The sequence below is a fragment of the Bombina bombina genome, chromosome 2 (assembly GCF_027579735.1).
Source record: "Bombina bombina isolate aBomBom1 chromosome 2, aBomBom1.pri, whole genome shotgun sequence".
In the NCBI taxonomy this organism is placed as follows: Eukaryota; Metazoa; Chordata; class Amphibia; order Anura; family Bombinatoridae; genus Bombina; species Bombina bombina.
In genome coordinates this window covers 120452163-120596341 of record NC_069500.1, presented here as the reverse complement: position 1 = coordinate 120596341, position 144179 = coordinate 120452163, and the positions used below count along the sequence as shown (strand labels likewise).

Genomic DNA, 144179 nt, shown 5'->3' with positions numbered 1-144179 from the left:
GGCGTCGGGCTGGAGCCGGTATAAGTGAGTGAAAAACTTGCCGCTTCCCGATCTGTTAGTCGCCTCTGTGTGCGAGTCTTGTATCTCTGCCTGCGGTCATATAGCTGTAGAGGCGGTCTGATGATTACCGCAAGCTGAGCCCGGTCTTGCGCTGTATGTTACATGCGCTTGCAGGCCCAGGTCCGTATGTGAGAAACCTCCGGTGCCTCTGTCTCTGTGATTCCGCGGCAATATTTTCACCCAGGCATGTACGACCTGTTTATGGGTGTTGAGCTGCACAATGCATGGTCACCAGCAGCCATTCCTCTGCCTGGCCAGGCTCCGCCCCCGATATCCTATTATTTTTGAGTAAAAACAGAATTTATGCTTACCTGATAAATTACTTTCTCCAACGGTGTGTCCGGTCCACGGCGTCATCCTTACTTGTGGGATATTCTCTTCCCCAACAGGAAATGGCAAAGAGTCCCAGCAAAGCTGGTCACATGATCCCTCCTAGGCTCCGCCCACCCCAGTCATTCGACCGACGGACAGGAGGAAATATATATAGGAGAAATCATATGATACCGTGGTGACTGTAGTTAGAGAAAATAATTCATCAGACCTGATTAAAAAAACCAGGGCGGGCCGTGGACCGGACACACCGTTGGAGAAAGTAATTTATCAGGTAAGCATAAATTCTGTTTTCTCCAACATAGGTGTGTCCGGTCCACGGCGTCATCCTTACTTGTGGGAACCAATACCAAAGCTTTAGGACACGGATGAAGGGAGGGAGCAAATCAGGTCACCTAAACGGAAGGCACCACAGCTTGCAAAACCTTTCTCCCAAAAATAGCCTCCGAAGAAGCAAAAGTATCAAATTTGTAAAATTTGGCAAAAGTGTGCAGTGAAGACCAAGTCGCTGCCTTACATATCTGGTCAACAGAAGCCTCGTTCTTGAAGGCCCATGTGGAAGCCACAGCCCTAGTGGAGTGAGCTGTGATTCTTTCAGGAGGCTGCCGTCCGGCAGTCTCATAAGCCAATCGGATAATGCTTTTAAGCCAAAAGGAAAGAGAAGTAGAAGTCGCTTTTTGACCTCTCCTTTTACCAGAATAAACAACAAACAAGGAAGATGTTTGTCTGAAAACTTTAGTAGCCTCTAAATAGAATTTTAGAGCACGGACTACGTCCAAATTGTGTAACAAACGTTCCTTCTTTGAAACTGGATTCGGACACAAAGAAGGTACAACTATCTCCTGGTTAATATTCTTGTTGGAAACAACTTTCGGAAGAAAACCAGGCTTAGTACGCAAAACCACCTTATCTGCATGGAACACCAGATAGGGCGGAGAACACTGCAGAGCAGATAACTCTGAAACTCTTCTAGCAGAAGAAATTGCAACCAAAAACAAAACTTTCCAAGATAATAACTTAATATCTACGGAATGTAAGGGTTCAAACGGAACCCCTTGAAGAACTGAAAGAACTAGATTTAGACTCCAGGGAGGAGTCAAAGGTCTGTAAACAGGCTTGATTCTAACCAGAGCCTGAACAAATGCTTGAACATCTGGCACAGCTGCCAGCCTTTTGTGAAGTAAAACAGATAAAGCAGAGATCTGTCCCTTCAGAGAACTTGCAGATAATCCTTTCTCCAAACCTTCTTGTAGAAAGGATAGAATCTTAGGAATTTGTATCTTGTTCCATGGGAATCCTTTAGATTCACACCAACAGATATATTTTTTCCATATTTTATGGTAAATTTTTCTAGTTACAGGCTTTCTAGCCTGAATCAGAGTATCTATTACAGAATCTGAAAACCCACGCTTTGATAAAATCAAGCATTCAATCTCCAAGCCGTCAGTTGGAGGGAAACCAGATTCGGATGTTCGAATGGACCTTGAACAAGAAGGTCCTGTCTCAAAGGTAGCTTCCATGGTGGAGCCGATGACATATTCACCAGGTCTGCATACCAAGTCCTGCGTGGCCACGCAGGAGCTATCAAGATCACCAAAGCCCTCTCCTGATTGATCCTGGCTACCAGCCTGGGAATGAGAGGAAACGGTGGGAATACATAAGCTAGGTTGAAGGTCCAAGGTGCTACTAGTGCATCTACTAGAGTCGCCTTGGGATCCCTGGATCTGGACCCGTAGCAAGGAACCTTGAAGTTCTGACGAGACGCCATCAGATCCATGTCTGGAATGCCCCATAATTGAGTTATTTGGGCAAAGATTTCCGGATGGAGTTCCCACTCCCCCGGATGGAAAGTCTGACGACTCAGAAAATCCGCTTCCCAATTTTCCACTCCTGGGATGTGGATTGCAGACAAGTGGCAGGAGTGATCCTCCGCCCATTGAATTATTTTGGTCACTTCTTCCATCGCCAGGGAACTCCTTGTTCCCCCCTGATGATTGATATATGCAACAGTCGTCATGTTGTCTGATTGAAACCTTATGAATTTGGCCTTTGCTAGTTGAGGCCAAGCTTTGAGAGCATTGAATATCGCTCTCAGTTCCAGAATGTTTATCGGGAGAAGAGATTCTTCCCGAGACCATAGACCCTGAGCTTTCAGGGGTTCCCAGACCGCGCCCCAGCCCACCAGACTGGCGTCGGTCGTGACAATGACCCACTCTGGTCTGCGGAAGCTCATTCCCTGTGACAGATTGTCCAGGGTCAGCCACCAACGGAGTAAATCTCTGGTCTTTTGATCTACTTGAATCGTCGGAGACAAGTCTGTATAATCCCCATTCCACTGTCTGAGCATGCACAGTTGTAATGGTCTTAGATGAATTCGTGCAAAAGGAACTATGTCCATTGCTGCAACCATCAATCCTATTACTTCCATGCACTGCGCTATGGAAGGACGAAGAACAGAATTAAGTACTTGACAAGAGCTTAGAATTTTTGATTTTCTGACCTCTGTCAGAAAAATCCTCATTTCTAAGGAATCTATTATTGTTCCCAAGAAGGGAACTCTTGTTGACGGGGACAGAGAACTTTTTTCTTTGTTCACCTTCCATCCGTGAGATCTGAGAAAGGCTAGGACGATGTCCGTATGAGCCTTTGCTTTTGACAGAGACGACGCTTGAATCAGGATGTCGTCCAAGTAAGGTACTACTGCAATGCCCCTTGGTCTTAGAACCGCTAGAAGGGACCCTAGTACCTTTGTGAAAATCCTTGGAGCAGTGGCTAATCCGAATGGAAGTGCCACAAACTGGTAATGCTTGTCCAGAAAAGCGAACCTTAGGAACTGATGATGTTCCTTGTGGATAGGAATATGTAGGTACGCATCCTTTAAATCCACGGTAGTCATAAATTGATTTTCCTGGATAGTAGGTAGGATTGTTCGAATAGTTTCCATTTTGAACGATGGAACCTTGAGAAATTTGTTTAGGATCTTGAGATCCAAAATTGGTCTGAATGTTCCCTCTTTTTTGGGAACTATGAACAGGTTGGAATAAAAACCCATCCCTTGTTCTCTTATTGGAACAGGATGAATCACTCCCATCTTTAACAGGTCTTCTACACAATGTAAGAACGCCTGTCTTTTTATTTGGTTTGAAGATAATTGAGACCTGTGGAACCTTCCCCTTGGGGGTAGTTCCTTGAATTCCAGGAGATAACCTTGAGAAACTATTTCTAGCGCCCAAGGATCCTGAACATCTCTTGCCCAAGCCTGAGCAAAGAGAGAAAGTCTGCCCCCCACCAGATCCGGTCCCGGATCGGGGGCCATCCCTTCATGCTGTTTTGGTAGCAGTGGTAGGCTTCTTGGCCTGCTTACCCTTGTTCCAGCCTTGCATTGGTCTCCAGGCTGGTTTGGGTTGTGAAGTATTACCCTCTTGCTTAGAGGATGTAGAATTAGAGGCTGGTCCGTTTCTGCGAAAGGGACGAAAATTAGGCTTATTTTTAGCCTTAAAAGACCTATCCTGTGGGAGGGCGTGGCCCTTTCCCCCAGTGATGTCTGAAATAATCTCTTTCAAATCAGGTCCAAATAATGTTTTACCCTTGAAAGGGATGTTAAGCAATTTTGTCTTGGAAGACACATCCGCTGACCAAGACTTTAGCCAAAGCGCTCTGCGCGCCACGATGGCAAACCCTGAATTTTTCGCCGCTAATCTAGCTAATTGCAAAGCGGCATCTAAAATAAAAGAGTTAGCCAATTTAAGTGCTTGAACTCTGTCCATAACCTCCTCATACGAAGATTCTTTATTGAGCGACTTTTCTAGTTCCTTGAACCAGAAACACGCTGCCGTAGTGACAGGAACAATGCATGAAATTGGTTGTAGAAGGTAACCTTGCTGAACAAAAATCTTTTTAAGCAAACCCTCTAATTTTTTATCCATAGGATATTTGAAAGCACAACTATCTTCGATAGGAATAGTAGTGCGTTTGTTTAGAGTAGAAACCGCCCCCTCGACCTTGGGAACTGTCTGCCATAAGTCCTTCAGCAGAAAGAAGAATTAGAAAATTCTTGGAAAGCTGGGCCCCGATTATTAAATCCTATACTTCCTGCCTCCAGAGGCAGATCTTGCTGCCCTTCTTGGCGTCGGTAAGCTTTGCCGAGCTTGTCATACTACAGGTGTTCCCGGATACCTGGTTAAGGAATGCAGGGGATATAGACTAAGAAGGGTAGTAGGCATTTCATGATCGATCTTGGTAGGGGGGGGGGGGTGTTTGTTTTTTTTGTTTTTGTGTTTTTAATTGTGTTCAGGAGGTAAATATTAGCCAGTACATTGTGAATGGATATGATTAAATTTATAAGGACAAGATGTAGTTTAAAAATTGTTCTCTTATTTTTTGATGGTATGCCCGTGTTTCTATAGAGAAGATATTGTTGGTAAATTTTTCTCTTTTTTGTTTGTCCTGCGTGACAATAATTTTGTTGATATTATGATTTGTTGTCTTGTTTTGAATGGCTATAATAAACAGAAATTAAAAAATAATAATAATAATAAAAAAAAATTTGGATGAGACATTCAACTCTGGTTAAATAAAAAATAGGGAGCCCCCTACTAAATAATATGGGTACCCATTATTTCTGCCCTGTGGACTTATAAATATCCTTACTGCTTGTGGCAATTTGTTGTATAAATAAATAAATAAATAATAATATATGTTAGTTAAGCTGTACATCATCGTTATTGTTTTGATTTGGAATATTGAATCCTTAAAGGTTAGTGCTGGGTAAGGGTATACTGAACTACACAGGCTAGGGGTGGGAAACTTTAGGTAACTCCTCCTACTCTGTAGTATGTAGATCGTTCATTTTTAGCTTCTGCATTTACATTAACTATACCTTTAAGCACTGTTCACCTGTTACTACTTAAAAATTACAGGTGAACAATAACCAGAAGATATATATAGAATCTGGTGCCAGTCCAACCCTATATATATATATATATATATATATATATATATATATATATATATATATATATATATATATATATATATATATATATATATATATATATACAGGTGGCCCTAGTTTTACAACGGTTCAATTTACACCGTTTCAGAATAACAACCTTTTTTTCCAGTCATGTGACTGCTATTGAAAAGCATTGAGAAGCAGTGCATTTATTAAAATAGCCAGTTGCTGTAGCTGTCCGCTTGTGTTGCAGCAAAGCCAAGCAAGCTGAAATTAATCAGTTTAACCAGACATGAGCTATCGAGCAGATTTCAAAGGAACAAGATCTTCCTGTTTAAATCAGTCCAGATTGGAATGCATAGAAAGAACTGTTTGCAGAAAAATGCAAGTGAAGTCTGTGTTGTGTGATTATTTTATTAGGTTTATAATGCTGTTTAGCAAATGTTTTTGTTCATTTAACTTAGTTTAATTATATATTCTGTGTTGTGTGATTATTTTATTAGGTTTATAATGTTGTTTAGCATTTAAGGTCTTCAATTTAAAGCTTTAAAAATAATGTATTAGGTGTTACTTATGACAATCAATTTTGAGAGGGACCTGGAACCTATCTCCCTCACTTTCCATTGACTTACATTATAAACTGAGTTTCAATTTACAACGGTTTCGATTTACAACCATTCCTTCTGGAACCTAACCCCGGCGTAAACTGAGGGCTACCTATATATATATATATATATATATATATATATAGAGAGAGAGAGAGAGAGAGAGAGAGAGAGAGGCAAAGAAGAGTGCACTCACCAGGACTTTTGAAAGATTTATTCCTAATATGTGAACGTTTTCGGGGGTTTAGCCCCTTCTTCAGACATACGAAATATATATATAATTGTAATATTGTGCTACTTAGTATACAAAACTGATAAAAACAATCTTACATTAACTGAAATATAAATGTAGAAGGTACCCGTTTTGTATACCAAGTAGCGCAATATACATATTTGTTATCTTATTGCTGAGTGTTTTTAAAGAATGAGATAACAAATGGAATATTCGAAACATAAATATTTTCTACTAGCCAATAAACTTTTAAAGGAACAGTCTAGTCAAAATTAAACTTTCATGATTCAGATAGAACATGCAATGTTCAACAACTTTCCAATTTACTTTTATCATTAAATTTGCTGTATTCTCTTGAAAGCTAAACCTAGGTTGGCTCTTATGCTAATTTCTAAGCCCTTGAAGCTGCCTCTCATCTCAATGCATTTTTATAGTTTTTCCCAGCTAGACAGCGCTACTTCATGTGTGCCATACAGATAACATTTAGCTCACTCCCGTTGAGTTTTTTTATGAGTTAGCACTGATTGGCTAAAATGCAAGTCTGTCAAAAGAACTGAAATAAGGGGCTGCCTGCAGAGGCTTAATGTGAAGATCAATTTTCATGTGAAATAAATAAAAACTATTAAAAACATGAAAATTGACATTTCACCCGTTTTCTTAAAATATACTTAGCTTTTCTTCTTGAAGCCGCTCCAGTGCTTCACCAGCCCGTTGCAAGCCTCTTTATACATCAGCAATGATGATTCTGGCATCCTCCAATCACAGCTTTCCCCCCGTGGGAATCATTGCCTGAGGCAACGCCGTGATTGGAGGAAGATGATTTCGTCATTGCTGGGTAAGTAAACCAGGAAGAAGCAGGTGGGGCACCGTTTCCGCGTGGTGTTCCGGCGTTTCAGAAGAAAAGGTAAGTATTTTTAACCCCTTAATGACAACTGACGTACCAGGTACGTCATGCATTAACAAGCAGTTAATGACAATGGACGTACCTGGTACGTCAGTTGTCAAACAGAGTGCTGGAAGCGATCACAAATGCTTCCAGCAGCTCTGAGGGTATTGCAGTGATGCCTCGATATGGAGGCATCCTGCAATACCACTTTACAAGCCTCCGATGCAGAGAGAGCCACTCTGTGGCCCTCTCTGCACCGGTAGCGATAGTGCCAGTGTCCGCCGGGTGCACGATGCGCGTGTGCGTGCACGATGCGCGTGCACGTGCACGATGCGCGAGTGTGCATGTGCGTGTGCACGGGGCGCGCGTGCACGTGCACCCATTAGCCACACTGACACCAATGAATGAGGGCAGAAAGGGGAAAAAAAAGAGAATTTTTTTTTAAAAAAATATAAAAGGATCTGGGAGGGGGTGGGGGTATTGTGGGGGGCTGCTACACTACAGAAATAGTTTTTTAAGTAAAAAATAAAATAAAAATACTTTTTGGGGTTTTTTTGGGGCCAAACTGGGTACTGGCAGACAGCTGCCAGTACCCAAGATGGCGGTAATTAGGTAGGGGAGAGGGTAAGAGAGCTGGAGGGGGGATCAGGGAGGTTGGGGCTAAGGCAGGGGTCCATCACAGCTAAAATACTTTATTATTTTTATTTAAAAAAAAAAAAAAAAACCTCTTTTATTTAGTACTGGCAGACTTTCTGCCAGTACTTAAGATGGCGGGAACAATTGTGGGGTGGGGGAGGGAAGAGAGCTGTTTGGGAGGGATCAGGGGGTGGGATGTGTCAGGTGGGAGGCTGATCTCTAAAATTAACCCTGCAAGCTCCCTACAAGCTACCTAATTTAACCCCTTCACTGCTGGGCATAATTAACGTGTGGTGCGCAGCAGCATTTAGCGGCCTTCTAATTACCAAAAAGCAACGCCAAAGCCATATAAGTCTGCTATTTCTGAACAAAGGGGATCCCAGAGAAGCTTTTACAACAATTTCTGCCATAATTGCACAAGCTGTTTGTAAATAATTTCAGTGAGAAACCTAAAATTGTGAAAAATGTTAAGTTTTTTTTTTTATTTGCTCGCATTTGGCGGTGAAATGGTGGCATAAAATATACCAAAATGGGCCTAGATCAATACTTGGGGTTGTCTACTACACTACACTAAAGCTAAAATTAACCCTACAAGCTCCCTACAAGCTCCCTAATTAACCCCTTCACTCCTGGGCATAAAACACGTGTGGTGCGCAGCGGCATTTAGCGGCCTTCTAATTACCAAAAAGCAACCCCAAAGCCATATAAGTCTGCTATTTCTGAAAAAAGGGGATCCCAGAGAAGCATTTACAACCATTTGTGCCATAATTGTAGAAGCTGTTTGTAAATAATTTCAGTGGGAAACCTAAAGTTTGTGACAAATTTTGTGAAAAAGTGAACTTTTTTTTTATCGCATTTGGCGGTGAAATGGTGGCATGAAATATACCAAAATGGGCCTAAATCAATACTTTGGGTTGTCTTCTAAAAAAAAATATATACATGTCAATGGATATTCAGGTATTCCTGACAGATATCAGGGTTCCAATGTAACTAGCGCTAATTTTGAAAAAAAAGTGGTTTGGAAATAGCGAAGTGCTACTTGTATTTATTGCCCCATAACTCTCAAAAAAACCAAAGAACATGTAAACATTGGGTATTTCTAAACTCAGGACAAAATTTAGAAACCATTTAGCATGGGTGTTTTTTGGTGATTGTAGATGTGTAACAGATTTTGGGGGTCAAAGTTAGAAAAAGTGTGTTTTTTTCCATTTTTTCCTCATATTTTTTTTTTTTTTTTTTTTAGTAAATTATAAGACATGATGAAAATAATGGTATCTTTAGAAAGTCCATTTAATGGTGAGAAAAACGGTATATAATATGTGTGGGTACAGTAAATGAGTAACAGGGAAATTACAGCTAAACACAAACACTGCAGAAATGTAAAAATAGCCATTGTCATTAAGGGTAAGAAAATTGAAAAATGGTCCGGTCATTAAGCGGTTAAAATACAGTGCAATGTTAATTTTCATGAATGAAAGTGCCCCTGTTTTTAATAGTTTTTTTAAAAAACGGGCACTTTCACCTGACAATTGACCTTCACTTTAACTACAAGGTAATCACAGAGGTAAAAAGTATATTAATATAACTGTGTTTGTTATGCAAAAGTAGTTAAGCTGAAAGTTAGATTTTTAATAAATCATTTTGTAATACTTTAAAATGTTAATAAAAAGGGAACGGTGTAAAAGCCGGAACGGAACGGAACAGGCCGGAACAGGCCTTTTATGAAGGAAATTGATTTAAAATATAATGGGATGTGTTAGAGACTCTTGAGAACAATTTTAGGAACAAGAATATTTGTGATATAATAATTAATTAACCCTTTAACTACCAAAATAGTGTCCGGAACCAAACATAAAAGCCCGGAACAGCACCTTCCCACCCAGAAAACCAGATACACCAAATTCACAAGTCACATGTGACTAAATGTAATAAGTGTAATCAGCCACAAACCATCCACAGAAACCACGTTCCAATACCCGTTCCGGCCTGTAAAACGCTTTTTCATGAAAAGTGACGGAACAGCACCTTACCAGCAAACCAGATAAACCAAATTCACCAGTCACACATGACTAAATGTTATAAGTGTAATCAGCCACAAACCATCCACAGAAACCACATTATGATATCTGTTCCGGCCTTTAATACACTTTTTTATAAAAAGTGATGGAACGGCACCTACCCAGCAAAATATACAGACCAAATTCACCAGCCACACATAACTAGATGTGGTAAGTGTAATCAACCACAAACCATCCACAGAAACCACGTTCCAATACCCGTTCCGGCCTGTAAAACGCTTTTTCATGAAAAGTGACGGAACGGCACCTTACCAGCAAACCAGATACACCAAATTCACCAGTTACACATAACTAAATGTTATAAGTGTAATCAGCCACAAACCATCCACAGAAACCACATTATGATATCTGTTCCGGCCTTTAATACACTTTTTTATAAAAAGTGACAGAACGGCACCTTCCCAGCAAAATATACAGACCAAATTCACCAGCCACACATAACTAGATGTGATAAGTGTAATCAACCACAAACCATCCACAGAAACCACGTTCCAATACCCGTTCTGGCCTGTAAAACGCTTTTTCATGAAAAGTGACGGAACAGCACCTTACCAGCAAACCAGATACACCAAATTCACCAGTCACACATGACTAAATGTTATAAGTGTAATCAGCCACAAACCATCCACAGAAACCACATTATGATATCTGTTCCGGCCTTTAATACACTTTATTATAAAAAGTGACGGAACGGCACCTACCCAGCAAAATATACAGACCAAATTCACCAGCCACACATAACTAGATGTGATAAGTGTAATCAACCACAAACCATCCACAGAAACCACGTTCCAATACCCGTTCCGGCCTGTAAAACGCTTTTTCATGAAAAGTGACAGGAAAGCACCTTACCAGCAAACCAGATACACCAAATTCACCAGTTACACATAACTAAATGTTATAAGTGTAATCAGCCACAAACCATCCACAGAAACCACATTATGATATCTGTTCCGGCCTTTAATACACTTTTTTTTATAAAAAGTGACGGAACGGCACCTTCCTAGCAACATATACAGACCAAATTCACCAACCACACATACCTAGATGTGATAAGTGTAATCAACCACAAACCATCCACAGAAACCACGTTCCAATATCCGTTCCGGCCTGTAAAACGCTTTTTCATGAAAAGTGATGGAACAGCACCTTACCAGCAAACCAGATACACCAAATTCACCAGTCACACATAAGTAAATGTTATAAGTGTAATCAGCCACAAACCATCCACAGAAACCACGTTCCAATACCCGTTCTGGCCTGTAAAATGCTTTTCATGAAAAGTGACGGAACAGAACCTTACGAGCAAACCAGATACACCAAATTCACCAGTCACACATGAGTAAATGTTATAAGTGTAATCAGCCACAAACCATCCACAGAAACCACATTATGATATCTGTTCCGGCCTTTAATACACTTTACTATAAAAAGTGACGGAACGGCACCTACCCAGCAAAATATAGAGACCAAATTCACCAGCCACACATAACTAGATGTGATAAGTGTAATCAATCACAAACCATCCACAGAAACCACATTCCAATACCCGTTCTGGCCTGTAAAACGCTTTTTCATGAAAAGTGATGGAACAGCACCTTACCAGCAATCCAGATACTCCAAATTCAGCAGTTACACATAACTAAATGTTATACGTGTAATCAGCCACAAACCATCCACAGAAACCACATTATGATATCTGTTCCGGCCTTTAATACACTTTTTTTATAAAAAGTGACGAACGGCACCTTCCCAGCAAAATATAGAGACCAAATTCACCAGCCACACATAACTAGATGTGATAAGTGTAATCAATCACAAACCATCCACAGAAACCACGTTCCAATACCCGTTCTGGCCTGTAAAACGCTTTTTCATGAAAAGTGATGGAACAGCACCTTACCAGCAAACCAGATACACCAAATTCACCAGTCACACATGACTAAATGTTATAAGTGTAATCAGCCACAAACCATCCACAGAAACCACATTATGATATCTGTTCCGGCCTTTAATACACTTTATTATAAAAAGTGACGGAACGGCACCTACCCAGCAAAATAAAAAAAAACAAATTCACCAGCCACACATAACTAGATGTGGTAAGTGTAATCAACCACAAACCATCCACAGAAACCACATTATGATATCTGTTCCGGGCTTTAATACACTTTATTATAAAAAGTGATGGAACGGCACCTACCCAGCAAAATATACAGACCAAATTCACCAGCCACACATAACTAGATGTGGTAAGTGTAATTAACCACAAACCATCCACAGAAACCACGTTCCAATACCCGTTCCGGCCTGTAAAACGCTTTTTTGTGAAAAGTGACGGAATGGCACCTTACCAGCAAACCAGATACACCAAATTCACCAATTACACATAACTAAATGTTATAAGTGTAATCAGCCACAAACCATCCACAGAAACCACATTATGATATCTGTTCCGGCCTTTAATACACTTTTTTATAAAAAGTGACAGAACGGCACCTTCCCAGCAAAATATAGAGACCAAATTCACCAGCCACACATAACTAGATGTGATAAGTGTAATCAATCACAAACCATCCACAGAAACCACGTTCCAATACCCGTTCTGGCCTGTAAAACGCTTTTTCATGAAAAGTGACGGAACAGCACCTTACCAGCAAACCAGATACACCAAATTCACCAGTCACACATGACTAAATGTTATAAGTGTAATCAGCCACAAACCATCCACAGAAACCACATTATGATATCTGTTCCGGCCTTTAATACACTTTATTATAAAAAGTGACGGAACGGCACCTACCCAGCAAAATATAGAGACCAAATTCACCAGCCACACATAACTAGATGTGATAAGTGTAATCAACCACAAACCATCCACAGAAACCACGTTCCAATACCGTTCCGGCCTGTAAAACGCTTTTTAATGAAAAGTGACGGAACGGCACCTTACCACCCAAACCAGATACACCAAATTCACCAGTTACACATAACTAAATGTTATAAGTGTAATCAGCCACAAACCATCCACAGAAACCACATTATGATATCTGTTCCGGCCTTTAATACACTTTTTTTTATAAAAAGTGACGGAACGGCACCTTCCTAGCAACATATACAGACCAAATTCACCAGCCACACATACCTAGATGTGATAAGTGTAATCAACCACAAACCATCCACAGAAACCACGTTCCAATATCCGTTCCGGCCTGTAAAACGCTTTTTCATGAAAAGTGATGGAACAGCACCTTACCAGCAAACCAGATACACCAAATTCACCAGTCACACATAAGTAAATGTTATAAGTGTAATCAGCCACAAACCATCCACAGAAACCATGTTCCAATACCCGTTCTGGCCTGTAAAATGCTTTTCATGAAAAGTGACGGAACAGCACCTTACGAGCAAACCAGATACACCAAATTCACCAGTCACACATGAGTAAATGTTATAAGTGTAATCAGCCACAAACCATCCACAGAAACCACATTATGATATCTGTTCCGGGCTTTAATACACTTTACTATAAAAAGTGATGGAACGGCACCTACCCAGCAAAATATAGAGACCAAATTCACCAGCCACACATAACTAGATGTGATAAGTGTAATCAATCACAAACCATCCACAGAAACCACGTTCCAATACCCGTTCTGGCCTGTAAAACGCTTTTTCATGAAAAGTGACGGAACAGCACCTTACCAGCAATCCAGATACTCCAAATTCAGCAGTTACACATAACTAAATGTTATAAGTGTAATCAGCCACAAACCATCCACAGAAACCACATTATGATATCTGTTCCGGCCTTTAATACACTTTTTTTTATAAAAAGTGACGAACGGCACCTTCCCAGCAAAATATAGAGACCAAATTCACCAGCCACACATAACTAGATGTGATAAGTGTAATCAATCACAAACCATCCACAGAAACCACGTTCCAAAACCCGTTCTGGCCTGTAAAACGCTTTTTCATGAAAAGTGATGGAACAGCACCTTACCAGCAAACCAGATACACCAAATTCACCAGTCACACATGACTAAATGTTATAAGTGTAATCAGCCACAAACCATCCACAGAAACCACATTATGATATCTGTTCCGGCCTTTAATACACTTTATTATAAAAAGTGACGGAACGGCACCTACCCAGCAAAATAAAAAAAAACAAATTCACCAGCCACACATAACTAGATGTGGTAAGTGTAATCAACCACAAACCATCCACAGAAACCACATTATGATATCTGTTCCGGCCTTTAATACACTTTATTATAAAAAGTGATGGAACGGCACCTACCCAGCAAAATAAAAAAACCAAATTCACCAACCACACATAACTAGATGTGGTAAGTGTAATCAACCACAAACCATCCACAGAAACCACATTCCAATACCCGTTCCGGCCTGTAAAACGCTTTTTCATGAAAAGTGACGGAACGGCACCTTACCAGCAAACCAGATACACCAAATTCACCAGTTACACATAACTAAATGTTATAAGTGTAATCAGCCACAAACCATCCACAGAAACCACATTATGATATCTGTTCCGGCCTTTAATACACTTTTTTTTATAAAAAGTGACTGAACGGCACCTTCCCAGCAAAATATACAGACCAAATTCACCAGCCACACATAACTAGATGTGATAAGTGTAATCAACCACAAACCATCCACAGAAACCACGTTCCAATACCCGTTCTGGCCTGTAAAACGCTTTTTCATGAAAAGTGATGGAACGACGCCTTACCAGCAAACCAGATACACCAAATTCACCAGTCACACATGACTAAATGTTATAAGTGTAATCAGCCACAAACCATCCACAGAAACCACATTATGATATCTGTTCCGGCCTTTAATACACTTTTTTTTATAAAAAGTGACGGAACGGCACCTTCCCAGCAAAATATACAGACCAAATTCACCAGCCACACATAACTAGATGTGATAAGTGTAATCAACCACAAACCATCCACAGAAACCACGTTCCAATACCCGTTCCGGCCTGTAAAACGCTTTTTCATGAAAAATGTTGGAACAGCGCCTTACCAGCAAACCAGATACACCAAATTCACCAGTCACACATGACTAAATGTTATAAGTGTAATCAGCCACAAACCATCCACAGAAACCACATTATGATATCTGTTCCGGCCTTTAATACACTTTATTATAAAAAGTGACGGAACGGTACCTACCCAGCAAAATATAGAGACCAAATTCACCAGCCACACATAACTAGATGTGATAAGTGTAATCAATCACAAACCATCCACAGAAACCACGTTCCAATACCCGTTCCGGCCTGTAAAACGCTTTTTCATGAAAAGTGACGGAACAGCACCTTACCAGCAATCCAGATACTCCAAATTCACCAGTTACACATAACTAAATGTTATAAGTGTAATCAGCCACAAACCATCCACAGAAACCACATTATGATATCTGTTCCGGCCTTTAATACACTTTATTATAAAAAGTGACGGAACGGCACCTACCCAGCAAAATATACAGACCAAATTCACCAGCCACACATAACTAGATGTGATAAGTGTAATCAACCACAAACCATCCACAGAAACCACGTTCCAATACCCGTTCCGGCCTGTAAAACGCTTTTTCATGAAAAGTGACAGTACAGCACCTTACCAGCAAACCAGATACTCCAAATTCACCAGTCACACATGACTAAATGTTATAAGTGTAATCAGCCACAAACCATCCACAGAAACCACATTATGATATCTGTTCCGGCCTTTAATACACTTTATTATAAAAAGTGACGGAACGGCACCTACCCAGCAAAATATAGAGACCAAATTCACCAGCCACACATAACTAGATGTGATAAGTGTAATCAATCACAAACCATCCACAGAAACCACGTTCCAATACCCGTTCTGGCCTGTAAAACCCTTTTTCATGAAAAGTGACGGAACAGCACCTTACCAGCAATCCAGATACTCCAAATTCAGCAGTTACACATAACTAAATGTTATAAGTGTAATCAGCCACAAACCATCCACAGAAACCACATTATAATATCTGTTCCGGCCTTTAATACACTTTTTTTTATAAAAAGTGACGGAACGGCACCTTCCCAGCAAAATATACAGACCAAATTCACCAGCCACACATAACTAGATGTGATAAGTGTAATCAACCACAAACCATCCACAGAAACCACGTTCCAATACCCGTTCCGGCCTGAAAAATGCTTTTTCATGAAAAGTGACAGAACGACACCTTACCAGCAAACCAGATACACCAAATTCACCAGTCACACATGACTAAATGTTATAAGTGTAATCAGCCACAAACCATCCACAGAAACCACATTATAATATCTGTTCCGGCCTTTAATACACTTTTTTTTATAAAAAGTGACGGAACGGCACCTTCCCAGCAAAATATACAGACCAAATTCACCAGCCACACATAAACAGATGTGATAAGTGTAATCAACCACAAACCATACACAGAAACCACATTATGATATCTATTCCGGCCTTTAATACACTTTATTATAAAAAGTGACGGAACGGCACCTACCCAGCAAAATATACAGACCAAATTCACCAGCCACACATAACTAGATGTGGTAAGTGTAATCAACCACAAACCATCCACAGAAACCACGTTCCAATACCCGTTCCGGCCTGTAAAACGCTTTTTCATGAAAAGTGACAGGAAAGCACCTTACCAGCAATCCAGATACTCCAAATTCACCAGTTACACATAACTAAATGTCATAAGTGTAATCAGCCACAAACCATCCACAGAAACCACATTATGATATCTGTTCCGGCCTTTAATACACTTTATTATAAAAAGTGACGGAACGGCACCGACCCAGCAAAATATACAGACCAAATTCACCAGCCACACATAACTAGATGTGATAAGTGTAATCAACCACAAACCATCCACAGAAACCACGTTCCAATACCCGTTCCGGCCTGTAAAACGCTTTTTCATGAAAAGTGACAGGAAAGCACCTTACCAGCAATCCAGATACTCCAAATTCACCAGTCACACATGACTAAATGTTATAAGTGTAATCAGCCACAAACCATCCACAGAAACCACATTATGATATCTGTTCCGGCCTTTAATACACTTTACTATAAAAAGTGATGGAACGGCACCTACCCAGCAAAATATAGAGACCAAATTCACCAGCCACACATAACTAGATGTGATAAGTGTAATCAATCACAAACCATCCACAGAAACCACGTTCCAATACCCGTTCTGGCCTGTAAAACCCTTTTTCATGAAAAGTGACGGAACAGCACCTTACCAGCAATCCAGATACTCCAAATTCAGCAGTTACACATAACTAAATGTTATAAGTGTAATCAGCCACAAACCATCCACAGAAACCACATTATGATATCTGTTCCGGCCTTTAATACACTTTTTTTTATAAAAAGTGACGGAACGGCACCTTCCCAGCAAAATATACAGACCAAATTCACCAGCCACACATAACTAGATGTGATAAGTGTAATCAACCACAAACCATCCACAGAAACCACGTTCCAATACCCGTTCCGGCCTGAAAAATGTTTTTTTCATGAAAAGTGATAGAACGACACCTTACCAGCAAACCAGATACACCAAATTCACCAGTCACACATGACTAAATGTTATAAGTGTAATCAGCCACAAACCATCCACAGAAACCACATTATAATATCTGTTCCGGCCTTTAATACACTTTTTTTATAAAAAGTGACGGAACGGCACCTTCCCAGCAAAATATACAGACCAAATTCACCAGCCACACATAACTAGATGTGATAAGTGTAATCAACCACAAACCATCCACAGAAACCACGTTCCAATACCCGTTCCGGCCTGTAAAACGCTTTTTCATGAAAAGTGTTGGAACAGCGCCTCACCAGCAAACCAGATACACCAAATTCACCAGTCACACATGACTAAATGTTATAAGTGTAATCAGCCACAAACCATCCACAGAAACCACATTATGATATCTGTTCCGGCCTTTAATACACTTTATTATAAAAAGTGACGGAACGGCACCTACCCAGCAAAATATACAGACCAAATTCACCAGCCACACATAACTAGATGTGATAAGTGTAATCAACCACAAACCATCCACAGAAACCACGTTCCAATACCCGTTCCGGCCTGTAAAACGCTTTTTCATGAAAAGTGACAGGAAAGCACCTTACCAGCAATCCAGATACTCCAAATTCACCAGTTACACATAACTAAATGTCATAAGTGTAATCAGCCACAAACCATCCACAGAAACCACATTATGATATCTGTTCCGGCCTTTAATACACTTTATTATAAAAAGTGACGGAACGGTACCTACCCAGCAAAATATAGAGACCAAATTCACCAGCCACACATAACTAGATGTGATAAGTGTAATCAACCACAAACCATCCACAGAAACCACGTTCCAATACCCGTTCCGGCCTGTAAAACGCTTTTTCATGAAAAGTGACAGGAAAGCACCTTACCAGCAATCCAGATACTCCAAATTCACCAGTCACACATGACTAAATGTTATAAGTGTAATCAGCCACAAACCATCCACAGAAACCACATTATGATATCTGTTCCGGCCTTTAATACACTTTACTATAAAAAGTGACGGAACGGCACCTACCCAGCAAAATATAGAGACCAAATTCACCAGCCACACATAACTAGATGTGATAAGTGTAATCAATCACAAACCATCCACAGAAACCACGTTCCAATACCCGTTCTGGCCTGTAAAACGCTTTTTCATGAAAAGTGATGGAACAGCACCTTACCAGCAATCCAGATACTCCAAATTCAGCAGTTACACATAACTAAATGTTATAAGTGTAATCAGCCACAAACCATCCACAGAAACCACATTATAATATCTGTTCCGGCCTTTAATACACTTTTTTTTTATAAAAAGTGACGGAACGGCACCTTCCCAGCAAAATATACAGACCAAATTCACCAGCCACACATAACTAGATGTGATAAGTGTAATCAACCACAAACCATCCACAGAAACCACGTTCCAATACCCGTTCCGGCCTGAAAAATGTTTTTTCATGAAAAGTGATAGAACGACACCTTACCAGCAAACCAGATACACCAAATTCACCAGTCACACATGACTAAATGTTATAAGTGTAATCAGCCACAAACCATCCACAGAAACCCCATTATAATATCTGTTCCGGCCTTTAATACACTTTTTTTTATAAAAAGTGACGGAACGGCACCTTCCCAGCAAAATATACAGACCAAATTCACCAGCCACACATAAACAGATGTGATAAGTGTAATCAACCACAAACCATACACAGAAACCACATTATGATATCTATTCCGGCCTTTAATACACTTTATTATAAAAAGTGACGGAACGGCACCTACCCAGCAAAATATACAGACCAAATTCACCAGCCACACATAACTAGATGTGGTAAGTGTAATCAACCACAAACCATCCACAGAAACCACGTTCCAATACCCGTTCCGGCCTGTAAAACGCTTTTTCATGAAAAGTGACAGGAAAGCACCTTACCAGCAATCCAGATACTCCAAATTCACCAGTTACACATAACTAAATGTTATAAGTGTAATCAGCCACAAACCATCCACAGAAACCACATTATGATATCTGTTCCGGCCTTTAATACACTTTATTATAAAAAGTGACGGAACGGCACCGACCCAGCAAAATATACAGACCAAATTCACCAGCCACACATAACCAGATGTGATAAGTGTAATCAACCACAAACCATACACAGAAACCACGTTCCAATACCCGTTCCGGCCTGTAAAACGCTTTTTCATGAAAAGTGACAGGAAAGCACCTTACCAGCAATCCAGATACTCCAAATTCACCAGTCACACATGACTAAATGTTATAAGTGTAATCAGCCACAAACCATCCACAGAAACCACATTATGATATCTGTTCCGGCCTTTAATACACTTTACTATAAAAAGTGATGGAACGGCACCTACCCAGCAAAATATAGAGACCAAATTCACCAGCCACACATAACTAAATGTGATAAGTGTAATCAACCACAAACCATCCACAGAAACCACGTTCCAATACCCGTTCTGGCCTGTAAAACCCTTTTTCATGAAAAGTGACGGAACAGCACCTTACCAGCAATCCAGATACTCCAAATTCAGCAGTTACACATAACTAAATGTTATAAGTGTAATCAGCCACAAACCATCCACAGAAACCACATTATGATATCTGTTCCGGCCTTTAATACACTTTTTTTTATAAAAAGTGACGGAACGGCACCTTCCCAGCAAAATATACAGACCAAATTCACCAGCCACACATAACTAGATGTGATAAGTGTAATCAACCACAAACCATCCACAGAAACCACGTTCCAATACCCGTTCCGGCCTGTAAAACGCTTTTTCATGAAAAGTGACAGAACGACACCTTACCAGCAAACCAGATACACCAAATTCACCAGTCACACATGACTAAATGTTATAAGTGTAATCAGCCACAAACCATCCACAGAAACCACATTATGATATCTGTTCCGGCCTTTAATACACTTTTTTTTATAAAAAGTGACGGAACGGCACCTTCCCAGCAAAATATACAGACCAAATTCACCAGCCACACATAACTAGATGTGATAAGTGTAATCAACCACAAACCATCCACAGAAACCACGTTCCAATACCCGTTCCGGCCTGTAAAACGCTTTTTCATGAAAAGTGTTGGAACAGCACCTTACCAGCAAACCAGATACACCAAATTCACCAGTCACACATGACTAAATGTTATAAGTGTAATCAGCCACAAACCATCCACAGAAACCACATTATGATATCTGTTCCGGCCTTTAATACACTTTATTATAAAAAGTGACGGAACGGCACCTACCCAGCAAAATATACAGACCAAATTCACCAGCCACACATAACTAGATGTGGTAAGTGTAATCAACCACAAACCATCCACAGAAACCATGTTCCAATACCCGTTCCGGCCTGTAAAACGCTTTTTCATGAAAAGTGACAGGAAAGCACCTTACCAGCAATCCAGATACTCCAAATTCACCAGTTACACATAACTAAATGTTATAAGTGTAATCAGCCACAAACCATCCACAGAAACCACATTATGATATCTGTTCCGGCCTTTAATACACTTTATTATAAAAAGTGACGGAACGGCACCGACCCAGCAAAATATACAGACCAAATTCACCAGCCACACATAACTAGATGTGATAAGTGTAATCAACCACAAACCATCCACAGAAACCACGTTCCAATACCCGTTCCGGCCTGTAAAACGCTTTTTCATGAAAAGTGACAGGAAAGCACCTTACCAGCAATCCAGATACTCCAAATTCACCAGTCACACATGACTAAATGTTATAAGTGTAATCAGCCACAAACCATCCACAGAAACCACATTATGATATCTGTTCCGGCCTTTAATACACTTTACTATAAAAAGTGATGGAACGGCACCTACCCAGCAATATATAGAGACCAAATTCACCAGCCACACATAACTAGATGTGATAAGTGTAATCAGCCACAAACCATCCACAGAAACCACGTTCCAATACCCGTTCTGGCCTGTAAAACGCTTTTTCATGAAAAGTGACGGAACAGCACCTTACCAGCAATCCAGATACTCCAAATTCAGCAGTTACACATAACTAAATGTTATAAGTGTAATCAGCCACAAACCATCCACAGAAACCACATTATAATATCTGTTCCGGCCTTTAATACACTTTTTTTTATAAAAAGTGACGGAACGGCACCTTCCCAGCAAAATATACAGACCAAATTCACCAGCCACACATAACTAGATGTGATAAGTGTAATCAACCACAAACCATCCACAGAAACCACGTTCCAATACCCGTTCTGGCCTGAAAAATGCTTTTTCATGAAAAGTGATAGAACGACACCTTACCAGCAAACCAGATACACCAAATTCACCAGTCACACATGACTAAATGTTATAAGTGTAATCAGCCACAAACCATCCACAGAAACCACGTTATAATATCTGTTCCGGCCTTTAATACACTTTTTTTATAAAAAGTGACGGAACGGCACCTTCCCAGCAAAATATACAGACCAAATTCACCAGCCACACATAAACAGATGTGATAAGTGTAATCAACCACAAACCATACACAGAAACCACGTTCCAACACCCGTTCCGGCCTGTAAAACGCTTTTTCATTAAAAATGTTGGAACAGCGCCTCACCAGCAAACCAGATACACCAAATTCACCAGTCACACATGACTAAATGTTATAAGTGTAATCAGCCACAAACCATCCACAGAAACCACATTATGATATCTATTCCGGCCTTTAATACACTTTATTATAAAAAGTGACGGAACGGCACCTACCCAGCAAAATATACAGACCAAATTCACCAGCCACACATAACTAGATGTGGTAAGTGTAATCAACCACAAACCATCCACAGAAACCACGTTCCAATACCCGTTCCGGCCTGTAAAACGCTTTTTCATGAAAAGTGACAGGAAAGCACCTTACCAGCAATCCAGATACACCAAATTCACCAGTCACACATGACTAAATGTTATAAGTGTAATCAGCCACAAACCATCCACAGAAACCCCATTATAATATCTGTTCCGGCCTTTAATACACTTTTTTTTATAAAAAGTGATGGAACGGCACCTTCCCAGCAAAATATACAGACCAAATTCACCAGCCACACATAAACAGATGTGATAAGTGTAATCAACCACAAACCATACACAGAAACCACGTTCCAACACCCGTTCCGGCCTGTAAAACGCTTTTTCATTAAAAATGTTGGAACAGCGCCTCACCAGCAAACCAGATACACCAAATTCACCAGTCACACATGACTAAATGTTATAAGTGTAATCAGCCACAAACCATCCACAGAAACCACATTATGATATCTATTCCGGCCTTTAATACACTTTATTATAAAAAGTGACGGAACGGCACCTACCCAGCAAAATATACAGACCAAATTCACCAGCCACACATAACTAGATGTGGTAAGTGTAATCAACCACAAACCATCCACAGAAACCACGTTCCAATACCCGTTCCGGCCTGTAAAACGCTTTTTCATGAAAAGTGACAGGAAAGCACCTTACCAGCAATCCAGATACTCCAAATTCACCAGTTACACATAACTAAATGTTATAAGTGTAATCAGCCACAAACCATCCACAGAAACCACATTATGATATCTGTTCCGGCCTTTAATACACTTTATTATAAAAAGTGACGGAACGGCACCGACCCAGCAAAATATACAGACCAAATTCACCAGCCACACATAACCAGATGTGATAAGTGTAATCAACCACAAACCATCCACAGAAACCACGTTCCAATACCCGTTCCGGCCTGTAAAACGCTTTTTCATGAAAAGTGACAGGAAAGCACCTTACCAGCAATCCAGATACTCCAAATTCACCAGTCACACATGAGTAAATGTTATAAGTGTAATCAGCCACAAACCATCCACAGAAACCACATTATGATATCTGTTCCGGCCTTTAATACACTTTACTATAAAAAGTGATGGAACGGCACCTACCCAGCAATATATAGAGACCAAATTCACCAGCCACACATAACTAAATGTGATAAGTGTAATCAGCCACAAACCATCCACAGAAACCACGTTCCAATACCCGTTCTGGCCTGTAAAACCCTTTTTCATGAAAAGTGACGGAACAGCACCTTACCAGCAATCCAGATACTCCAAATTCAGCAGTTACACATAACTAAATGTTATAAGTGTAATCAGCCACAAACCATCCACAGAAACCACATTATAATATCTGTTCCGGCCTTTAATACACTTTTTTTTTATAAAAAGTGACGGAACGGCACCTTCCCAGCAAAATATACAGACCAAATTCACCAGCCACACATAACTAGATGTGATAAGTGTAATCAACCACAAACCATCCACAGAAACCACGTTCCAATACCCGTTCCGGCCTGAAAAATGTTTTTTCATGAAAAGTGATAGAACGACACCTTACCAGCAAACCAGATACACCAAATTCACCAGTCACACATGACTAAATGTTATAAGTGTAATCAGCCACAAACCATCCACAGAAACCACATTATAATATCTGTTCCGGCCTTTAATACACTTTTTTTTATAAAAAGTGACGGAACGGCACCTTCCCAGCAAAATATACAGACCAAATTCACCAGCCACACATAAACAGATGTGATAAGTGTAATCAACCACAAACCATACACAGAAACCACGTTCCAACACCCGTTCCGGCCTGTAAAACGCTTTTTCATTAAAAATGTTGGAACAGCGCCTCACCAGCAAACCAGATACACCAAATTCACCAGTCACACATGACTAAATGTTATAAGTGTAATCAGCCACAAACCATCCACAGAAACCACATTATGATATCTATTCCGGCCTTTAATACACTTTATTATAAAAAGTGACGGAACGGCACCTACCCAGCAAAATATACAGACCAAATTCACCAGCCACACATAACTAGATGTGGTAAGTGTAATCAACCACAAACCATCCACAGAAACCACGTTCCAATACCCGTTCCGGCCTGTAAAACGCTTTTTCATGAAAAGTGACAGGAAAGCACCTTACCAGCAATCCAGATACTCCAAATTCACCAGTTACACATAACTAAATGTTATAAGTGTAATCAGCCACAAACCATCCACAGAAACCACATTATGATATCTGTTCCGGCCTTTAATACACTTTATTATAAAAAGTGACGGAACGGCACCGACCCAGCAAAATATACAGACCAAATTCACCAGCCACACATAACTAGATGTGGTAAGTGTAATCAACCACAAACCATCCACAGAAACCACGTTCCAATACCCGTTCCGGCCTGTAAAACGCTTTTTCATGAAAAGTGACAGGAAAGCACCTTACCAGCAATCCAGATACTCCAAATTCACCAGTCACACATGAGTAAATGTTATAAGTGTAATCAGCCACAAACCATCCACAGAAACCACATTATGATATCTGTTCCGGCCTTTAATACACTTTATTATAAAAAGTGACGGAACGGCACCTACCCAGCAAAATAAAAAAAAACAAATTCACCAGCCACACATAACTAGATGTGGTAAGTGTAATCAACCACAAACCATCCACAGAAACCACATTATGATATCTGTTCCGGCCTTTAATACACTTTATTATAAAAAGTGACGGAACGGCACCTACCCAGCAAAATATACAGACCAAATTCACCAGCCACACATAACTAGATGTGGTAAGTGTAATCAACCACAAACCATCCACAGAAACCACGTTCCAATACCCGTTCCGGCCTGTAAAACGCTTTTTCATGAAAAGTGACAGGAAAGCACCTTACCAGCAATCCAGATACTCCAAATTCACCAGTCACACATGAGTAAATGTTATAAGTGTAATCAGCCACAAACCATCCACAGAAACCACATTATGATATCTGTTCCGGCCTTTAATACACTTTACTATAAAAAGTGATGGAACGGCACCTACCCAGCAATATATAGAGACCAAATTCACCAGCCACACATAACTAAATGTGATAAGTGTAATCAGCCACAAACCATCCACAGAAACCACGTTCCAATACCCGTTCTGGCCTGTAAAACCCTTTTTCATGAAAAGTGACGGAACAGCACCTTACCAGCAATCCAGATACTCCAAATTCAGCAGTTACACATAACTAAATGTTATAAGTGTAATCAGCCACAAACCATCCACAGAAACCACATTATAATATCTGTTCCGGCCTTTAATACACTTTTTTTTTATAAAAAGTGACGGAACGGCACCTTCCCAGCAAAATATACAGACCAAATTCACCAGCCACACATAACTAGATGTGGTAAGTGTAATCAACCACAAACCATCCACAGAAACCACGTTCCAATACCTGTTCCGGCCTGTAAAACGCTTTTTCATGAAAAGTGACAGGAAAGCACCTTACCAGCAATCCAGATACTCCAAATTCACCAGTTACACATAACTAAATGTTATAAGTGTAATCAGCCACAAACCATCCACAGAAACCACATTATGATATCTGTTCCGGCCTTTAATACACTTTATTATATAAAGTGACGGAACGGCACCGACCCAGCAAAATATACAGACCAAATTCACCAGCCACACATAACCAGATGTGATAAGTGTAATCAACCACAAACCATACACAGAAACCACGTTCCAATACCCGTTCCGGCCTGTAAAACGCTTTTTCATGAAAAGTGACAGGAAAGCACCTTACCAGCAATCCAGATACTCCAAATTCACCAGTCACACATGAGTAAATGTTATAAGTGTAATCAGCCACAAACCATCCACAGAAACCACATTATGATATCTGTTCCGGCCTTTAATACACTTTACTATAAAAAGTGATGGAACGGCACCTACCCAGCAAAATATAGAGACCAAATTCACCAGCCACACATAACTAAATGTGATAAGTGTAATCAGCCACAAACCATCCACAGAAACCACGTTCCAATACCCGTTCTGGCCTGTAAAACCCTTTTTCATGAAAAGTGACGGAACAGCACCTTACCAGCAATCCAGATACTCCAAATTCAGCAGTTACACATAACTAAATGTTATAAGTGTAATCAGCCACAAACCATCCACAGAAACCACATTATAATATCTGTTCCGGCCTTTAATACACTTTTTTTTTATAAAAAGTGACGGAACGGCACCTTCCCAGCAAAATATACAGACCAAATTCACCAGCCACACATAACCAGATGTGATAAGTGTAATCAACCACAAACCATACACAGAAACCACGTTCCAATACCCGTTCCGGCCTGTAAAACGCTTTTTCATGAAAAATGTTGGAACGGCGCCTTACCAGCAAACCAGATACACCAAATTCACCAGTCACACATGACTAAATGTTATAAGTGTAATCAGCCACAAACCATCCACAGAAACCACATTATGATATCTGTTCCGGCCTTTAATACACTTTATTATAAAAAGTGACGGAACGGCACCGACCCAGCAAAATATACAGACCAAATTCACCAGCCACACATAACTAGATGTGATAAGTGTAATCAGCCACAAACCATCCACAGAAACCACATTCCAATACCCGTTCTGGCCTGTAAAACGCTTTTTCATGAAAAATGTTGGAACGGTGCCTTACCAGCAAACCAGATACACCAAATTCACCAGTCACACATAACTAAATGTTATAAGTGTAATCAGGCACAAACCATCCACAGAAACCACATTATGAAATCTGTTCCGGCCTTTAATACACTTTTTTATAAAAAGTGACGGAACGGCTCCTTCCCAGCAAAATATACAGACCAAATTCACCAGCCACACATAACTAGATGTGATAAGTGTAATCAACCACAAACCATCCACAGAAACCACATTCCAATACCCGTTCCGGCCTGTAAAACGCTTTTTCATGAAAACTGACGAAATGGCACCTTACCAGCAAACCAGATACACCAAATTCACCAGTCACACATGACTAAATGTAATAAGTGTAATCAGCCACAAACCATCCACAGAAACCACATTATGATATCTGTTCTGCCTTTAATGCACCTTCCCAGCAAAATATACAGTCCAAATTCACCAGCCACACATAACTCGATGTGATAAGTGTAATCAACCACAAACCATCCACAGAAACCACGTTCCAATACCCGTTCCGGCCTGTAAAACGCTTTTTCATGAAAACTGACGAAATGGCACCTTACCAGCAAACCAGATACACCAAATTCACCACTCATTTTTTATAAAAAAGTGTATTAAAGGCCGGAATAGATATCATAATGTGATTTCTGTGGATGGTTTGTGGCTGATTACACTTATAACATTTAGTTATGTGTGACTGGTGAATTTGGTGTATCTGGTTTGCTGGTAAAGTGCTGTTCCGTCACTTTTATGAAAAAGCATTTTACAGGCCGGAAGGGGTATTGGAACGTGGTTTCTGTGGATGGTTTGTGGTTGATTACACTTATCACATCTAGTTATGTGTGGCTGGTGAATTTGGTCTGTATATTTTGCTGGGAAGGTGCCGTTCCGTCACCTTTTTTTTCAAAAGTGTATTAAAGGCCGGAACAGATATCATAATGTGGTTTCTGTGGATGGTTTGTGGCTGATTACACTTATAACATTTAGTCATGTGTGACTTGTGATTTTGGTGTATCTGGTTTGCTGGTAAGGTGCCATTCCGTCACTTTTCATGAAAAAGCATTTTACATGCCGGAACGGGTATTGGAATGTGGTTTCTGTGGATGGTTTGTGGTTGATTACACTTATCACATCTAGTTATGTGTGGCTGGTGAATTTGGTCTGTATATTTTGCTGGGAAGGTGCCGTTCCGTCAATTTTTATAAAAAAGTGTATTAAAGGCCGGAACAGATATCATAATGTGGTTTCTGTGGATGGTTTGTGGCTGATTACACTTATAACATTTTTTCATGTGTGACTGGTGAATTTGGTGTATCTAGTTTGCTGGTAAGGTGCCGTTCCGTCACTTTTCATGAAAAAGCATTTTACAGGCCGGATCAGATATCATAATGTGGTTTCTGTGGATGGTTTGTAGCTGATTACACTTATAACATTTAGTCATGTGTGACTGGTGAATTTGGTCTGTATATTTTGCTGGGAAGGTGGTGTTCCGTCACTTTTTATAAAAAAGTGTATTAAAGGCCGGAACAGATATCATAATGTGGTTTCTGTGGATGGTTTGTGGCTGATTACACTTATCACATCTAGTTATGTGTGGCTGGTGAATTTGGTCTGTATATTTTGCTGGGAAGGTGCCGTTCCGTCACCTTTTTTTTCAAAAGTGTATTAAAGGCCGGAACAGATATCATAATGTGGTTTCTGTGGATGGTTTGTGGCTGATTACACTTATAACATTTAGTCATGTGTGACTTGTGATTTTGGTGTATCTGGTTTGCTGGTAAGGTGCCATTCCGTCACTTTTCATGAAAAAGCATTTTACAGGCCGGAACGGGTATTGGAACGTGGTTTCTGTGGATGGTTTGTGGTTGATTACACTTATCACATCTAGTTATGTGTGGCTGGTGAATTTGGTCTGTATATTTTGCTGGGAAGGTGCCGTTCCGTCACCTTTTTTTTCAAAAGTGTATTAAAGGCCGGAACAGATATCATAATGTGGTTTCTGTGGATGGTTTGTGGCTGATTACACTTATAACATTTAGTCATGTGTGACTTGTGATTTTGGTGTATCTGGTTTGCTGGTAAGGTGCCATTCCGTCACTTTTCATGAAAAAGCATTTTACATGCCGGAACGGGTATTGTAATGTGGTTTCTGTGGATGGTTTGTGGTTGATTACACTTATCACATATAGTTATGTGTGGCTGGTGAATTTGGTCTGTATATTTTGCTGGGAAGGTGCCGTTCCGTCACTTTTTATAAAAAAGTGTATTAAAGGCCGGAACAGATATCATAATGTGGTTTCTGTGGATGGTTTGTGGCTGATTACACTTATAACATTTACTCATGTGTGACTGGTGAATTTGGTGTATCTAGTTTGCTGGTAAGGTGCCGTTCCGTCACTTTTCTTTTTTTTTTTTTTTTTTTTTTGAGTTTTCAAAAGAGCTTTATTAAACTTATCGAGTTTACAAGTATAAATATACGAATAATGAAAACCAAGAGAACAATACAGATGCAAATATAACAATGCGAGGACACAGTCCGTCCTCTAAACTGTCTATAGACATACATTGCGAAATAATTGATATACTGTTCATGGAAGTACTTATAACACCATCATGAACTAATATAATTAAAGGTACTTTATAACGCAGTCAGGGGAGACCCAAAGGTCTCTTGGCCAAATAGAGGGGGGAAGGGAGAAAGGTCTAAGGGTGGGATGGGGGGGTAGGGAAAAGGGTTGAGTAATATGTCATTGGTCGTAGGTGGGTGTTTCAAAGGAAATCCAGCTGGGCCTAGTAAGAACTATCCCTAGGTCAGATCTCTCATTCCCTCCGGGAATAGCTAGGAGGGAGTGAGGACATTAGGTCTCCAGGTTGTATCATAAGTGTCTTTCCAGTCGGTCCATGTAAGCTCAAATAGGTCAGAATTACCTAGGTTGTAAAATATGCTTTTTTCCATATTATATAAGTAGGCCATATAGTAGCAAACTCTCGTCCAACTAGGTGAGGGCTCTGATTTCCAGTCACAGGCAATCAGGTGTTTGATGGACATGAAGAGGTATATACTAATGTAAGCATGGTGTTTGGGGAGAGAGTGGGTACCTATGTGTAATAGGGCAACTGCAGGAGAGCTACGTAAGGAGATTCCCATTTTGGAGAGGGCTCCAAAACATTTTGTCCATAAAGGGCTTATTTTAGGGCACTCCCACCAAATGTGCAGAGCGTCCCCTCTCTGACCACAATCTCTCCAACAGTACGGAGATGCGCTAGGGAATATTTTAGCTAGCCTGATGGGCACATAGTACCAATGGGCCACCAACTTGTAATAAGTTTCATATAGGGTGGTGCAATGTACAGCTTTTTTGGTTCGTTCGAGCGCTTGTTCCCAATCATCTACTGTGAGCGGTTTGTCTAGCAGGGAGCTCCACTTGGCCAGGTGAGGGGCCGGAACTGGGTTTGGATCCGAGTCCAACAGGGTGTAATGTCTAGAGAGGGGTCTATATAGCCTCTTTCCTAGGTTCCAAGTGGACTCCCACGGGGTCAGAGGGCGATTTGACTGAGGCTTGAAGCCCCAGGCGGTCATAAAGCTTTTGATTCTGTAATATTCAAATTTCAGGATATGGGGTAGGGCCACATCAGCCCCCAATTGGGACTCAGTTTTAAATCCACACTCCGGTGCCGGTAGCCAGAGGTCCGAGACCACCTTTATTCCAATTTGGGTCCATCTCAGAGGATGGGCATCCTGTAGGCCTACTAACAGGCCGGATAATGAGGTTATGGGAGAGGGGTGAGGGGCAATTTGTCTAGAGTGGCGGATTTTGTCCCAAAATTTCAGGCATTCCTGGATGATGGGGTTTATCAAGGATAGTTCCCTACGGCAATGGGACGGCGTCCATATCAGGTCACGTAAACTTAGGTTATAAGGGAGTGAAGCCTGTTCGATGGAGTGCCATTTGCAGGAAGATTGCGTGACTCCCCATTGGGAGACATGGGTGAGCATTGCTCCCTCGTAGTATCTTACCACGGAGGGAGAGCCCAGACCGCCCTTAGATCTAGGTAGCTGTAGCACTCTCTGCGCCACCCTTGGGGGCTTGCCCTGCCATATATGTTTAGTTATTTCGCTCTGAAACTGTAATAGAATGTGCCTGGGCACTCTAATTGGCAGACAGCGGAATAAGTATGTGAGACGAGGCAAAAAAGACATCTTTAATGCTGCTATCCGCCCTAACCACGAAACTTGCAAGAGGTTCCAGCTCTTGCCGAGGGAGCGAAGCTCCGATAGCAAAGGGAGGTAGTTGTCCCTGATAATCCGGGGGAAGTCATTGGATAATTTGACTCCTAAGTGGGTCACTGAAGTGTCCGACCATATAAAAGGATATTTGATTTTTAGAGGGGCCATAGACGAGCTCTGGAAGCCTTGGGTGTAAATCTCAGTTTTGGGAATGTTTAGTTTGTAGTGAGAATGGGCACTAAATTCCTTGACTATAAGTAAGAGTCTAGGGAGGGTGGACGCAGGATCTGAAGAGAAAAGGGTTATATCGTCCGCAAATAAAGCTATATTGTGCTTGGTGCCACAAAGGGTAATCCCACTCATGTGTGGGTCGCGTCTAACTTGTTCTGCCAACGGCTCTATGGCCAGCGCGAAAAGTAGGGGTGACAGGGGGCAACCCTGCCTAGTCCCATTGGAGATTTGAAAAGGGGGGGTTTGGAAACCTAGTCCCTTAACCGAAGCGGAAGGAGTAGAGTATAGGGCTTTAATTGCTCCCATGAGGGAATTCGGGAATTGAAAGGCATCAAGTACTTCCCACAGAAACCGCCATCTCACCCGATCAAAGGCCTTTTCTGCGTCTAGCGATATAATCGCCATAGGTTTATTAAGGCTAGACGACAGGGACATCACATTCAAGAGTCTTCTAGTATTATCTGGACCCTCTCTTTTGGGAATGAATCCAACTTGGTCTGGATTGATTAAATAGGGGAGGAGGTTGGCAATACGGTTAGCTAGAATTTTGGAGAAGAACTTAATATCAGTGTTGATTAGTGAGATTGGCCTATAGCTGGCACAAAAAGAGGGGTCTTTATTAGGTTTCAGTATAGTCACAATAGTGGCTTCAAGGAATTCACTCCTAAATTTGCCTTCATCTCTAGCTAAATTGAAAAGTCTAAGAAGCAAGGGGGAGAGCTCCTGGATGTAAGTTTTATAAAAATGCACTGGGAAGCCATCTGGACCAGGTGATTTAAATGATTTAGAGTTCTTGATAACCAGTTGTACCTCCCTAAGGGTGAATGGCGAATTTAAGGTGTCTTTTTGATCGGGTGAGAGGGACGGTAGGTTCAGTGCTTTTAGATACTCACGAATGGAGTCTTCTGAGGTTACTGGGGGGTTCTCAGTTTTTTCTATGTTATAGAGGCTGGAGTAAAACTCAGCAAAAGGCTCCCCAACTTGTGAGGGGATTTTAAGGAGGGAACCTCCTTTAACAATGCCATGAATACGTGCGATACTAGTTCTGCTTCTAAGTTTATTGGCTAAGAGAGTATCCGCCTTATTGCCCTTATAGAAGTATAGTTGCTTCAGTTTAGTTAAGTTGTCCTGGGTTCTCCGAAGCTCTAGCTGAGATATGTGGTTTTTAATATTGGTGATTTGGGTCGTTACGGAGTTAGTAGGCTTTACTCTATTTAGGGCCTCTAATTCTCTAAGTTTAATGTGAGACTGAGACAGCGAGAGTCCCGCTTTCTTTCGTAGTTTAGCCTGTTCAGAGATCATTAAGCCTCTTATGGTCGCTTTAGTAGCTCCCCAGAGGGTGTCATCACCCACTTGTGCCCGGTCATTAATTTCTAGAAAGTGTCTGATTTCTGTGCGTAATTTTTCTCTAAGGGGGATATCTTGCAAAAGGTTGTGGGGCATGTGCCAGGAGGGTCTGGAGCGAGTGGTATTTGAAGATATAAGGTCGACGGTAACACAGTCGTGGTCCGACCAAGGGCAAATATGGATGGCCGTGTTAGTTACTAGGTCAAGGGAGTCTGCCGTAGAGAATATGTAGTCAAGTCTGGCGTATTGTCGGTGTGGCAGTGAGTAGTGGGTGTAGTCTCTGTCCTGAGTGTGGATAGCCCTCCAAATGTCGAAGAACCCTGAGCCTGTCATAAGTGTGCGGAATTTCGCAGCAAGTCTTTCCGTAGGGGGAGGAGTCCTAGCTAAGTCAGAGGATTTTCTATCTAGTTTCGGTTCCCAGGTCATGTTGAAGTCGCCCGAGATAATGACCCTACCTTGTTTGTGCTGAGAGATGACATGGAGAATGTGTTTGAGGCACTTAGGTTGATGAATGTTGGGTAGGTAGACTGAAACAAGTGTGTAGAGCACGTGGTTAATATTACAGATTAGAATAATATATCTGGCCTGTTGGTCTCTGATGGTCATGACTGGTTCAATAGCCAGTCTCTTATGTAAGAGGATTGCAGTGCCCCTGGCTTTTTTGGTAAAGGGAGCATGTTCAATGTGCGTGTAATCCCTAGAGGAAAGTCTGATCGGTTCATCGTTTAACCAATGCGTCTCTTGGAGGAATACTATGTCAGGGTTGTGGTGCCTCAACGAGCGCAAAAGGAGACTTCTCTTAAAGGGAGTATTAAGTCCTCTAACGTTGTGGGTTAGAAACCTCAAAGGAGAGGAAGTCATGTCTAGTAGTGATTGAGAGTTGGGACCGTGAAGTCGTAGTACCTAGGTCTGGAAGACAGAATGGGGAAAATATAGAGGAGGGGGAAAGGTAGGTAGGAAAGGATGGCACTTAGCAGTGCCTCTGGTGTGGTGGAAGTAGTCCACCTCAAGAGAGCCCTAGTGTGGGCTTCAATTGGGGGGCTGAATGAACAGCTCCGGAGCTAGCTCAGTGTAGCAGAAGCGTCAGCCCCGCTCCAGGGACGTATTTATCAAAACATAAAGTGCTTAAGTCGAAATAATTACAAAACAGCAGGAAACATAACTTATCATAACTTATAAAATATAACTTATTCCAAAAGTGAACATTGTGACGGCTTATAGAATCTCACAGGGGTCCTGCCTGCCTCAGAATGCAGGCTAGTCAGTAGAAAACATCAGGGGAGACCTAATAGCCGACTTATTTATAAACTAGGTCAAGTAACTTCGGAAGGAGCCTATTCAGCATGCTCAGAATGTCCTTGAGAAACTTGCAGATGTTGTGTCTTGGGCCTTTTTATTCTCTGTTCTTTTGTTGACCATTCAGGGGCTGAAGCTTTCAAGGTAGATTGAGGTTGAGCCCGTACATTTTGGGGGTCGACTAATAAACCCCATGAGGTCAGCAGAGTCGCACCCTGCGAGGGTGTGGTAATGGTTATGGACTGGTTGTCTTTGGTAACTATGAGTCTGGTTGGGAACCCCCATCGATAACGGTAGTTAGCCCTGCGCAGAGCAGTGGTCACCGACTGGAAGTGTCGGCGCTGTTGGAGGGTGTGTGCTGAAAGGTCAGGTAATATTTGTACCCCCTCGAACCTTCCACTTAAGTTTGGTTTACGATAAGCAGCTTGAAGGAGGCGATCTTTATATAGGTAGCTATGGAAGCACACCACAATGTCCCTCGGCTTGTCAGAACTCACCGACCTGGGGCGCAGAGCCCTATGCGCTCTCTCCATTGTGCCAGACAGTCCTTCCGGGGTGCCTATTAGCTCTCTGAAGAGGTCTTGGAGGTAACCTTGGATATCTGCTGGAGCTACCATTTCTGGGACTCCTCTGAATCTGATATTACTACGCCTCGATCTGTCCTCCATGTCAGCCAGTTTAGATTCTAATTGTGAGATCTGCTCAGCCAGGTTTTCAGCATAGGCCAGGATATTGGATTGGTCCACAGCTTGATCATCTTGCTTGCGCTCCAGCGCATCAACCCTGTCACCAATTTCTGAAATTTCCTTTTTGAGTTCAGCTGAGCTACGTTGGATTTCTTGGGTGATGGACTTAGTCTGGATGGCCAGGAGTTTCTTGAGCGATGATTCTGTAATGTAATGTTGGGAGGAAGATGCTGAGTGTTGGCTAGATTGAGATTCTTCATCTTGGGACTCTGGTTCACTCATTTCACCTCCTGGGTGGGATGGGGGTTCCTTAGAAACGTGGGCAAAATGGTCAAAGACTGTCTTCCTGGGTTTGGGGTTAGACTTTGAATGCTTCTTTATCATGTGAGGCATCTTATAGGTTAATGGTTAGATCTCTGGAAGGCAAAGTAGTGAATCTCTGGAGGCTCAAGAGCAATATCCTGCTGCTTTGAAAGAAATTCAAGGGTTATACATACTAAAATCAAGCACGTAGTTTACATAATACCTATCACATTGTTGGAGTGGGGCTGATTTACATATCAAGAGGAGAAATTACATGAGTGTACAGTTTTGTTGCCACCATGCTAGTCCCTCACCTCGGGGAGCAGGGGGATACGACCCGAAGGAAGGGAAAAGGGAGTTGGAGGTGACCCACCCGGACAAGCCGGGCGGGAGCGGGGAGGTGAGGGGTTAGTCAGTAGGGTATAGAAATCAGTCAATATACCACAGGTGAATTGTTAGTTCAGTGAGGGCAAGCCTGACTGTGTCAAAATATGAGGTGAGAGAGTGAGAGTATTACACAGGCGGGCTTATAAACCTAGATCACCCGGAGCAGTGGCCCCTGTCAGCTAGTGCTCAGAGCAAGAAGCTAAGTTTGCTTCCTAAGATAGTAAATAATTCAGGTAAGTGCAATAAGCAGACAGGAGCAACTGGGGTTCAGGCAGAATGGAATCACAGAGTAATTATGGGCGATATTATACAGCAATCCCTGCAAAGGAAATGAAGCATACAGTTGCTTAATATACAGGCAGGACTATTATCATGAACTGGACCTGCAGGAAAAAAAAGTTGTTAGACCAGCAATGAAATAACACAACACTCCACCTTGAGCCTAAGCCCAAAGACATATAAGCTGACGCAGCAGCAATAAGGTAACAGCATAGTAATAAGGCCCGTTAGTATGGAATGTCAGGCTGTGCAGTGCAGGGCCAGAGACATATGAAATAGCACAGCTGCAATATTTGTTAACAGTCTAAGGCATATACACAGGCTAATATGGGCTGCAGAAGTGTGTTACACAGATGATGTGCCAGACTGCTGTACGTAGCTGGGAAAGTACTGGGTTCCTTAATTATCTAAGGAGAGTCTTGGGGTGTTCTGCTTGAGGCTGGCCCAACTTTGAAAAAGCAGTTTAAGTCTAAGTTCAGACAAGCAGCTCAGAGCCCCAGTAAAAGTAGCGTGAGCAGGCAGGGAATGTCTTGTCAGGGCCTGTTGGATGGGTCTTAATAAACAATGGGGATGCGCTTCTAAGAGACTGCTGTTAACTTGGTAGGATTACTCCCATCAAGAGCGTATCTAGGGCCTGGCAGTGTGACCTCCTCTAGTACAGGATTAGGCTGCACATCCACAATGTTCAAGGGGGGGGCAACAGCGGCTCGAGCCCCCTCTAGAAAAGTCTCTCCCCAAGCTGGGCAATATAACTCTATGTGAGGAGGCCCCCCAACACCTGGCCAACAATATAGGGAATATATAAAGGAATAGTCTCACCAATTCTCTGAGTGCGGCTGGGCGGCAAATCCTCTGCTGATGGTGGAGGATCGAGGAGTCAAACAGGCGCTGGTATCTGTTTCAAATCTAGGCCCAAGATGGCCGCCGTTCGCGCCCTCCTGTGCTGCACGAACAAGAAGGCCTAACAGCCACTGCCTTGAGGGGCGAAACTGATCCTCCGGCACCTCTAATGCTTCGTCTCCCCCGGGCACCGCACCGGAACAGCTCTCGCCACTTGCCTCTGCAACCTCCACAGTCTCCAGATCAGGTCACCCGGGCTCCCACGTGCGCTGGCCCCCGAGGCTCCTCAAACAAACAGGTACAGAGCGTCCGGTGACTAGGAGACCCCACGCAGCTGACCAGTGCTCTGGAGCGGATCCCCGGCCCTCCGGAGCAAATCAGTAGGCAGGGCTGAGGGTAAGACAAGGGTATCCGGAGCAGGTTGCTTCTTGTGTCCTAGGAATCAGGCGGTCAGGGTCTGTAATCAAACAGGCTCGATGTAGGGCAGTTGACCTTGGCTAATCCTCTGTATAAGGTGGTAATTGGCCCTCCGGACTCTTCGCTGTCCCCCTCAGGAGCACCGTTAGTTAGAGAGGCAATAGTATGCCCGGACTGTAAATGAGTAAAACGTCCCACCGATACTTTCAGTCCTGTCCGGAGTACTTAGGGTGAGCAGGATAAGTACCAGGGGCAAACAAAAAGCAAAAATTTCTGTGACGAAACCAATCTCGCCACTGTACATTGGAGGGCCTGTTATGGAACATTCTTTGGGCTGGAGGTACATGGGCTTAAGGATACCCAGAGACTGCATGAAAATATGGAATTTTATATGCTGGACACCCCATGTACTTTCATAACTCTGTCTTATGTCTATGTCACCCTGTATCCATAAATACAGGATGGGTACAGGGTGTGAGTGCACCTTTTGGGAGCAATTGTGACTCTATAAGCCAAGTGGGCATAAAAGACTTTATAGCTAATAAGAACTGTTCCTATATTCTGTAATAAGATGTATTCTATGTATGTTTCAGATCTGATTGTGTCTCAGGAGTCTGTCTGGGTAAACTGATTGTGTCCTTGTGTGATTAAGACAGTGGAGGGCAGCATAGCCCAGAACGACCATAATAATTAAGGCCCTTAGGAGTGTGCTGCTGTGAAGGTTGCAACAATGTTGCATTAGTGAGGGTGGGGTTTAGCTTACCTTTAAGTAGTCAGCTCCCAAGGCCCAAACCCTCTTTTCCAGCTCGTCTTCACAGCGTCAGGATCATCTGTCAGGAGTCCTGTGGAAGAAGATGTCGGAATTAGATGAGCTGATGATCGATGAGTTTGACTCTGGAGAAGATGTGGTGCAGCCTTCCCCCCCTCGCACGGTGAGTCGTCCCCCGGGGCCTAGCCTGTATCCCGAAGTTAGAGTTGTCTCTCCCTCCCCTCCTTTAATCCCCTTTTCAGTAGAGGTGGGTCCCCAAATAGCAGAGGAGGTTGTGGTAGGGGAACAGGGCCCTGTTCTGGACGGGGGGGAGGCCGTATCGGCTCCGGTCGTTCTTACCGGGGAGGCGGTCTCCACGGCGGTAGCGCTGCTCCAATCCTTGGCAGCGGTGCTTTCCGGCGGGGGGCCGGCATCCCAGGGAGGCCTCCCGGCTTCAGTTTGCGCGCCGGCGTCCACGCGGTCCTCCATGGCCCCTTCAGAGCCCGTCTCTTCCGGTTTGGCCGTTTCCGGTGACGTCACTTCCGGTGACGTCACGTCCGGAAACGCCATTCCGGACACAAGAGGCAAGCGGGCAGCATCGTCTTCTCCGCCGGGGTACGCAGGTAAGAGAGGGGTACCCCGGGGGGGGGGCGACGCCCGCGGGGGGTGCGCAGCGAGGCTCAATTACTCAGCGCCCGCGAAGGGACACTGATTTGGCGGCCATTGAAAGGGGTAGAAGGTTGCATGAGGGATCTCATGAGCAGGCCGCAAGCCTGACCGGGGGTATGTTAGCACTTGATGGTGCTCCGATCGGGGCAACTAGTGTGTCTGAGAGGCAAGTGGTTTCTGAGGGGCAAGGAACAAGGGCACGTTCGCCCAGAAGGGCCCAGATTAGGGAAACAGGCATTAATGAGCAGGCCGCAGGCCTGACGGGGAATATGCCTACTGCGCAACAAGTCGCAGGGCCTCAGGCCGCAATCACGCAGCCTGGGGGCAAGCGTAGGCCCGCGAATACATCGCGGCCTAGCAGACGACGTAGTACTGCGTCACGCAGCAAACGTAACGCCCGACAGGGTGCGCGGGCGGCGCCCGCGGGTGTGGCCCTCAGCGGGGCTCCGCCAGGTGTTGTCACTAGGGCTTCAGCAAAGAAAGGCCCAGTTATCACGCCCAGTCTTTGTCAGGGCACGCAGGCTGCGAATGAACAGAATAGACAAGTACAGTTTGCTAATGCAGTGATGAATGTGCGTATGGCTGATATGGTTGATGATGGTATTGAAGAGTGTGGCAGTGATCACAGGAGCCCCAGTCCCCTAGGGTCCCGGGGTAATGTGGTTGGTGGGCCTTCGTCCCCTTCCCTGGGTACTCCTCTTTCACATTTGTCTCCACAGATCATTATGGAACCCAGAACTGCATTACAGCCACTCCAGTCCACCCCCAGTGCCGTGGAAAGGGAGCCACAGTCTCAGGAACAGCCATCCACCTCTTCTGGTCCTGTCCCGGTGCAACGCCTCTTGGGAGCTGGTAAGCGCGCTATTACTTTTGAACGTAGTGTTTTAAGTTCATCCTCGGATGATTCAGGTTCAGAGAGTGATAGATCCCTGGGGTTGGAAGCGAAAGGGCAAAAAAGAATGTATAGGATGGTGAAATGGTTAGTGGAAGAAAGGAAGGCTATGGGTCTTCCCCTCCCCCCTGGTTCATCCCGCATGGAGCCCACTGTTCCTATGTTGACACCTCCTGCGTCAACAGACTTAGTTAGCCCACTTATGGGGAACAGGCGCAGGGCAGCTATACATGGGGACACTGACACATGGCCTGCGTTTAGCCTTCATGAGCATCTCAAATCTAAGATGGTGCGGCGCATTCAGGGTGGGAGGTACGTGCACATGTTTGAGCTTTCTGCGGAAGCTTATCGCCAGAAAGAAATGGCGGATGATGGCACGGGCCCGAAAAAATTTAAACGCCCTGATTCCTATGAGGAATGGCGCAAGTGCTTTAGGGTTTATGCGTCCTGTTATATCTCTAAATTTCCCGATCAAGCCTTAAACATCCTGAAATATCAGGATTCCATTGAGAAGTACAGGGATGGAGCTTGGCGGGATTACGACGCTGCTTTCCGTAGGAAGATGGTTGGGAACCCTCTTCTTACTTTCGGTGACGTTGATTCGCGTCTGTGGGCGCAATTGGGTCCTGAAAAACAGGCGGCGCCTGCTGCAGTAGTCGGAGCATCAGGGGGCGTTAAGGCCTCGCAGCGCTCTCGACGGCGGGCCACAGGGGTGTGCTGGCGCTTCCAGGACAAATCATGTACCAGGGGAGCGGCATGCGCATTTCGGCACGCGTGCAGAACCTGTGGTGGCGGCCACTCGGGGTCCGAGTGTACCAGAACCCAGGACGCGGGTCGTCCCCAAGAGAGACCAGCAGCTGGCTCCAAACCTTTCACTGTTGGAAAGGGCGGCCACACCTCTGAAGGTGGCCGTAATTGAGAAGTGGCTGCTGCTATACCCATTCGAGGAGGCCGCCTTGCTGCTTAGAGGCGGTCTGCGGTCGGGATTTGTTATCCCAGTCGGATCGCACGTGGAGGGTTCCTTGTCACGCAGGAACCTGAAATCCGCGTATCAGTTTCCCGGGGTTTTGCGGGATAAACTGAACAAAGAGATTGGGTTGGGTCGTATGGCAGGCCCATTGGAAGATATTCCCCTGCCAGGGCTGGTGGTATCACCCTTGGGGGTGGTTCCAAAAAAGGAGCCGGGTAAATTTCGGCTCATCCAACATCTGTCCTTCCCGAAAGGTCGTTCGGTGAATGACGCCATCCCCCCTGAACTGAGCTCAGTTTCTTACCAATCATTTGATGAGGCATTGGGGCTAGTTCGCAGGGCAGGGGCCGGGGCTCTGATGGCTAAACTGGATATAGAGTCCGCCTTTCGGCTCCTGCCCATTCACCCCTCCTCTTTTAGGCTTATGGGGTGCTATTTTGAGGGGCAGTACTACGTGGACAAATGCTTGCCCATGGGGTGCTCAATTTCGTGTGCCTACTTCGAGGCTTTCAGCTGCTTCTTGCACTGGGCCATTGCGGAGGTGGCCGGATTCGACGGCCTGGCACACTATTTGGATGATTTTCTGCTGGTTGGGCGGGCAGGATCATCTGAGTGTGCTTTCCTGATGAAAGTCACTAGGTTTCTAATGGATAGAATGGGAGTTCCTCTGGCGGAAGACAAGTCCCAGGGTCCTTGCACGTGCCTTACTTTTTTGGGCATTGAAGTTGATTCGGTGGCAGAGCAGTGCCGTCTGCCACATGAAAAAGTTCAGCGCATGTTGGAGTCAGTACGCGCTATGAGAGCAGAGCTGTATAGCTCCGTGAAGGATCTTCAAATCCTATTGGGTTTGCTGAACTTTGCCGGCAGGATCATTCCCATGGGAAGAATATTCCTTCGCAGGCTCGAGAGGCAGCTGTGCGGAAAAAGATCGCAGACCCGGAGGTTCCGGGTGTCTGCTGAGATGGTGGAAGATCTTAAGGTCTGGGAAGATTTTCTTCTCCACTTTAACGGGATCTGTCTGTGGCGGGAGGTTGTTCCTTCTAACGCAGCGATCCAGTTGTTCACTGATGCGGCTGGGTCCCACGGGTACGGGGCTTTCTTGGCCGGGCAATGGAGCGCGGGCCCATGGCCCGCCGCGTGGATAGAGAGAGGCTTGGTCAGGAACCTATGCCTTCTCGAACTGTTTCCCATACTGGTTGCTCTTGACATTTGGGGCAATCAGCTTCGCGACCGTGAGGTGGTTTTCTGGACAGATAACATGAGCGTTGTTTATGCTGTTAACAGATTATCATCTAGTTCCCCTCCGGTTGTGCGGTATTTGAGACTGTTGGTGCTGAGGTGTCTGCACCTGAATATTGTGTTCCGTGCTAAGCATGTCCCGGGCGTCCAGAATAGAATTGCTGATGCGCTCTCCCGTTTTCAATGGGAAGCATTTTATGCTTTGGTGCCCGATGCGGACACTAACGGATTGTCCTGTCCCACTTACTTATGGCAGGTGGCGCTGGATGGGGCCCCTTGATTGCGATGGTGCGGGCTTCCCTCGCTCCGTCTACCTGGGCTACGTATGTGAAATACTGGACGGAGTGGATCGCCTTTTGTGACTTCAGGTGTCGTCCCTCCTGTGACGGGGACCAGTGGGGCTTGCTTGAATGGATTACCGAACTTAAAGGTAATGGTGTTTCGAAGACTGCGATGGGTTCACGCCTGGCGGCAGTGTCCTTTTTCTGCAAGTTGTATGGGCTTGTTGACGCCTCGAAGACCTTCCTGGTTAGGCAGGTACTTCGGGGCTGGGGGCGTATGGCCCCCAGGGTCAGGGATTTCAGGGAACCAGTTACCATGGAGCGTCTGGTAACGTTGTGCCGAGTTTTGCCGGCGGTCTGTTCATCCGCCTATGAAACTGCCCTATTCTCAGCCGCCTTTGGGTTGGCTTTTCACGGGGCTCTTAGGGTAGGGGAAATTGTCCCGCCCTCTAAGAATAAGACGGGCGGCCTTTTGCTGCCTCATGTTAGAGACGACGGGTCGTCTATCTTGGTCTTTCTTCCCAGATCCAAAACTGACCAGGAAGGGAGAGGTGCCTGGTTGGCTTTGCCATCCCATGTTGAAGCTGTTTGCTGCCCGGTCAGACTGGTTAAAGCCTATATGGACGTGCGTCCTGAGGGTTTCTCGCAATTTCTAGTTCACGAGGACGGTTCCCCGTTGACTAGATTCCAGTTTAGGAAGGTGTTGGCCTGGGCAGCATCAAAGGCAGGTCTTGATCCCAGGGTGATTGCTCCCCATTCCTTTAGGGTGGGCGCGGCCACCACTGCCGCTAGTTTAGGATGGTCGGCTGACCATATTAGAGCTCTGGGGAGATGGAGGTCGCAAAGGTATCTTTTATACGTTAGGCCTTTGACTGTTTAGAAATGCTTATGTTTTGCAGATGCAAGGGATAACCTCTGTTTCTTTTCTTAGGACCAAGGAGCGGTCCACTGAGAGTATGGATTACGGGGCATTCGTACATCCACTGGGCGGAGCTTCGAGCGATCGCGAGACCTGATGGGCGTCAGCTGGGGTTCCCCTCTTCCCGAGTCACTGTTAGGTGGTTAGGGCGCAGGGGGCTTACGTGGCAGGCTCTGCCTGAGTTGCTGCAGGGGGCTTTGCGCAGGTGGGAGAAACCCCATGTACTTATCATTCACGCAGGTGGAAATGATATGGGGCTCCTACCATGCAAACAGCTCAGTGCAGTTATTCAGTCGGATCTGCGCACGATTCAGGCATGGATTCCCCAAGTCAGGATAGGGTGGTCTAACATCATCCCCAGAATAGAATGGCGCCATATGCAGTCTCATCGCGCGGCTTTTCAGGTCCGCAAGAAAATTAACAGAGAAGTGAGGATTTTCTTAGGGCAGTCAGGTGGGTTTGTTGTGGAACATGGGAACATATCAACGGCTGAGAGGTGCCTCTACAGAAGGGACGGGGTGCACCTCTCTGAGAGGGGCATTGACCTGTTCCTCTGTAATTTGAGGCGTGCTATACTTAATCATCTATAGGTGTGGCGGCAAGAGGTGAGCCTGTTGGGCTATCTCTTGTGGCGGTTGGTCCGCGCCCCGGTTTGCCATCAGAGGTAGAGTGACGGCTGCCCAGGGGAGGGTGATCTCTGCAGGCGCGCGCCTGGGGTCCCTCCCATTCTAAGATGCCGAGAACTCCCTAAGCTTCTGCGGCAGCTGAGCTCCGCTTGTGTGGGCATTCACGGGCGCGGTCCATTCTCCTAGCAGGGGGTCCCTACTCCTAGCTAGATTGCCGCCACATGTTTTAGCTGGCCCCGTTGAGTCCAGCCGGTTCTCACGTTCTACAATAAATGCGACCTTCGGGTCTTTTCCCATATATCTGTGTCTGCGTGGTTATTTAAGTATTACAGTTTTATACAAAGTTATTTAAGAGTTATAGTTGTACATAGTTAAGTTGTTGAGTCAGTTCTATGGCTCCAGTTATTATTTGTACATAGTTATGTGTTGAGCCAGTTTTATGGCTCCAGTTATTAAGGTTTTCCAGCAAGCCAGGAGGATAGGGCATTTAATTAATTAAGACAGTGGAGGGCAGCATAGCCCAGAACGACCATAATAATTAAGGCCCTTAGGAGTGTGCTGCTGTGAAGGTTGCAACAATGTTGCATTAGTGAGGGTGGGGTTTAGCTTACCTTTAAGTAGTCAGCTCCCAAGGCCCAAACCCTCTTTTCCAGCTCGTCTTCACAGCGTCCCTCCCTCCCTCCCTGCACTTGTTCACACGGCAATCTTTAGGCTGCTACATCACCAGGGTGTTTCAGCTAGGTGTCCGAGGCTGGATGAGAGCTACGCGGCTTGTTTCCTTAAGTCCAAGGACGGTAGTTTTTGACTCCCCGGGTAGTGGCATGGAGACGCGTCTAGTCACACCTGGTCCTACTGGTTCGGAGATCGTTACTTTACACCCTGGTTAGGCGGTTGGTCCGCGCCCCGGTTTGCCATCAGAGGTAGAGTGACGGCTGCCCAGGGGAGGGTGATCTCTGCAGGCCCGCGCCTGGGGTCCCTCCCATTCTAAGATGCCGAGAACTCCCTAAGCTTCTGCGGCAGCTGAGCTCCGCTTGTGTGGGCATTCACGGGAGCGGTCCATTCTCCTAGCAGGGGGTCCCTACTCCTAGCTAGATTGCCGCCACATGTTTTAGCTGGCCCCGTTGAGTCCAGCCGGTTCTCACGTTCTACAATAAATGCGACCTTCGGGTCTTTTCCCATATATCTGTGTCTGCGTGGTTATTTAAGTATTACAGTTTTATACAAAGTTATTTAAGAGTTATAGTTGTACATAGTTAAGTTGTTGAGTCAGTTCTATGGCTCCAGTTATTATTTGTACATAGTTATGTGTTGAGCCAGTTTTATGGCTCCAGTTATTAAGGTTTTCCAGCAAGCCAGGAGGATAGGGCATTTAATTAATTATGTTAACTAGACTGCCCAACATCAGATTGTCTGAGTAAACGTTCTTCCCTAGTTAATTAACTTAATATGTTAATCTGTTTTACCTGTGAATAGACAATTGTTAGAGGTTTGATGCATTGTTCATATGTTTGCTTTACTGTTAAACCAATGCCCTCTGTAACCTGAAGCCAGGGTGTATAAATCTGTGTGCTGCCTTCAAATAAAGTAGTTATTCTTTTTTAAACCTGAAATGTGGAGCTTGGTCTCATGTTTGCAGGGAAACTGGCTGGGTTGTGAATTGCTGATTCCCTATGCAGGACATTGTTCATCTGGTATTAACCCTTGGTACACTGTTGGTACCGTAACATTGGTGGCAGCGACGGAATGAACCTTATCGCCCAGAAGAGCAACTACACAAGCCAGTAACCTCAGGAAGAGGGGGATTATTACAATACTGACTAAGATGGAAAAGAGAAAAGTACATTTTGCAGCTTTTAAAAACTTCCTGGAAACAGAAGGAGAGATTGATGGGTACCTTGCGGATTTTGAGAGGCAATGTGCACTACACAAGGTACCCGCAGAGGACTGGGTCACGATATTATCTGGAAAATTATCCGGCCGGGCCAGAGAGGCTTTTCGGGCCATTCCAGATGAGGAAGTCAGGGATTATAATACTGTAAAAGAGGCTCTGCTCTCCAGGTATGCGGTTACACCGGAGGCATACAGGAGGCGGTTCAGAGACACTGTTAAATTAGCTGGAGATTCCTACCTTGAGTGGGCATGTAAGGTGCACCGCACAGCAGCTCACTGGATAGCGGGGTGCCAAGCCATATCTGGGGAAGAGGTGCTGCAGCTATTCCTGTTGGAACATTGCTTCGACAAATTACCCGCAGGAGTTCGAGAGTGGGTTCGGGACCGTAAACCCTCCACCCTGCAGGAAGCGGCTCGCTTGGCAGATGAGTATACGGATGCCCGCAAACTGGACACTGCTACCACTAAGCCCCCTGCTAGAGTGGAGTACAGACCCCCAGTCACCCCAGCAGCTGCCAGTTACCAAACCCCGGCGCACCACTATACCACACGGCCTCCGGCCACAAACTACCCTCAGAGAGCCCTGCGGTGCTACTCACAACCTATTCGGTGCTTTAGATGTAAGCAACTAGGGCACAAAAGACCAGAGTGTCCCCTAAACGCAGCGAACCAAGCGCAGTCCTGGAGAAGACCCGCCGGCGGAATCCCACGTAATCCTCAGCCTGCGGCCCGCTACGTAGAGGCGCAAGAATGCTGGAGCATCCTACATGAGGCAGACCTTGTGCAAGCTGCCCACCGGAATAACCGGCAACTGGTTAAAGTGAATGGGAAGAAGGTCAGTGGTCTACGGGATACTGGTGCTACCATGACCTTGCTTCAAAAGAACTTGGTGTCTGAGAAACAGTACACTGGAGACACTGTGGCTGTGAGGGTAGCAGGGGGCGATGTGTTCAGCCTACCTGTTGCCAGGGTACATTTGCATTGGGGAGTGGGCGCTAGACCTGTGAATGTGGGGGTCAAGAAGGACTTACCTGCTGATGTTCTTCTTGGAAATGACTTGGCCCCCCTTGTTTCTGCCTACGCTCCTATGGGTCCCGCTGATGTTAACTCTGTGACTACCCGTGCCCAGATCCGTGCAGCAGAGACTGACCCACCTGCTGCTAAGCCCCAGGACGCTGAGCTCAGTAAATCTCTATCCGCTATTGATATGTGGAGGTCCCGTTACAATGCGCTGATGAAGGAGAAGAGGAGTGCAGAGGAAAAAGCACGTTTAGAACAGGAATCTCTGCTAGACAAGCTGCACCGACAGACTGCAGAAAACACCAGCTTGAGAGTGGAACATGAAACATTAAAGAAAAACTTAGTGACACTGGAGGAGAAGCTGACGCTGGCTCATAGTGAGGTGCTGCAACTCAAGGGCACCCTATGTCAGTATGAAGGGATTGTGGATACCTATAAAGAGCAGGTACAGAAAACTCGTAAAGAAGCTGATGTGATTTTGAAGGACTGTTTGGCCCTGGTCTGGGCACTGAGGAATTTGAACCCTTGTTTGTATGGACAGGAATTCTCTCTCATAACGGGAATACAGATGGATTGTCCCAGCAAACTGACATGCCTACCAGGCGCTCTGGTGGTATATGGCACAGTACATACCCTGGACAGCCGAGCATGACAAACCAGAGGGAGAGGAGTTTGATGGTCCTGTCCCCCAGCAACACGGCTGTTTAGCCAAAGGGGAGACGATTGGTCTCCCCCCCAGCAGCACAGCTATGTATCCAAAGGGGAGACAGTCGGTCTCCCCCTCCAGCAACCAGGCTCCCACCAGGCTACTTCCATGGTAGTGCTGGCACCCGGGCAGAGTACAGCTGGTCTCTGCCCACCTCGCAACCCACCAATTCAGCGTACCAGTCCCCCACACAGCTGTGGTGAGGCACCTGGACATGGACAAGTTTTCCCCGTACTCAGGTGTAGTAACCATTTATTGTGGGTGGGCTGTACTACTAATTGTGTTTTATGGGTGGGTTGCTGGACTAACCAGGGCACTGACCGGCAGGAGGTCAGATACCCTGTTAGTCTGTTTGGAAAAGGGGAGAGATGTGACGAAACCAATCTCGCCACTGTACATTGGAGGGCCTGTTATGGAACATTCTTTGGGCTGGAGGTACATGGGCTTAAGGATACCCAGAGACTGCATGAAAATATGGAATTTTATATGCTGGACACCCCATGTACTTTCATAACTCTGTCTTATGTCTATGTCACCCTGTATCCATAAATACAGGATGGGTACAGGGTGTGAGTGCACCTTTTGGGAGCAATTGTGACTCTATAAGCCAAGTGGGCATAAAAGACTTTATAGCTAATAAGAACTGTTCCTATATTCTGTAATAAGATGTATTCTATGTATGTTTCAGATCTGATTGTGTCTCAGGAGTCTGTCTGGGTAAACTGATTGTGTCCTTGTGTGATTATGTTAACTAGACTGCCCAACATCAGATTGTCTGAGTAAACGTTCTTCCCTAGTTAATTAACTTAATATGTTAATCTGTTTTACCTGTGAATAGACAATTGTTAGAGGTTTGATGCATTGTTCATATGTTTGCTTTACTGTTAAACCAATGCCCTCTGTAACCTGAAGCCAGGGTGTATAAATCTGTGTGCTGCCTTCAAATAAAGTAGTTATTCTTTTTTAAACCTGAAATGTGGAGCTTGGTCTCATGTTTGCAGGGAAACTGGCTGGGTTGTGAATTGCTGATTCCCTATGCAGGACATTGTTCATCTGGTATTAACCCTTGGTACACTGTTGGTACCGTAACAATTTCGTACTTTAACCCACTAAATGTCAGGGTTTTATAAGTCTGCAGGAGAGAGCTTCAGGCAGACACGTCTTCACTCTCCAGCGGCTAGCTCCGCCCCCCCCGTTCCGTCACTTTTCATGAAAAAGCATTTTACAGGCCGGATCAGATATCATAATGTGGTTTCTGTGGATGGTTTGTAGCTGATTACACTTATAACATTTAGTCATGTGTGACTGGTGAATTTGGTGTATCTTGTTTGCTGGGAAGGTGCCATTCCGTCACTTTTCATGAAAAATAATTTTACAGGCCGGAACGGGTATTGGAACGTTGTTTCTGTGGATGGTTTGTGGTTGATTACACTTATCACATCTAGTTATGTGTGGCTGGTGAATTTGGTCTGTATATTTTGCTGGGAAGGTGGCGTTCCGTCACTTTTTATAAAAAAGTGTATTAAAGGCCGGAACAGATATCATAATGTGGTTTCTGTGGATGGTTTGTGGCTGATTACACTTATAACATTTAGTTATGTGTGACTGGTGAATTTGGTGTATCTGGTTTGCTGGTAAGGTGCTGTTACGTCACTTTTCATGAAAAAGCGTTTTACATGCTGGAACGGGTATTGGAACATGGTTTCTGTGTATGGTTTGTGATTGATTACACTTACCACAACTAGTTATGTTTGGCTGGTGAATTTGGTCTGTATATTTTGCTGAGAAGGTGCCGTTCCGTCACTTTTTATAAAAAAGTGTATTAAAGGCCGGAACAGATTTCATAATGTGGTTTCTGTGGATGGTTTGTGGCTGATTACACTTATAACATTTAGTTATGTGTGACTGGTGAATTTGGTGTATCTGGTTTGCTGGTAAAGTTCCGTTCCGTCACTTTTCATGAAAAAGCGTTTTACAGGCTGGAACGGGTATTGGAACGTGGTTTCTGTAGATGGTTTGTGGTTGATTACACTTATCACATCTAGTTATGTGTGGCTGGTGAATTTGGTCTGTATATTTTGCTGGGAAGGTGCCGTTCCGTCACTTTTTATAAAAAAGTGTATTAAAGGCCGGAACAGATATCATAATGTGGTTTCTGTGGATGGTTTGTGGCTGATTACACTTATAACATTTAGTCATGTGTGACTGGTGAATTTGGTGTATCTAGTTTAATGGTAAGTTGCTGTTCCGTCACTTTTCATGAAAAAGCATTTTACAGGCCGGAACGGGTATTGGAACGTGGTTTCTGTGGATGGATTGTGGTTGATTACACTTATCACATCTAGTTATGTGTGACTGGTCAATTTGGTCTGTATATTTTGCTGGGAAGGTGGCGTTCGGTCACTTTTTATAAAATAGTGTAATAAAGGCTGGAACAGATATCATAATGTGGTTTCTGTGGATGATTTGTAGCTGATAACACTTATAACATTTAGTCATGTGTCACTGGTGAATTTGGTGTATCTTGTTTGCTGGTAAGGTGCCGTTCCGTCACTTTTCATGAAAAAGAATTTTACAGGCCGGAACGGGTATTGGAACGTGGTTTCTGTGGATGGTTTGTGGTTGATTACACTTATCATATCTAGTTATGTGTGGCTGGTGAATTTGGTCTGTATATTTTGCTGGGAAGGTGGCGTTCCGTCACTTTTTATAAAAAAGTGTATTAAAGGCTGGAACAGATATCATAATGTGGTTTCTGTGGATGGTTTGTAGCTGATTACACTTATAACATTTAGTCATGTGTGACTGGTGAATTTGGTGTATCTTGTTTGCTGGGAAGGTGCCGTTACGTCACTTTTCATGAAAAAGCATTTTACAGGCCGGAACGGGTATTGGAACGTGGTTTCTGTGGATGGTTTGTGGTTGATTACACTTATCACATCAAGTTATGTGTGGCTGGTGAATTTGGTCTGTATATTTTGCTGGGAAGGTGCCGTTCCGTCACTTTTTATAAAAAAGTGTATTAAAGGCTGGAACAGATATCATAATGTGGTTTCTGTGGATGGTTTGTGGCTGATTACACTTATAACATTTAGTTATGTGTGACTGGTGAATTTGGTGTATCTGGTTTGCTGGTAAGGTGCCGTTCCGTCACTTTTCATGAAAAAGCGTTTCACATGCCGGAACGGGTATTGGAACGTGGTTTCTGTGTATGGTTTGTGGTTGATTACACTTACCACATCTAGTTATGTGTGGCTGGTGAATTTGGTCTGTATATTTTGCTGGGAAGGTGCCGTTCCGTCACTTTTTATAAAAAAGTGTATTAAAGGCCGGAACAGATATCATAATGTGGTTTCTGTGGATGGTTTGTGGCTGATTACACTTATAACATTTAGTCATGTGTGACTGGTGAATTTGGTGTATCTAGTTTGCTGGTAAGGTGCCGTTCCGTCACTTTTCATGTAAAAGCATTTTACAGGCCGAAACAGGTATTGGAACGTGGTTTCTGTGGATGGTTTGTGGTTGATTACACTTATCACATCTAGTTATGTGTGGCTGGTGAATTTGGTCTGTATATTTTGCTGGGAAGGTGGCGTTCCGTCACTTTTTATAGAAAAGTGTATTAAAGGCTGGAACAGATATCATAATGTGGTTTCTGTGGATGGTTTGTAGCTGATTACACTTATAACATTTAGTCATGTGTGACTGGTGAATTTGGTGCATCTTGTTTGCTGGTAAGGTGCCGTTCCGTCACTTTTCATGAAAAAGCATTTTACAGGCCGGAACAGGTATTGGAACGTGGTTTCTGTGGATGGTTTGTGGTTGATTACACTTATCACATCTAGTTATGTGTGGCTGGTGAATTTGGTCTCTATATTTTGCTGGGAAGGTGCTGTTCCGTCACTTTTTATAAAAAAGTGTATTAAAGGCCGGAACAGATATCATAATGTTGTGGTTTCTGTGGATGGTTTGTGGCTGATTACACTTATAACATTTAGTTATGTGTGACTGGTGAATTTGGTGCATCTGATTGCTGGTAAGGTGCCGTTCCATCACTTTTCATGAAAAAGCATTTTACAGGCCATAACGGCATTGGAACGTGGTTTCTGTGGATGGTTTGTGGTTGATTACACTTATCACATCTAGTTATGTGTGGCTGGTGAATTTGGTCTGTATATTTTGCTGGGAAGGTGCCATTCCGTCACTTTTTATAAAAAAGTGTATTAAAGGCAGGAACAGATATCATAATTTGGTTTCTGTGGATGGTTTGTGGCTGATTACACTTATAACATTTAGTTATGTGTGACTGGTGAATTTTTTGTATCTGGTTTGCTGGTAAGGGGCCGTTCCAACATTTTTCCTGAAAAAGCGTTTTACAGGCTGGAACGCGTATTGGAACGTGGTTTCTGTGGATGGTTTGTGGTTTTTTACACTTATCACATCTAGTTATGTGTGGCTGGTGAATTTGGTCTGTATATTTTGCTGGGATTGTGCCGTTCCGTCACTTTTTATAAAAAAGTGTATTAAAGGCTGGAACAGATATCATAATGTGGTTTCTGTGGATGGTTTGTGGCTGATTACACTTATAACATTTAGTCATGTGTGACTGGTGAATTTGGTGTATTTGGTTTGCTGGTAAGGTGCTGTTCCATCACTTTTCATGAAAAAGCGTTTTACAGGCCGGAACGGGTATTGGAACGTGGTTTCTGTGGATGGTTTGTGGCTGATTACACTTATTACATTTAGTCACATGTGACTTGTGAATTTGGTGTATCTGGTTTTCTGGGAAGGTGCTGTTCCGGGCTTTTATGTTTGGTTCCGGACACTATTTTGGTAGTTAAAGGGTTAATTAATTATTATATCACAAATATTCTTGTTCCTAAAATTGTTCTCAAGAGTCTCTAACACATCCCATTATATTTTAAATCAATTTCCTTCATAAAAGGCCTGTTCCAGCCTGTTCCGTTCCGTTCCGGCTTTTACACCGTTCCAATAAAAAGTTGCAGTTTCATTGAAAAAGTTAAAATATAATGTAATAGATGTATCATTAGGAATGTAAAGGATAATACTGAACTGTACTTTTGATAAATATTGTTTTGATTTTAAAGTTAACTAATTCTAGAAAATATAGTAAATCTATATAAATATAGTTTATGTCAGTAACATCATAGTGAATTTAAAATGACACAACCAAATAAGAAATATAAACTTGCTACAGATTTCAGTGCTAAGGTGATCATTGTGATTTTTTATTTTATTGTGGGGTTTTACACTTTGGTCTAACTAGGGTTACCTGGAGAGTGGAGAACAGACCTCAAATAGTGTGTCTCACTATCTCATAGTGTGACTTGATAGCTGTGCTAAATATTTATTCACCATTGCTTTGTGAGACCCCGGGTAGCCTGTCAGCAGCCAGAATTTACATCCACAACTCCTTTTTAACTTCAACTTGCAGTTGCAGATATTCATAAATACTTTATAAATAGTATTATTTATTTTATTTTGTTCAAATAAAATAATTTGAAAACAATATTACACTTTAGGCTTTAGGTGATTTTGGTTCCTGCACTATATTTAACCTTGACCATGAAACCAAACCCCAGCAGCTCAGCAGCATGACAGATTCCCCTCCTTCCTGCCCTCCCATTTCTCGTCACGATTGTTTCCCTCCTCCTTCTGCCTTAAGTAGAGGCCTCCTAAAATTGAATTCAGGCTGCACAAGTTTTTGCTCTGCTGGAGGATGTCTGCCTGTAAGTTCTTCTCCCCGCTCAGGAAAGCCATTAGCCCTCAGTCTCCATGGGAGAAAACAAGCTGCATAATTGCAGCATGGATGATACAAAGCAAGGTATGCTGCAGACCAGCCCTGCTGTCACTAATCATTTTATGCATTTTAAACTACGTGTGTTTTGTTGTCATCATCAGCTGGCCTAGGCAGCGCTGTTTGTGAGTCTGGCATCATAGAGGCAACGCGCTTTGTTTTGTTACTGGTGCATCTGTATCTTCCATAATAATAAAAAAAAAAGTGTTTGTGTGTTGTACTTCACCTCTTGTGCTGTCAGTCAAGGTGTTAAATGGTTGCACACAATGACAATAGCGTTGAGAATATGACCTTGACGTCGTCAATATTTAAAAATAAAAAAAGTTTAGCGTCAGTGGCACTTGTTCTCTTTCCCCAGTACTATTGCTTGTATCCACGTGTCAGTCAGTATGAGAAACACATGTGTGCGTTCATAACCTGTCCATAGGTTAAAAAGGTTTTTTAACACATTTTTGTAGTTTTTATATAAATTATACTTATTTAGTTTTTCTTATTAGCCAGTCCCAGGACAAAGCTGCACACAGTCACTACCTGAGTTTTACTATATTTAAAAATAAACCTGTTTTAAATTAACCATTAAAATGATTATTGGCATTCACACTTTTGCATGTAAAGGGGGGAAAGCAAATATGAAAATGTTTCTCTAAGTGTCAATGCACAAATGCCTCTCGCACTGTAGCTGTAATCAAGGTCACTTAAAAATATTCTTTTTAACTCAGCAGTTGCAGGGTTAGGCCACTGTCTTCAGGTAACTTTTTGTGTAAGTCAATTATGTGTTTAAAAGGTGATACCCTCCAAAACTTTAATAACAACCTCTTGTGACTTATTTTTATAGCCCTGTGGAAGCTATTTTTCTACCAGCAGTCACCAGAATGCTAAATTTTACAGTGATCCAGTTGAAGCAGTAAAAGACATACCAGATGGATCCACTCTACTTGTTGGTGGTAAATATAGCGATATGGTGGATTCCTTGTTAATTACAATACCTTCTAGATCTTTGATGTAACGTGTTTTTTTAAATTTGTGATCATGTGTAGACTGTGTATATTCAGTTTATTATTGGTTCTGGGTTTTTAACCATTCAGAGCCCCCCCACCTTCAAAAAGAAGGATGTAATACTAGCGTTATGCATAGTATAGAATCGTATGCCTGTTTGAAAAGGCTAAGAATTAAAAATGTTTAGGGTTGAAGAAGATATGTATACAGGTTTACCTCACTTTACAGCGCTTCACTTTACAGCGCTTTGTGGAGCTCAAGTTAAAGCTCTAAGGATTTTGAAACAGTGCTGTAATCATTGTGAGAAAAGTGACTGGCACCATTTTGTTCTGCGCAGTTCTCTCTGTTTACAGCATTAAAGTGCAATCTGTGTCTCAGTGCTATAGTCTGGCAAATGTTACTACAGTAATTGTCACTATTTTACAGGTACAGCATTTATTTTAACACTAATTGAATACTGTGCTGTGTAAATGTTAAACTAAACTTAGCGCTATTGCACACCTAATATAAGTTAGTTTAAACATGTTTTTAAACACACTGGCAAGCGAAAAGAAAGCTAAAACTGCATTGTTTCACTTTAAGGCGGTTTTCACTTTACAGCGGGGCTCCGGTCCCTAACCCGCTGGATAAGCGGGGTATACCTGTATAAATACCATACCCCACTGCGTTTCACAAGCAAGCTGAGCCTTCCTGCACCTCCAAAACAATAATTTTGGCTCAATTTTATATTGAGTTTGTTGGGGAGGGGGTTGCTACCAGAAATACAAGTCTGCATGCTTTAATATGTTATGACGTCATTAGCAGTATTAATCTCCAAATAGAGGCATGAGAGATCATGATCACTTGGAGATAAGATTGTTTGTTTAACTTTCTCCTCAAGACGTTTATCCTTTTAAATGGTAAATATCATTTTTTTTTTTTTTAACTCTTAAATGAACATGATTGTCTAGTAATATACGCTGGATGATGCGTAACTGAGATGCTGTTCTGGAATTTACAATTAAAGGGACATAAACCCCAATTTCCTCTCTCGATTTAGAAAGAGAATGCAATTTTGAACAATTATCTAATTTACTACTTTTATCTAATTTGCTTAATTCTCTTGATATCCTTTTGCTGAAAAGCATATTTAGATAGGCTCAGTAGATGCTGATTGGTGGCTGCACATAGATGTTTCATGTGATTGGCTCACCTATGTTCATTGCTATTTCTTCAACAAAGGATATCTAAAGAATGAAACAAATTAGATAATAAAGGTAAATTGGGATGTTTAAAATTGCATTCTATATCTGAATCATGAGAGAGAAATTCTGGGTTAAATGTTCCTTTAAAGGCTTACTAAACCCAGCTTTTTTTTTTTTTTTTTTCATGATTAAGATAAATGTAGCCGCCAATAAGCAAGCGCTATCCAGGGTGCTGAACCTAAAATGGGCCGGCTGCTATGCTTTACATTCCTGCTTTTTCAAATAAAGATAGCAAGAGAATGAAGATAAACGTAGTGAATTAGAAAGTTGCTTAAAATTGGCTACTGAATCGTGAAAGAGAAAAGGAAAAAAAAATTGTGTTAATATCCTTTAATTCAGGTGATTACCTTTCCAATGGTGGGTCTTGGGGGTCTGTAGCTGCTTAGATCCCAGAGATACAGGTTTCTAAGCAGCATGCCCCCTTTCCCTATACTTTGTATTGACAATTTTAAATAACGTTGCGCAGTGACGTCATCACATCATTGCACGTAACGTGAAGCCCCGGCGATGCCTGTCACTATGCAGGCCTGATCGCCGGGGTAGGAGCTGGTGGGGGGCCCCCAGATTGCATAAAAGGTAGTTGAGTGCTAATGACGTCTCTGAGCCGTCATTAGCACTCAAGGGGTTAAAGATAATCCCTTTATTACGTATTCCCCAGTTTCGTTATAACACGTTTATGTTAATATACTTTTTATCTCTGATTACCTTGTATCTAAGCCTCTGCAGACTGTTTCCTTATTTCAGTTCTTTTGACAGACTTGCATTTTGGTCAATCAGTGATGACTCCTAAATAACATTGTGCTTACTCCCATGGAGTTATCTATGTCACACAACCTAGCACTGTGTCTAGCTGTGAACTGTTAAAATGCACTGAGGTAAGGTGGCCTTGAATGGCTTAGAAATTATCATATTCGCTTTCAGCAAAGAACAGCAAGAGAAGAAAGCAAACTAAATTGGAAAGTTGTTAATAATTGCATTCCCTATCTGAATCATGAGTTTAATTTTGACTAGACTGTCCCTTTAACTCAGGAGTGATTATAATCCATAGACTAGGCATTTGACCCAGTAACACACAGTCTAAAAGAAAGCAGTGATCGCTATACAAAGACTGATCCTTATTTATATGTATATTTGCTTTCTGATGGGGGGGGGGTTATTGCTGTGTATATAAATTAGTAACTATCTTAGTTTTAACATGTGCATTTTCTATTACTGTTATACTTGTAAACACAAAACCATTATAAAATACAACAATATTTCATTTTCTTTCTGTGATCAGCTGAGATGCTCTAGGGTTTAACTTGTGTAATTTTTATCCCAGGTTTTGGTTTGTGTGGAATTCCGGAGAACCTTATAGCTGGACTCTTGAAGACTGGTGTTAAAGGAATTACTGCAGTGAGCAACAATGCAGGGTAAATACATTTTGTTTACCATACTGTGACTAAGGATTACAATTTCATTATAAAGAGAGAATATACAGGTTTAAATATATATATTTTTTTTTTAATTGCTACATATTATGTATCCTTTGTTGAAAAGCATATGTAGGTAGTCTCAGGAGCTGCAATGCACTGACAGCTAGCTGGGGGCTGCACACACATGTCTCTGGCCACATCTAAATTCTGGGTCCCAGTACTTGCAGATGCAATTATTTGTTCCATGTTGACTCCAGTCCCTGTGTGATCCAAAATGGGATGTTCCCTGGAGATCTGCCCATTCTTGTAATGTTGCTTAATGAGCTACTGACATTTTATTATGTCTCTGTAGCCAGCAGTATTATGTGTTCTCCCAGATCTGAATTAACTTCCTGATTGCTTTGTTTGTCTTGCCAGATCTTTGATATAAACTAAAGATTTTAAAGTAGGCATCAGCATTTGGATACATTGTTTGCATCTGCTTGTGGCATTCCATTATTTTTGTAGCCAAATTCCTTATTGTGTGAGACCAGCACACACAAACATCTGTGAAAATCCAGTTCTTAGTGACTGTTGCATGTTGAGAAGAAAAAATCTTGCTCTGAAAAGAACCGACTGGCACAAAGGTCCACCTTCTGCACCCAAGCAATATTATTGGGGTGCTAAATAATCTTGCTACACTAAACAGAACCATACTGTATAGGCCTGCAGTCTGGTTGAATTTGTATTAGATTATTCATATATTAGAAGTGGACCCTTGATATGAATGTCGCATTTTTTATTAACTCCAGCATGGAGTGAAATTTATTGTTCCTTACTGAACCTGGGTGAGTGGGAGAATTTGGCACTTTTGCGTCAACCAGAAGTTGCTTGAAGTATTACTACAACATTTTGTATTTAATTTCTAGTTTAATCTACATTTACTCTTGTCAGTTAACAATGCATATTCTATGTAGGCGAAGTCTGCTGAAAACTCAGTTGGCAACAAGTCAGTGAGACTGTCACTTTCCTAAACGGTAAAGCTCATTTCAAATAGAAATGCAAAGTGAAATCGGTTTTGTAAAAGTTGTACAGAATTTTACAATTTTTTTTTTTTTTTTTTTTGCAAAAGTATAAATGCATTAAAACACAAAATAGAAAGTACAAAGTGTAAATGTAATAAAATGACAAAATCTGACGTACACATTTCATTTTGCTCTAAAAACAAAACCTGTTTTATATAGTTCTATTAAACTGCTTGTCTTGGATTCGTCTTGTGAAATTCTGGGACTGCACTTTATAGAGGTATATGAGAAGCTAATGTTACAATTAGTGAACCTAATGAACTGTAACTTTGTCACTGACTCAGAGTACATGATGTGCTTTTGTAAATTTGTATTAATCATTTACTAAAGATTGCTGCATTTCAATAAGGAAAGATGTCAGGCAGACACAACACAAGATAAGGGTAAAGATAGGCAAGGAGGGAATAGTATGTGGTTTTTTTTTTTTTTTTTTTTTGAGTGGCTTATTCTTGGTCTATGGTGCCCTTATACAGTTGAGGGAACAATTGGCTTCATGTTATGGCGGTTACTTTGTGTGTGTGTCACAATTGGGGTTAGAATGCAGCCTTTACTATAGCAGGCGCTAACTTGTAGGAATGGTGATTTAAAGGGATATAAGTGTTTTGGTTTTGTTCTCTCTGCAGCTGCACAGACATGTTTAACATTTTGTTGCGTTCTGCCTCTTCTAAGCATGGGCAGAATCTGACTTCTGTCTCTCACTTTCACTGAATACAAAACCAGCTCATCTTAATCTAGAAGATGCCTTATCAAGCTAGATAAGCTTTCCTATAGAGCAATAGACGCTGTGTGTGTGTGTGTGTGTATATATATATATATATATATATATATATATATATATATATATATATATATATAATCATACCTTAATTAAAGGGACAGTCTACACCAACATTTTTTGTTTTAAAAGAATCCTTTATTACCCAGTTTTGCAAAACAAAGTTACATTGGTATACTTTAATCTCTGTGAATCTAAGCATCTTCTGACAGCCCCCTGATCACATTATTTTATTTATTGACTTTTGCTAATTAGTGCTGATTCTTAAATAACTCATTGGGTGTGAAAACAATGTTATCTATATGGCCCCATGAACTAGCAGTCTCCTGTTGTGAAAAGCAAATAAAAAAAAAGTGATAAGAGGCTGTCTGTAGTGGTTTAGAAACAGACAGGCAGACATTTAGAGGTTTAAAGGTTATAAAGTATAACAATGTTGGTTGTGCAAAACTGGGGAATGGGTAGTAAAGGCATTATCTATCCTTAAACGATAACAAATTTAGTGTTTACTGTCACTTTAAAATGTACTTTGTAAATTTTTTTTTTTTTTTTTTTAAAGCAATTATCTGAACCTTAAATGAGTCATAATCTTGTGGGTGTGTTGGGCAAAAATTGTGCCTATTAGACTTACAGATACAGGGTTGCCACAATCCTTCAATTTTGTGGAAAAAGAAAAGCAAAAGCTATGTATGCTTGCATATGCACTTATGATTTGGCTGGCACATGATACAGGGGGAGTAAAAATAGATGTAACTTTAAAGTTCAGACTAAGGGGTTGATTTATCAAAGGCTTCACAAGCCTTTTGACCCCATACGACTGCAGCTTCTCACAAGAGAAACGGCACACCGTATTTAACAAGTGGCGACCTTCAATCTCCCCGGTATATTCTGACTGGGGAGATTGACAGCTCCTTCCCGCGCATGATTGACTGCGCAGGCAGGGAGCGGGATTTCAGGCCAGCGCAAAATAGCACTCATGCGTCGTTAGGGGTTTTAAGTGGCTGGAAGTGATCCTGATCACTTCCAGCCTCTTTCAAGGTATTGCCGTGATGCCTCGATAGACATTTCTTCTATAAAGGTAAGACGAGTCCACTGATTCATCCTTTACTTGTGGGATATTATCCTTCTCTACAGGAAGTGGCAAAGAGCACCGCAGCAGAGCTGTCTATATAGCTCCACCCCCCCCAGTCATTCTCGTTGCCTACTCTAAGTACTAGGAAGGGTAAAGTGAAAGAGGTGATAAAATATTTCTTCAATCAAGAGTTTGTTATTTTTAAATGGTACCGGTGTGTACTATTTACTCTCAGGCAGCAGATGGATGAAGACTGCTGCTTGGATGATGATGATATTAGCATTTGTAACTAAGGTCTGTTGCTGTTCTCACAGAGGCTGAGGAGTACAGGAAACTTCAGTGTGAGGAACGGTTTCATGCTATGCAGCAGTGAGGTATGTTCAGTCATATTTTTTTTTTTTTTTCTGGAGAGACTGTGTATTTCAGAAAGACTGACATTGTAACCAGAAGGGTAAGCAGTAATCCTAGAGCTAAAAGAAGGGCATTACTTAGCTTGCTTATGTGGCCAATTACATATATGGTTGACACTGAATGACAAATCTTTAACGTTTTGGGCAACTTTATTAGGGCACACATGGCTTAACTTTTGGGTCTTGGAACCCACATGGCTTTTTATAACCGCTCTGGTGCGGTTCTTTGAGGCTCAGGAAACATTGAGTGAGATGGGCGGGGCCTACTTTCGCGCCTCAGATGCAGTTAGTTTGGCAGCAAGCTCTAACTCCTGAGGGCCCTGGTGTATGTTTTGGGCCAAATCCAAGCTTTTACCCCACACTTTCGATTCCTGAGGGCAGTTAGGGCCACAGCAGGGCTGTGGCAAGGTGCTGAGGGGTCTTTTTCTGGATCTGGGCCTATTTTCAATCCGGTTTGGACATTAAGGGGTTAATTGTTATAAAATTTTGTGGAGCAATCTTACCTATAGTGGGTCTACATACAAAATTTTGAAAAATTTGGTGCATGTTTAGGCTGTTATGCAGAAATTGTGTGTGTTTTTTTTTTTTTTTTTTCTCAAAGGCGCAGTACCGTTTTTTAACTGTTATTTTTCACTAAATAAAGTGTTTTCATGCATGTTTGTAGTCATTACTAGCCTGTTCAACATGTCTGACATTGAGGAAAGTCAGTGTTCAATATGTTTAGAAGCCATTGTGGAACCTCCACTTATGTGTTCCTCATGCACTGAAAGGTCAAATTGTAAAGAACATATTTTAGCTACTAAAAGTATGTCACAGGATGATTCTCGGTCAGAAGAGAATCGGGTTAAGCCACCTAATTCTCCACAAGTGTCGCAACCGTTAACGCCCGCACAAGCGACGCCAAGTACTTCTAGTGCGTCTAATTCTTTCACCCTGCAAGATATGGCCGCAGTTATGAATACTACCCTCACTGAGGATTTATCTAAGCTGCCGGGGAAGCGCAGTAGGTCTGGTGTGAGAACATACGCTGAGCCCTCTGACACTTTATTAGCTATATCTGATGTACCCTCACAATGTTCTGAAGTGAGAGATTTGCTGGCTGAGGGAGAGATTTCTGAAAATATGTTCCCTCAGACAGATTCAGATATGACAGCTTTTAAATTTAAACTAGAACACCTCCGCTTATTGCTCAGGGAGGTTTTAGTGACTCTGGATGATTGTGACCCTATTGTAGTTCCAGAGAAATTGTGTAAAACGGACAGATTCCTAGAGGTTCCTGCCTACACTGATGTTTTTCCGGTCCCTAAGAGGATTTCGGAAATTGTTACTAAGGAGTGGGATAGACCAGGTATTCCGTTCGCTCCCCCTCCTACTTTTATGAAAATGTTTCCTGTATCAGGCACTGTGCGGGACTCGTGGCAGATGGTCCCTAAGGTGGAGGGAGCTATTTCTACCCTGGCTAAGCGTACAACTATACCTATTGAGGACAGTTATGCTTTCAAATATCCTATGGATAAAAAATTAGAGGGTCTTCTGAAGAAAATATTTGTTCATCAAGGTTTTCTTCTCCAACCTATAGCGTGCATTGTTCCTGTAACTACTGCAGCATAATTTTGGTTCGAGGCTCTTCAGGTTGAGACTCCATTACAGGATATTCTGGATAGAATTAGGGCTCTCAAGCTAGCTAATTCTTTCATTACAGATGCCGCTTTTCAATTGGCTAAATTAGCGGCAAAGAATTCAGGTTTTGCCATTTTAGCACGCAGAGCGTTAAGGCTTAAGTCCTGGTCTGCTGATGTGTCATCAAAAGCTAAGCTTTTAGCCATCCCTTTCGGGGGTAAGACCCTATTTGGGCCTGAACTGAAAGATCATTTCAGACATCACTGGAGGGAAAGGCCATGCCCTTCCTCAGGATAAGATGAGGACCAAACAAAAGAATTTTAGTTCCTTTCGAAACTTCAAAGGTGGTCCCTCTACCTCTTTCCCTGCTGCAAAGCAAGAGGGGAATCTTGCTCAATCCAAGTCAGTCTGGAGACCTAACCAGACTTGGAACAAGTGTAAACAGGCCAAGAAGCCTGCTGCTGCCACCAAGACAGCATGAAGGGGTAGCCACCGATCCGGGACCGGATCTAGTAGGGGGCAGACTTTCTCTCTTCGCTTGGGCGAGAGACGTTCAGGACTCCTGGGCTTTAGAAATAGTAACCCAGGGGTATTTTCTAGATTTCAAAGATTCTCCCCCAAGGAGGAGATTCCATCTTTCTCAATTGTCTGTAAACCAGACAAAAAGAGAGGCGTTCTTACGCTGTGTAGAAGACCTATATTCCATGGGAGTGATCTGCCCAGTTCCGGAAACAGAACAGGGGCAAGGGTTCTACTCCAATCTGTTTGTGATTCCAAAAAAAGAGGGAACTTTCAGACCAATTTTGCATCTCAAGATCCTTAATAAATTCCTGAGTCCCATCCTTCAAGATGGAGACCATTCAGACTATTTTGCCAATGATCCAGGAGGGTCAATATATGACCACCGTAGACTTAAAGGATGCGTATCAACACATTCCTATCCACATAGATCATCACCAGTTCCTCGGGTTCGCCTTTCTGGACAAGCATTGCCAGTTTGTGGCTCTTCTCTTCGGGTTGGCCACGGCTCCTAGAATTTTCACAAAGGTGCTAGGGTCCTTTTTGGTGGTTCTAAGGCCGCAGGGCATAGCAGTGGCGCCTTATCGGGACGATATCTTAATCCAGGCGTCAACTTACCAACTAGCAAAGTCTCACACGGACATCGTGTTGGCTTTTCTAAGATCTCATGGGTGGAAGGTGAACGTAAAAGAGTTCTCTTATCCCTCTCACAAGAGTTCCATTCCTGGGAACTCTGAGATTTGGTGGACATGAGAATTTTTCTGACGGAGGTCAGGAAATTAAAGATTTTATCCATCCATTCCATTTCTCGGCCGTCAGTGTATGGAGCTAATCGGTTTAATGGTAGCGGCAATGGACATCGTTCCGTTTGCTCGCTTTCATCTCAGACCACTGCAACTTTGCATGCTCAAACAGTGGAATGGGGATTATGCAGATTTATCTCCTCTGATAAATCTGGACCAAGAGACCAGAGACACTCTTCTTTGGTGGTTGTCACAGGATCATCTGTCCAAGGGAATGTGTTTCCCCAGGCCAGTGTGGGTCATAGTGACGACGGACGCCAGCATATTGGGCTGGGGTGCAGTCTGGAATTCCCTGAAAGCACAGGGATTGTGATCTCAGGAGGAGGCTCTCCTCCTGATAAATATTCTAGAACTGAGAGCGATATTCAACGCTCTTCAGGCGTGGCCTCAGTTGGCGTCAGCCAGATTCATAAGATTCCAGTCAGATAATATCACGACTGTAGCATATGTCAATCATCATGGGGGAACAGAGTTCTCGATGATAGAGGTTATCAAAATAATTGAATGGGCAGAGACTCACTCTTGCCATCTATCAGCAATCTATATCCCAGGAGTGGAGAACTGGGAAGCAGATTTTATAAGTCGTCACTCTTCATCCGGGGGAGTGGGAACTCCATCCGGAGGTGTTTGCACATTTGATTCAGCAATGGGGCACACCAGAATTGGATCTGATGGCGTCTCGTCAGAATGCCAATCTTCCTCGATACGGGTCCAGGTCAAGGGATCCTCGGGCAGTACTGATGGATGCTCTAGCAGTACCCTGGTCGTTCAACCTGGCTTATGTGTTTCCACCATTTTCTCTCCTTCCTCGTTTGATTTCCAGAATCATACAGGAGTGAGCTTTGGTGATTTTGATAGCACCTGCGTGGCCACGCAGGACGTGGTTTGCAGACCTGGTGGACATGTCATCTCTTCCACCATGGACTCGGCCACTGAGACAGGACCTTCTGATTCAAGGTCCGTTCCAGCATTCAAATCTAGTTTCTCTGCGACTGACTGCTTGGAAATTGAACGCTTGATCTTATCCAAGCGGGGGTTCTCTGAGTTGGTCATAGATACCTTGATTCAGGCTCAAAAGCCTTTCACCAGGAAAATTTATCATAAGATATGGTGTAAATATCTTTATTGATGCGAATCCAAAGGCTACTCATGGAGTAAGATCAGTATTTTTTCCCCTTTCTCCAAGAAGGATTGGAGAAGGGGTTATCGGCTAGTTCCTTAAAGGGACAGATATCTGCTTTATCAATTCTACTGCACAAGTGTCTGGCAGATGTTCCAGACGTTCTGTCAGGCTTTAGTTAGAATCAAGCCTGTGTTTAAACCTGTTGCTCCGCCATGAAGTTTGAATTTAGTTCTTCAAGGGGTTCCGTTTGAACCTATGCATTCCGTAGATATTAAGCTCCTATCTTGCAAAGTTCTGTTTTTAGTTGCTATCTCGACGAGTTTCTGAACTCTGCATTGCAATGCGACTCTCCTTATCTTGTTTTCCATGCTGATAAGGTGGTTCTGCGTACCAAACCTGGATTCCTTCCTAAGGTTGTTACTAATAAGAATATTAATCAGAAAATTGTTGTTCCTTCTGTGTCCTAATCCTTCCTCTAAGAAGGAGCGTCTGTTGCACAACTTGGACGTGGTTCATGCTTTAAAGTTTTACTTGCAAGCGACCAAAGATTTCCATCAAACATCTTCTTTGTTTGTTGTCTATTCTGGTAAACGTAGCTACGGCTACCTCTCTTGCCTTTTGGCAGAAAAGCATCGTCAGTTTGGCATACGAGACTGCTGGACAGCAGCCTCCTGAAAGAATTACAGCTCACTCCACTAGAGCGGTGGATTCCACATGGGCTTTTAAAAATGATGCTTCTGTTGAACAGATTTGTAAGGCTGCCACTTGGTCTTCGCTTCATACCTTTTTCCAAATTCTACAAATTTGATACCTTTTTTTGCTTCTTCGGAGGCTATTTTTGGGAGACGGGTTCTTCAAGCAGTGGTGCCTTCTGTTTAACCATCTGTCTTGTCCCTCCCGTTCATCCGTGTCCTGTAGCTTTGTTATTGTATCCCACTAGTAAAGGATGAATCCGTGGACTCTTCTTACCTTTTTTTTATAGAAGAAAACTAAATTTATGCTTACCTGATAAATTGATTTCTTCTATTGTAAGAGTCCACGGCCTGCCCTGTCATTTTAAGACAGATTGAAGTTTAAATAATAAAAAAAAAATATACAGTCACCTCTGCACCTTGTAGTTTCTCGTTTTTCTTCCTGTACCTTCGGTTGAATTACTGGGGGGTGGAGCTAAGGGAGGAGCTATATAGATGGCTCTGCTGTGGTGCTCTTTGCCACTTCCTGTTAGCAGGAGATAATATCCAACAAGTAATGGATGAATCAGTGGACTCGTTTTACCATAGAAGAAATCAATTTATCAGGTAAGCATAAATTTAGTTTTTATTGCAGACAGCTGCCAGTACCCAAAATGGTGATTAATAGTTAGAGGTGGGGGGGAAATCAGGGAGGTTGGGGGATAAGGGGGGATTATATATATATATATATATATATATATATATATATATATATATATATATATTTTTTTTTTGTTTATTTAAATAAACAAAAAAAAAAACTTATTTTAGTACTGGCAGACTTTCTTTCTGCCAGTGCTTAAGAGGGCGGGGACTATTGTTTGGGAGGGATCAGGGGGTGGGATGTGTCAGGTGGGAGGCTGACCTGAAGTTACCTAATTAACCCCTTCACTGCTGGACAGAATAAGTGTGGTGCGCAGTGGCATTGAGCGGCCTTCTAATTACCAAAAAGCAATGCCAAAGCCATGTCTGCTATTTCTGAACAAAGGGGATCCCAGAGAGAGAAGCATTTACAACCATTTGTGCCATAATTGCACAAGCTGTTTGAAACATTCAATTCAGTGAGAAACCTAAAGGTTTGTTTTTTTTTTTTTTGCTGTGAAAGGGTGACATGAAATATATAAAAAAAAAAAATGGGCCTAGATCAATACTTTGGGTTGTCTAATTTAAAAAAAAAAAAAGTGTTCCAATGTATGCTATTTCCAAACAATAATAATTTGAGAGAAAAAAAAAATATTAAGTTATTAAACTTGCAAAGAACATGTAAACATTGGGTATTTAGAAAATATTTAGCATGGGTGTTTTTTGGTGGTTGTAGATGTGTAACAGATTTTGGGGGTCAGTTAGAAAAAGTGTGTGTTTGGGGTTATTTTTTTTTTTTTTTTTTTTTTTTTTTTTTTTATAGTAAATTATAAGATGAAAATAATGGTATCTTTAGAAAGTCAATTTAATGGCGAGAAATGGTATATGTGTGGGTACAGTAAATGAGTAAGAGGAAAATTACAGCTAAACACAGCAGAAATGTAAAAATAGCCCTGGTCCTTAAGGGAAAGAAATTGAAAAATGGCCTCGTCCTTAAGGGGTTAAACGTATTTATTTTTCACTGTACATTGAACAATTAAATTGCTCACTGCAAGTGTTTAAAGCCAATGTGTGACTGAAGATCATATTAAGGAGGGTATAATAAATGCCAAGGGAGAACGCTTTCATGTACACTAATACCATCAGAATCCTTTTCTCTCTGGTAACTGGAATTCTTAGAAAGCTGTTGATCTATAAATAGATTTACGCAATATGTATATAGAATCCTTTCTCTCCCCCCTTCTCATGTGCCGTAAAGTATATTGCTGCTGCTGCTGCCCTTGCAGAGAAATCTGTGACATTGTGTTTACCCTTGCTAAGCTAGCAGTGACTAGGTGAACTGTCTCCACTGTCATTTTGTAGGTAGTTCACCTTGGAAGACCTTTTTTTTTTTTTTTTTTTTTTTTTTTTTTTTTTTTTCTTCTCCCTTCCCTTCCCCCCCCCCTTCTCTGTGCTTATCTTGTATCTAAGCCTCTGCAAACTGCCCCCTTATTTCAGTTCTTTTGACAGACTTGCAGTTTAGCCAATCACTGCTGGCTCCCAGATAACTTCACGTGCATGAGCACAGTGTGATCTATATGAAAAACATGAACTAACACCCTCTAGTGGTGAAAAACTGTTAAAATGCATTCTGAAAAGAGGTGGCCTTCAAGGTCTAAGAAATTAGCATATGAACCTCCTAGGTTAAGCTTTCAACTAAGAATACCAAGAGAACAAAGCAAAGTTGGTGATAAAAGTAAATTGGAAAATTGTTTAAAATTACATGCCCTATCTGAATCATGAGTTTATTTTGGACTAGACTGTCCCTTAAAGGTCTTTTGGCAGACTTGCATTTTTGCCAGTCAGTGCTGACTCCTAAGTAACTAGATGTGCGTGAGCTCAGTGTTATCTATGACACACATGAAACGCCCTCTAGTGGTAAACTGTCAATACATTTTAGATAAGCGGCAGCCCTCAAGGTCTAAGAAATTAGGTTTAGCTTTCAACTAAGAGAGCAAAGCAAAATTGGTGATAAAAGTAAATTGGAAAGATGTCTTAAAATTGCATTTTAGCAAGAAGTTCTGGGCAAAAAAAACAGAATTTATGTTTACCTGATAAATTACTTTCTCCAACGGTGTGTCCGGTCCACGGCGTCATCCTTACTTGTGGGATATTCTCTTCCCCAACAGGAAATGGCAAAGAGCCCAGCAAAGCTGGTCACATGATCCCTCCTAGGCTCCGCCTACCCCAGTCATTCGACCGACGTTAAGGAGGAATATTTGCATAGGAGAAACCATATGGTACCGTGGTGACTGTAGTTAAAGAAAATAAATTATCAGACCTGATTAAAAAAACCAGGGCGGGCCGTGGACCGGACACACCGTTGGAGAAAGTAATTTATCAGGTAAACATAAATTCTGTTTTCTCCAACATAGGTGTGTCCGGTCCACGGCGTCATCCTTACTTGTGGGAACCAATACCAAAGCTTTAGGACACGGATGAAGGGAGGGAGCAAATCAGGTCACCTAAATGGAAGGCACCACGGCTTGCAAAACCTTTCTCCCAAAAATAGCCTCAGAAGAAGCAAAAGTATCAAACTTGTAAAATTTGGTAAAAGTGTGCAGTGAAGACCAAGTCGCTGCCCTACATATCTGATCAACAGAAGCCTCGTTCTTGAAGGCCCATGTGGAAGCCACAGCCCTAGTGGAATGAGCTGTGATTCTTTCGGGAGGCTGCCGTCCGGCAGTCTCGTAAGCCAATCTGATGATGCTTTTAATCCAAAAAGAGAGAGGTAGAAGTTGCTTTTTGACCTCTCCTTTTACCGGAATAAACAACAAACAAGGAAGATGTTTGTCTAAAATCCTTTGTAGCATCTAAATAGAATTTTAGAGCGCGAACAACATCCAAATTGTGCAACAAACGTTCCTTCTTTGAAACTGGTTTCGGACACAGAGAAGGTACGATAATCTCCTGGTTAATGTTTTTGTTAGAAACAACTTTTGGAAGAAAACCAGGTTTAGTACGTAAAACCACCTTATCTGCATGGAACACCAGATAAGGAGGAGAACACTGCAGAGCAGATAATTCTGAAACTCTTCTAGCAGAAGAAATTGCAACTAAAAACAAAACTTTCCAAGATAATAACTTAATATCAACGGAATGTAAGGGTTCAAACGGAACCCCCTGAAGAACTGAAAGAACTAAATTGAGACTCCAAGGAGGAGTCAAAGGTTTGTAAACAGGCTTAATTCTAACCAGAGCCTGAACAAAGGCTTGAACATCTGGCACAGCTGCCAGCTTTTTGTGAAGTAACACAGACAAGGCAGAAATCTGTCCCTTCAGGGAACTTGCAGATAATCCTTTTTCCAATCCTTCTTGAAGGAAGGATAGAATCTTAGGAATCTTAACCTTGTCCCAAGGGAATCCTTTAGATTCACACCAACAGATATATTTTTTAAATGAATAGGAATTCTGGCTTCCCCACATTCAGAACACAGTCTATCTGGTAGTTCAGACATGTTAAACAGGCATAAACTTGATAACAAAGTACAAAAAACGTTTTAAAATAAAACCGTTACTGTCACTTTAAATTCTAAACTGAACACACTTTATTACTGCAATTGCGAAAAAACATGAAGGAATTGTTCAAAATTCACCAAATTTTCACCACAGTGTCTTAAAGCCTTAAAAGTATTGCACACCAAATTTGGAAGCTTTAACCCTTAAAATAACGGAACCGGAGCCGTTTTGAACTTTAACCCCTGTACAGTCCCTGGTATCTGCTTTGCTGAGACCCAACCAAGCCCAAAGGGGAATACGATACCAAATGACGCCTTCAGAAAGTCTTTTCTAAGTATCAGAGCTCCTCTCACATGCGACTGCATGCCATGCCTCTCCAAAACAAGTGCGCAACACCGGCGCGAAAATGAGGCTCTGCCTATGCTTTGGGAAAGCCCCTAAAGAATAAGGTGTCTAAAACAGTGCCTGCCGATATTATATCAAAATACCCAGATAAAATGATTCCTCAAGGCTTAATATGTGTTAATAATGAATCGATTTAGCCCAGAAAAAGTCTACAGTCTTAATAAGCCCTTGTGAAGCCCTTATTTACGATCGTAATAAACATGGCTTACCGGATCCCATAGGGAAAATGACAGCTTCCAGCATTACATCGTCTTGTTAGAATGTGTCATACCTCAAGCAGCAAGAGACTGCTCACTGTTCCCCCAACTGAAGTTAATTGCTCTCAACAGTCCTGTGTGGAACAGCCATGGATTTTAGTGACGGTTGCTAAAATCATTTTCCTCATACAAACAGAAATCTTCATCTCTTTTCTGTTTCTGAGTAAATAGTACATACCAGCACTATTTCAAAATAACAAACTCTTGATTGAATAATAAAAACTACAGTTAAACACTAAAACTCTAAGCCATCTCCGTGGAGATGTTGCCTGTACAACGGCAAAGAGAATGACTGGGGTAGGCGGAGCCTAGGAGGGATCATGTGACCAGCTTTGCTGGGCTCTTTGCCATTTCCTGTTGGGGAAGAGAATATCCCACAAGTAAGGATGACGCCGTGGACCGGACACACCTATGTTGGAGAAATGGAAATCACTCATAGATTGTATAAAGAGCAAATACACAAGATGAAGGATAACTAGACTTGTCAATGCTCAATTGAGCACTCGCCTACAGTGATGTTGGCCTCTTCTATGTGAGCATCCACACAAACAGAGTAGGAGTAAAGGTGTGTACTCGCCAACTGTTGTTGCTGTGTTGGACCTTGGGGGGGTTAAACCGCAGCCTGCATTCTAGTCGCTCCAGCAACAGCCAGGGCTCTGCGGAATCCATCGTCCTCAACCGGGTTTCCTCGTTGCACATGATGTCAATCGACTTTCCAATCCAGTGGAGAACAGACTGTCACGTGGGTGAGTAAGCAGCCAATCCTGGGAAATCCTGTATGTCAGTAGAACAAAGTAGTGCTGGAACTGTGTAGAAATGCTGCATTGTAGGTGAGGACTGCCGGGGGTAGCCACAAATACTTATAGGATAAGGGGCAAAAAAGGAAGAGGACTCCTTTATGTCCTAAATAGAATGATGGAAATAAGAGTTCAATCCCATTATCCATGTAAATAAAAGGAACAGCTTTATTGAATTATCCTTATACAAAAAAAAGCACATGTAGCACACAGAAAGGTAAAAGGTTTTACGAATTTCGGCATGGGCCGTACTCATAAACCTAAAGAGGCACAGGTGGGTGCTGTTTAAAAAAAACCTAAATCTTAGCTGGTCATTGGTTGGTGTGAAACTCGCACCCCTTTTTAACCAGTTGGTAACCAAATACACACATGTCTAGGTGAGTGTGGATGATAAAATATACAAATCAGAGGGTGAACAGGATGTGAAGGACAACCAATACTTTATACTAGTTTACAAAGTATATGTAAGCTATATAGGATTACACCATAAAAACAAAGTGAGAGCGAGGAGGAGTAAATGGTAAATCTGCCTATGGTGAATATATCATACATGTTGTTGAATTTTTAAGTTAATCAAGTATTTGAAGAAAAAATACATAAACGCATAGAATATGAGATTAGGTATCACAATTTGGGCTGTTGTATGCAGACTCTACACAAAGACGATCTCTAAAAACAGATCAATGGTACGAAACACTATGAATATATGCTCAAACGGATAGCATAACACAAGTCCATATTTAAGTTGCATACATATGATATAAATTGCATTTTCTGTATAACTGTCATAAGTGCAATATTAAAAAAAAAATAAAAAAAAATAAATATATCTAATTTGGCATGCACAAATAATGGTCCCAAACTTTAAATATGTTAAAGCCATTGGTTTGCAAACTATATGGATGTTAAAAGTTCAAAAAAATGGTTGCAAATGGTATGTGAATGAATATATAGATACAAGAACAATTTTTAAAACCACCATACTCTACATTTTATATACTCTACCTTTTGAATCCTGTACTCAAGGTTATGGGATTGACATGCTATCCTGCACATATAAAACTACTTAAATGAAATTAAATGACCATATAGTATGGGGTGTGGTCAATATATTAAAACACTGTAGAATTTACATGTCCTTAATGAATCATAAGATTATTTTGGACTTTACTGTCATCTTAATATCCTATTTAAATAGTAGGTGCGGATATCTTCACTATAATATCCCCACATAACACAAGTAGATTCATAAATATAAATGTGTGTAATGTGTTTGGGTTTAAAGTAGGCTTTACAAGGTAAAAGGGGGGGTGGGGAGGGTTAATGTTTTGTGTTTTTTATTATACAAATGCTGTCGCTTAACCAATGTGGGGTAGGGTGTATTTTTCTCCCTACCACTTTCTGTTCAGGGTTTAGAAGTCTGGAATCGGCAGTGCCAGAACAATTAATTATGACTTATGAAATTGTGGTGTGTTTTTTTTTTTTTTTTTTTTTTTTTTTTTTTTCTCCACGGTAAAGTGGAAGTAGGCTGCTGCATCTGTCTCTTCCGTAATGCACATTCTTGCAAATCCTGATCTGTGTGTTGCATTTTCACAAGAGGTTTTTGTGGCTCCGAAAAGACGAATGATGCTTGCAACAGCCAACTTCCGCATTTGTTACGGAATAAAAAAAAAGCACATACCTACTCTTAAAATAAGTTAGGAAATTTGCGCTGTCATGTTAGAACATTCACACTTGTAAAAAGTGAAATCAGTGAGGCTGAAAAACATTTTGTTAAACTAAGACTCGCTAGCATGCCTTGATTGAAATAAGCCTAAAGAAGCAACTTATCATACGTTATACACTCTGCTGCTAATATAACAAGAAATTCTTGAGCACCTGGGAAATTGTTTGCAAGAGCTGGTGAGAACCTGAATTAAAGTGATGGTAAATCATTGTGTTTTTTGAAAAGCTAAGACTCCTCTGCTACAAATAAAGGACTTTCAGTCATGAAGTATAAAAATGGGGTGACACTTCCACCTCTTAAGCTATAGCCTGTCTGGGCCAATTGATATTATGCTGGATGGCTGGCTAGCATGCTATTGGCAAAGTGCTGAAAATACCACCTCACTGAGGAAATAGTGTATTTCTGTGGGCAGCCGGATGCAAATAACAGAAATTCTCAGGGTTTTTTTTTTTTTTTTTGTTCTCTCCTGCATACATTGCATAATGTCACTTTTTAATTATTAACTACTTGCACCACTCACCTTGTGGTTTGATATTGAAATAGGAATTGAACAAGATAATGGCAGGCAAGTCAGTGGAAGCCAGATCATTAGCTTGCAATTTTAACTTAAAGGGACACTGTACCCAAATGTTTTCTTTCGTGATTCAGAGCATGACATTTTAAGCAACTTTCTAATTTACTCCTATTAAATTTTCTTCATTCTCTTATTTTTTTTTTTTTCTCTATATAATATTATATATATATATATATATATATATATATATATATATATATATATATATATATATATATAAATTTTTTTTTTTTTTTTTTTTAAGTCCGGTCAGGATTGCTCTGCCTTCCATCACTATTTGGTATAGCTGTACTCCATGTTGGTCTCTTCAGCAGGGCTGTGGTAGCATTAAAGCAGTTAGGGACTTTTAAAGTGGACTTTGCTGTGTTTTCCTAACAGATTGCTGCCCTATGTCACAATACCAGAGTAGACTAACTCTGTCATTTTATTTCCCACAGTTCCCTGAGGAGTGGCATCATCTTATGATTTGTGAGTCCTCCTCCTGCTAGAATGCAGGTAAGTGCCTTTTTGCCTTCTGGAGCAGGGAGACTGGTACTAAAGGGCTTAAAAATCAACCGCTCTGCAACTTATATGGGACGTATATATCCTTTAGAAGGATATCTGAAGGCAGTATGCAGGCACTGTATGGCGACAGGAGACCGGGGGGTTAATGTGTATTACCCCCCCCCCCCTGTATTTATTTATATTTGGGTTCTTTATCTTAGAGGTTCTTATGGGGGTTAACCTCTAAATTTTTTTATTTCTTTCCATATGCATCTAACTTTTTTTAATTGAGTATTTAGCGTACCTAGTGCGTTCAATATTGGAGAACGCCATTGTGGTTTTTTTCTTTTTTATAGCCTCCCTTGGTTTTGAGTGTAGCGTGTTTTCTATTGCGCTTTATGTTGGGATAGGATTTTTGAATTATTCCGCTAGGGGTTAGAATATCCTTTCAATGTCAGTAGTAAACGTTTGCTCTTTTCGTTTTATTGGGGTATTAATAGTCACTGCTAGGTAGAAGTTTGCGCCTTGTTACCATGCTGCTGAAGTGTGTCTGCCTTCTTCACTGTGGGAGATGCGGCGCCATGTTAATTCTTCTCCTGGACTTGTGTTCAGTTTGCTCTGGTTGAGAATGGAGTTGTTTACTCTGTTTCTCTGAGAACGGTCCTGTGTGGAAACAGTTTTTTTCTTTTTTTTTTCTTTTGTGAACGCTTTATTTTTAATGAAACGATGGGGAACATTAATTATCCTCCTCTCCTTGATTCTATTATACAATATCATATGTCCTGTGTCTGAGTATTATGTTTGGAAACATTTTTATAAAGAGTTATACAAGTATGAGTTATTAATATTCAGTATATGAGATTCATCTGTGCTACTCAAAGTGACAGTTGCATTTATTCTCAATCTTGCTTTGCAAAAGACATTATGTTTTTGTGTCTCGCTGGATCTCTTGAGTTAGAGAGCGAGTGCTTTCTCCAACATTGGTGTGTCCGGTCCACGGCGTCATCCATTACTTGTGGGAAATGTTCTCCCCCGCAAGGAGAGCACACAGCAAGAGCTTTCCATATAGCTCCGCCCCCCAGTCATTCTCCTTGCCGCTCTGAACAAGTAGCATCTACCACGGGCATGGCGAGGAGTGTTTGGTGTTAGTTGTCGTTTTTTATTCTATCAAGAGTTTGTTATTTTAAAATAGTGCTGGCTTGTACTATTTACTCTATAACAGAAAAGAGATGAAGATTTCTGTTTAAGAGGGCTATGATTTTAGCACAAGTAACTAAAATCCATTACTGTTACCACGCAGGACTGTTGAAACAAGAGAACTTCAGTTGGGGGTAACAGTTTGCAGACTCATCTGCTTCAGGTATGACTAGTCTCCTTCTAACACAGGCTAATGCTAGATGACAGTCATTTTTCCCCTCAGGGGAAACGGTAAGCCATTTTTTTTCTTTCACCTCAGCAAAAAAGATAACAGGCTTCCCCTTTTTGTTTTTTATGCTGGTAGACACTGTTAGGGGCTAAATCGATTGGTTTTTATTACAATATTATATCATTTGAAATATTTTATAAGCTCACATACACTTGGGAACGTTTTTTATTGATCTGGCTTATTTTAGACACCTAAATCTAGTCAGGAAGGCCCCTTCACTCTAGTGTGCTGAGGGAGGAAGCCTCATTTTGGCACTTCAGCTGTGCAGTTGAATTTCAAGGCAGTGCATGCAGATTCATGTGAGAGGGTCCTGTGGTTCAGAAAGTGACTCCAAAAGGCTTTTTTCTGTGAATGGTGACCCCTAAGGAAGGTAAAAAGCTGCAGCAAGGCTGTAGCTGGGATTGTGGTGTGTAAAAAACGGTTAAATCCAACAATTAGCTCCGGTTTGCTTGTTTAAGAGCTAGAGTCTCCATATTTGCTGTGCAATACTTTCTAAGCATTAAGACACTGGGGTCCAAATTTCAGAAAAATCGGATATTGCCTTCATAGTTTTTTGAACATTCAGAAATAAATGTCATTTTATTATTTAAAGAGACAGTAACGTTTTTGTTTAAAATCGGTTTTTATTGCAGTTTGCCTGCCTAAATCTGTTTAACATGTCTATACACACAGAACATAGGTTATCTGATGGAACAGACAAATGTGGTTCCCCCTTCGAGTGTTTGTGATAATTGCGCCATAGCGTCCAAACAAAATCAGGACAGCTCTGTTAATTTTCATAATGTTGCTCAAGATGATTTATCTAATGAAGGTAGTGGGGATAGCTCTACATCCTCTCCTTCTGTGTCTACACCAGCTTTGCCCGCGCAGGCGACACCTAGCGCGCCAGTGCTTATTTCTATGCAACAATTATCAGCAGTAGTGGATAATTCTATAGCAAATCTTTTATCCAAACTGCCAGTTTTTCAGAGAAAGCGTGATTGTTCAGTTTTAAATACAGATAAAAAGGATGAACAATCAGACGCTGACGATGCCTTATCTATTTTACCCTCACATCAATCGGAATTGGCTGTGAGGGAAGGGCTGTCTGAGGGTGAAATTTCAGACTCAGGAAAAATTTCTCAACAGGCAGACCCTGATCTAGTGGCATTTAAGTTTAAGCTAGAACATCTTTGCTTAAGGAGGTATTAGCTACTCTGGATGACTGTGATTCCATGGTAGTAACAGAAGTTGTGCAAATTGGACAAATTTTTTAGAGGTCCCAGTGCACAACGACTCTTTTTCCAATACCTAAGAGGGTAGCGAACATAGTGGAAAAGGAGTGGGAGAAGCCAGGTGTACCCTTTGCCCCACCTCCTATATTTAAGAAAATGTTTCCCATAGTAGACCCTAGAAGGGACGCATGGCAAATGGTCCCGAAGGTTGAGGGAGCTGTTTCAACACTAGCGAAGCGCACAACTATTCCTATAGAGGACAGCTGCGCTTTCAAAGATCCTATGGATAAAAAATTGGAAGGATTGCTTAAAAAGATTTTTGTTCAGCAAGGGTTCATCCTTCAACCAGCTACGTGTGTTATTACTGTCACTTCAGCGGCGTCCTTTTGGTTCGAAGAACTAGAATGGTTGCTCCAGAAAGACTTCCTATGAAGAAGTCATGGACAGAATTCATGCATTAAAGTTGGCTAATTCCTTTATATTGGATGCCGCCTTTCAAATAACGAAATTGGCGGCGAAAAACTCAGGTTTTGCTATAGTAGCGCGGAGGGCGCTTTGGCTAAAATCCTGGTCGGCAGACGTGTCGTCCAAGACTAAGTTACTGAATATTCCTTTCAAGGGTAAGACCCTTTTTGGGCCGGAATTGAAGGAAATTATTTCAGACATCACTGGGGGTAAGGGCCATGCCCTCCCACAGGATAGGCCTTTTTAAGGCTAAGAACAAGTCTAATTTTCGTTCCTTTCGCAATTTCAGGAACGGACCGGCTAATACCTTGTCTAGCGGCAGTGGAGTTAACGCGGCCCAGCCCAAACCCGCTTGGAACAAGGGTAAACAAACCAAGAAACCTGCTGCTGCTACCAAGACAGCATGAAGGGGTAACCCCCGATCTGGGACCGGATCTGGTAGGGGGCAGACTATCTCTCTTCGCTCGGGCTTGGGCAAGAGATGTTCTGGATCCCTGGGCACTAGAGAGTTTCCAAGGGATACCTGTTAGAATTCAAGGGACTTCCTCCAAAGGGAAGGTTCCACCTGTCTCGCTTATCTTCAGACCAGATAAAGAAACAGGCATTCTTACATTGTGTAAGAGACCTATCAAAGATGGGAGTGATAAACCCAGTCCCCTCCGGGGAACAAGGTCTAGGGTTTTACTCAAACCTGTTTGTGGTTCCCAAAAAAGAGGGAACTTTCAGGCCAATTCTGGATTTAAAGATATTAAACAAGTTCCTCAGAGTTCCATCCTTCAAGATGGAAACCATTCGGACAATCTTACCAACAATCCAGCAGGGTCAATTTTTGACTACCGTGGATCTGAACGATGCGTATCTGCATATCCCAATCCACAAATCTCATCATCAGTTCCTGAGGTTCGCCTTTCTGGACAAACATTACCAGTTTGTGGCTCTTCCATTCGGTTTAGCCACCGCTCCCAGAATTTTCACAAAGGTGCTAGGGTCCCTTCTAGCGGTCCTAAGACAGAGGGGCATCGCTGTAGCACCTTATATAGACGACATCCTAATCCAAGCGTTGTCTCTTTCCAAAGCGAGGGCTCATACAGACATTGTGTTGGCTTTTCTCAGATCTCACGGGTGGAAAGTGAACATAGAAAAAGTTCACTGTCACCGTCCACGGGTTCCTTTTCTGGGAACAATAATAGATTCTGTGGAAATGAAGATTTTTCTCAGACGTCAGAAAGACAAAGCTTCTAAAAGCTTGTCGAGTTCTTCACTCTATTTCTCAACCCTCCATAGCTCAATGCATGGAAGTAATAGAACTAATGGTCGCAGCAATGGATGTGGTTCCTTTGGCTCGAATCCATCTAAGACCATTACAGCTGTACATGCTCAATCAGTGGAATGGGGACTATACAGACTTGTCTCCCCAAATTCAAGTAGACCAGGTAACCAGGGACTTACTTCTCTGGTGGTTGACCCAGGATCACCTGTCTCAGGGAATGAGTTTCCGCAGACCGGAGTGGGTCATCGTCACGACCGACGCCAGCCTCTTGGGGTGGGGCGCGGTCTGGGACTCTCTGAAAGCTCAGGGCCTATGGTCGCGGGAAGAGTCACTTCTCCCGATAAACACTTTGGAACTAAGAGCTATATTCAATGCGCTCCTGGCTTGGCCTCAGCTAGCGGAAGCCAGGTTCATAAGATTTCAGTTGGACAACATAACGACTGTTGCGTACATCAATCATCAGGGGGGAACAAAGAGTTCCCTAGCGATGAAGGAAGTAACCAAGATAATCCAATGGGCAGAGAATCACTCCTGCTATTCACATCCCAGGAGTAGACAACTGGGAGGCGGACTATTTGAGTCATCAGACTTTCCATCCGGGGGACTGGGAACTCCATCCGGAGGTCTTTGCTCAGTTAACCCAATTATGGGGCATTCCAGACATGGATCTAATGGCGTCCCATCAGAACTTCAAGATTCCTTGCTACGGGTCCAGATCCAGGGATCCCAAGGTGACTCTAATGGATGCATTAGTGGCGCCTTGGTCGTTCAACCTAGCATATGTGTTTCCTCTCCTCCCCAGGCTCATAGCCAGGATCAAACAGGAGAAGGCCTCGTGATTCTGATAGCTCCTGCGTGGCCACGCAGGACTTGGTATGCAGACCTGGTGAATATGTCATCGGTTCCACCATGAAAGCTACCTTTGAGACAGGACCGTCTAGTACAAGGTCCATTCGAACATCCCAATCTAGTTTCTCTGCAGCTGACTGCTTGGAAATTGAACGCTTGATTTTATCCAAGCGTGGGTTTTCAAATTCTGTGATTGATACTCTGGTCCAAGCCAGAAAACCTGTGACTAGAAGGATTTACCATAAAATATGGAAAACATATATCTGTTGGTGTGAATCCAAAGGATTCTCCTGGAGTAAGATTAAAATTCCAAAGATTCTCTCCTTTCTCCAAGAAGGTTTGGATAAAGGATTGTCAGCTAGTTCTCTAAAAGGACAGATTTCTGCATTATCCGTCTTGTTGCACAAACGACTGGCAGCTTTGCCAGATGTACAAGCTTTTGTTCAGGCTTTGGTTAGAATCAAGCCTGTTTACAGACCCATGACACTAAATTTAGTTCTTTCAGTTCTTCAAGGGGTTCCGTTTGAACCTTTACATTCCATAGATATTAAGTTACTATCTTGGAAAGTTTTTGGTTGCTATTTCTTCTGCTAGAAGAGTTTCTGAATTATCTGCTCTGCAGTGTGATCCACCCTATCTGGTGTTCCATTCAGATAAGGTTGTTTTGCGTACTAAGCCTGGTTTTCTTCCAAAAGTTGTTTCCAACGAGAACATCAACCAGGAAATAGTTGTTCCTTTGTGTCCGAATCCAGTTTCAAAGAAGGAACGTTTAAAGCACAAACAACATCTAAATTGTGTAATAAAGTTCTATTTAGAAGCAAAAAAAGATTTTAGACAAACCTCATCCTTGTTTGTCGTTTACTCTGGTAAGAGGAGAGGTCAAAAAGCTACTGCTACACCTCTTTCTGGCTGAAAAGCATTATCCGCTTGGCTTATGAGACTACCGGACGGCAGCCTCCTGACCGTATCACAGCTCACTCTACTAGGGCTGTGGCTTCCACATGGGCCTATAAGAACGAGGCTTCTGTTGACCAGATATGTAAGGCAGCGACTTGGTCTTCTCTGCACACTTTTGCCAAATTCTACAAATTTGATATTTTTGCTTCTTCGGAGGCTATTTTTGGGAGACAGGTTTTGCAAGCCGTGGTGCCTTCTGTTTAGGTAACCTGATTTGCTCCCTCCCTTCATCCGTGTCCTAAAGCTTTGGTATTGGTTCCCACAAGTAATGGATGACGCCGTGGACCGGACACACCAATGTTGGAGAAAACAGAATTTATGCTTACCTGATAAATTACTTTCTCCAACGGTGTGTCCGGTCCACGGCCCGCCCTGGTTTTTTTAATCAGGTTGAAATTTTTTTTTCTTTATACACTAGTCACCACGGCACCCTATAGTTTCTCCTTTTTCTCCTAACCGTCGGTCGAATGACTGGGGGGCTGAGCCAGAGGGGGAGCTATATGGACAGCTCTTGCTGTGTACTCTCCTTGCCTTTCCCTGTGGGGGAGAACATTTCCCACAAGTAATGGATGACTCCGTGGACCAGACACACCGTTGGAGAAAGTAATTTATCAGGTAAGCATAAATTCTGTGTGTGGTTTGATTTTTTTTTTTTTTTTTTTCTGAGCCTGTCTCCCAGGATGGTTCTGTCTGAGCATTAACAGTTTCTCCTTTTCGTCCCAAGCCTCTGACGTCACTTGCGGTTCCTCGTTATCTCCTGGGGGAGTTATTTGTGTGCAGAATTTGCTACTTGGGTATCTGAATACTTTTGGCATTATCTGTTTTTCCTATTCTTAGGGAAAGTCGATGGAGCAACATTATAGATTCAGTTAGTAAGGTCTCTGCATCGTCTACTACTGTTCACCTTCCTCATTGGATTTATGAGGGGGATTCGACAGTAGGATCTGAGGGTGAAATCTCAGATTTCGGTCAGTGTAATTCCTTCATTTGTTGCTGAAGTAGCAACCTTCAGTTTTAAGCTTCAACACCTTCATGTACGGTTAAAGGAAGTTTTTTTGTCAACTCTTGGAAGTTTTGCAACTTGATCATCTTTATGATGTTCCTTCCTATGAGGAATTATCTCTAGACATGCTTTCAAGACTTTATCTGTCTCCTGCTTTTTTTTTTTTTTTCTCCATTAAAGGCATGGCGCTTTTAGTAGAGGGGAATTTTTCTACTATGGCTCGAAGATTTTCGGTCCTTAAGGAGGTTAGCGACTCCTTTTAGGGATCCAGGGACTAAAAGCTGGGGGCTTACTAATCAAGCTGGACAGATAGCTCAGCATGCTAATGCATTGTCTGAGCTCTGTAGCAACCCGGGGGTTGCAGGTTTGATCCCCTGCGAGGTCCTCCCAGACTCTCTCATCCTTCCGATGCCTATTAAAGGGCCACTGTAAGTAAATATTTTCTATGCCTGTTACTAACTAACTAACTACCCCAAATACGCTTTTTATCAATAGCATTTCATTAACCTATATCTACCGTATATCAGAAATCTTGTCTGCAAATTTAATTGTTTTCCAAACCCACTCCGTGGGTATCCTTTGCTCTGTACCAATCCGTTTACAATACCTAGGTTTCAAAATGGCGCTTTAAACACAAACTTATTGGTTTAAGTATTTTGTACATGCAGTGCTGAAAATAGTGGGCAGGATAACGTGACATCATTGGCGAATAAAAGATAACTTTTAGAACGTTATGAAACTTCGTTTTGGAGAAAATATAGGTCAGTAGGTTTTAATTAATGTTTATTAACTTTAATATGCTAGTTGGTTAGCTTAAAAATTATAACAAAGTAATCCTTTAATTGAGCAGCGCTTTGACACCCTTATGGCTGATTTGCCACGCTTTACAAGTACCCATACATATGCGAGAAACTAAGATATGAAGTGTCTTTTGAATGTGCCTTGTCTAAATAGAATGAGAGCCAGAATAGCTGGCTTTATTATGCTAGCCTGAGTGGCATTTTTTGCTATAAGCTTGGTCAGTTAATCCTTCCAAGTCCAGACTTCTGGCCCTTCTTACAAGGGCACGACCTTGTTTGGGATGGTCTGTCAGAATTTATTTCTGATTTTATGGGTGGGTCTTCAACCATAACCAATAAATAGACCTTAAGGACGCCCAAGTAACTTTTGTTCCTTTGGTAACTGCAAAGGACAATTTTTCCTCTCTCCTTCATTCAAGCGAGTACAGTCCAAATTTTCTTGGGTCAAGGGGAAGCATTTTAGAAATCCTCTGAGTCTTTATCATTAAAGGTTTATCCGGGATCGGGACAAGTGGGGGACAGATTTTATCGAGTCTAGAATCCTTTTTCTGTGAACACAGTAATCAAGGTTATAAATAGAATTCATAACTTCCTCCCAGAGATTCCTTCTCTTATGTTAGTCTGCAGACCAGATGAAGAGGCATTCTTGACATGTAGCCAAGAATATTTTCCTCCCTGGGAGTGGTTGTCTATCTTCTATACCTATTTGTTGTGCTTAACAAAAGGGACACTTCATTCTTGCTAGACCTAGAGAGTCTCATCAGTACCATCCTTCAATCAGAGATTATTGGTTCTATGCTTTCTTTGGTGTAAGAGGGTCAGCATGACTATAGACTGGATGGATGCGTATATCGTGTTCAAATCCACAGGGATCATCAAGTTTATGAGCTTCGCCTTTCTAGTCAAACCTTTCAGTTTTTCGGTTGGTTCTGCCTCAGTCTCCAGAATATTTAAGTTCTGGGGGCTCCTTGTCAAGGATTAGTTCTCGGGATTTGTATTGACAACTTACCTGGATATTGGTTTAGATGCAGTATTTCAAGCAGCTATCTCCCCGAGATATTTGTGGTACTTTCTGGTTCTTACAGATGGAAAGTGATTCTGGATAAGAGTTCTCTGGTTCTATCTACGAGGATAGTTTTCCAGGGGTCCAAATAGTAACGTTCTTTCTAGTCTGCAGTCTACTGTTAGACTTCAGTGATTCTGGTATGGGGGAATTGGTCTCATGTTTACTCCATGGACATCATTCTCTTTGCTTAATTCCATTCCAAGTTTGGCATGCTCAGTTTGATAGGGATCTTTGGATCAGTCTCAAAGGATAGATCTGGAGACTTTCACGTGCTGGGTGCATCAGTCTCAGGGCAGATGCTTCCGGAGAACTTTATGGTCAAAGTATCCTCATTGGTTTCCTCTGTCAGGGAGAAGGTTGCTTGGATTGTTCGGTGGGCCGAAGCCCGCAATTGCTTTTAAATGCCATGCACGTTCCAGGAGTGTTTTCTGGGGATCAGTCTTCCTGAGCAGAGCTGGGGAGTGGGCTCTCCATCCAGAGGTTTTCTCTTGGTTCACCCTTCCATAGGGGTGCCGAAGCTGGATCTGTTAGCGTCTTGTCAAAAAATTTTTTTTTTTTTTTTTTAGGGTCCAGAGCTCCGCAGGCTGCTCTGATACTCTATAAGGGGTTTCAGTGTAGCGTACCTGATTTACTCTCCAAGCATGAGTGATTGCTTATATTAAGCAGGTAAAGGCTTTGGTTAGTCTTTTATCCTCTGCCTGGTTTCACAGGATCTGGTTGTCGGAACTTGTGAAGGTGTCATCTCTTCTGACTGGAAGTGGTCTTGAGGAAGGACCTTTTTAATTGGGTTCTACTCCTTCACCCAAATCTCTCTTCCCTGAAGCTGTCTGTGTTGAGGCTCTACACTTTTATCTAAGTGTGTTGTTTTTCTTCTGACAGTCATTGAGACAATGTTTCAGGCTTGGGAATCTGTTACTTGTAAGAATTCCCTTAAGATATGATGTAAATGTCTTCTGTGTGAATCCAGTAGCTATTTTGGGAGTAGGGTCTGGATCCTAGGAATGTCAGGAGAAGAGTTGGTCTGTCAGTACTCTGGAGGGTCAGATTTCTGCCTGATCTATTTTACTGCTCAGCGTCTGACAAATTTGTCAGTCGTGCAATCTTTTGTCAGGCCTCTATCAGATTCAGGCCAGTGCTCCACTTTGGAGCATTTTCCTTGTTTTTAGAGTTTTGCAGCAGGCTCTGTTGGAGCCAGTGCTTTCCATAAGATATTACGTGGTATGTTTCTTACTGCCTCTTCTGTTTTGGAGGGTTTTTTTTTTTTTTTTTTTAAACACTCAGCTTTGCGGTGTGTTTACCCTTATCTCCTATTTTATGGAGATGAGGTTTTTTTTCAGGCTTGGTTTTCTTTTAAGGTTTTGTCTGTTCACAACTGGACAGTTGTGCAGGATTTTAAACATTTTATTTGCAGGCTACGAAGGACTTTTGTCAGGTTTCCGCATTTGTGGTTTTTTTTTTTTTTTTTTTTTTTTTTTTTTCTGGAAACCGTAAGGTTCAGAAAGCTCTGCCATCTATATATTTCTCCCCCCCTCCCCCCTTTGAGACTGCCGCCTCTGGAACGGATTCCGTGGTTGTGACTTGGTCTTCCTTCACTTTTCCGAATTTTTGGAATTTATTGCCTCAGTTGAGGTTCCTTTTGGGAGAGAGGGTTTTTGCATGCAATGGTGCCTTCTGTTTAGGTTACCGGTCTTGTCCCTCCCTCCCTTATTTGTGTCCTAGCTTGGGTATTGATGCCCAATAGTAATTGATGATGATCTGTGAACTCACCGTTTCATTAAAAAGAAAATGAAACTTATGCTTACCTGATTTATTTCTTGACACGGTGAGTCTACAGCCTGCCCTGTATTTTTCAGGCGTGTGTTGCGTTTGGGGGGGTTTTGTTTTGTTTTTTTTTCTTCCCTAAGAGAAATTAGGAACAAATGTAGGGAATTTAAATTAAAGTAGTCAATCCGAAAAAGTCCAGTAAACTAAACTAGTATTTTGACGTGCCCTCCATGGTGGGAAGTATTTCCTGTACCAGATAGGGCTACAGAGATTATGGCTAAGGAATGGGAGAGACCGGGTACCCTTTTTCTCCTTCCCCTATTTTTAAAAAGATGTTTCCTATAGCAGAGGAGTCTTAGTAGATGGTACCCAAGGTGGAGGGGGCAATTTACACGCTAGCCGAAGAGAACTACTATTCCCATAGAGGATAGTTGTTCCTTTAAGGATCCTATGGATAAGAAGTTAAAGGGGTTGCTCAAGAGAATGTATGTTCACCAGGGTTTACAAAGGCAACCTGTGGTTTGTATTGCTACTGTCACTAGTGTGGCAGCATACTGGTTTGATGCGTTGTCTGATTCTATTTGGACAGACACTCCCAGCGAAGAAATTCAGGATAGGATAAAGGCCCTTAAGCTGGCCAACTCCTTTATTACAGATGCTTCCCTTCAGGTTATTAAGCTGGGAGCTAAGATTTCAGGCTTCGCCATATTGGCTCACAGAGCGTTTTGGTTAAAATCTTGGTCTGCGGATGTGTCAAAGTCCAAGCTTTTGGCGATTCCTTACAAGGGAAATGCCTCGTTTGGGCCCGGTTTGACGGAGATAATTTATATTACGGGAGGTAAGGGTCATTCCCTTCCTCAGGATAAGAGAATTAAACAAAGGACGTCAGAGTAATTTTTGTTCCTTTTGAGATTTCAAGGGAAATCCTTCCACTCCCTCGTCCAAGCCTTCCTGGAGACCCAATCAGTCATGGAACAGGGGAAAGCAATCCAAAAAGCCTGCTGTTGAGTCAAAGACAACATGAAAGGCCTTCCCCCGATCCGGGACCGGATCTTGTGTGGGGGCAGGCTTTCCTTCGCTTGGGTTTGAAATGTTCAAGATCCCTGGGCGGTGGACATTGTGTCCCAGGGATAGAAACTAGAGTTCAAGACCTTTCCTCCCAGGGGCAGGTTTCTGCTTTCAAGATTATCTGTAGACCAGACAAAGAGTCGTTCTTACACTGTGTACGGGACCTCTCCGACCTGGGAGTGATGGTTCCTGTTCCAATGCAGGAACGAGGTCTGGGATTCTATTCCAATCTGTTAGTGGTTCCCAAGGAAGGGAACCTCCAGACCAATTTTAGATCACAAAAGTCTAAACAAATTCCTCAGAGTGCCGTCCTTCAAGATGGAAACTATTCGTTCCATTCTTCCTTTGGTCCAAGAGGGTCAATTTATGACCACAGTGGATTTAAAGGACTCTTACTTGCATCTTCCCATCCACAGAGACCATCACAAGTTTCTAAGGTTTGCTTTTCTAGACAAACACTTCCAGGTCGTGTCTTATCCATTTGGCCTTGCCACAGCTCCTAGAATTTTCTCAAAGGTTCTGGAATCCCTGCTGGCGGTGCTCCGATTGCGTGTCATTGCAGTGGCACCTTATCTATACGACATTCTGGTTCAAGCAGCTTTTCAACAAGCAAGATCACACACGAAAATGTTATCTTTCCTGCGGTCTTACAGATGGAAGGTGAATTTGGAAGAGTTCCTTAGTTCCAACTACAAGGGTAGTTTTCTTGGGAACCATAATAGACTTATCAATGAGAATTTTTCTGACAGAAGTCAGGAAATCTAAGATGTTTCGATTCTTGCCTAGCACTTCAGTCCTCTCCTCGGTTGTCAGTGGCTCAGTGCATGGAGGTAATTGGGCTGATGGTAGCGGCAATGTACATTAGCCCGTTTCCACCTCCAGACCTCTGCAGTTAAGCATGCTCAGGCAGTGGAACGGAGATTATGCAGATCTGTCTCCGCGATTACAGCTGGAGCAGGAGTCAAGGGATTCTCTTCTTTGGTGGGTGTGTCGGGATCATCGCTCCCAGGTAACCTGCTTTCACAGACCCTCTTGGGTGATTGTGACAGATGCCAGCCTTCTGGGATGGGGAGAAATCTGGGGCTCCTTAAAGGCTCAGGGAACATGGACTTAGTCGGAGGCTGGTCTACCATAAACATTCTAGAGATGAGAGCGATCTTCAATACTCTGCTGGCCTGGCCTCAGTTAGCCTCGGCCCACTTCATCAGGTTCCAGTCGGACAATTTAACTTCAGTGGCTTATATCAACCATCAGGGAGGAACTCTGAGTTACTTGGCCATGACAGAGGTACCCAAGATCATTCAGTGGGTGGAGACCCACAATTGCTGTCTGTCGGCGATCCACATTCCAGGAGTGGACAACTAGGAGGCGTACTTCCTAAGCAGGCAGACCTTTCACCTTGGGGTGTGTCAACTCCATCGGATGTGTTTTTCCAGCCTGATTCTCAAATGTGGTCAGCTGGAATTTGATCTCATGGCATCTCAGCAGAATGCCAAGCTTCCGACGTACGGGTCAAGATCAAGGGACCCTCAGGCTGTACTGATAGATGCTCTGGCAGTACCTTGGAATTTCAGTCTTGCTTTTTTTTTTTTTTTTTTTTTTCCCTCCATTTGCTCTTCTACCTCGAGTCATTGCTCGAATCAAGCAGGAGAGGGCATCGGTGATCCTCATTGCACCGGCGTGGCCTTGCAAGATTTAGTATGCAGACCTGGTGGACATGTCGTCTCTTCCACCTTCGAGACTTCTGTTGAGGAAGGACCTTTTACTTCAAGGGACCTTCCTTCATCCAAATCTAGTTTCTCTGAAGCTGACTGCTTAGAGATTGAATGCTTCATTTTATCTAAGCGTGGTTTTTATGAGCAGGTCATTGAGACTATGATTCAGGCTCATAAACCTGTGATTAGAAAGATTTACCATAAGATATGGTGTAAATATCTATATTGGTGTGAATTCAAGGGCTGCTCTTGCTGTAGTTAGGATTCCTAGAATTCTGTCCTTTCTCCAAGAAGATTTGGAGAAGGGTTTATCGGCAAGTTCCCTAAAGGGTCAAATATCTGCCTTGTCTAGTTTGTACGTCTGGGACATCTGCCAGACATTTATGTAACAATCGTTTTTGTCAGGCCTTGGTCAGGATCAGGCCTGTATTCAAACCAGTTACTCCTCCCTGGAGTCTTAATTTAGATCTTCAAGGGGCTCTATATGAGCCGATGCATTCCTTAGATATTAAGTTATCTTGGAAAGTTTTGTTTCTTGTTTCATCTGCTCGTAGTGTCAGAGCTCTCGGCATTACAGTATGAGTCTCCTTACCTTTTTTCATTCAGATAAGGTGGTTTTACGTACTAAATTAGGGTTTCTCCCAAAAGAAGTTTCAGACCGGAACATAAATTGGGAGATTGTTGTTCCTTCCTTGTGTCTGAATCCTTTTTAAAAGGAATGGCTTCTGCACAATCTAGACATGGTACGTGCATTAAAATTCCATTTGCAGACGGCTAAGGATTTTCGTCAGTCTTCTGCTCTATTTGTGGTTTTCTCTGGGAAACGTAAGGGACAGAAAGCTAAGGCTACTTCTTTCTTTATGGCTGAAGAGTATCATTCGCTTTGCCTATGAGACTGCTGGACAGCAGCCTCCTGAGTTATGGCTCATTCTACGAGGGCTGTTTCCTCTTCCTGGGCATTCAAAAATTTAAAGGATTACTTTCTGTTATAATTTTTAAGTTAAACAACTAACATATTAAAGTTAATAAACATTAATTAAAACCTACTGACCTATATTTTCTCCAAAACTAAGTTTCATAAAGTTCTAAAAGTTATATCTTTATTCGCCGATGATGTCACGTTATCCTGCCCACTATTTTCAGCACTGCATGTTCAAAATACTTAAACCAATAACTTTGTGTTTAAAGCGCCATTTTGAAACCTAGGTATTGTAAACGGATTGGTACAGAGCAAAGGATACCCACGGAGTGGGTTTGGAAAACAATTAAATTTGCAGACAAGATTTCTGATATACGGTAGAGATGTTAATGAAATGCTATTGATAAAAAGCGTATTTGGGGTAGTTAGTTAGTAACAGGCATAGAAAATATTTACTTACAGTGGCCCTTTAAGCTTCTATGGAACTGATTTGCAAGGCTGCAACTTGGTCCTCTCCACTTCTTCAAAATTCTATAAATTTGACTTTTTTTTTTTTTTTGCCTCATTTTGAGGCCGCTTTTGGAAGAAGGGTTCTTTAAGCAGTTGTGCCTTCCGTTTAAGTTCCCTGTCTTGTCCCTCCCTTATCTGTGTACTCTAGCTTGGGTATTGATTCCCAATACTAATTAGATGATCCGTGGACTCGTGTCATTAGAAAGAGAAAACAAAATTTATGTTGACCTGATTTCTCTCCTTTCAGCTCTGCTGTGGTGCTCTTTGCCGCCTCCTCTGGGCAGGAGTGATATTCCCATTAGTAATTAGATGATCCGTGGACTCATCGTGTCATTAGAAAGAGACATTTTATCGGGTAAGCATAAATTTTGTTTTTGTCAAACTAATATTTTGTTTCACTGATTTCCCTCTTCCCCAGAAGAAAAGAAACCTTGTTAACCAATCACAAACTAATAGGCAGATATAACACAAACTGTTTGCACATGTGCAGTTGAGAGACTTGGAAAGCCTGCCCTTATCTCTTCCCTTAAGGTGGTTTTAGCACGGATTTAAATTGGAAGCATTCTTTGCAATAGTAACTAGCAAGATTGTTAATGCAAAACTCATAATCCACCTCTTACAACATGAGACTTTAGAATCTCAGGGGGGAGTGTGAAATAAACAAAAGCTTGCATAAATTGCCTGACAGTATTGGGGGAAAAAGTGAAACAAGAACAATTTTTAGATGTGTGTGTTTTTTTTTTTTTTTTTTTTTTTTTTTTTTTTTTGTCAGCAAAAGGGAGAAAAATGTGTTGCAATAATGTTTAATTTGGGATATATATATATATATATATATATATATATATATATATATATATATATATATATATACATATACATACATACATACATACATACATAAATAATCTATATCTTGTGTTTTTTTTTTTTTTTTTTTTTTTTCGGATAGAGCATGCCACTTTCTAATTTACTATCTGTTTTTGAAAAAACAGAAATTAAAGCTTAGGAGCTGGCCCAATATCTTTTTTGTTGTTCAGCACCCTGGATAGCATTTGCTGATTGGTGGCTAGAGAGGAACCAATGGGAGCTACTTTGAAACAAACTAGAACAAACCAGGCAATACCACTGGGTTATTTCTAGAGGATATAAGGGGGGAAAAATGAATAAGGTAAATAAAACTCCAGGCTCAGGTGGATTAAACCTAAGGGTTTTTACGTGAACTTGGAACTGTTATAGCCAAACCTTGACTCATTATCCTCAGGCATAGTACCCCAGGACTGGCATAATAATGCTGTGTAGCTGCTTTTTTAGTTGTCGACCTGTTCATCTGACCTCAAAAGTGGGGAAGATACTCCAAGGGAGTGTGTGTGTGAGGGACGAGGGGATCTACAAAACTTAGAAGAATGGGCAGGTAAATCTAAAATTGGATTTAATACTGGAAAATGCAAGGTTCTACATTTTTGAAGTAAAAGTAAGCAGGCTATGTATTAGGGACTAGAGTTGGCAGCATAACACAGGAGGGAAGGGATTTGGGAGCAGTAATAGCTAAAGATGAGTGCTCAGAGCAGTAGCTTCTATTGCTAATATACTATAGTAAAAGTCATTGATGCAATGGAGGAAAGCATAATTGTCCCTATATAAATCTTTGGTAAGACCTCACCTTGAGAGTGGAGTGCAGTTCTTGGGACCAATCTTAAAAAAGACATTGCAGTCTCTGTAAAAGTTCAGAGAAGGGCCCCAAAGCGAATAATGGCAATGGAATTGAGAATTTAAGCTGAGAGGTTAGCCAAACTGGGTCTGTTTTATCTAGAAAAAAAGGTGCTTGAGGTGACATTACTTTATATAAATATATTCAAGGCCCATGTACAGAGATGGCAGAAACTTTGTTCATTCCAAGAAACTGACAAGAAGTCACTTGGTAAACTGTGGAACTGATTACCTAAGGAGGTAGTAAATGCCAAAGCCTTTAGATACTTTCCTGACTAGAAGCAGAATTCAGGGATATGATTGCTTGTTTTAAATGGCCACCTTTTTTAATTGGATTCATTGAAGGTTTTTTTTTTTGTATTTGTTGAACTTGATGGACTTCTCCCCCCCCCCAACTCATCTACTATATTACTATGTTATAATTTTTATTAATTTTTTTTTTTTTTTTACTAGTGAACTGTTTATATATACGCAAATTACAAAAAATATTGCACATAATACACATGCTTAAAGGGATACTAAACTAAATGTTAAGCAACATTCTAATTTACGCCACCAATTGGCAAGCGCTATCCAAGTTGCTGAACCAAAAATGGGCTGGCACCCTAGCTTAGATTCTTGCTTTTTCAAATAAAGATAGCAAGAGTATAAATGGAATTTGATAAAAGGCATAAATGAGAGTTGCTTTAAATTGCATGCTCTTATTTGAATTGCGACAGAGAATTTGGATTTAGTGTCCCTTTTTTAAAGGGACATGAAAACCAAACCTCTTTAGTCAGAGTATACAACTTTCCAGTTTAGTTCTATAGTCTAATTTGCTTCATTCTCTTGGTATCATTTATTGAAAAACTTGTGCTGCCGAATCTGTTGGCACTCCTCAGATAACTAGGAACGCTCAGAAGCTGATGGGTAGATGCTGATTGGTGGCTGCACATGTATATCATTTGCTTACTGATGTGTTCAGTTATCTCTCAGTAGGGCATTGCTACTCCAATAAAGGTTACCAAGAGAATTAGGTAAATTGGAAAGTTGTTTTAAAATTGTGTGCTATGAAACATTTTTGGAATGTTATCAGTTTGCAAGAGCAGTAGATGGCAGCACTATTTCTCCAACATAGGTGTGTCCGGTCCACGGCGTCATCCTTACTTGTGGGATATTCTCTTCCCCCAACAGGAAATGGCAAAGAGCCCAGCAAAGCTGGTCATATGATCCCTCCTAGGCTCCGCCTACCCCAGTCATTCTCTTTGCCGTTGCACAGGCAACATCTCCACGGAGATGGCTAAGAGTTTTTTGGTGTTTAAATGTCGTTTTATTCTTCAATCAAGTGTTTGTTATTTTAAAATAGTGCTGGTATGTACTATTTACTCTGAAACAGAAAAGAGAAGAAGATTTCTGTTTGTGAGAGGAAGATGATTTTAGCAGACGTTACTAAAATCTATTGCTGTTTCCACACAGGACTGTTGAGATGAAGTAACTTCAGTTGGGGGAAGCAGTTGGCAGACTTTTCTGCCTGAGGTATGATGGCCACATTTCTAACACGACTTGTTAATGCTGGAAGGCTGTCATTTTCCCTATGGGGACCGGTAAGCCATTTTCTTAGATTAAGTATAAGAATAAAGGCTTTATAAGGGCTTAAAAAACTGGTAGACATTTTTCTGGGCTAAAACGATTACTTGCTAAGCATATTTGACAGATTATAGCGCTTTATAGTTATTATAATCTTGGGGATTGTTGTTAAAAAAACGGCAGGCACTGTATGGACACCTTTTTCAGATGGGGGCCTTCTCTAGTCATAGGCAGAGCCTCATTTTCGCGCCACTAATGCGCAGTTGTTTTTGGAAGGCAAGGCATGCAGATGCATGTGTGAGGAGCTAAGATCCACTGAAAAAGCTTATAGAAGGCGTCATTTGGTATCGTATTCCCCTCTGGGCTTGGTTGGGTCTCAGCAAAGCAGATTCCTGGGACTGTATAGGGGTTAAATGTAAAAACTGCTCCGGTTCCGTTATTTTAAGGGTTAAAGCTTTCAAATTTGGTGTGCAATACTTTTAAGGCTTTAAGACACTGTGGTGAAATTTTGGTGAATTTTGAACAATTGCTTCATACTTTTTCGCATATTCAGTAATAAAGTGTGTTCTGTTTAAAATTTAAAGTGACAGTAACGGTTTTATTTTAAAACGTTTTTTGTGCTTTGTTGACAAGTTTAAGCCTGTTTAACATGTCTGAACCATCAGATAAACGATGTTCTATATGTATGAAAGCCAATGTGTCTCCCCATTTAAATATATGTGATAATTGTGACATGGTGTCCAAACAAAGTAGGGACAATGATGCCACAGATAATAATAGTGCCCAAGATGATTCTTCAGATGAGGGGAGTAAGCATGGTACTGCATCACCCCCTTCTGTGTCTACACCAGTTTTGCCCACACAAGAGGCTCCTAGTACATCTAGTGCGCCAATACTTATTACTATGCAACAATTAACGGCTGTTATGGATAATTCTATTAAAAATATTTTATCTAAAATGCCTACTTATCAAAGAAAGCGCGATTGCTCTGTTTTAAACACTGAAGAGCAAGAGGACGCTGATGATAACGCTTCTGACATACCCTCACACCAATCTGAAGGGGCCAGGAGGGAGGTTTTGTCTGAGGGAGAAATTTCAGATTCAGGGAAAATTTCTCAACAAGCTGAACCTGATGTTGTAACATTTTAAATTTAAATTAGAACATCTCCGCGCACTGCTTAAGGAGGTATTATCTACTCTGGATGATTGTGACAATTTGGTCATTCCAGAGAAATTCTGTAAGATGGACAAGTTCCTAGAGGTTCCGGTGCCCCCCAATGTTTTTCCTATACCCAAGCGGGTGGCGGACATAGTAAACCAGGAATGGGAAAGGCCCGGCATACCTTTTGTGCCTCCCCCTATATTTAAGAAATTATTTCCTATAGTCGACCCCAGAAAGGACTTATGGCAGACAGTCCCTAAGGTCGAGGGGGCGGTCTCTACTCTAAACAAACGCACTACTATTCCCATAGAAGATAGTTGTGCTTTTAAAGATCCTATGGATAAAAAATTAGAGGGTTTGCTTAAAGGAATGTTTGTTCAGCAAGGTTACCTTCTTCAACCAATTTCATGCATTGTTCCTGTCACTACGGCAGCGTGTTTCTGGTTCGAAGAACTAGAAAAGTCGCTCGATAAGGAATCTTCGTATGAGGAGATTATGGACAGAGTTCATGCACTTAAATTGGCTAACTCTTTTATTCTAGATGCCGCTTTGCAATTAGCGAGATTAGCGGCGAAAAATTCAGGGTTTGCTATCGTGGAGCACAGCGCTCTGGCTAAAGTCTTGGTCAGCGGATGTGTCTTCCAAGACAAAATTGCTTAACATCCCTTTCAAGGGCAAAACACTGTTTGGTCCTGATTTGAAAGAGATTATTTCAGACATCACCGGAGGAAAGGGCCACGCCCTTCCTCAGGATAGGTCTTTTAAGGCTAGAAATAAGCCTAATTTTCGTCCCTTTCGCAGAAACGGACCAGCCTCTACTTCTACATCCTCTAAGCAAGAGGGTAATACTTCTCAACCCAAACCAGCCTGGAGACCGATGCAAGGCTGGAACAAGGGTAAGCAGGCCAAGAAGCCTGCCACTGCTACCAAAGCAGCATGAAGGGATGGCCCCCGATCCGGGACCGGATCTGGTGGGGGGCAGACTTTCTCTCTTTGCTCAGGCCTGGGCAAGAGATGTTCAGGATCCTTGGGCACTAGAAATAGTTTCTCAAGGTTATCTCCTGGAATTCAAGGAACTACCCCCAAGGGGAAGGTTCCACAGGTCTCAATTATCTTCAAACCAAATAAAGACAGGCATTCTTACATTGTGTAGAAGACCTGTTAAAGATGGGAGTACTTCATCCAGTTCCAATAAGAGAACAAGGGATGGGGTTTTACTCCAACCTGTTCATAGTTCCCAAAAAAGAGGGAACGTTCAGACCAATTCTGGATCTCAAGATCCTAAACAAATTTCTCAGGGTTCCATCATTCAAAATGGAAACCATTCTAACGATCCTTCCTACCATCCAGGAAGGTCAATTTATGACCACGGTGGATTTAAAGGATGCGTACCTCCATATTCCTATCCACAAGGAACATCATCAGTTCCTAAGGTTCGCTTTTCTGGACAAGCATTACCAGTTTGTGGCACTTCCTTTCGGTTTAGCCACTGCTCCGAGAATTTTCACAAAGGTACTAGGGTCCCTTCTAGCGGTTCTAAGACCAAGGGGCATTGCAGTAGTACCGTACTTGGACGACATCCTGATTCAAGCGTCGTCTCTGTCAAAAGCAAAGGCTCATACGGACATCGTCCTAGCCTTTCTCAGATCTCACGGATGGAAAGTAAACATAGAAAAAAGCTCTCTTTCCCCGTCAACAAGAGTTCCCTTCTTGGGAACAATAATAGACTCCTTAGAAATGAGAATTTTTCTGACAGAGGTCAGAAAATCAAAACTTCTAAGCTCTTGTCAAGTTCTTCATTCTGTTCTTCGTCCTTCCATAGCGCAGTGCATGGAACTAATAGGATTGATGGTTGCAGCAATGGACATAGTTCCTTTTGCACGAATTCATCTAAGACCATTACAACTGTGCATGCTCAGACAGTGGAATGGGGATTATACAGACTTGTCTCCGACGATTCAAGTAGATCAAAGGACCAGAGATTCACTCCGTTGGTGGCTGACCCCGGACAATCTGTCACAGGGAATGAGCTTCCGCAGACCAGAGTGAGTCATTGTCACGACCGACGCCAGTCTGGTGGGCTGGGGCGCGGTCTGGGAACCCCTGAAAGCTCAGGGTCTATGGTCTCGGGAAGAATCTCTTCTCCCGATAAACATTCTGGAACTAAGAGCGATATTCAATGCTCTCAAAGCTTGGCCTCATCTAGCAAAGGCCAAATTCATAAGGTTTCAATCAGACAACATGACGACAGTTGCATAAATCAACCATCAGGGGGGAACAAGGAGTTCCCTGGCGATGGAGGAAGTGACCAAGATAATTCAATGGGCGGAGGATCACTCCTGCCACTTGTCTGCAATCCACATCCCAGGGGTGGAAAATTGGGAAGCGGATTTTCTGAGTCGTCAGACATTCCATCCGGGGGAGTGGGAACTCCACCCGGAAATCTTTGCCCAAATAACTCAATTATGGGGCTTTCCAGACATGGATCTGATGGCGTCTCGTCAGAACTTCAAGGTTCCTTGTTACGGGTCCAGATCCAGGGATCCCAAGGCGACTCTAGTAGATGCACTAGTAGCACCTTGGACCTTCAACCTAGCTTATGTTTTCCCACCGTTTCCTCTCATTCCCAGGCTGGTAGCCAGGATCAACCAGGAGAGGGCTTCGGTGATCTTGATAGCTCCTGCATGGCCACGCAGGACTTGGTATGCAGACCTGGTGAATATGTCATCGGCTCCACCATGGAAGCTACCTTTGAGACAGGACCTTCTTGTTCAAGGTCCATTCGAACATCCGAATCTGGTTTCTCTCCAACTGACTGCTTGGAGATTGAACGCTTGATTTTATCAAAGCGTGGGTTTTCAGATTCTGTAATAGATACTCTGATTCAGGCTAGAAAGCCTGTAACTAGAAGAATTTACCATAAGATATGGAAAAAATATATCTATTGGTGTGAATCTAAAGGATTCCCATGGAACAAGATAAAAATCCCTAGGATTTTATCCTTTCTACAAGAGGGTTTGGAGAAGGGATTATCTGCAAGTTCTCTGAAGGGGCAGATTTCTGCGTTATCTGTTTTACTTCACAAAAGGCTGGCAGCTGTGCCAGACGTTCAAGCGTTTGTTCAGGCTCTGGTTAGAATCAAGCCTGTTTACAGACCTTTGACTCCTCCCTGGAGTCTAAATCTAGTTCTTTCAGTTCTTCAAGGGGTTCCGTTTGAACCCTTACATTCCGTAGATATTAAGTTATCTTGTAAAGTTTTGTTTTTGGTTGCAATTTCTTCTGCTAGAAGAGTTTCAGAGTTATCTGCTCTGCAGTGTTCTCCGCCCTATCTGGTGTTCCATGCAGATAAGGTGGTTTTGCGTACTAAGCCTGGTTTTCTTCCGAAAGTTGTTTCCAACAAGAATATTAACCAGGAGATAGTTGTACCTTCTTTGTGCCCGAATCCAGTTTCAAAGAAGGAACGTTTGTTACACAATTTGGACGTAGTCCGTGCTCTAAAATTCTATTTAGAGGCCACTAAAGATTTCAGACAAACTTCTTCTTTGTTGTTTATTCTGGTAAAAGGAGAGGTCAAAAAGCAATTTCTACCTCTCTTTCTTTTTGGCTTAAAAGCATTATCCGTTTGGCTTATGAGACTGCCGGACGGCAGCCTCCTGAAAGAATCACAGCTCACTCCACTAGGGCTGTGGCTTCCACATGGGCCTTCAAGAACGAGGCTTCTGTTGACCAGATATGTAAGGCAGCGACTTGGTCTTCACTGCACACTTTTGCCAAATTTTACAAATTTGATACTTTTGCTTCTTCAGAGGCTATTTTTGGGAGAAAGGTTTTGCAAGCCATGGTGCCTTCCATTTAGGTGACCTGATTTGCTCCCTCCCTTCATCCGTGTCCTAAAGCTTTGGCATTGGTTCCCACAAGTAAGGATGACGCCGTGGACCGGACACACCAATGTTGGAGAAAACAGAATTTATGTTTACCTGATAAATTACTTTCTCCAACGGTGTGTCCGGTCCACGGCCCGCCCTGGTTTTTTTAATCAGGTCTGATGAATTATTTTCTCTAACTACAGTCACCACGGTATCATATGGTTTCTCCTATGCATATTTCCTCCTGTACGTCGGTCGAATGACTGGGGTAGGCGGAGCCTAGGAGGGATCATATGACCAGCTTTGCTGGGCTCTTTGCCATTTCCTGTTGGGGAAGAGAATATCCCACAAGTAAGGATGACGCCGTGGACCGGACACACCGTTGGAGAAAGTAATTTATCAGGTAAGCATAAATTCTGTTTTCTACATACCTAGTAGCGATGTGCATTCGTCTTCAGATAATGGTGAAAAAATATATATAAAAAAAAAAGTCGGTGTTCATTTATAAATTATATATTCTAATCCACTCTCTCCAGAGCACATAAGGTAAGCTACAGGTGAACTTTGCACTAGTCATTCATTTCATTAAAACAAATGTAAAAGTTTCAAAGCTACAAGTGAAGCCACCGAATATTTGTGAAACAAATTTCTATTGCCAACAAAAAAATTACCAGGGGGAGCACATTTTTTCAAATTTCAGTAAATTTGCAAGAAAATATAAATATATAAATAAAATAAAAACAAAAAACCTTTCACTTGTGTTTGGCTCTTTTAATATGCATAATTTTTCGTTTTTTCTTCCGTCTCCTTGCTTTTCAGGGTTGACAACTTCGGCTTGGGGCTTCTACTAAAGACAAACCAAATAAAGCGCATGGTCTCTTCGTATGTTGGGGAAAATGCAGAATTTGAAAGGCAATATCTGGAAGGAGAGCTAGAAGTTGAACTTGTACCACAGGTAATGCTTCTAATTATAAAATAACTCTACTGGGGAAGCTATATTACATAGACCAGTGGGATAGGGTGCAGCTTCTCCTAGCTCATGTGAATCAGTCTCAGAAATACCAGGTACATCTTCTGGATGAAACGGCTGATATACAGTAATACTAGACAAGTTCTCCTTTGTGGAATAATCAATTGAAAGAATGTACATGTTTAGCACTCAACAGCAAATAAAGGGTAAATGGCCATGAATACCTAGGTAGAAAGGCCCAGGAAAAGGCAAATTAAAACTTAACTTTTATTAATTTCATCAAATAATAAAAAAAGGGGGGTGAGGTATTTTAAAATTCCAACCAGTGTGAAGATAGGAGAATGCAACTCCAGAGGAGAAAAATCCAGCCAATAAGTGATATACACTCTGGAATGGGGTAAGATAGAGATATAGATATAGATATAGATATATACCCATAAATTCTGAAATAATATCCTGCAGTTGTATAATCACACCAAAGTAAATACACACTGAAAGTTACTAAGATCTTATATTAATACATCAAGATACACATTGTTGCAAAACTTGAGACTAGTAAATGTGCCCTTGGTAATATATTTATTGAGTGCTGGGTACTGAATGGTTTTTTACCTCTATATAACAGACTGACTCTAAATATAGCAGCATATAAACTGCTTAACTTCTGGTAACATAACGGGCGGAGAAATACTCCAATGTTGTTTAGCTGTACTCAGTATTGGTAATGGTGTTCCTGAAAACGTTATAAAATGGAAAAATTCACTCTGTATGTACTCCCAGTTCAATTTAGGTGATACTTTTATTGTAGCATTGCACTCAGTTTGTGCTTAACTTAATAATGTTTAGGATCTAAATAGACAACTGGTAACCACCTATTCGGGTGGGTGGCTGTTTTTGAAGCAGCAGCTATAATATCAGGATATTATTGAAATATTTTTCTTTTACACAACCCTCGTTGTGATACCGCCAATTTCTTGGATCAATACTGCCGATTATACTGTGTAAAGTCCGCTTAGCTATAACAGGATTAAATTATTATTCTAAAAAATTAGTACCCATATCTTTGTCAGTGTGTTTGGTGCACTATAGAGAGAACCCCTGTATTATGGTTTAAATAGTACTCCAGGGTGTTAAATCAAAATATATACGTAGTAGGATTATTGTAGAACCAATAAGAGACACTCCGGTATTGAGGTTAATATATTTATAATTACCGGTTTTGGAACTTAACAAGGTCTCTATATACAATTAAGACCTAGAGAGATCAGAGCTGAACTTGCTCAACGCTTAGTTTAAAAGTACATATACTGAATCTCAAATTAGACTCCTATCGGTAAGGTACTTGTAGAGATATATGGAATTGAGCAGCTCGGTTTCCCTAGGTAACACTCACACACAGACATACCATTTTTAAATTAAATTCTAATAAAGCATTCTATCATAATTCACACAGTTGTTTAAGTTTAAAAAGGGAGAATATTCTCCCTTTTTAAACTTAAACTGTGTGAAACATTATTAAGTTAAGCACAAACTGAGTGCAATGCTACAATGAAAGTATCACCTAAATTGAACTGGGAGTACATACAGAGTGAATTTTTCCATTTTATAACGTTTTCAGGAACACAATTACTACAATAATTCGACAAACCATAACCAATACTGAGTACAGCTAAACAACATTGGAGTATTTCTCTGCCCGTTATGTTACCAGAAGTTAAGCAGTTTATATGCTGCTATATTTAGAGTCAGTCTGTTATATAGAGGTAAAAAACCATTCAGTACCCAGCACTCAATAAATATATTACCAAGGGCACATTTACTAGTCTCAAGTTTTGCAACAGTGTATCTTGATGTATTAATATAAGATCTTGGTAACTTTCAGTGTGTATTTACTTTGGTGTGATTATACAACTGCAGGATAGTTCAGAGCATTACACCTACGTTTAAGACTCTGATATTACAATACCCAATAGTGACAGTTCAATTTGTGGTTCTCTAAATACTAGTATTATCACTCATCCTCTTGATATAAGTAGATTACCAAAAAATAGGGGGTACTATATCTTTGCAATTAATATTTCAGAATTTATGGGTATATCCTGAATATATATATATATATATATATAAAGTCCTAGAAAGGATAGCACAATCTTACTGAAGTAATGCCACGGTGCTCTGCTACAAACATAACAATCTTCTCCAAAAAGCAGGCAACTCACTGGTCTTTGTAGTAAAACTTAGAATTTATTATGTCAGTTTAAAAACAAACGTTTCGGCACTGCATTGTGCCTTTGTCAATGTTATACAAAAAGTACAAGGACAGAGTGCACCCTAGTACCCCGGATCAGTGAACAAACATTTAAAAACACCCCCTTAAATAGGAGACAACATTACCCCACTACGACTTTGCCGCCACCGCATTTGCATGTTCATCCAATTAGCTAGACGATGCGTCACGCTGGCACGCTAGCCGTGCCTAGCGTGATGACGCATAGCACGGCGTTGTTATGACAACGTCCCAAGCGTTGCATCAGTATATCAGTCAAATAATAGGAGATCACCAGGAGACAGTCTGCGCATGTTCAGAACCAACCGTATTCATGAAGCGCATCGGTTGCTCTAGGCAACCAGTGTAAACCTGTCAACCTGGCGGATGAAAACCGCTCTAGGTGTCTCATATTATGTGGCTAAGGCGGGTAAGGAATATTAGATCTTATCAGCCTAGCAAATCGCACAACTCACATGATAAAAATCTATCCACTAAGAATACATACAAATGTAAATCTGTTATGCCACTGAAATGCAAGTCTGAAAGATGTATAATATCTCATTGTCTGAGAGTAATATGCAACAATGTGTGTTAAAAAGTATATGTACAGAAAAACATGTTAATAGAATTTAAGTATACATCGAGCTCATGGAGTACGGTAGTAACTGTAACAGCGAGGTGTTCACTAGCTCAAGCCAGATGGACATAGGCATCGATTTCAATAGAAAGGGCTGAAATCCAAAGTGGTATTGAGTCCTTTTGGGGTCATAGTTCCCAACTTATGAATCCACCTGCTCTCGCATTGGAGTAATTTTTTACCCCTGTCGCCACCCCTTGGATTTGGTGGGACATGGTCAATCAACATTGATCTAATGCTTGACACTGGATGTTTGTAGTTTGCACAGTGACGTGCCACCGGTTGGTCCGAGTCACCATCTTTCAATGCTTCCCGTATGGCATGGCGATGGTTTGCCATCCTGTCGCGGAAGGAAGTTATTGTTTTACCAATGTAGATGAGGGAACACGGACAGGACAACATGTAGATCACATAGGTGCTGGTGCAGCTGAGGCGATGGTTAATTTTAAACCTTTGGTTCTTATGGGGGTGTTGGAAAGACTCCCCTTTACACATGCTGTTGCACGTTGTGCAGCTCCCACAAGGGAAGCAACCTTTTTTGGATGTCTTGAGCCATGTTTCCTTTTTGTAGGTTGTGACCGCCTAGCCAATGCAGCACGTCGCCATTGGCCAGTGGTGGGGACAGACCCCATGTTACCGTTTCAGAAGTTGAACGCTCCAAGGGTGGTCTATCGCAGAGCAAGGAACCTGAGGGACATCTTGGTTAAAGCAGATCCTGTTAACCACTATAAAAAGGAAACATGGCTCAAGACATCCAAAAAAGGTTGCTTCCCTTGTGGGAGCTGCACAACGTGCAACAGCATGTGTAAAGGGGAGTCTTTCCAACACCCCCATAAGAACCAAAGGTTTAAAATTAACCATCGCCTCAGCTGCACCAGCACCTATGTGATCTACATGTTGTCCTGTCCGTGTTCCCTCATCTACATTGGTAAAACAATAACTTCCTTCCGCGACAGGATGGCAAACCATCGCCATGCCATACGGGAAGCATTGAAAGATGGTGACTCGGACCAACCGGTGGCACGTCACTGTGCAAACTACAAACATCCAGTGTCAAGCATTAGATCAATGTTGATTGACCATGTCCCACCAAATCCAAGGGGTGGCGACAGGGGTAAAAAATTACTCCAATGTGAGAGCAGGTGGATTCATAAGTTGGGAACTATGACCCCAAAAGGACTCAATACCACTTTGGATTTCAGCCCTTTCTATTGAAATCGATGCCTATGTCCATCTGGCTTGAGCTAGTGAACACCTCGCTGTTACAGTTACTACCGTACTCCATGAGCTCGATGTATACTTAAATTCTATTAACATGTTTTTCTGTACATATACTTTTTAACACACATTGTTGCATATTACTCTCAGACAATGAGATATTATACATCTTTCAGACTTGCATTTCAGTGGCATAACAGATTTACATTTGTATGTATTCTTAGTGGATAGATTTTTATCATGTGAGTTGTGCGATTTGCTAGGCTGATAAGATCTAATATTCCTTACCCGCCTTAGCCACATAATATGAGACACCTAGAGCGGTTTTCATCCGCCAGGTTGACAGGTTTACACTGGTTGCCTAGAGCAACCGATGCGCTTCATGAATACGGTTGGTTCTGAACATGCGCAGACTGTCTCCTGGTGATCTCCTATTATTTGACTGATATACTGATGCAACGCTTGGGACGTTGTCATAACAACGCTGTGCTATGCGTCATCACGCTAGGCACGGCTAGCGTGCCAGCGTGACGTATCGTCTAGCTAATTGGATGAACATGCAAATGCGGTGGCGGCAAAGTCGTAGTGGGGTAATGTTGTCTCCTTCTATTTAAGGGGGTGTTTTTAAATGTTTGTTCACTGATCCGGGGTACTAGGGTGCACTCTGTCCTTGTACTTTTTGTATAACATTGACAAAGGCACAATGCAGTGCCGAAACGTTTGTAGTAAAACTTAGACTTTATTATGTCAGTTTAAAAACAAAGACCAGTGAGTTGCCTGCTTTTTGGAGAAGATTGTTATGTTTGTAGCAGAGCACCGTGGCATTACTTCAGTAAGATTGTGCTATCCTTTCTAGGGATATATATATATATATATATATATATATATATATATATATATATATATATATATATATATATATATATATATATATATATTCTATCTTACCCCATTCCAGAGTGTATATCACTTGGAGAGCATACCACTTATTGGCTGGATTTTTTCTCCTCTGGAGTTGCATTCTCCTATCTTCACACTGGTTGGAATTTTAAAATACCTCACCCCCCCTTTTTTTTATTATTTGATGAAATTAATAAAAGTTAAGTTTTAATTTGCCTTTTCCTGGGCCTTTCTACCTAGGTATTCATGGCCATTTACCCTTTATTTGCTGTTGAGTGCTAAATATGTACATTCTTTCAATTGTTGCTTGCATTTGATTATTCCAGTTTGCTTCTTCCAATGTACAGCACCTAAGTCCCCACTCATACATTTGTTGAGATTTCTCACACCTAATGAGAACAGGATATATAGTGGGACACAGCAACTGTAGTGCCGTTGTCTTTTCTCTTTCTGTTTCTCAAGTTCTCCTTTGTGCCAGGCACACAGTGGCTGTATTTCGGGTGACTTACTAGATCTCTGTCCTTCCTAGCTGTGCACTATTTTTACTTAATTCATGGGTATTTATACAATCCACTCTGAAACCTACAGTGCATTTGTGTGTTTTTTTTTTTTTTTTTTTTTGCACCAACCTTTTGAAAAACAGTTTTTATGCAAAAACAAGAGGTTTGTGGGGAGTTCATAGATCTATTGAAACTAGCACAATTTAAATGTTACATTGTTTACTGCATGATTTCATTTCCCTTGTAAATATTTTCTCAATGCGTTGTTGATATTTATTCCTCCATTGCAGATCCCAGACTGACAGTGTATTTTTGTATAATCAGGGCACTCTTGCAGAACGTGTCCGTGCAGGCGGCGCAGGTATTCCAGCTTTCTTCACTCCCACGGGTTTTGGTACTTTGATACAAGAAGGAGGTGCACCAATAAAATACAACAAAGATAGAACTGTTGCAATTGCCAGCAAGCCTAAAGAGGTAGGTGCTAACTCCTCCTGTACCAATTTTATTAAAAAAAAATTCCTGATGTTATGGGCAATGACCATTATAAAACCTATTTGCTGCTAGAACAAAAGGCATTGTCTGTAGTAATGGGAAACTTGTGAGGATGCTGCCCTCTCATGGTTGAAGGTTAGATTGTAGTAATTAGATATGTGCATTCAGGTTCAGTTTATTTTTGCTGTGTTCTTTGCATTTTTTATTTAAAAATGAGCTGCCACTTCAACTATTAAACCAAGAAACAAATGATGATGGTTTTTTTGTTTTTTTTTTTTTGTTGATGGCATAAACATTTTACTTTAAAAGTGAGAGTTTACATTTCCAGTATTCAGACAGGAGATGTTAAAGGGCCGTTAAAACCAAAATGTTTTTATTATTCAGAAAATACAATTGTAAACAAGTTTCTAATTTACTTTGATCAAATTAGCTTTGTTCTCATGTTCTTTGAAGAGATACCTAGGTAAGTAGCGTGCACATGATCAATAGTGCTGCTATCTAGTGCCCTTGCTAATGTATAATATTGTAAAACTACCATATAGTGCTGCACACATCCTGGCTTTTTAACAAAGGATAAAACAAACTGTTCGCCCAGAAACTGGAAAGTTGTATGTTTTGTCTGAATTATGAAAGAAAGATTGTCCCTCTTTTAAAAGGTTCATTATAGTTCAAAACATAAATGCTGTTCTTATTTTGAGAAGGGTAAAAGACTGGTGATGGAATTAAGAGCAAAATCTAGCTGCCTTTCATGGTGTGTCCTGCACAGAAACTGCAGTTATGTCTGACTGCTTTGAAAGGGTTAAACACATGATTTGCAAAGGGAAACGGGTGGTAAAATAGAATAAACTGGGCATTGTAGTTTTGTAAAGTTGTGATGAATTCTGAATTCAAGATGAACAGAAGATGGCGCTACAGAGACATGGAGATCAAGCTATAAACAACATGGATGTCATAAGGTTGGTTAACAACCGCAGGAAACTCACATTTTGAAGAAAACAATCCTTGATTTTGCAAATTCAAAATGAAATTCTTTGCCTGACAATCAAAAATGGCCCTTTTTCAGTGTATGTATATAATGCTGTGATTTCTGCTAAAGGTGCTGTTAGGTAGTACCGACTAGAGGGATTGCCAAATGTTTGCAGTTGCCACCACTGGAGATTTTTTTTTTTGCATGCAAAAAGGCCAATGCTTGGTCACTATTGCATAATCCTATGTTTAGACTGTACATTGGAGCTTTTTAAACCTGTTATGACCATTATTAGAAATCATAGGAGCAAAGAATTGGATGGAATGAACTTTTTGTTAGCACACTTAATACAAAGTGTAGCACAGAGGCTCTGAAGCCTAACGATATTCCTGCCCATGTTGTCACATGACAAATCTGTACATACTGTGATACACAAGGTCTAGAACAGTATTAGAAAGGCCACATCATTGTAATGCTTCCTCTTGTATTCCATGTGGCTCAGCTGTGCTCAGGAATAAATATTCAGAAGCCTTTTTAAAACAGAAGTTATCGTCAGTTTTTGACAAGCCAATGATATCATCTTATGCAAGTTGTGGACAAAAGCTATATCTAGGCTTTCCCCCTAGATATAGATCATGTGGAATGTTGGCACATATTACCTGAGGTGACGCAATATAGAATTATGATGGTGAGTGGGGCGTGTATTATATTGACTATTTTTGAAGGTACAAGAGAATACATTGGCACTCTAGACTAGACTCTGGGAAGAAGCAGTGCTAGATTTAACTTTTAATAATGGGGTGGGGGGGGGAGTGGAATATTTAAGTTCTTCCTGTTCATATGACTGTAAAATACCAATTTTGTTCATGTAATTGGCAAGAGTCCATGAGCTAGTGACGTATGGGATATACAATCGTACCAGGAGGGGCAAAGTTTCCCAAACCTCAAAATGCATATAAATACACCCCTCACCACACCCACAATTCAGTTTTACAAACTTTGCCTACTATGGAGGTGGTGAAGTAAGTTTGTGCTAAGATTTCTACGTTGATATGCGCTTAGCTTTTTTGAATCCACTTTCTTAGAGTACGGTGAATGTCAGAGGGATGTGAAGGGAGTATCACCTATTGATTGCAATGGTTTTCCTCACGGGGATCTGTTTCATAGGTTCTCTGTTATCGGTCGTAGAGATTCATCTCCTACCTCCCTTTTCAGATCAACGCTATACTCTCATATTCCATTACCTCTACTGATAACTGTTTTCAGTACTGGTTTGGCTATCTGCTATATGTGGATGGGTGTCTTCAGGTTAGTATGTTTTCATTACTTAAGACACTCTCAGCTATGTTTTGGCACTTTATGTATTTATATAAAGTTCTAAATATATGTATTGTACTTATATTTGCCATGATTCAGGTTTCAGTATATTTCCTTTTGCAGACTGTCAGTTTCATATCTGGGAAATGCATTTTTTTAAAAACATTTTTATGGGTAATTTATTTCTTACCTGGGGTGTAGTCTTTTTTTCAATTGACGGTCATTTTTTAAATTTGCAGGCAGAATTAGGCTCGCGAGGGCGCAAAATGCTAGTTTATTGCGTCATTCTCTGATGCAAATTCGTAGTTTCCGGCGTCTTAGTTGACGCCGGAACCTTTCACAAGGTTGTGTCTGACGCGAGAGTCGTTTCCGGCGCCAACAAATATTTTCTTTTACAAGATACGATGACTCAACAGATTTCATCCTTGTGGGATATCACCTCCTGGTCAGCAGGAGGAGGCAAAGAACTGCATATATAGCTCCTCCCTTCCCTCCCACCCCAGTCATTCTCTTTGCCTGCGTTAGAGATAGGAAGAGGTAAAGTGAGGTGTTAGTTTTTATTCTTCAATCAAGGTTTTTTTTTTTTTTTTTTTTTTTTTTAATGGTGCAGAAGTTTACTATTTTTTACTATAGAGCAGCCTCTGGAGTGATAGCCTTTCAGGCTGTGGGAACTGGTGGAGTTTTAGCTTCACTGTGCCTCCCATACTTGTGCTGCTTTTCAGTGTGTGGTCTTAGAGAATGTTAACTAAGACCCTTCTGCCTTCACAGGACCTCAGGAGGAAGAGTGGACCTCTTGACACTGAGAATATCATGCTGTTCCTCAGCATGGTGGTAAGTGCAGTCTTTACTCTGGGGCTCTGCAGCATATCTCAGATTCAACTGTACTCTGCCTTTGATATTGAACAGTATGTGGGTTCTTATTAGCTAATGAGAGGGAGAACCGACATACTGCTTAACATCCAGACACTCTGGCATTTAGTTTTTAGCCTAGAAGCGCTGGGACATTTATGTGGGTATGGACTTGCCTCTATTAATTTTATTCGGGTTTTGAGATGGCTGACGCTGGGAGTAGTGCTGGAGTGATGAGTGTTTTTACAAAAAAAAGACTCCGGTACATGGCGGTTCTTTACTTTATTTTCCCGGGGTTTGTGTAACATGTTTCTACGGGCTTAGCCACGCAGGTTTCTTTTCAACTGAGTTCCGATTATTGCTAGGGAATGGGAAAGACTGGGAATCCCGTTCTCCCCTTCCCCTATGTTTAAGAAAATTTACCCTATAGCTAACACCGTGTGAGATTCTTGGCAGACGATCCCTAAGGTGGAGGGAGCTATCTCTACCCTAGCTAAGCGTACAACTATCCCTATCGAGGACAGTTGTGCTTTCAAAGACCCCATGGATAAGACGTTGGAGGGTCTTCTCAAACTTTATGTTCATCAAGGGTTTCTATTGCAACCGACGGCCTGCATAGTAACAGTCACAACTGCGGCTGACTTTTGGTTTGATGCTCTAGAAGAGTCTTAAGACTGAGACTTCTTTAGAGGAAATACAAGATAGAATTAAGGCCCTTAAGCTAGCTAATTCTTTTATTACGGATGCCTCCTTTCAGATCACCAAATTGGCAGCTAAGAATTCAGGAATTCTCCATCTTAGCACGAAGAGCCTTATGGATAAAATCTTGGTCTGCGGATGTGTCCTCCAAATCCAAGCTCTTGGCTATTCCTTTCAAGGGAAAGACCCTGTTCAGGCCTGACCTGAAGGAGATACTTTCTGACATTACAGGAGGTAAGGGACACCTCCTCCCTCAAGATAAATCATCTAAGCAAAGGGGACGCCAGAGTAATTTTCGTTACTTTTCGAAATTTCAAGGGACTCCCCTCCATCTTTCGCTAAACAGGAAGGGAATTTTTATCAAGCCAAGTCCACCTTGAGACCCAACCTGTCTTGGAACAAGGGTAAACAACCCAAGAAGCCTGCTGCTGCTCCCAAGACAGCATGAAGGGGCGGCCCCCGATCCGGGACCGGATCTAGTAGGGGGCAGACTTTCTCTCTTTGTCCAAGCTTGGATGAGAGATGTTCAGGATCCCTGGACACTAGAAATTGTGTCTCAAGGGTATCAGTTGGAGTTCAAAAATTCCTTCCCAAGGGGAAGGTTTCTTCTTCCACGATTTGTCTGTAGACCAGATAAAGAGAGGTGTTCTTACGTTGTGTAAAAGACCTCTCCACTATGGGAGAAATTTGTCCTGTTCCAATACTGGAACAGGGGAAGGGGTTTTACTCGAATCTTTTTGTGGTTCCCAAAAAAAGAGGGAACGTTCCGACCCATTTTAGATCTCAAAAGTCTAAACAAGTTTCTCAGAGTTCCATCCTTCAAGATGGAGAATATTCTGACAATTCTTCAATTGATCCAGGAGGGTCAATATGACTACCGTGGCCTTATATCTATGGCCTTATATATCTATCTTTTATATCTATATATGACTTCTGTGGATGCATATCTTCATATTGTTATCCAGAGATCATCACAAGTTCCTGAGGTTTGCCTTTCTGGATGAACATTTTCAGTTTATGGCCCTTCCTTTCATGCTGGCCACGGCACCCAGAATCTTCACAAAGGTTCTAGGGTCTCTGCTGGCAGTTCTCAGGCTGTGGGTCATTGCAGTGGCACCTTATCTGGACGATATTCTGACTCTGGCATTTTTTTTTTTTCTTCAGCTGACAGTCTCATACCGACATTGTTCTATCCTTTCTAAGGACTCACGGGTGGAAGGTAAATCTAGAAAAGAGTTCACTAATTCCACAGACAAGGGTTCCTTTTCTGGGAACGCTAATAGACTCTATCCATGAAAATCTTTTGAACGGAAGTCAGAAAGATAAAGATTCTGAACACATGCCAATCCCTTCAGTCCAATCCTCGGCCATCAGTGGCTCAGTGCATGGAGGTAATTGGATTGATGGTGGCAGCAATGGATATCATTCCGTTTGCTCGTTTTCATCTCAGGCCTCTACAACTGAGCATGCTGAGACAGTGGAATGGAGATTATACAAATTTGGCTCCTCAAATAGATCTAGATCAGGAGACAAGGGACTCTCTTCTTTGGTAGTTGTCGTTGGATCATCTGTCCCAAGGGACGTGCTTCGGCAGACACTCATGGGTGATAGTAGCAACGGATGTCTGCCTGATAGGTTGGGGTGCAGTCTGGAATCCTTGAAGGTTCAGGGTATGTGGACTCTATCGGACTGTAGCTTACATCAATCATTAGGGAGGAACAAGGAGTTCCTTAGCAATGACAGAAGTAGCCAGGATAATTCAGTAGGTGGAGACTCACTCTTATCTGTCGGCATATCCCAGGAGTGGACAACTGGGAGGTGGATTTTTTTTGAGCAGACAGACGTTTCATCCGGGGGAATGGGAACTCCATATGGAGGTATTTGCCAGCCTGATTCTCAGATGGGGCAGGCCGGAGCTGGATCTTATGGCGTCTCGTCAGAATGCCAAGCTCCCGAGATACGGGTCCAGGTCCAGGGATCCTCAGGCTGAACTGATGCTTTGGCAGTGCCTTGGTCATTCAACCTAGCTTACGTGTTTCCTCCATTTGCTCTCCTTCCCCGGGTGATTGCTCGAGTAAAACAGGAGAGGGCTTTGGTGATTCTCATCGCTCCTGTGTGGCCTCGCAGGACTTGGTATGCTGATCTGGTGGACATGTTATCTCTGCCACTGTAGAAGCTTCCATTGAGGCAGGACCTTCTCGTTCAGGGACCCTTCCATCATTCGAATCTAGTTTCTCTGCAGCTGACTGCTTGGAGGTTGAACGCTTGATTTTAAGCCTGTTGCTAGAAAAAGTTTCCATAAGATATGGTGTAAATATCTTTTATTGGTGTGAATCCTAGGGCTACTCATGGAGTAGGGTTAGGATTCCCAGGATTTTAGCTTTTCTCCAAGGATTGGAGAAAGGGTTGTCGGCAAGTTCCTTTAAAGGGACAGATTTCTGCTTTGTCTATTTTGTTACACAAGCATCTGGCAGATGTTAAATTTTTTTTTTTTTTTTTTGTCAGGCTCTGACTAGAATCAGGCCTGTGTTTAGACCAATTGCTCCTCCTTGGAGTTTGAGTTTAGTTCTTAGAGTTCTTCAAGGGGTTCTGTTTGAACCTATGCATTCCATAGATATTAAGTTATTATCTTGGAAAGCTATTTTTGGTTGCTATTTCTTCTGCTCGTACAGTTTCTGAGCTTTCGACATTATCTGCATGGAAAATAAGATAAGAATCACATTGTAAAGTAGTGTTGCTTACCAAACCTGGGTTTCTTCCTAAGGTTTTTCCTAATAAAAATATTAATCAGGAATTTGTTGTTCCTTCCTTGTGTCCTAATCCTTCTAAGAAGGAGCGACTGTTGCATAATTTGGACGTGGTCCATGCCTTGAAGTTTTACTTACAGGCAACTAAGGTTTTTCGTCAATCTTCTGTTTGTCTTTTCTGGAAGCGTAGGGGTTAGAAAGCTACGGCTACCTCTTTTTGGCTGAAGAGTATCATCTGTCTTGCATATGAGACTGCTGGATAGCAACCTCCTGAACGAATTACGGCTCATTCCACTAGGGCTGTGGCTTCCTCATAGGCATTTAAACATGATGCTTCTGTGGAACGGATTTGCAAAGCTGCGACTTGGTCTTCTCTTCACACTTTTTCAAAATTTAATACTTTTGCCTTGTCTGAGGCTGTTTTTGGGAGGAAGGTTCTTCAAGCTGTGGTGCCTTCCGTTTAGGTTCCCTGTCTTGTCCCTCCCGTTTCATCCGTGTCCCATAGCTTTTGTATTGTATCCCACAAGTAAGGATGAAATCCGTGGACTCATCGTATCTTACAAAAGAAAAGGGAAATTTTATTCTTACCTGATAAATTTGTTTCTTTTACGTTGAGTCCACGGCCCTCCCTGTTTTTAGAGACAGGTTTTTTTTTTTGTTAGACTTCAGTCACCTCTGCTCCTTGGCTTTTCCCTTCTCTTCCTAACTTTGGTCGAATGACTGGAGTGGGAGGGAAGGGAGGAGCTATATATGCAGCTCTGCTGTGGAGCTCTTTGCCGCCTCCTGCTGACCAGGAGGCGATATCCCACAAGTAAGGATGAAATCCGTGGACGTATCATAAAAGAAATTTATCAGGTAAGAATATATTTCCTTTTTTCTGTTGTGCGTCATACTTGGCGCCAAATATTTATTTAAGACCCCATTTTTTTTTTTATTTTTTGCCTTCTGCTTTTTTTTTGTCAGAGGGCTATGCCGTTTGCATTTTTTCCTATTCCTGAAACTGCCATATAAGGAAATTGATAATTTTGCTTTGTGGTTGTTTGCAAGATGTCTCAATCTGATCCTGTCTCAGAAATTACTGTTGGAACCCAAAGCTAATTGCACTTGTTGTAAACTTGTGGAGGTTATACCTCCAGCTGTGGTTTGTAATAGTTGTCATGATATTCTTTTACATGCAGAGAATGTATCCATCAGTAGTAGTTCATAACCTGTTGCTGTTCCCTCAGCATCTAATGCACAAGATATACCTGTACATTTAAAGGAATTTATTTCTGATTCTATTCAGAAGGCTTTGTCTGCCATTCCGCCTTCTAATAAACGTAAAAGGTCTTTTAAAACTTCTAAGATTGATGAAATTTCAGATGACAAGCAACATACTGAATTATCCTTCTCTGAAGAGGATCTATCTGATTCAGAAGATCCTACCTCAGATATTGACACGGACAAATTTTTCTTCTTTATTTAAAATGGAGTATATTCGTTTGTTAAAAGTGTTGATTACATTTAATATCAAGAGGGCTAGTTTCCTCAATATCCAAACTAGTAAATGTTTAAATTCTGTTTATAAACCTCCTGTGGTTATTCCAGAGGTTTTTCCAGTTCCTGATGCTATTTCTGATATGATTTCTAAATAATGGAATAAGCCTGATACTACTTTTATTCCTCCTTTAAGGTTTAAAAAATTGTAACCTTTGCCAGAAGTTAGATTGGAGTTTTGGGAAATGATCCCCAAGGTTGATGGGGCTATGTCTACTCTTGCTAAACGTACTAATATTCCTACGGAAGATAGTATTCTTTTAAGGATCCTTTAGAGAGGAAGCTTGAATCTTATCTAAGGAAAGCTTATTTATATTCAGGTCATCTTCTTAGGCCTGCAATTTCTTTGGCTGATGTTGCAGCTGCTTCAACTTTTTGGTTGGAACAAGTATCGGATCATGATTTGTCTAGACTTGTTAAGTTGATTCAACATGCTAATTCCATTTGTGATGCCATTTTTGATATTCTCAAAATTGATGTTAAATCTGTCTTTAGCTATTTTAGCAAGAAGAGCTTTGTGGCTCAAATCTTGGAATGCTTCTAAGTCCAGATTGCTATCTTTCTTTCCAAGGTAATAAATTATTTGGTTCTCAGTTATATTCAATAATATCAACTGTTACTGGGGGGAAGGGAGTTTTTTTTTTTTGCCTCAGGATAAAGACCTAAGGGTAAGTCTAAAGCTTCATTCTGTCTTTGTTCCTTTTGACAAAATAAGGAACAGAAACCTAATCCTTCCCCCAAGGAATCTGTTTCTAATTTTAAGCCTTCTTCAAATTGGAATAAATCCAAGCCATTTAAGAGATCAAAACCAGCCCCCAAGTCTGCATGAAGGTGCAGCCCTCATTCCAGGGGCAGATTAAAAATGTTCAAAGATGTTTTAATCAATTTGGCCCAAACATTGGATTCAGAGTATTGTCTACAGAATAGGATTCAGAGTAAGACTGCCTGTGAATGAATATATATATATATATATATATATATATATATATATATATATATATATATATACACTGTGTGCAGAATTATTAGGCAAATGAGTATTTTGACCACATCATCCTCTTTATGCATGTTGTCTTACTCCAAGCTGTATAGGCTCGAAAGCCTACTACCAATTAAGCATATTAGGTGATGTGCATCTCTGTAATGAGAAGGGGTGTGATCTAATGACATCAACACCCTATATCAGGTGTGCATAATTATTAGGCAACTTCCTTTCCTTTGGCAAAATGGGTCAAAAGAAGGACTTGACAGGCTCAGAAAAGTCAAAAATAGTGAGATATCTTGCAGAGGGATGCAGCACTCTTAAAATTGCAAAGCTTCTGAAGCGTGATCATCGAACAATCAAGCGTTTCATTCAAAATAGTCAACAGGGTCGCAAGAAGCGTGTGGAAAAACCAAGGCGCAAAATTACTGCCCATGAACTGAGAAAGGCCAAGCATGCATCTGCCAAGATGCCACTTGCCACCAGTTTGGCCATATTTCAGAGCTGCAACATCACTGGAGTGCCCAAAAGCACAAGGTGTGCAATACTCAGAGACATGGCCAAGGTAAGAAAGGCTGAAAACGACCACCACTGAACAAAACACACAAGCTGAAACGTCAAGACTGGGCCAAGAAATATCTCAAGACTGATTTTTCTAAGGTTTTATGGACTGATGCAATGAGAGTGAGTCTTGATGGGCCAGATGGATGGGCCCGTGGCTGGATTGGTAAAGCGCAGAGAGCTCCAGTCCGACTCAGACGCCAGCAAGGTGGAGGTGGAGTACTGGTTTGGGCTGGTATCATCAAAGATGAGCTTGTGGGGCCTTTTCGGGTTGAGGATGGAGTCAAGCTCAACTCCCAGTCCTACTGCCAGTTTCTGGAAGACACCTTCTTCAAGCAGTGGTACAGGAAGAAGTCTGCATCCTTCAAGAAAAACATGATTTTCATGCAGGACAATGCTCCATCACACGCGTCCAAGTACTCCACAGCGTGGCTGGCAAGAAAGGGTATAAAAGAAGAAAATCTAATGACATGGCCTCCTTGTTCACCTGATCTGAACCCCATTGAGAACCTGTGGTCCATCATCAAATGTGAGATTTACAAGGAGGGAAAACAGTACACCTCTCTGAACAGTGTCTGGGAGGCTGTGGTTGCTGCTGCACGCAATGTTGATGGTGAACAGATCAAAACACTGACAGAATCCATGGATGGCAGGCTTTTGAGTGTCCTTGCAAAGAAAGGTGGCTATATTGGTCACTAATTTGTTTTTGTTTTGTTTTTGAATGTCAGAAATGTATATTTGTGAATGTTGAGATGTTATATTGGTTTCACTGGAAAAAAGAAATAATTGAAATGGGTATATATTTGTTTTTTGTTAAGTTGCCTAATAATTATGCACAGTAATAGTCACCTGCACACACAGATATCCCCCTAAAATAGCTATAACTAAAAACAAACTAAAAACTACTTCCAAAACTATTCAGCTTTGATATTAATGAGATTTTTGGGTTCATTGAGAACATGGTTGATGTTCAATAATAAAATTAATCCTCAAAAATACAACTTGCCTAATAATTCTGCACTCCCTGTGTGTATATATATATATATATATATATATATATATATATATATATATATATATATATATATATATATATATATATATATATATATATATATATAAATAAATAAATAAATAAATAAATAAATAAATAAATAAATAAATAAATAAATAAATAAATAAATAAATAAATAAATAAATAAATAAATAAATAAATAAATAAATAAATAAATAAATTTTTTTTTCCCCTCACGCATTCCGGTAAAGGCTCAGGCTTTCCTGGAGCTATCAGGGGTAATAATGCCAGTTCAGTTTCAGGAACAGGGTCTGGGATTTTATTCAAATCTATTCATTGTCCCAAAGAGAAAATTCATTCAGACCAGTTCTGGATCTAAAGATTTTGAATCGATATGTAAGATTGCCAACTTTCAAAATGGTGACTAAGGACTATTCTGCCTTTTGTTCAGCAAGGGCATTATGTCCACAATAGACTTACAGGATGCATATCTTCATATTCCGATTCATCCGGATCACTATCAGTTCCTGAGATTCTCTTTTCTAGACAAGCATTACCAATTTGTTGCTCCTCCTTTTTATGCCTAGCGACAGCTCCAAGAATCATTTCAAAGGTTCTCTGTGCCCTACTTTCTGTAATCGGAGCGGGGTATTGTGGTATTTCCTTATTTGGACCATATCTTGGTACTTGCTTAGTCTTTACGTTCTGCAGAATCAACTAGTATTTCTTCGAAGACATGGTTGGAGGATCAATTTACCACAAAGTTCTTTGATTCCTCAGTCAAGGGTAACCTTTTTGGGTTTCCAGATATATTCAGTGTCCATGACTTTGTCTCTTACAGATGAGAAATTAAATTGGTTGCCGCGTGTCGGAACCTTCAGTCTCAGTCATTCCCTTCAGTAGCTATGTGCATGGAAGTTTTAGGTCTCATGACTACAGCATCGGACGCAATCCCCTTTGCTCGTTTTCACATGAGACCTCTCCAGCTTTGTATGCTGAATAAATGGTGCAGGGATTATACAAGGATATCACAATTAATATCCTTAAATCCCAATGTTCGACTATCTCTGACTTGGCGGTTAGATTACTTTCGTCCGTCCAACCTGGACTGTAATCACAACAGATGCGAGTCTTTCAGGTTGAGGAGCTGTTTGGGGATCTCTGACAGCACAAGGGGTTTGGAAATCTCAAGAGGCGAGATTACCAATCAATATTTTGGAACTCCGTGCGATTCTCAGGGCTCTCAGTTTTGGCCCCTATTGAAGAGACCCATTCATTTGTTTTCAGTCAGACAATATCACAACTGTGGCATATGTCACTCAGGGTGAGACTCAGTCCTCAAGCTATGAAACAAGTATCTCGGATACTTGTTTGGGCGGAATTCAGCTCCTGTTTTTTATTTCTGCGGTTCATATACCAGGTATAGAAAATTGGGAAGCGGATTGCCTCAGTCGTAAGACTTTACATCCGGGAGAATAGTCTCTCCACCAAGATGTGTTTTCTCAAATTGTTCAGATGTGAGGGCTTCCAGAAATAGATCTGATGGCATCTCATCTAAACAAAAAAAAAACTTCCCAGGTACCTGTCCAGGTCCAGGGATCCTCGGGCTGAAGCAGTGGATGCATTGACACTTCCTTATCAACCTGCTTATATTTTCCCGCCTCTAGTTCTTCTTTCAAGAGTGATTTCCATTATCATGGAGCAATCGTTTGTGCTTCTGGTGGCTCCAGCATGGTCTCACAGGTTTTGGTATGCGGATCTTGTTCGGATGTCCAGTTGCCAACCTTGGCCAGACCTATCTCAAGCTCAGTTTTTCCATCAGGATCTCAAATCCTTAAATTTGAAGGTATGGAGATTGATCGCTTAGTCATAGAGGTTTCTCTGACTCTGCGATTAATACTATGTTGCAGGCTCGTAAATCTGTTTCTAGAAAGATTTATTATCGAGTTTGGAAGACTTATATTTCATGGTGGTGTTCTCATAAATTCTCTTGGCATTCTTTTATAATTCCTAGAATTTTACAGTTTCTTCAGGATGGTTTGGATAAAGGTTTGTCTGCAAGTTCTTTGAAAGGACAAATCTCTGCTCTTTCTGTTTTATTCCAAAGAAATATTTCTAAACTTCCTGATATTCATTGTTTTGTGCAGGCTTTGGTTCGTATCAAGCCGGTCATTAGATCAATCTCTCCTCCTTGGAGTCTTAATTTAGTTTTGAAGGCTTTATAGGCTCCTCTGTTTGAGCCTATGCATTCTTTGGACATTAAACTACTTTCTTGGATAGTATTGTTCCTTTTGGCCATCTCTTCCGCTAGAAGAGTTTCTGAATTATCCGCTCTCTTGCGACTCTCCTTTTCTGATTTTTCATCAGGATAAGGCGGTTTTGCAGACTTCATTTAAATTCTTACCTAAGGTTGTGAATTCTAACAACATTAATAGAGAAATTGTTGTCCCTTCCTTGTCCTAATCCTAAGAATTCTTTGGAGAGATCCTTACATTCTTTGGATGTGGTAAGAGCTTTGAAATATTATGTTAAAGCTACTAAAGATTTCAGGAAGACTTCTAGTCTATCTTTTCTGGTTCTAGGAAAGGTCAGAAGGCTGCTGCTGTTTCCTTGGCTTCGTGGTTAAAGCTTTTGATTCTTCAAGCTTATTTGGAGTCGGGTCAAGCCCCGCCTCAGAATTACAGCTCATTCTGCTAGATCAGTCTCCACTTCGTGGGCTTTTAAGAATGAAGCTTCAGTTGATTATATTTGCAAAGCAGCAACTTGGTCTTCTTTGCATACATTTACTAAATTCTACCGTTTTGATGTATTTGCATCTTCAGAAGCAGTTTTTGGTAGAAAAGTTCTTCAGGTAGCTGCTTCAGTTAGATTCTTCTGCTTATGATTTACGTTTTTTTCTTCATTTATGAGAATAAATTTATATTTTGGGTTGTGGATTAATTTTTTTTTTTCAGCAAAAAATGGTGGTTTTTATCCCTCCCTCTCTAGTGACTCTTGCATGGAGTTCCACATCTTGGGTATTGCTATCCCATACTAGCTCATGGATTCTCTTGCCAATTACATGAAAGAAAACCTAATTTATGTAAGAACTTACCTGAAATTCCTTTCTTTCATATTGGCAAGAGTCCATGAGGTCCACTTTTTTTTTTTTTTTTTTTTTTGTATAAAGCAAAATACACTATACAATTATTTTAAAATTCCTTTGATGCTTTTTACTCCTTTATCGCCCCACTTCTTTGCTATTAGATAGTGGGTGTGGTGAGGGGTGTATTTATAGGCCTTTTGAGGTTTGTGAAACTTTGCCCCTCCTGGTAGGATTGTATATCCCATACGTCACTAGCTCATGGACTCTTGTCAATATGAAAGAAATGAATTTATCAGGTAAGTTTTTTTAAATGATGTGTTTTGGTAATTTTATTTTCAGTCAAGACGCAACAGTCCTTCACTATAAGCAGGGTCGGCTCCAGAACAAATGAAATGGGGGGGGGGGGGGGGGCATTTAAAAGCATGTATGAGTCAAAATAAGAGCAGACCTACTGTGGCAGTACAGGGGTTACATTTATCAGATCTCTGGCTGTGCAGGAGTTAGATTTGTTTATATTTCTGGAAGTGCAGAGGTTGCATGTCATATCTCAAGGAGTATAGGGGTTACATTTAAAAGATGTCTGGCAGTGCCGCAGCAGTTACATTTACCAGATTTATGGCCGTGCAGGGGTTAAATTTATCATATCTCAGGAATGTCTCCCACATATGACACAGCCAGTGGACACTGTTTGCATGTGTAGCTCTACCAATGACCCTACTAATGATCAAATAAGCTTTTATGTGACAATAAGTTTGAGTATCAAGCAGTACATTACTTGTACAGATATTAAATTTACCAGCGCACACACAGTATATACAATATGTGTGTATGTATATATGTGTATATATGTGTATATATATATATATATATATATATATATATATATATATATATATATATATATATATATATATATATACACAAATTGACAAATAGGAGATGTTTTGAAACATGTAAATAATAAACATAAGGCTATTTCACTCTGTCCCGCACCTATAATCTGACACACATTTTACACTGATCACTGCAGATAAAGCAGGCACAATGCACACTTATTTTGTGTGATCTGCAATGGGGAAACCAAGGAATTTCCAATTTGCTTCTTTATCTGTGGCTGCCAGGATATAAAGCACAATAGGGAAGGGATACTACTCTCTCACACACACATTGGTTATACGGCTGTGTTTTCACAAACTTACTTCTGCCTTCCCTCTCACTGACGGCTTCTCCCAGCACTTCCTGCAGAGGTCTGATGTCGTCCTACTGCTAGCCCACTTACTACGGAGCTGAAGTGAGAGGGGCAGTGCTAGTCCTAGGTTAACTGTGAAAGCACCAGCAGGGAAATGCAACTTTATTTGTTATCTGGTTGTAAATAGAAAAGAGTAGAGAGATTAGTCCGGGCCCTCCTAAGTGGCGGATCTCCAGGGTCCAGTGGCTGCAAATGGTTTGTGATGTTTGGGAACCTGGACGTTCCGTCACTAAGTAACAAAAGTTTGCATTTTGTGCTATAAAAATTTACTTCACTTATTGGTGTATATAATTTTAAAAAATTATGTTTAGTGTTCGCAAATAGTTATACAGCATGCATCAGTTACTGAATTAATAGACTCAATCCTACTAAAGAGATTACGTTAATTGCAAATGATTACTTGAGTTTTATATTGTCCTTATCTGTTATATCCATACAAACTTGTTATAGTGTGTGCAATCTATATCTGCATATAAAACTTGTATTGACAAGTCTATGAAAGCGATTTTCAGTTACTTATTTCTGAAAAGACAATGTATTAAACAAGGACCCCCTAGTAAGTAGTAGTTGCACACGGTTATTTTGAACCATTAATTCTGTGCTAAGTAGCAGATATATATATATTATTTTTTTTTTTTTTTTTCGCTGCATTATCTTCATTTCTTCTACAATATAAATCAATGTAAATATTTGCATAGGAAATTAGTACATCTAAGCAAGTATACCTGCTTGCTTTCCCCCAGAAATTCTTAATATGCAATGTTTCCAATGCACAAGAGAATTGTGGGTAAGATATGCAAATTAGTTCAATTTTAATGAATTTTGGTTTTTCCAATGCAGCAATCAGAAACCTTTCTCCTACCGATGAGTTTTAAAAAAAAACGAAACGGGCTTGTCTAGTGAGTGATTTCTGGTTTGCTGTCATATTCCTGTTTAAAAGGATCGCTGTGTTAAAACAGAATTTTTGAAGCAAAAAAACTGAGACTTTGCATATCTTACCCACAATTCTCTTGTGCATTGGAAACATTGCATATTAAGAATTTCTGGGGGAAAGCAAGCGGGGATACTTGCTTAGATGTACTAATTTCCTATGCAAATATTTACATTGATTTAATTTTGAGACATGGAGGATTTTAATTTCAGTTTTTTATCTCCCCCCCCCCCCCCATAATTTTAATGAATTTTGGTTCTAATAGATATATAGATATCTCTATACCTCTATATCTCTTTTTTTTCTCTCTTTTTTTCTCTCTTTCTCTTTCTCTTTCTCTCTTTCTCTCTTTTTCTTTCTCTTTTTCTCTTTCTCTCTTTCTCTCTTTTTCTCTTTCTCTCTTTTTCTTTCTCTTTTTCTCTTTCTCTCTTTCTCTCTTTTTCTCTCTCTCTTTCTCTCTCTCTTTCTCTCTCTTTCTCTCTCTCTCTTTCTCTCTCTTTCTCTCTCTTTCTCTTTCTCATCAAGTAGGTTTCCCTATAAATTCCTCCTATTATAGAGAGTGTGGGGGGGGGGGGGGTAGGAATCTCAAGATTAGTCTTCTTATACAGGATGTTAGTGGAGGAGGGGAGACATGCTAAAATCAAACCTCAATTTCTCCCTCTAAATTTTCTGTTTTGAATATTATCTTGCTCTCAAGCTTTATATTTTTATTTTTTTATTTTTTTTTTACTGTAGGTCAGGGAGTTTAATGGTCGCCAGTATGTTATGGAGCCATCAATTACTGGAGATTTTGCACTAGTCAAAGCGTGGAAAGCAGATCGTGCTGGTAATGTTATATTCAGGTGAGACCTAAATTAAAATCCACAAACCTAATTGTAATTCTCACTTATTAACATTTAAATTACTTTAAAGAGAAGTTTGATATTTTTATTAAGAAGTCAGTCCTACCCTAAACCAGAAAGGATGGCAAGCAGAATAAAATGTTCCTGACTTTATGCTGAAGGGTGTGACTTGGACAAAGCATCCCCACATACTGCACCATATTTTAAAGGGGTAGGAAAGTTAACATTGCATGCTTTCAATCAAGCAAGTTTAAGACTTCAACTAGGGATACCAAGAGAACGAAGCACATTTGAAAAATTGAGATAATATGCACACATTCTGCACTAGTGGGAGCTAGCTGCTGATTGGTGCCTACACACACTTCTCTTGTGATTGGCTAACTAGATATGTTCAGCTAGCTGCAAGTAGTGCAATGCTTCTCCTTCAGCAAAAAGTAACGAAAGAATGAAGGAAATTTGATAAGAGGTAAATTGGAAAGTTGTTTAAAATTGTATGATGCATCCAAGTAATGAGAGCATTTATGGAGTTTCCTGTCCCTTACACACTGGTGGTAGCCTCTTGCTAATGTACTCGTACTGTCTTCTTACATGAAGTTTAAGTTTTGCTTGTCTGTAAACCGGTTTTATTTACAAACCTAATGATGGAACAAAACATCTTGATAGTCCTAATTTCTCCTGTTAAGTGTGGTCAGTCCACGGGTCATCATTACTTCTGGGATATTAACTCCTCCCCAACAGGAAGTGCAAGAGGATTCACCCAGCAGAGCTGCTATATAGCTCCTCCCCTCTACGTCACACCCAGTCATTCTCTTGCACCCAACTAATAGATAGGATGTGTGAGAGGACTATTCGGACAATCTTACCCATGATCCAAAAGGGTCAGTACATGACCACAGTGGATTTAAAGGATGCTTACCTTCACATACCGATTCACAAAGATCATTACCGGTATCTAAGGTTTGCCTTCCTAGACAGGCATTACCAGTTTGTAGCTCTTCCATTCGGATTGGCTACGGCTCCAAGAATCTTCACAAAGGTTCTGGGTGCTCTTCTGGCGGTACTAAGACCGCGAGGAATTTCGGTAGCTCCGTACCTAGACGACATTCTGATACAAGCTTCAAGCTTTCAAACTGCCAAGTCTCATACAGAGTTAGTACTGGCATTTCTAAGGTCGCATGGATGGAAGGTGAACGAAAAGAAGAGTTCTCTCTTTCCACTCACAAGAGTTCCCTTCCTGGGGACTCTTATAGATTCTGTAGAAATGAAGATTTACCTGACAGAAGACAGGTTAACAAAGCTTCAAAATGCATGCCGTGTCCTTCATTCCATTCAACACCCGTCAGTAGCTCAATGCATGGAGGTGATCGGCTTAATGGTAGCGGCAATGGACTTAGTACCCTTTGCACGCCTACATCTCAGACCGCTGCAATTGTGCATGCTAAGTCAGTGGAATGGGGATTACTCAGACTTGTCCCCTACTCTGAATCTGGATCAAGAGACCAGAAATTCTCTTCTATGGTGGCTTTCTCGGCCACATCTGTCCAGGGGGATGCCATTCAGCAGGCCAGACTGGACAATTGTAACAGACGCCAGCCTACTAGGTTGTGGCGCTGTCTGGAATTCTCTGAAGGCTCAGGGACAATGGAATCAGGAGGAGAGTCTCCTGCCAATAAACATTCTGGAATTGAGAGCAGTTCTCAATGCCCTTCTGGCTTGGCCCCAGTTAACAACTCAGGGGTTCATCAGGTTTCAGTCGGACAACATCACGACTGTAGCTTACATCAACCATCAGGGAGGGACAAGAAGCTCCCTAGCAATGATGGAAGTATCAAAGATAATTCGCTGGGCAGAGTCTCACTCTTGCCACCTGTCAGCAATCCACATCCCGGGAGTGGAGAACTGGGAGGCGGATTTCCTAAGTCGTCAGACTTTTCATCCGGGGGAGTGGGAACTTAACCCGGAGGTTTTTGCCCAAATTCTTCGACGTTGGGGCAAACCAGAGATAGATCTCATGGCGTCTCGACAGAACGCCAAGCTTCCTCGTTACGGGTCCAGATCCAGGGATCCGGGAGCGGTTCTGATAGATGCTTTGACAGCACCTTGGACCTTCGGGATGGCTTATGTGTTTCCACCCTTCCCGATGCTTCCTCGATTGATTGCCAGAATCAAACAGGAGAGAGCATCAGTGATTCTAATAGCGCCTGCATGGCCACGCAGGACTTGGTATGCAGATCTAGTGGACATGTCATCCTGTCCACCTTGGTCTCTGCCTCTGAGACAGGACCTTCTGATCCAGGGTCCCTTCAAACATCAAAATCTAATTTCTCTGAAGCTGACTGCTTGGAAATTGAACGCTTGATTTTATCAAAATGTGGGTTTTCTGAGGCAGTAATTGATACCTTAATACAGGCTAGGAAGCCTGTTACCAGAAAGATTTACCATAAAATATGGCGTAAATACTTATATTGGTGCGAATCCAAGAGTTACTCATGGAGTAAGGTTAGGATTCCTAGGATATTGTCTTTTCTACAAGAAGGTTTAGAAAAGGGTTTATCCGCTAGTTCCTTAAAGGGACAGATTTCAGCTCTGTCCATTCTTTTACACAAACGTCTGTCAGAGGTTCCGGACGTTCAAGCTTTTTGTCAGGCTTTAGCTAGGATCAAGCCTGTGTTTAAAACTGTTGCTCCACCATGGAGTTTGAACTTAGTTCTTAATGTTTTACAGGGTGTTCCGTTTGAACCCCTTCATTCCATTGATATCAAGCTGTTATCTTGGAAAGTTCTGTTTTTAATGGCTATTTCCTCGGCTCGAAGAGTCTCTGAGTTATCTGCCTTACATTGTGATTCTCCTTATCTGATTTTTCATTCAGACAAAGTAGTTCTGCGTACTAAACCTGGGTTCTTACCTAAGGTGGTCACTAACAGGAATATCAATCAAGAGATTGTTGTTCCATCTTTGTGTCCTAATCCTTCTTCGAAGAAGGAACGTCTTCTACACAATCTAGATGTAGTCCGTGCCCTGAAATTTTATCTACAGGCAACTAAGGATTTTCGACAAACGTCTTCCCTGTTTGTCGTTTATTCTGGTCAGAGGAGAGGTCAAAAAGCTTCGGCTACCTCTCTCTCTTTTTGGCTTCGTAGCATAATACGTTTAGCCTATGAGACTGCTGGACAGCAGCCTCCTGAAAGAATTACAGCTCATTCTACTAGAGCTGTGGCTTCCACTTGGGCCTTTAAGAATGAGGCTTCTGTTGAACAGATTTGCAAGGCTGCAACTTGGTCTTCTCTTCATACTTTTGCCAAATTTTACAAATTTGACACTTTTGCTTCTTCGGAGGCTGTTTTTGGGAGAAAGGTTCTTCAGGCAGTGGTTCCTTCCGTATAAAGAGCCTGACTGTCCCTCCCGTCATCCGTGTACTTTAGCTTTGGTATTGGTATCCCAGAAGTAATGATGACCTGTGGACTGACCACACTTAACAGGAGAAAACAAAATTTATGCTTACCTGATTAATTCCTTTCTCCTGTAGTGTGGTCAGTCCACGGCCCGCCCTGTTTTTTATGGCAGGTCAAATTTTTTTAAATTATACTCCAGTCACCACTGCACCCTTTGGCTTCTCCTTTCTCGTTGGTTCTCGGTCGAATGACTGGGTGTGACGTAGAGGGGAGGAGCTATATAGCAGCTCTGCTGGGTGAATCCTCTTGCACTTCCTGTTGGGGAGGAGTTAATATCCCAGAAGTAATGATGACCCGTGGACTGACCACACTACAGGAGAAAGGAATTTATCAGGTAAGCATAAAATTTTTGTTTTTTTTTACTTTTCTTTACTGGGATAGGAAATTTCCTGATTTAGCTGGGCTTGGGTTGTGGAGGCAGATATTTGGGGTGGTTCCCCTAGGACCTTGAAACTCTGTTACATCTGTATTTATGTCCTATTGAGCAAAATCTTTGTATTTTTAAATTTCAATGGATATGTCTCCTTCACATCAAGAACTCTGCGTACAGAGGGAAACTGCTAAAATGTGCTGCTCTAAAATTCTTTGAGGCATTTTGCAGCAATAACGAAATGTCTTAAATATCTTACCAGAGCCGCAAACTTTAGACCAATTAAGTGCTAAGGGTCAAAAGTCCTTTCTTAACCTACTAGTGTTAAAGCCTGTGTACTTGGGCCAAAATGTCCCCCTCAAGATCCTTTCCCTAGGATCCCCCTTTACCTCTTATTCCCTCCTTGCTGCTCTTGTTTTTTTTTTTTTTTTTGTTTTTTTTGTAGCGGTCCTACCTGTTACCGTCCCATTCCCCCTCCAGCAATGGGCCACCAACCCAGACAGCTCAGCATGCTAAGGCACTGTGGCTGAGCTCTGTAGCAACGCAAGGGTTGCAGGTTCGTTCCCCGGGGAGGTGCACTCAGCCTTCATCCTTCTGAGGTCCATAAAATGAGCAGCGCCTTGAGACCCTTACGGGTGATTAGCCGTGGTTTACAAGTACCCCCATACATAACAAAGATCGGCACCATCACTGCCCGATGCAGAAGGACAGTGTCCCTCTCTGCTTCGGTACCTCTACAATACTATTTCTGCACTGCCCCACTTGTAGAGCATGCAGAAATGGCGCAATCTCGCTACTTTTAGCGAGGTCATGGCAGAGAGGCCTAGGACAGCAGTGTCGTACAGGGTACGACGCTGGTCATTAAGGCCAGGTATGTTTTTCTTACAGTCTCTACTGCAGCTGTGTGAAGGTGGCACCCCATGTTATTAAATTGTGAATACAAATATACCATTCGTTAGTGCTGATTTGTGCTGCAAAACTAACTTTCATGACATTTAATTTCTAAGATATTGCACATTATATTTTAGGCCAAGTGCCCTCAATCTCGCCCACTTGTCAACCCCTTCTAATTAAATCATGACAAAATATACCATTAGTTAGTGCTGATTTGTGCTGCTAAAATAAACATTTGTGAGGGTTTAGTTTCTGAGATATTGCAATTTATATTTCAGCCCATGTGACCCCATCTCTGCCTACTTTTCACCCCATCTGGTAGTCTAAAAAAAAGTTTTATACCTTCATTTGTTTGTCCTGAACATTTGTACCCTGTTTGGTTTCTTACAAAAATATAAAAAAAACCCTGTCATTGTAACTTAGCTGCCCCTACTAAAGGTCTATCCCAGTCCTTAAAAGTTTAAAATACAAAAAGGGGGAAAAAGGTAGAGCACCTAAGAAGGTCAGCTATTAAGTGTTCAGAGTTACAATGTTATAATAAAATGTATTTTACAAACACATGTTAAAAATGAGTTTTAAATTTATTAAAACCTATTATTTAACAATCAAATGTAATATTAATAAACCACCAGTGGTTCCTATCAATGAAATCTAAAAACAAGCTAACCAAAGATTGCTATAATCATCTTATGGCTATCTAAACAAATGTGTGTTCTAAAAGATATAGATACTCATACAGTGTGCACAAATTTGAAAATTTTCCCTTTTTATATTAACCAGATTTACCACTGATATTTTTGGTATGAGGCAATCTAGCCTATATGAATGCAGAGAATATCCCTTTTAGTAATCAGCCCGATATTTATGGTAAAGTAAACAGGATTGTTTTCTTGCGTTATTTTACATTTATATTTCATGTGACCTTAATCTCTGCCCACTTTCCACCCCATATAGTTAAAACATAAAAATATTTATACATTTTTGTGTTTGTGCTCAGTCTTTGCTGATTTGTACTGCAAAAATTGTTTGTGCAGGTTTTAGTAGATATTGCACTTTTTATATTATAGGCCATGTAACTTCAGTCTCTGCCCACTTTGCACCCCATGTAATCACCAAAAACAAAATATACCATTAGTTTGTGCTTTAAAAACAAACTTTTTGAGATGGTTTGGTTCTGGGAACATTGCACATTTTATATTCCATTGGACCCTAGTCTTCCCCCACTTTGCATTCCAAGTAATTAAACCATTAATAGAAATATACTTCATAAACCTCCTATTGGCCATATTAACCCATTTGTTGCCATGTTAACCCCCTCTATGGCATGTTAATCCCAATTTGCCCAATATTAACCCCCACCTGCTCAGTTAATTGGTGGTTAACAAGGCAAACCAGGAGTTATCCGAAAAAAGTCAGATCTTTATTAGATGCGTTGAATCTTTTTCTGTAAACCTCATGTTATAATTTTTTTTTTTTTTCCAGTGTATCGAATGGAAGCATAACTATTTCTCCAACATAGGTGTGTCCGGTCCACGGCGTCATCCTTACTTGTGGGATATTCTCTTCCCCAACAGGAAATGGCAAAGAGCCCAGCAAAGCTGGTCACATGATCCCTCCTAGGCTCCGCCTACCCCAGTCATTCTCTTTGCCGTTGTACAGGCAACATCTCCACGGAGATGGCTTAGAGTTTTTTAGTGTTTAACTGTAGTTTTTATTATTCAATCAAGAGTTTGTTATTTTAAAATAGTGCTGGTATGTACTATTTACTCTGAAACAGAAAAGAGATGAAGATTTCTGTTTGTAAGAGGAAAATGATTTTAGCAACCGTAACTAAAATCGATGGCTGTTCCACACAGGACTGTTGAGAGGAATTAACTTCAGTTGGGGGAACAGTGAGCAGACTTTTGCTGCTTGAGGTATGACACATTCTAACAAGACGATGTAATGCTGGAAGCTGTCATTTTCCCTATGGGATCCGGTAAGCCATTTTTATTACAAGACAGTAAATAAGGGCTTCACAAGGGCTTGTTAAGACTGTAGACATTTTCTGGGCTAAATCAATTCATATATAAACATATTTAGCCTTGAGGAATCATTTAATCTGGGTATTTTGTTAAAATAATATCGGCAGGCACTGTTTTGGACACCTTATTCTCTAGGGGCTTTCCCTAATCATAGGCAGAGCCTCATTTTCGCGCCGGTATTGCGCACTTGTTTTTGAGAAGCATGACATGCAGTCGCATGTGTGAGGAGCTCTGATACATAGAAAAGACTTTCTGAAGGCGTCATTTGGTATCGTATTCCCCTTTGGGCTTGGTTGGGTCTCAGCAAAGCAGATACCAGGGACTGTAGAGGGGTTAAAGATAAAAACGGCTCCGGTTCCGTTATTTTAAGGGTTAAAGCTTCCAAATTTGGTGTGCAATACTTTTAAGGCTTTAAGACACTGTGGTGAAATTTTGGTGAATTTTGAACAATTCCTTCATACTTTTTCGCAATTGCAGTAATAAAGTGTGTTCAGTTTAAAATTTAAAGTGACAGTAACGGTTTTATTTTAAAACGTTTTTTGTACTTTGTTATCAAGTTTATGCCTGTTTAACATGTCTGAACTACCAGATAGACTGTGTTCTGAATGTGGGGAAGCCAAGGTTCCTTATCATTTAAATAGATGTGATTTATGTGACACAGAAAATGATGCCCAAGATGATTCCTCAAGTGAGGGGAGTAAGCATGGTACTGCATCATTCCCTCCTTCGTCTACACCAGTCTTGCCCACTCAGGAGGCCCCTAGTACATCTAGCGCGCCAATACTCCTTACTATGCAACAATTAACGGCTGTAATGGATAATTCTATCAAAAACATTTTAGCCAAAATGCCCACTTATCAGCGTAAGCGTGACTGCTCTGTTTTAGATACTGAAGAGCATGAGGACGCTGATGATAATGGTTCTGAAATGCCCCTACACCAATCTGAGGGGGCCAGGGAGGTTTTGTCTGAGGGAGAAATTTCAGATTCAGGGAAAATTTCTCAACAAGCTGAACCCGATGTGATTACATTTAAATTTAAGTTGGAACATCTCCGCGCTCTGCTTAAGGAGGTATTATCCACTCTGGATGATTGTGAGAATTTGATCATCCCAGAGAAACTATGTAAAATGGACAAGTTCCTAGAGGTCCCGGGGCTCCCAGAAGCTTTTCCTATACCCAAGCGGGTGGCGGACATTGTAAATAAAGAATGGGAAAGGCCCGGTATACCTTTCGTCCCTCCCCCCATATTTAAAAAATTGTTTCCTATGGTCGACCCCAGAAAGGACTTATGGCAGACAGTCCCCTAGGTCGAGGGAGCGGTTTCTACTTTAAACAAACGCACCACTATACCCATAGAAGATAGTTGTGCTTTCAAAGATCCTATGGATAAAAAATTAGAAGGTTTGCTTAAAAAGATGTTTGTTCAGCAAGGTTACCTTCTACAACCAATTTCATGCATTGTCCCTGTCACTACAGCCGCGTGTTTCTGGTTCGATGAGCTAGTAAAGGCGATCGATAGCGATTCTCCTCCTTATGAGGAGATTATGGACAGAATCCGTGCTCTCAAATTGGCTAATTCTTTCACCCTAGACGCCACTTTGCAATTGGCTAGGTTAGCGGCGAAAAATTCTGGGTTTGCTATTGTGGCGCGCAGAGCGCTTTGGTTGAAATCTTGGTCAGCGGATGCGTCTTCCAAGAACAAATTGCTTAACATTCCTTTCAAAGGGAAAACGCTGTTTGGCCCTGACTTGAAAGAGATTATCTCTGATATCACTGGGGGCAAGGGCCACGCCCTTCCTCAGGATAGGTCTTTCAAGGCCAAAAATAAACCTAATTTTCGTCCCTTTCGTAGAAACGGACCAGCCCCAAGTGCTACGTCCTCTAAGCAAGAGGGTAATACTTCTCAAGCCAAGCCAGCCTGGAGACCAATGCAAGGCTGGAACAAGGGAAAGCAGGCCAAGAAACCTGCCACTGCTACCAAGACAGCATGAAATGTTGGCCCCCGATCCGGGACCGGATCTGGTGGGGGGCAGACTCTCTCTCTTCGCTCAGGCTTGGGCAAGAGATGTTCTGGATCCTTGGGCACTAGAAATAGTCTCCCAAGGTTATCTTCTGGAATTCAAGGGGCTTCCCCCAAGGGGGAGGTTCCACAGGTCTCAATTGTCTTCAGACCACATAAAGAGACAGGCATTCTTACATTGTGTAGAAGACCTGTTGAAAATGGGAGTGATTCATCCTGTTCCATTAGCAGAACAAGGGATGGGGTTCTACTCCAATCTGTTCGTAGTTCCCAAAAAAGAGGGAACGTTCAGACCAATCTTAGATCTCAAGATCCTAAACAAGTTTCTCAAGGTTCCATCGTTCAAAATGGAAACCATTCGAACAATTCTTCCTTCCATCCAGGAAGGTCAATTCATGACCACGGTGGATTTAAAGGATGCGTATCTACATATTCCTATCCACAAGGAACATCATCGGTTCCTAAGGTTCGCATTCCTGGACAAGCATTACCAGTTCGTGGCACTTCCTTTCGGATTAGCCACTGCTCCAAGGATTTTCACAAAGGTACTAGGGTCCCTTCTAGCGGTACTAAGACCAAGGGGCATTGCAGTAGTTCCTTACTTGGACGACATTCTGATTCAAGCGTCGTCCCTTCCTCAAGCAAAGGCTCACACGGACATAGTCCTGGCCTTTCTCAGATCTCACGGATGGAAAGTGAACGTAGAAAAGAGTTCTCTATCTCCGTCGACAAGGGTTCCCTTCTTGGGAACAATAATAGACTCCCTAGAAATGAGGATTTTTCTGACAGAGGCCAGAAAAACAAAACTTCTAAACTCTTGTCAAACACTTCATTCCGTTCCTCTTCCTTCCATAGCGCAGTGCATGGAAGTAATAGGTTTGATGGTAGCGGCAATGGACATAGTTCCTTTTGCGCGCATTCATCTAAGACCATTACAACTGTGCATGCTCAGTCAGTGGAATGGGGACTATACAGACTTGTCTCCGACGATACAAGTAAATCAGAGGACCAGAGACTCACTCCGTTGGTGGCTGTCCCTGGACAACCTGTCACAAGGGATGACCTTCCGCAGACCAGAGTGGGTCATTGTCACGACCGACGCCAGTCTGATGGGCTGGGGCGCGGTCTGGGGACCCCTGAAAGCTCAGGGTCTTTGGTCTCGGGAAGAATCTCTACTACCGATAAATATTCTGGAACTGAGAGCGATATTCAATGCTCTCAAGGCTTGGCCTCAGCTAGCAAAGGCCAAGTTCATACGGTTTCAATCAGACAACATGACGACTGTTGCGTACATCAACCATCAGGGGGGAACAAGGAGTTCCCTGGCGATGGAAGAAGTGACCAAAATCATTCAATGGGCGGAGACTCACTCCTGCCACCTGTCTGCAATCCACATCCCAGGAGTGGAAAATTGGGAAGCGGATTTTCTGAGTCGTCAGACATTACATCCGGGGGAGTGGGAACTCCATCCGGAAATCTTTGCCCAAATTACTCAACTGTGGGGCATTCCAGACATGGATCTGATGGCCTCTCGTCAGAACTTCAAGGTTCCTTGCTACGGGTCCAGATCCAGGGATCCCAAGGCGACTCTAGTAGATGCACTAGTAGCACCTTGGACCTTCAAACTAGCTTATGTATTCCCGCCGTTTCCTCTCATCCCCAGGCTGGTAGCCAGGATCAATCAGGAGAGGGCGTCGGTGATCTTGATAGCTCCTGCGTGGCCACGCAGGACTTGGTATGCAGATCTGGTGAATATGTCATCGGCTCCACCATGGAAGCTACCTTTGAGACGAGACCTTCTTGTTCAAGGTCCGTTCGAACATCCGAATCTGGTCTCACTCCAGCTGACTGCTTGGAGATTGAACGCTTGATCTTATCAAAACGAGGGTTCTCAGATTCTGTTATTGATACTCTTGTTCAGGCCAGAAAGCCTGTAACTAGAAAAATTTACCACAAAATATGGAAAAAATATATCTGTTGGTGTGAATCTAAAGGATTCCCTTGGGACAAGGTAAAAATTCCTAAGATTCTATCCTTTCTTCAAGAAGGATTGGAGAAAGGATTATCTGCAAGTTCCTTGAAGGGACAGATTTCTGCCTTGTCTGTCTTACTTCACAAAAAGCTGGCAGCTGTGCCAGATGTTCAAGCCTTTGTTCAGGCTCTGGTTAGAATCGAGCCTGTTTACAAACCTTTGACTCCTCCTTGGAGTCTCAACTTAGTTCTTTCAGTTCTTCAGGGGGTTCCGTTTGAACCCTTACATTCCGTTGATATTAAGTTATTATCTTGGAAAGTTTTGTTTTTGGTTGCAATTTCTTCTGCTAGAAGAGTTTCAGAATTATCTGCTCTGCAGTGTTCTCCTCCTTATCTGGTGTTCCATGCAGATAAGGTGGTTTTACGTACTAAACCTGGTTTTCTTCCGAAAGTTGTTTCTAACAAAAACATTAACCAGGAGATAGTCGTGCCTTCTTTGTGTCCGAAACCAGTTTCAAAGAAGGAACGTTTGTTGCACAATTTGGATGTTGTTCGCGCTCTAAAGTTCTATTTAGATGCTACAAAGGATTTTAGACAAACATCTTCCTTGTTTGTTGTTTATTCTGGTAAAAGGAGAGGTCAAAAAGCAACTTCTACCTCTCTCTCTTTTTGGATTAAAAGCATCATCAGATTGGCTTATGAGACTGCCGGACGGCAGCCTCCTGAAAGAATCACAGCTCATTCCACTAGGGCTGTGGCTTCCACATGGGCCTTCAAGAACGAGGCTTCTGTTGATCAGATATGTAGGGCAGCGACTTGGTCTTCACTGCACACTTTTTTACCAAATTTTACAAGTTTGATACTTTTGCTTCTTCTGAGGCTATTTTTGGGAGAGAGGTTTTGCAAGCCGTGGTGCCTTCCATCTAGGTGACCTGATTTGCTCCCTCCCATCATCCGTGTCCTAAAGCTTTGGTATTGGTTCCCACAAGTAAGGATGACGCCGTGGACCGGACACACCTATGTTGGAGAAAACAGAATTTATGTTTACCTGATAAATTACTTTCTCCAACGGTGTGTCCTGTCCACGGCCCGCCCTGGTTTTTTAATCAGGTCTGATAATTTATTTTCTTTAACTACAGTCACCACGGTATCATATGGTTTCTCCTATGCAAATATTCCTCCTTTACGTCGGTCGAATGACTGGGGTAGGCGGAGCCTAGGAGGGATCATGTGACCAGCTTTGCTGGGCTCTTTGCCATTTCCTGTTGGGGAAGAGAATATCCCACAAGTAAGGATGACGCCGTGGACCGGACACACCGTTGGAGAAAGCAATTTATCAGGTAAACCTAAATTCTGTTTTTTTTGCCGCAAATCGGCATAAACGTACCACAAACAAGTGTATATATTACATGGGGAGGAGAAGTCACATGGGCTAAAATATAATGTGCAATATCTCAAAAATGGAACCAGCACAAATGTTTGTTTTTTTGAGTCACAAATCGGCATGTATATAAAGAGCAATATCAACTTAACCGGCACAAATGTCATTTTTGCAGCACAAACATAGCACTAAAGAATGGTGTGTTTTAATTTATTTTTCATGATTTAATTAGATGGGGTGGAAAGTGGGCGGAGATGAGATCACATGGGCTGAAATATATAAAGTGTAATATCTCCAAAAAATTAAACATTTGTGCCGGGGGTTGTTCCAAATGACACGGTGAGTCCACGGATTTTCATCAATTACCGTTGGGAATATCACTCCTGGCCAGCAGGATTAGGCAAAGCACCACAGCAAAGCTGTTCAATATCACTCCTCTACCCACAATCCCCCCAGTCATTCTCTTTGCCTGTAGTGCAAGGAGGTGGTGAAGTTTAGGTGTCTGAAGTTTTCGTCAAGAATTTTTTTTATTTTTTTTATTTTAAATAAGTTTTTATTGAGATTCAATTTAAGGCACAGTTACATTCTATATCAAGGCAGTCTGTTCAGAGAAATGTTTTCCCTACATACAATCTCAAACAAGGAACAGATGTATGTCGTGCATAAGTACATTAAACAAGTTCATGCATTATTGAAATGAAACAATCTTTGTGCCAGGTAGACTGTACACCCTCCCAATGTTCTGAGGCCACTCTTGGACCTCTCAATAAAACACTGCAATGTTACAGAGGATATGCATGGGCACAAGGAGGCCACTCTTGGACCTCAAACAATGAATCTCAATTTCTCCAACATAGGTGTGTCCGGTCCACGGCGTCATCCTTACTTGTGGGATATTCTCTTCCCCAACAGGAAATGGCAAAGAGCCCAGCAAAGCTGGTCACATGATCCCTCCTAGGCTCCGCCTACCCCAGTCATTCTCTTTGCCGTTGTACAGGCAACATCTCCACGGAGATGGCTTAGAGTTTTTTAGTGTAACTGTAGTTTTTATTATTCAATCAAGAGTTTGTTATTTTAAAATAGTGCTGGTATGTACTATTTACTCAGAAACAGAAAAGAGATGAAGATTTCTGTTTGTATGAGGAAAATGATTTTAGCAACCGTTACTAAAATCCATGGCTGTTCCACACAGGACTGTTGAGAGGAATTAACTTCAGTTGGGGGAACAGTGAGCAGTCTCTTGCTGCTTGAGGTATGACACATTCTAACAAGACGATGTAATGCTGGAAGCTGTCATTTTCCCTATGGGATCCGGTAAGCCATGTTTATTAAGATAGTAAATAAGGGCTTCACAAGGGCTTATTAAGACTGTAGACTTTTTCTGGGCTAAATCGATTCATTATTAACACATATTTAGCCTTGAGGAATCATTTAATCTGGGTATTTTGATAAGATTATATCGGCAGGCACTGTTTTAGACACCTTATTCTTTAGGGGCTTTCCCAAATCATAGGCAGAGCCTCATTTTCGCGCCGGTGTTGCGCACTTGTTTTTGAGAGGCATGACATGCAGTCGCATGTGTGAGGAGCTCTGATACATAGAAAAGACTTTCTGAAGGCGTCATTTGGTATCGTATTCCCCTTTGGGCTTGGTTGGGTCTCAGCAAAGCAGATACCAGGGACTGTAAAGGGGTTAAAGTTAAAAACGGCTCCGGTTCCGTTATTTTAAGGGTTAAAGCTTCCAAATTTGGTGTGCAATACTTTTAAGGCTTTAAGACACTGTGGTGAAATTTTGGTGAATTTTGAACAATTCCTTCATATTTTTTCACAATTGCAGTAATAAAGTGTGTTCAGTTTAAAATTTAAAGTGACAGTAACGGTTTTATTTTAAAACGTTTTTTGTACTTTGTTATCAAGTTTATGCCTGTTTAACATGTCTGAACTACCAGATAGACTGTGTTCTGAATGTGGGGAAGCCAGAGTTCCTTCTCATTTAAATAAATGTGATTTATGTGACAATGACAATGATGCCCAAGATGATTCCTCAAGTGAGGGGAGTAAGCATGGTACTGCATCATTCCCTCCTTCGTCTACACGAGTCTTGCCCACTCAGGAGGCCCCTAGTACATCTAGCGCGCCAATACTCCTTACTATGCAACAATTAACGGCTGTAATGGATAATTCTATCAAAAACATTTTAGCCAAAATGCCCACTTATCAGCGTAAGCGCGACTGCTCTGTTTTAGATACTGAAGAGCATGACGACGCTGATGATAATGGTTCTGAAAGGCCCCTACACCAGTCTGAGGGGGCCAGGGAGGTTTTGTCTGAGGGAGAAATTTCAGATTCAGGGAACATTTCTCAACAAGCTGAACCTGATGTGATTACGTTTAAATTTAAGTTGGAACATCTCCGCGCTCTGCTTAAGGAGGTATTATCCACTCTGGATGATTGTGACAATTTGGTCATCCCAGAGAAACTATGTAAAATGGACAAGTTCCTAGAGGTCCCGGGGCTCCCAGAAGCTTTTCCTATACCCAAGCGGGTGGCGGACATTGTAAATAAAGAATGGGAAAGGCACGGTATTCCTTTCGTCCCTCCCCCCATATTTAAAAAATTGTTTCCTATGGTCGACCCCAGAAAGGACTTATGGCAGACAGTCCCCAAGGTCGAGGGAGCGGTTTCCACTTTAAACAAACGCACCACTATACCCATAGAAGATAGTTGTGCTTTCAAAGATCCTATGGATAAAAAATTAGAAGGTTTACTTAAAAAGATGTTTGTTCAGCAGGGTTACCTTCTACAACCAATTTCATGCATTGTCCCTGTCGCTACAGCCGCGTGTTTCTGGTTCGATGAGCTGGTAAAGGCGGTCGATAGTGATTCTCCTCCTTATGAGGAGATTATGGACAGAATCAATGCTCTCAAATTGGCTAATTCTTTCACCCTAGACGCCACTTTGCAATTGGCTAGGTTAGCGGCTAAGAATTCTGGGTTTGCTATTGTGGCGCGCAGAGCGCTTTGGTTGAAATCTTGGTCAGCTGATGCGTCTTCCAAGAACAAGCTACTTAACATTCCTTTCAAGGGGAAAACGCTGTTTGGCCCTGACTTGAAAGAGATTATCTCTGATATCACTGGGGGTAAGGGCCACGCCCTTCCTCAGGATCGGCCTTTCAAGGCCAAAAATAAACCTAATTTTCGTCCCTTTCGTAGAAACGGACCAGCCCAAAGTGCTACGTCCTCTAAGCAAGAGGGTAATACTTCTCAAGCCAAGCCAGCCTGGAGACCAATGCAAGGCTGGAACAAGGGAAAGCAGGCCAAGAAACCTGCCACTGCTACCAAGACAGCATGAAATGTTGGCCCCCGATCCGGGACCGGATCTGGTGGGGGGCAGACTCTCTCTCTTCGCTCAGGCTTGGGCAAGAGATGTTCTGGATCCTTGGGCACTAGAAATAGTCTCCCAAGGTTATCTTCTGGAATTCAAGGGGCTTCCCCCAAGGGGGAGGTTCCACAGGTCTCAGTTGTCTTCAGACCACATAAAAAGACAGGCATTCTTACATTGTGTAGAAGACCTGTTAAAAATGGGAGTGATTCATCCTGTTCCATTAGGAGAACAAGGGATGGGGTTCTACTCCAATCTGTTCATAGTTCCCAAAAAAGAGGGAACGTTCAGACCAATCTTAGATCTCAAGATCTTAAACAAGTTTCTCAAGGTTCCATCGTTCAAAATGGAAACCATTCGAACAATTCTTCCTTCCATCCAGGAAGGTCAATTCATGACCACGGTGGATTTAAAGGATGCGTATCTACATATTCCTATCCACAAGGAACATCATCGGTTCCTAAGGTTCGCATTCCTGGACAAGCATTACCAGTTCGTGGCGCTTCCTTTCGGATTAGCCACTGCTCCAAGGATTTTCACAAAGGTACTAGGGTCCCTTCTAGCTGTGCTAAGACCAAGGGGCATTGCTGTAGTACCTTACTTGGACGACATTCTGATTCAAGCGTCGTCCCTTCCTCAAGCAAAGGCTCACACGGACATCGTCCTGGCCTTTCTCAGATCTCACGGATGGAAAGTGAACGTGGAAAAGAGTTCTCTATCTCCGTCAACAAGGGTTCCCTTCTTGGGAACAATAATAGACTCCTTAGAAATGAGGATTTTTCTGACAGAGGCCAGAAAAACAAAACTTCTAGACTCTTGTCGGATACTTCATTCCGTTCCTCTTCCTTCCATAGCGCAGTGCATGGAAGTGATAGGTTTGATGGTAGCGGCAATGGACATAGTTCCTTTTGCGCGCATTCATCTAAGACCATTACAACTGTGCATGCTCAGTCAGTGGAATGGGGACTATACAGACTTGTCTCCGAGGATACAAGTAAATCAGAGGACCAGAGACTCACTCCGTTGGTGGCTGTCCCTGGACAACCTGTCACAAGGGATGACCTTCCGCAGACCAGAGTGGGTCATTGTCACGACCGACGCCAGTCTGATGGGCTGGGGCGCGGTCTGGGGATCCCTGAAAGCTCAGGGTCTTTGGTCTCGGGAAGAATCTCTTCTACCGATAAATATTCTGGAACTGAGAGCAATATTCAATGCTCTCAAGGCTTGGCCTCAGCTAGCGAGGGCCAAGTTCATACGGTTTCAATCAGACAACATGACAACTGTTGCGTACATCAACCATCAGGGGGGAACAAGGAGTTCCCTGGCGATGGAAGAAGTGACCAAAATCATTCAATGGGCGGAGACTCACTCCTGCCACCTGTCTGCAATCCACATCCCAGGAGTGGAAAATTGGGAAGCGGATTTTCTGAGTCGTCAGACATTGCATCCGAGGGAGTGGGAACTCCATCCGGAAATCTTTGCCCAAATCACTCAACTGTGGGGCATTCCAGACATGGATCTGATGGCCTCTCGTCAGAACTTCAAAGTTCCTTGCTACGGGTCCAGATCCAGGGATCCCAAGGCGGCTCTAGTGGATGCACTAGTAGCACCTTGGACCTTCAAACTAGCTTATGTATTCCCGCCGTTTCCTCTCATCCCCAGGCTGGTAGCCAGGATCAATCAGGAGAGGGCGTCGGTGATCTTGATAGCTCCTGCGTGGCCACGCAGGACTTGGTATGCAGATCTGGTGAATATGTCATCGGCTCCACCATGGAAGCTACCTTTGAGACGAGACCTTCTTGTTCAAGGTCCGTTCGAACATCCGAACCTGGTTTCACTCCAGCTGACTGCTTGGAGATTGAACGCTTGATCTTATCAAAGCGAGGGTTCTCAGATTCTGTTATCGATACTCTTGTTCAGGCCAGAAAGCCTGTAACTAGAAAGATTTACCACAAAATTTGGAAAAAATATATCTGTTGGTGTGAATCTAAAGGATTCCCTTGGGACAAGGTTAAGATTCCTAAGATTCTATCCTTCCTTCAAGAAGGATTGGAGAAAGGATTATCTGCAAGTTCCTTGAAGGGACAGATTTCTGCCTTGTCTGTGTTACTTCACAAAAAGCTGGCAGCTGTGCCAGATGTTCAAGCCTTTGTTCAGGCTCTGGTTAGAATCAAGCCTGTTTACAAACCTTTGACTCCTCCTTGGAGTCTCAACTTAGTTCTTTCAGTTCTTCAGGGGGTTCCGTTTGAACCCTTACATTCCGTTGATATTAAGTTATTATCTTGGAAAGTTTTGTTTTTGGTTGCAATTTCTTCTGCTAGAAGAGTTTCAGAATTATCTGCTCTGCAGTGTTCTCCTCCTTATCTGGTGTTCCATGCAGATAAGGTGGTTTTACGTACTAAACCTGGTTTTCTTCCAAAAGTTGTTTCTAACAAAAACATTAACCAGGAGATTATCGTACCTTCTCTGTGTCCGAAACCAGTTTCAAAGAAGGAACGTTTGTTGCACAATTTGGATGTTGTTCGCGCTCTAAAATTCTATTTAGACGCTACAAAGGATTTTAGACAAACATCTTCCTTGTTTGTTGTTTATTCCGGTAAAAGGAGAGGTCAAAAAGCAACTTCTACCTCTCTCTCTCTTTTTGGATTAAAAGCATCATCAGATTGGCTTACGAGACTGCCGGACGGCAGCCTCCCGAAAGAATCACAGCTCATTCCACTAGGGCTGTGGCTTCCACATGGGCCTTCAAGAACGAGGCTTCTGTTGATCAGATATGTAGGGCAGCGACTTGGTCTTCACTGCACACTTTTACCAAATTTTACAAGTTTGATACTTTTGCTTCTTCTGAGGCTATTTTTGGGAGAGAGGTTTTGCAAGCCGTGGTGCCTTCCATCTAGGTGACCTGATTTGCTCCCTCCCATCATCCGTGTCCTAAAGCTTTGGTATTGGTTCCCACAAGTAAGGATGACGCCGTGGACCGGACACACCTATGTTGGAGAAAACAGAATTTATGTTTACCTGATAAATTACTTTCTCCAACGGTGTGTCCGGTCCACGGCCCGCCCTGGTTTTTTAATCAGGTCTGATATTTTATTTTCTTTAACTACAGTCACCACGGTATCATATGGTTTCTCCTATGCAAATATTCCTCCTTAACGTCGGTCGAATGACTGGGGTAGGCGGAGCCTAGGAGGGATCATGTGACCAGCTTTGCTGGGCTCTTTGCCATTTCCTGTTGGGGAAGAGAATATCCCACAAGTAAGGATGACGCCGTGGACCGGACACACCGTTGGAGAAAGTAATTTATCAGGTAAACATAAATTCTGTTTTTTTTTTCTTTTTAATCCAAAGATCTTAAATGTCTAGATGCTTAATAAATAAGACAGCTCTGTATGGGTGAGGGGGGTGGGGAGAGGTAAGATCAGTAATGTGAAATTGAGGACGTTTAAACATATTAAGAGAAAAGGGGGTAAACCCATTGAACTTATTGCAACATTGTGGTATTACCAACAATGACTATAGTACTAATCTTCCTCTTATAGCTGGTATTTGGATAGTACTCAGTTCTTTAGATCAAACTAGGGACTAGCATTGGGTCTCCAAAAATATTTGTAAGCACCAGGAAGGTGTAAAATGTATATTGGATCAATAGTAAAAACAGTACATTGTCTAAGTATGAATTAGGTGTCCTATATGAATGGGTCTCAGCTAGATATGTCACTGCTGGATTCTATAGATATTGGGTGGGTCAATAGTCCCAGATAAATTTAGCTGACCTATGTACCGTCACAGATGATATGATGGTAAAGATATGCCCACATAGTAAGAGAGAACGTATTAAACTTATGACATAGGTGGTACCATGTCAGTTTACTTGTAAATCTGTGAGTGGAGGAAGATTAATAGAAGTGCGAGCTACATCTATATTTCTTTCATGTAATTAGCAAGAGTCCATGAGCTAGTGACGTATGGGATATACATTCCTACCAGGAGGGGCAAAGTTTCCCAAACCTTAAAATGCCTATAAATACACCCCTCACCACACCCACAATTCAGTTTTACAAACTTTGCCTCCGATGGAGGTGGTGAAGTAAGTTTGTGCTAGATTCTACGTTGATATGCGCTCCGCAGCAAGTTGGAGCCCGGTTTTCCTCTCAGCGTGCAGTGAATGTCAGAGGGATGTGAGGAGAGTATTGCGTATTTGAATGCAGTGATCTCCTTCTAAGGGGTCTATTTCATAGGTTCTCTGTTATCGGTCGTAGAGATTCATCTCTTACCTCCCTTTTCAGATCGACGATATACTCTTATATATACCATTACCTCTGCTGATTCTCGTTTCAGTACTGGTTTGGCTATCTGCTATATGTAGATGAGTGTCCTGGGGTAAGTAAGTCTTATTTTCTGTGACACTCCTAGCTATGGTTGGGCACTTTGTTTATAAAGTTCTAAATATATGTATTCAAACATTTATTTGCCTTGACTCAGAATGTTCAACTTTCCTTATTTTTCAGACAGTCAGTTTCATATTTGGGATAAATGCATTTGTTTCAATCATTTTTTCTTACCTTAAAAAATTTGACTTTTTCCCTGTGGGCTGTTAGGCTCGCGGGGGCTGAAAATGCTTCATTTTATTGCGTCATTCTTGGCGCGGACTTTTTTGGCGCAAAAATTCTATTTCCGTTTCCGGCGTCATACGTGTCGCCGGAAGTTGCGTCATTCTTTGACGTTATTTTGCGCCAAAAATGTCGGCGTTCCGGATGTGGCGTCATTTTTGGCGCCAAAAAGCATTTAGGCGCCAAATAATGTGGGCGTCTTATTTGGCGCGAAAAAATATGGGCGTCACTTTTGTCTCCACATTATTTAAGTCTCATTTTTTATTGCTTCTGGTTGCTAGAAGCTTGTTCTTTGGCATTTTTTCCCATTCCTGAAACTGTCATTTAAGGAATTTGATCAATTTTGCTTTATATGTTGTTTTTTTCTTTTACATATTGCAAGATGTTCCACGTTGCAACTGAGTCAGAAGTTACTTCAGGAAAATCACTGCACAGTGCTGGAGCTACCAAGCTAAGTGTATCTGCTATAAACTTTTGGTATCTGTTTCTCCAGCTGTTATTTGTATTGCATGTCATGTCAAACTTATTAATGCAGATAAAATTTCCTTTAGTACTGTTAAATTACCTGTTGCTGTTCCGTCAACATCTAATTTTCAGAGTGTTCCTGATAACATAAGAGATTTTATTTTTTAAATCCATTAAGAAGGCTATGTCTGTTATTTCTCCTTCTAGTATACATAAAAGTCTTTTAAAACTTCTCTTTTTTCAGATGAATTTTTAAATGAACATCATCATTCTGATACTGATAATGGTTCTTCTGGTTCAGAGGTTTCTGTCTCAGAGGTTGATGCTGATAAATCTTTGTATTTGTTCAAGATGGAATTTATTCGTTCTTTACTTAAAGAAGTATTAATTGCATTAGAAATAGAGGATTCTGGTCCTCTTGATTCTAAATGTAAACGTTTAAATAAGGTTTTTTAAATCTCCTGTAGTTATTCCAGAAGTGTTTTATCTCCCTGATGCTATTTCTGAAGTAATTTCCAGGGAATGGAATAATTTGGGTAATTTATTTACTCCTTCTAGACGTTTAAGCAAATTATATCCTGTGCCATCTGACAGATTAGAGTTTTTTGAGACAAAAATCCCTAAGGTTATGGGGCTGTCTCTACTCCTGCTAATGTACTACTATTCCTACGGCAGATAGTACTTCATTTAAGGATCCTTTAGATAGGAAAATTGAATCCTTTCTAAGAAAAGCTTACTTATGTTCAGGTAATCTTCTTAGACCTGCTATATTTTTAGCGGATGTTGCTGCAGCTTCAACTTTTTGATTAGAAGCTTTAGCGCAACAAGTAACATAGAATAATAATAATGCTATAAAATTATGATCTAACATGCTAATAATTTTATTGGTGATACCATCTTTTGATATCATTAGAGTTGATGTCAGGTATATGTCTCTAGCTATTTTAGCTAGAGAAGCTTTATGGATTAAACTTGGAATGCTGACATGTCTTCTAAGTCATCTTTGCTTTCCCTTTCTTTCCAGGGTAAATAATCATTTTAGTTCCTTTCCTCACAAGGAACAAAAGCCTGATCCTTCATCCTCAGGAGCGGTATCAGTTTGGAAACTATTTCCAGTTTGGAATATATCCAAGCCTTATAGAAACCTATAGCCAGCTCCTAAGTACCTATGAAGGTGCGGCCCTTATTCCAGCTCAGCTGGTATGGGGCAAATTACGTTTTCTTCAAAGAAATTTGGATCAATTCCGTTCTTAATCTCTGGTTTCAGAAAGGTACAGAATTGGCTTCAAGTTAAGGCCTCCTGCTAAGAGATTCTTTTCTTTCCCGTGTCCCAGTTAACACAGCAAAGGCTCAGCATTTCTGTAATGTGTTTCAGATCTAGAGTTGGCTGGAGTATTTATGCCAGTTCCAGTTCTGGAACAGGGGCTGGGGTTTTATTTTATCTCTTCATTTGTACCAAAGAAGGTCAATTCCTTCAGACCAGTTCCGGATCTGTCATTATTGAATCGTTATGTTAGGATACCAACATTCAAGATGGTTACTGTAGGACTATCCTGCCTTTTGTTTAGCAAGGGCATTATATGTCTACAATAGATTTACAGGATGTGTATCTGCATATTCTGATTCATCCAGATCACTTTTAGTGTCTGAGATTCTCTTTTTAGACAAGCATTACCAGTTTTGTGGCTCTACCGTTTGGCCTAGCCTCAGTTCCAAGACATTTTTTCAAAGGTTCTCGGTGCCCCTTTTTTCTGTAATCAGAGAATAGGGTTTTGGTATTTCCTTATTTGGACGATATCTTGGTACTTGCTCAGTCTTCTCATTTTCGAAGAATCTCATACGAATCGACTTGTGTTGTTTCTTCAAATTCATGGTTGGAGGATCAATTTACCATTCAGTTCATTGATTCCTCAGACAAGGGTAACCTTTTTAGGTTTCTAGATACATTCAGTGTCTATGACTCTGTCCTTGTCAGACAAGAGAAGTTTAACATTGATATCAGCTTGTCAAAACCTTCAGTCACAATCATTCCCTTTGGTAGCCTTATGCATGGAAATGTTGGGTCTTAGGACTGCCGCATCAGATGCGATCTCCTTTGCTCGTTTTCACATGCGACCTCTTCAGCTCTGTATGCTGAACCAATGGTGCAGGGATTACTCAAAGATATCTCAATTAATATCTTTAAACCGATTTTACAACACTCTCTGACATGGTGGACAGATCACCATCGTTTAGTTCAGGGGGCTTCTTTGTTCTTCCGACCTGGACTATAATCTCAACAGATGCAAGTCTTACAGGTTGGGGAGCTGTGTGGGGGTATCTGACGGCACAAGGGGTTTGGGAATCTCAGGAGGTGAGATTTCCGATCAATATTTTGGAACTCCGTGCAATTTTCAGAGCTCTTCAGTCTTGGCCTCTTCTCAAGAGAGAGTTGTTCATTTGTTTTCAGATAGACAATGTCACAACTGTGGCATACATCAATCATCAAGGAGGGACTCACAGTCCTCTGGCTATGAAAGAAGTATCTTGAATTTTGGTTTGGGCGGAATCCAGCTCCTGTCTAATCTCTGCGGTTCATATCCCAGGTATGGACAATTGGAAAGCTGATTATCTCAGTCGCCAAACGTTGCATCCGGGCGAATGGTCTCTTCACCCAGAGGTATTTCTTCAGATTGTTCAAATGTGGGAACTTCCAGAAATAGTTCTGATGGCTTCTCATCTAAACAAGAAACTTCCCAGGTATCTGTCCAGATCCCGGGATCCTCAGGCGGAGGCAGTGGATGCATTATCACTTCCTTGGAAGTATCATCCTGCCTATATCTTTCCGCCTCTAGTTCTTCTTCCAAGAGTAATCTCCAAGATTCTGAAGGAATGCTCGTTTGTTCTGCTGGTAGCTCCGGCATGGCCTCACAGGTTTTGGTATGCGGATCTTGTCCGGATGGCCTCTTGCCAACCGTGGACTCTTCCGTTAAGACCAGACCTTCTGTCGCAAGGTCCTTTTTTCCATCAGGATCTGAAATCCTTAAATTTAAAGGTATGGAGATTGAACGCTTGATTCTTGGTCAAAGAGGTTTCTCTGACTCTGTGATTAATACTATGTTACAGGCTCGTAAATCTGTATCCAGAGAGATATATTATAGAGTCTGGAAGACTTATATTTCTTGGTGTCTTTCTCATCATTTTTCTTGGCATTCTTTTAGAATACCGAGAATATTACAGTTTCTTCAGGATGGTTTAGATAAGGGTTTGTCCGCAAGTTCTTTGAAAGGTCAAATCTCTGCTCTTTCTGTTCTTTTTCACAGACAGATTGCTATTCTTCCTGATATTCATTGTTTTGTACAAGCTTTGGTTCGTATAAAGCCTGTCATTAAGTCAATTTCTCCTCCTTGGAGTTTGAATTTGGTTCTGGGGGCTCTTCAAGCTCCTCCATTTGAACCTATGCATTCATTGGATATTAAATTACTTTCTTGGAAAGTTTTGTTCCTTTTGGCCATCTCTTCTGCCAGAAGAGTTTCTGAATTATCTGCTCTTTCTTGTGAGTCTCCTTTTCTGATTTTTCATCAGGATAAGGCGGTGTTGCGAACTTCTTTTGAATT

General features: G+C 41.8%; 1 protein-coding gene across 1 annotated transcript; it reads left to right on the top strand.

The window, feature by feature from the left end:
- Nucleotides 1-52689: 52689 nt before the first annotated feature.
- On the top strand, nucleotides 52690-120031 carry LOC128648519 (succinyl-CoA:3-ketoacid coenzyme A transferase 1, mitochondrial-like). Its single transcript, XM_053701239.1, has 6 exons — nucleotides 52690-52853; nucleotides 53662-53770; nucleotides 56388-56478; nucleotides 97065-97200; nucleotides 103064-103213; nucleotides 119905-120031. The coding sequence occupies exons 1-6, from the start codon at nucleotides 52749-52751 to the stop codon at nucleotides 120013-120015; spliced, it is 702 nt and encodes a 233-aa protein (XP_053557214.1). The 5' UTR covers nucleotides 52690-52748; the 3' UTR covers nucleotides 120016-120031.
- The last annotated feature ends 24148 nt before the right edge of the window (nucleotides 120032-144179 follow it).

Excerpts from the sequence above, each read along its gene's own strand:
- LOC128648519 (XM_053701239.1), top strand. The coding sequence starts at position 52,749 with ATGTCTGCCTGTAAGTTCTTCTCCCCGCTCAGGAAAGCCATTAGCCCT. Across the intron at positions 53,771-56,387 it reads ATCCACTCTACTTGTTGGTG|GTTTTGGTTTGTGTGGAATT; the intron begins GTAAATATAGCG and ends TTTTTATCCCAG. Across the intron at positions 97,201-103,063 it reads AAGTTGAACTTGTACCACAG|GGCACTCTTGCAGAACGTGT; the intron begins GTAATGCTTCTA and ends TTGTATAATCAG.